This window comes from Bactrocera neohumeralis, chromosome 3 (assembly GCF_024586455.1).
Source record: "Bactrocera neohumeralis isolate Rockhampton chromosome 3, APGP_CSIRO_Bneo_wtdbg2-racon-allhic-juicebox.fasta_v2, whole genome shotgun sequence".
Taxonomy (NCBI): domain Eukaryota; kingdom Metazoa; phylum Arthropoda; class Insecta; order Diptera; family Tephritidae; genus Bactrocera; species Bactrocera neohumeralis.
The window spans coordinates 21349962-21494140 of NC_065920.1; the positions used below are offsets into that span (position 1 = coordinate 21349962).

Consider the following 144179-nt stretch of genomic DNA (forward strand, 5'->3'; position numbering starts at 1 on the left):
CCAATAGCTTCTTTATAATAACATTAAGCTACCAAATTGTTATTCGTTGGCTTGACTGACTCACGTATTGTATCACGAATATATCGGTAGTTATGGAAGTCATCTAAGTGAAATGTGGTAGCAGAGCTTTTCTTAACATGTTAGCATTAGGTTCCCATGCATAAAATCTGTCCATACCTCACCCAACGCCTTCTATAAACGATATCAAGGTTCTTGATATTCTAGTTAACTTAATAACTTTCAGTCTTTCGAAATAATCGCCAGGCCTTTAATTATTACAGACGACTTAATCGATCCATGCTTTCAGAATTCCTATGCAGAAATCTTCATATTTGTAAACTCTCATCCCTTCACTTTTCATTAAGCCTTATTGGTTCTGTAATATTTAGATTTCGTAGATAAGTGTATCCATAATTGAAGTCATGCACAAAATTCACGAAATTGATTTATTGTAGCTTTATTTTGGCATTTTCTGATTGAGAACTTAATTCCAGTACGAGAAAATTGATTCACTGTTTAATTTAAATAAAAATTCTGCATTTTTCGAAATGCAACTAAGCGGCTAATGCGCTTATATTTTGCCTAATACGTGCAAGCTTTCATGAGAGAGCTTATTCATTTCTACATTTTTCATTTCAAAACTATTTTATTAAATGAAAATAATTATTTTCCACATATTTTAAATTGAACTAGCATGCTTACTTGAAAATGTCTACACAAATTATTTATTACGCATTTCAAATGTCGCAGTTTAGTGTCAATAAATTACCTAATATTTTCCAGAGCTCATAAGTGAAATATACGAAATGCATTTTACTTCATATTTTAATAAAGTGGGATTTTTCAAATATTGCAAGGAATTTTAAATGCAAATAAATGGGAGGCAATAAAATATATTTAAATAACTTTAAATAACAAGCAATTGCCAGCCAGCCATTATATAGGCTACCATGCTTTAACGGTATTTTTTCTCGAAATGTGTGGCAATAACCGCAGACAGCCTTCCAATATTATAAATTTACTAGACCCATAAAATGTATATACTAGCTGTCGCTTTAGTTGTATGTGTGCGTTTTTGTCTCTAAGTGTTTATGAATTTATGGTCTAATGCACTTTGCTTGGACTACAAATCTTCTAGAAGTATTTCCTGAGAAAATAATGCAAAATTTCTCATTTTATTTGTAATAAATTAAACGTTAAACAAAATTATGATTTAGTTCCAAAAAAAACTTTCAAGTGAAAATATTTAAAATTTTTGTTTGCAAATTTCAGAAAGCTGCTTGTGTACATATATATATATATATATGTAAATATATAAATGAGCCTACTAAATGACGCCATTGTTTCGTTCCGGACGCAGCAGCCAAGCGTTATGAGGTAAGTGAAACGTGTCTATAAATTTAGTACCCTCGTATAGTAAAAGCAAAAATGTTCAATGAAAATAATTTAAATTATATGATATATAGGCTAGGGTGAGCCAAAAATTCTTGTAAAATTTAAGTGTTAAATTGAACCTATATGCAGGAAACAATATCCTACTTAAGCAGGATTTCTAGCTTCATTGTCAAAGCTGTCGCTGAAAACTCGTTTTCGTTAGTGGTTATATACAGCGAATTTTTCAGAACTTTTTCTAAGAAACCTTTTAAATTTATTGATACAAAATTTTTTACACATATAACGGTATCTTTTATCTGTATTTTAAGACTTAGTATTATTACAAATATTTATTTGGAAAGGAACTATAGCTGATCTCTGGGCGCACCTCTAAAAAGAGACGTTTTGCGGTGAACACTAAATCTCTGAAATTAAAAAACCGAACAGATTTCGTTAAAGTAATGTTAGATCTAGTAATTAATCAGTAAAATAAAATTGTTTGACAAAATGACGGTTTCTCAAAAAAATCGATTTTCGACCAAATTTCGGCCTTAGATTGTTTATAAAAAAATATTAATCGGTGAGAACAAATCTTCGATTTGAGATTAATCGGCTTAGCCGTTTTCGAGTAATGTTGGTCATCGAATTTGAAAACACCATTTTGAGAAAAACGCGTTTAAAGTTTGGCATGCACTTCCAAGCACACTGAAACGCCTTTTCAAATTTGTGTGTAACTTCGAAAATGTTCACCGGACCGATATGATACCTATCAACTATATTAAACCCCTTAAAACCACTATAACTTCCGTTTAGGATAAACAATTTTACTACGCGTATACTTGCCGAGCATAAACTTTTCTAAAAGAAAAAATATACCCCCGGAAATCAAAAAAATATCAGTGATTTTGTCACAAAAAGATCGTTAGAATTTTTGAGGTACTGGAGTTATCACCGAACTTTTTAAATAATGAGCCGGAAAATTGCGCAAAGCAACAAAAGTATAAGCATTTTTTTAAATAAATCTGGTTTATAAAATAATCTTTTTTATATTAAATTGCGACAAATTTTAATTAAATAACACTAAAACTGCATATTTCGATTTCATTTCTCTTTTGAAAGCTTTTTAAGGTACGATTTTTAGAATTAAAGCAAAAATCCTCAAGTAGTTTTTTAGGAAAATTTCTATAAAAAAACAAGAAAAAACGTTAACTTCGACTGCACCGAAGCTATATACCCTTCACAGGTGCATTTCTTTTAATAACTTTCTGTCCAGTGTGTGGAAGCTATATGCTATAATAATCCGATTTGAAGAATTTTTAGTCAGTGTCAAATTTCGTGAAGATAAAACGTCAAATGCGAAGTTTACAATATATGCCCTTGATTCCGATCGTTCAGTTTGTATGACAGCTATATGTTATAGTGGTCCGATATCGGCGATTCCGACAAATGAGCAGTTTCTTGAAGAGAAAATGACGTTTACAAAATTTCAAAACGATATCTTAAAAACTGAGGGACTAGTTCGCATATATACAGACGGACAAACAGACAGACAGACGGACATGGCTAAATCGACTCAGCTCAACATTCTGATCATTTATATATATACTTTATAGGGTCTCCGACGCTTCCTTCTGGGTGTTACAAACTTCGTGACAAACTTAATATACCCTGTTCAGGGTATAAAAATTGCGATGTAAAATATTGTATTCTAAACTGCTCAAATGTTATAGTATTTTTAATGAAAATATAGTTTTTTACTTATTATTTAAATGGGAAATTTTTAGCACCTCTCGTACACCTTTTGGCGTTAAGGGGATATTCTGGTTTAGAAGAATGAATTTCAGTTAATTTTTGAAAAGTAGTAAAGAAAGTCATTTAAGTGGTTACATAGGTTTCCTCAGGTAAAAAACAGCATTTTTAAAAAAAAAAATTCTTATATAAAAAATTAAAAAATCTATTAAAATTTTTTATTGTTACGCACTTATACTATTAACAAAGAAACTCTGAAATTTTTGGAAAAAAATATTTGAAACTCGGCCATTTCGACGCCTTTTCCGGTGACCCCTCGGCAAAAAGATGCGCCCTTACAGAATCATCTAAAGTAAAAAAAATACGTGCTTTATTTTAAATCTTAACCTAGAACTTGAACGAAGGAAAAAAACTGAAAATTTGGATTTTTTGCAGACATTTTTATAAAAAAAATTTTAAAAACTTCGGTGAAAATTTCGCGACTTTTTTTTTAAATAGTTGTAATCGAAAAAAAATCCTTCGTCCAAGCCTTTAAGGATTGTATCCGTGTAAAATTTTTTTAAGATCGAGAAATCTTGCCAACTGACTTCAAAAACAAAGTTTCGTGAAAAAAGCCTTTAAAGGCGGCTAACCTCGAACGCAAAAGTTCTCAAGACTGTATCTCCAAAACTATTAATCGGCTCAACTTGAAAATTTAGGATAATATTACTGAGGTTTTGTAGAATTCAATAAGACTATAAAAAATATAAGCTTTTTGACACCCATAACCCCATGGAACCCCCTAAGGGGTATTCTAGACTAGAGATATGAGTTTGAGGTAATTTTTTAACTGTTTTTTTTTTTAATTAAAGTATAGCAATTAATATTTTTACTATTTATTTTTTTATTAGTATAATTATAATTTTAAATTCATATTAAAAGAATGCAGAAAAAATTAAAAAATAAAAAAGGTAAACATTTGAAAAATTAGTAGCTGATGAAGTAAGAGGTCTCAAAACATTTAGACGCCACCATACCCATGATTTCAAGCCTTCTAGCAATTGAAATCAAACAAAAAAAAATATGTTAAAACCGCTGGCATAATGTCGCAATGTCTGGTTTTACGGAAGAATTGGAAAAAAATGTTTACGAAGTGGTGACTGCCTGGAAAAAAAAACATTTTTATACCACTTTTTATGATTGTTTCGATTTTTTTTTTTTAACATTGAAATTTGGATTGAAAGATGGTTACAGACACAGACAAGTCTATAATGAACAAAAATTAAAATCCTCTTATAGGCATATTCTTGAATAGTTAATCTTTGAAAATATAAAAAAATCGATTATTTTTATATCTAAACTAGAATTCCGCCTTAAGCTCAAACTTGTCTATAGCACGAATATTTTTTTCTTAATTTATAAGTTGTTTTTAACCCATAGATTCGACATTTTGCTTTATTTTGGTTCACCCTAATATGCGCTTTGTTTACTTTACCTTGCTGAGTTGGAGGAATTTTAAAGCATACAGCCAGTTGCCGGCTGGAAAAGGTTGTAGAAATTGAAAAAAAAAAAAAAAAACAAAATATTTTTTCTTATTGGAATTGCACATATGGCGAAGAAAATAAATTTCAGTAAAAATAGTGGCGAGTAAGCAAAAAACACGTTTTAAAGTTCAAATATTTATAAATGGATGTTTATTAGCGCATTTGGTCTAATTAGCTTTGTTTTATTTTATTCAATTTTTTTTGTCTAATTTATTTTCAATTTCTTTTCTAAAACAGCAAAATATATTTATAGTCTGGGAATATGCTGCATAATGATTTTGTTTGCCTAACGGTTGTTTTTATCAAGAAAAAATAATTGAAAATAGGCTATTTATGTTCGAGGAAAAGCATGTAACGCCTTAAGCTCATTTTCGAAATACTATAATAAGAAGCGATTTCCTAAAATACTGTTTCAAAATTTCATTATTTTCTTCTTTATCTTAATTTCCAACTTTGTAGCTGCTTTTATACCTGTTAGGCAAACTGAAATAAAAAATTCTCGTACTCTTAATTATTCACTCATTGGCAATTTGGTTGGCTGAGTGTAGACGTCATGTATATATTTAAAATAGTTTCTTCAATTAAATCTGTGTTCATTTGTTCAATTAGAATTCACTTTGCTCATAGAAATACATTTTGCCTATGTGTGCAGGTTTGTGGTAGTGCTGCTATGTTTGTATGTATGCTTATTAATACGCACACTAAATTTTTTCATCACTCTTCAATGTGCTTTTCGCTTTCAAATCAATTTCGATTCATTCAAACCGCAATTAAAATATGGCTAATTATAAACGCAAATAACTTATGGTTCCCACTATTATTATTGCGGTCATGTTGTGGTAATCACAATTTTTTTATCACATGTCTATTACTTGTTACATTTTAAATAAGTTAATTACCTTAATTACTGTAAACTTTTATTGCAATCAGACTTGCATTTGGCTCAATTGAAAAGTCGCCGGCCTGACACATAGATGGCGCCGCTAAAATTATATCCATATTACTTTTAGTTAGCCCTAACCTTCAAAAAGCGCGTGTGTAAATTTAACACTTGTGGTATCATTAGTTTGTGAATTATACATTTTGAATGAAACAACTTTTTTTTATTGTAAAAGTGATAAAAGAAATTTCCCGTGTTATAAAATTTTGAAGGGAAGGTAAGTTTTAGCAAACGCTTGGCTTGGTGACTAGTTACCGGACACTGCCGCGGGAAAATCAATCAATAATTGGTAAAAAATGAAATGAGCGCCAAATAGTGAATGTGGTGTAAAAAGAGCTTGTTACCGACGAAAACATCATAAGAATCCCAAAAATCAATAAAAAATCCACACAATAATTTTAGATGTTAAGTTGTTCGAGATAGCAGGCAGTCTAAAGATATCTACTCAACGTTTACCTCATATCACTTACGAATATTTGCGTATGAGAAAACTCCGTGCGAATTGGATGCCGCGCCAGCTCACCTTCGACCAAAAACAACGATGAGTTGATGATTCGGAACGGCGTTTGAAGATGTTCATCTTTCGGATATGTGACAATGGATAAACCATCATTTCACTTCGAAGTCCAAACGGTAATCATCCGAGTGGACTAGAAGTGAGAAAATGTAACAGTCGACTGGCAAGGTTATAGCGTCTGTATTTTGGACCATCAACAGCGACTATTACATTGCGTTATTCGAGTGTTATAAGAACGAAACCGAGAAAAAAACGGCTGCATTTGAAGAAGGTGCTGTTTCACCATGAAGATGCACTGTGTTACAAGTCAGTGAAAATGATGGCAAAAATCAATGAATTGGGCGTCGGATTACTTCCGTATCGAGCGTATCCTTCAAATCTGGTCCCCTGCGACTATTTCCAGTTCTCGGATCTCAAAAAGAATGCTCACCGAGAAGAAATTTTCGTCGAATGAAATAGTGATTACCGAAACTGAGGCATATTTTGAAGCTAAGGGCAAATCGTACTACAAAAATGGTATCGTAAAGTTGGATAGTCGCTAAAATCAATATATCAGTCTTGAAGGGAACTATGTTGAATAAAAAAACCGAATTTTGCCAAAAAAAAAACTGTGTTTTACTATGGTAGGTTGGGGACTTTTCAATTGACCTGTTGGAATCGAATCCAAGTCCGAAAAACGAAGTTCACTCTGCTTAGTCATGCTTTTTGCCAGTCGTAGATAAACGTTTTCAGTTAAAATATTGTCATTCAAAATTTAAAGTTTGTGTTTTCTTTTTGAAAATAATATTTGTGTGCCCTCTAATAAGACATTATTTTAATATTTATTATTTAATCTTGAAAATTTGAAATCATATAAAAGGGCTGCGTTGTTTACACCAGAATATAAACACTTTCTATGTTTATGATATTATTTCCATTGCAATTAATGACTTATAACAGTTTATACTGCTGTGGGCAAAAAATAGTAAGACTTTAGTCATAATTTTAAAATTATTAATTTATTCTTCAACATTTATGTTGCCACCCTCAAAGTAATTCCCCTGCACAACCATAAAATAGGTATTGCTTACATATATTTTTTATATTGTTGTTGCATTAGATAATGGAGTTCTAACGGGCTTATACCTGTAAAGTTTCAAAACTTATAAACCCCGCAATTTCACCACTTTTTAACAAAATCTATATAAGATATCTATTTTTCAAGAAAAGCCGAAGATTTTATTCAACTTTTGGCTGACCAGTGTACCCAAAGCCTTCAAGCGGCTAAAGTTAAAAAAAAGCGCTCTGGAATTCAAAAAAATCAAAATAGGTATTCATACTACTTATAAAACTGTTAAAATTTTTACATTTCTCTGTGAATAAAATGTGACAATCACACAAATATTAAAATTATACATATTTAAATTTGCATACACTCCCAAACATATATATGTATATATCTTTAATATTATATAAAACGTGTATATGCATATATATCAGGTATGTATATGCCAGCAAAGTCAATAAAACTTTTATTTCCATTGCAATGCGGTTACACGCAACCTGTGCGCTGCTCCAATGGTAAACAGAAGTAGTATGTAGTAGTAGTAGTGGACGCACACTCCCACAAACATCAAGCACCGTTGATTGCAAACACTCATATATTATTTAAACACTTTACATTTAATATTTATAATTATATTTTTTATTGCTGTTGTTTGTGCGAATTATTCATAATGCTGCTGCTTCTTGTTAGTCAAAAATCTCACCATCTGTTTGTGATTTTAAATGTCAATTATGGAATATTATTTAATTTGTTGCATTTTTTTCCTCATGCTCATCGAGTTATATGTCTATATTGACAAATTAACGTGGGATGTTTGAGCATTTTTAATTTTTAATGCTTTACATATTAATGTGTGAATAATTAATGACTGCTGTTGGGCAATCTGTTATAAAACTGTGGGGATTGTGGTGCGATGTTTTTTTAGACGTCTGTTGTTCAATAAGTTTTATCGGAGTTGGGGTGCGTTTTTCGATAAGGAATTACTTTTTTCGGTGTTGATCTTTTTGACATTGATTTATCATCAATTCGATTTGCCATTTCATAATGAGGCTTTCACAAAGAAGAGGCTTTCATGATGTGTAAATTTATTGCAAAAATAATAGTTCAGTTCGGTCGCCATAATCGCCCAACAGTGTGGGTAATTCACGCAATCATGAATCGGTTTTCGCGAAGACGCTATTGCTGCTGTGGAACAGAGTATCGAAGAAGTCTCATCTGACTTCTCAGTGTATATTCATTGGAACTATGCGCATCTTTATGGCAGTTACATCCTCCAAAAAACATAGTATGGTAGGATATATGGGTAGAGGGAATCATTCATTCAAATATCTGGAAAAGTGCGGACGCCCAAAATATTGCAGTCAATGGGAACCTCTATAGAGCCATGATTAATGACTTTCGGGCCTGAATTGGCGAATACAGGTCGTATTAGTTCCAACAAAAAAGTGCCTGTTGCGCGGCCTCCAAGGTCGTGCGAGATAACACCGCTGGATACACACCGCTTTTTGTGTGATTATATTAAGTCGCTAGGATACGCAGATAAGCCCAAGACGACTCACGCCTTGGAAGAGAATATTCGGAGCGGCATGGCATTGCTGACATAATGGTCTCAATTGCTGCAAAAATAGGTAAAAAATGTGGCCTCTCGGCTGGAATCGAGCAAGCCGCGGTGGTCACTTGCCCGAAATCATTTTCAAAACATAATGACAAATCCCTGTCTTTATAATGAAACAAAATTTTAGACTATAATATTAAATAACAAGCAGTTTAGTTTTTTTTTCAAAACTACATGTCCAAAAAAACCCCCTTTATTTGTTGATTTTATGCATATTCCATTATAATATAATATTTTAACAGACAAGTATATGAAATTTATAAACCGCAGTTGTAGATCTACAACAATTAGTAGCTGGCCGCCAATTCCGAGTTCCAATTTTGGCTGCCGTGAAATATGAGTCTAAAAAAGTGCCAGTAGTTTCAAAGTTTTTTTTTATTTGTGACGGAATTCATTTTGAGACTTTACTATCTACGCAGGTTCAACTTCAATAAAACCAGAACTGTTAATAATATCAACAAGCATATTCAAAAAGACAACTTTTTCCTTACCGAAGACTAAATCGAAATTCAGGTCTCTTTTGGTAATTGGTACTTTTAGTGGAGACTAGACTAAAAAACATTTCTCGGGGCTTGTTTTATTTTATTATGAAGTTTAAAAAGTGTCTTCTCTTGCTCTGAGGACTTTTGACCGTCACCCTCTCCTCGTTCTTAGTAAGAAAGAAAAAGGAGAGGAAAAGGAATTAGACCAAGAGTTCGGTCTTCAGAGGTTCAGCGCGGGAACGTCTCTATTGTGGCTTTAAATAATTAGTTGGATATACCTGAAAAATCTTATTTCCACGTAATTAAGTAATTTAATAAGTCATGATAAATAAAAATATCCTGAGTTCGTTGCAAGTACACAAGAGTGCCAAGAGACTAAGCTTAGGCTCGGAAATGAGACATTTTCCTGGCGACTTCTCTAGTCATGATAAGGCCAAATTTTTATACTTGTCAGCTAGGTTAGGTTAAGCTAAAAGTTGCTCATACGCCATGACCAATTGTGGTACACCGTGACGTATGAGTAATAAAAAGTATATGTCGGCGCACCCTAATAGTGTGTGGATATTGTTATGCGTGTGTGAGTGTATGTGTATACGGTTTTGGGAATTTCCCTAGAAGACTAAGTTCCTCATAATTGCATCAGCCGTTGATTGTACTGTGGTTGATTGCCTGCATGTTGTCACTTCAAGAAATACCGTTTTAGCGGGGCGACAGCGTGGCGCTGTCGTCGAGTGTGGTTCGGTGGTAAGCACAAACAGAAGAAAACGACGCAGAATCAGTTGCGTATAGAACTTGATAGTGTGCAGCCGAAACTCGCTGCGCTATAACAATGGCTTCAGAAGACAACTTTATTCCGACATATACATATTGCATATTAATAAATAGAAGAGGCCTAGGCTGTTCCTGTGCGCAATAAGATATATCTTTTTTTTTTAGTAATACAGATTCTGATTACAGTAACCCATCACGATATATATTATTACTCATACGTCCCAGTGTACCGCAATTGGCCATGGCTGGTGAGTAACTTTTATATACATTTGTATACACATATGTATTTAGATATTTTGTAAAATGGTTTTAATTTCATGTTTTAGTTCCACCGAGATATTTTTAATTGCTTCCATAGCCTAATTCGCGTTAAAAAAAAACAACAATTTTTTTATTGTTTTATTCAATTCTACAACACCTCTAGAATATTGTCCTCAATTTTCAAGTTGATCCGAGTAATAGTTTCGGAGATATTGCCTTGAGGACTTGTGCGCTCGATTTTTCTCGAAATTGTGTTTTTGAAGTCAGTAGGCAAGATTTCTCGAGAACTACTAAACCGATCTTAATATTCCGATCTTAATGAAATTTTACACAAGTTTTTGAGTTACAATTCTTGAAGACTTAAACGATGTATTTTTTTCGATTACAACTAATTGAAAAAAAAAATTATGAAATTTTGACTGAAATTTTCTTTTTTAATGTCTGCAAAAAATCCAATTTTCTCGTTTTTTTGTTCCTTCGTCCAAGTTCTAAGTTAAGTTTTTAACTAAAACACGTACTTTTTCACTTTAGATAATCTTGTAAGAAGTTATCCTGCCTACGCGGGTGCATATTTTGCCGAGGGGTCACTGGAAATGGCGTCCTAATGGCCGAGTTTAAAATTTTTTTTACAAAAATTTCAGAATTTAAATTTTTTTTTATTAGAAAATTTTTGAAAAAAGACTATTTTACCCGAGAAAACCCATGTAACCAGTTAAGTGGTTCTAACAAATTTTCACAGTTCAAAAATTTAAAAAGAATATAACTGCTTAGCGATAACAAAAGTATCAAGATATATTGATTTTTTCGAATGAATATCACTAAATATACATACATAATATATATGAATCAAGATTAGTCTACGCTCTCACCTTTTTCTAATCCCCACTCAACGCAGTTAATACGCAATTTCAATTGTTACGCCTTAGCTGTTTATTATTGTAATTGTTGTTGTAGTTGTTTGGCTCACTTGTTTCACTCAAAATTCACACCGAATCGCGGCAAGTAAGTAAAATAGCATTTTGTTGTTGTTGTTGTAGCGCGCTACTTATTTATATGTAAATATGTGGAAAACAAAAGCGATTCACACGAGATACACAGCCGCCGCGGCATTCAAGCGCTAAACAACAACTCAAGCAGACAAAGAACGATGAGCTTGCTGATGAGCCTGCCGTTGAGGTTGAGGTTGATGTGAAGGTTGCTGTTGGTGCTTAGGCCTGCTGATAACCGCCTGTATGCTAAAAACTGTGTGTTTACGCACCGAGCACTGTCGGTTGAAGACCGAAGGTGAGCAGCGTGTGCTAATTTACAACGAAACCGTACAGCAACAGTGTTATCCTTCAATTATCCTTGCGTATTTCAAGCGGATTTCAAGTCGGATTAGTTGTTTTACAAATGCATAGATGTTCGTTATTGTTGAGATTTTTTTTTTATTATTTTCTTTTTTAGATTTTGTAATTTATGATTTTCATATTTCAGTGATTAACGGTAATATTAAAAATTATATATATTGCTACAACGAACCGAACTGCTGCCTATGTGTGTGTGTGTGTGTGTGTTGAAATTTCGCTTATTTTTGCTTATTAGAAATTTTCCATTGATTGAACCGTTCATCACTCATTGCACTTTCACTGTGTTGGCTTTGTTTATTAATTTTTTATTTTTAATTTTTGCAATTATAAACTCGTGCTTAATTTGTAATTCGCTTTTGTTTATTTTTAATTTATTTCTTTTTTCATTTTTAATTTTTTTTTTTGTTTTTTTTTATTATTAAATATTTTTTGCTCACATTTTTCCTTTTAATTTCCTTTTAAGTCAAGCAGCAGGTTTCGCTTCATTTTAATAGCACATCTGTGTTTCCCTACATGTGGCATCTCTTGAAAAATTGCAATAGCAAAAAAAATCGCAAAAAAACCCAAAAATTAATCGCATATAACCTATTTATTCAGTTATAATATAAATCTGCTGGTTAATCAGCACAATGATACTTCAAGTGTTGTTTATAAAATAAGCTTTCATTATTATTTCGGTATATTCGCACATATGTATGTACATACATATATAGCAGCAGTTGTATGCACATATAAATGAAATCTCACTATTGTGAAATGTTTTTATAAGCACGAAATGCTTTTAATTTGCTTTGCTGCTGTTTTTGCTTTTGGTGGAATTTTTGTTTTTGTGTGGAAAAACCAAATTTCTTACGATGGCGGCTCTTTCGGTGTATGTCAATCATAGGAAATATATTAAGTACTTAAATAGCTGCACACTCATTAACTATTTAACTTTTTCTTTCGTTATTCGACTCATAATATAAACAGGTTTGCGAATTTAAAAAAAAAAATAATAAAAACTAATTAAAAATTTAAAATATTTTTTTTAATTTAAAAAAATATTAAAAATTAATTAAGAATTTAAAATTTGCTAAAAAATTTTAATTATAAGGAAAAATTTTAATTAAAAAAATTATTAAAAATTTTAAATATTATTTTTGATTTGATGCTAAAAAATTTTAATTATAAAGAAAAATAAAAAAAATAACTAAAAATTTTAAATTTTTTTTTAAAAAAAATTGAAAATATTAGTTTTGATTTGAATGAACGCGAAAAAATGTGAATTATAAAAAATTTTAATTAAGAAAATTATTAAATATTAATTAAAAATTTGAAATATTATTTTTGATTTAAATGAACGCGAAAAAGTGTTAATTATAAAAAAATCATTTAAAAAAACTATTAAAAATTAATTAAAATTTAAGAAATGTTAATTGTATATAAAAAACAAAATTAATTAAAGAAATTATCAAAAATTAATTAGAAATTTAAAATGTTAGTTTTAATTTGAATGAACGCGAAAAAATCTTAATTACAAAAAAATTTTAATTAAAAAAATTATTAAAAATTTAAAATATTATTTTTGATTTAAATGAACGCAAAAAGTGTTAATTATAAAAAAAAAATTAATTTAAAAAATTATTAAAAATTAATTAAAATTTAAAAAATGTTGATTGTACATATGTATATAAAAAACAAAATTAATTAAAAAAATTATCAAAAATTCATTAGAAATTTAAAATGTTATTTTTAATTTGAATGAACGCGAAAAAATCTTAATTATAAAAAAATTTTAATTAAGCAAATTACTAAAAATTTAAAATATTATTTTTTATTTTAATGAACGCGAAAAAGTGTTAATTATAAAAAAATTAATTAATAAAACTATTAGAAAGTAATTAAAATTTAAAATATTATTTTTTATTTTAATGAACGCGAAAAAATTTTAATTATAAAAAATCCTCTTTAATTCTTATTTATATGCTGGAAAAAATTTTTAATATTCCATCTGGTATTTGGAATTACAAATTTTTAAGGCTTTATTTGCAACCCTGAATATAATATATACATACATATAAAGTATACATAAGGTAAAACTACAACAACAACAAACTTCACATCAGATTTTTGACATTTTTCATATATTCTGTGCGCCAGGGGAACTTTGGCTTATATTTTTAACCTCTAGATGACGTTGAAATTTAAATAGTTTCGTAAAACGAATTTGAAATGTGATCGAATCTATGTTTATATGGATCACACCTTTATCGCCTGAATTAAAATATAAAATATCTACCCGTTAGATGGCGCTGAGGTCGTCATATTTCTAAAAGCTCTCTGTATAGCTAATTTTGCATACATTATTTAGATCACATATTTATCCTGTGGGATATTGAGGTCGAGCTACAAATATATCCGATAGATGACGCCGATATCGGGCAATTGTAGCATATAGCTGGCATAAAATCTGAACGATCGGGATAAAGTGTTTGTATGGAAAACTTTTTAATTTGAAGCGATAACTGCACCAAAATTGGCATGGGCTATTGTCCGAGACAATGATGCAATCTGCGATTAAAGTGTTCAGATCAAGTAACTATTGCATATACTGATTAAATGACATGACTGATTAAAATCAAGTGCTTGTAAGGAAATTTTTTCATTTGTGAAGGGTATTATAGCTTCGGTGCAACCTAAGTTAACGTCAAGCACTTTTTAACTATTCAAAATGATAATGCAGAATCAGAAGATAAATAATCCATATAATAATAATATGAAATATAATCGAGGTATGTTGCCCAAATGGCTTCTGCAGTAAAATAATTTAATTTCAGTGCGCTCTCCTTTTTAAAAAATATTCTGAAAAAAATAGTATTGCTTTAATTAACATCTAAAGCAGAAATAAAACGTTTTTTGTTGCATGTTTCAGTTTTCTATAAATACGCAATGATGTATGCTTTTTATTACTCATCCGTCACGGTGTACCATAATTGGTCAAAGCGTATGAGTAACTTTTATATACAGATATTTGGTTAAATGATTTTAATTTGAAGATATATTTGATTGCTTGCGTAGCTTAACTGATTGTTTTTAAAATTTTAATTTTTTTTTTAAATTTAAAGTTGTCTAAAGGACTTAAGCAATACTCAATTTTTTGGAGCTTATAAAACTAAAATGCATTCATACAATAAAAAATAAAAAAAAAATAAAATAAAATAAAAAAATTAAACAAAAAAAAATAATAATAATAATAATTTCTGTAGTAGTCGTAATAATAGAAAATATTAAAAAATCTAAATTTTCGTTATGGTAATATTTGCTTTTGCAAAGTTATTTCTGTTCGATAGCATAGAGAAGCCTTCCTACATACTAAATAAATTTGTAAAATGTTTCGAAGTCAATCAAAATAAATTAAAAGACTACATAAATGGAAATTAAAGAGCCACATACACATAAAATAAAGTCATTAGAAAGCAATTTTTGTTGTCAGTAAGCTGTTTGGCCTCAACAAGATGTGTTTCTCTCTAGCAATATAGGCTCTTAGTGACCGCTATACCAAGCATGAAGGTAAAAAATCTCAATTGTTGAAGTTATTTGGAAGATGACAAGTTAGAATCAACTTTGTAATTCCTTTTTTATAGTTTTTTCGCCGTTTAGGTGACCTGACTTGAATCGAATTTAATAGCGTTAGCAGGTTTGTGAGGTTAGGTGATGCTCAAGAAATGCCTCAATAGCATATGAAGGTTTAAACCAAGTGTAAAATTGTTTGGCATCACAATAGAAACGAAAAAGTTATTTACTATTATATTTTACATACAATTCTAAAATATATATATTTTGAATATATACAAAAAAAGCATAAAAAGTGAAGGAGTTTATTTTTCTTTTCCTTTTTTTAATATATATACATACATAATATATGTACATTCTAGGTGCCTTTAAAGAATGAATAATTTTTTTTCTTTTTAATTTTTTCTTTTTGATTCCATTTAGTGAGCATGCATTTTATACCAACGAAATTACTATGAAAAAATTGCTATGATAAAAACAAACTTTCTCAAACTCATTCATATTGAAATCAAAGAGTATTTCTAATGCAAAAATATACAAAATTTATAAATAATCTCAGCACGTACAGAAATAACTTTGACCAAACCACATCACACATTTTTCAAACACATATGAACTCTGAACTTAATGCATCAATTAATAATTTGCCAATATGTGCACGTAAACACACATTTATAGCCATCAAAAATATACAGTTAAGCAAAGCCGAAAGGGACACGACGAGCATTTTGGTGAGCGAATAAGAAATTTATTTATTTCAGCGCCATTTGCGTGTGTATAGGGGAGAGTAGTCTCGCCGCTGCTCTCTCCCAGTTGAGAACTTTCTACCATTCCATGCATGTATGTAATGATATTCACCATAGCTACCTTACCATGCAACGCACTGCACCGCCTCACCATCTCACCTTCAATATGAAACTCTACCAGTTGATATCCTTTAAGCAACTCGCATGCAAATACACACACACACTCACACACAGACGCTTACTTTTTGCTATGCATGTAAATGCGTAGGTGTGCATGTGTGAGTGCCAGCTTTTCAGTTGATTTAGTCGAAGCAGAGCACTCCACTGCATGCGTGGGATTGGGTTAACAGAGCGAGTTAATACTTCGTTGGCGAGGCGAGGAGCCACAAAGCTAGAGTTATGTATGCAGACGGGTATAAGCTGTGCGCCAGAGCGGAAGCACACAGGTTGTGGTGAGGAAAACATGTGAGCAAAGCAGCACAGCTGTGCGTTTGAGCATTTGTTGTTGTTGTTTATTTTTTTCTGTAGAGGAGCTACACTTGAAAATTGATTTTTGCGGGTTTGATTTGTAGGAATTTTTGGATTTTTGTTGGAAGCTGTTTGGGAGAAAATATATTTTTTTTGCAGATAAAAATATATTTTTTTTAAATAATTTAAGGTGGTTTTGCTAAAAAAATTTTTGTTAAGTGTTTTTTATAAAATGTTTTTTTTTAATAATTTTTTTTTTAATATTTTTCTTTTTATTATTTTTTTTAATATTTTTTTTTAATAATTTTTTAAAATATTTTTTTCAAAAATTTTTGTTTTTTTTTAATAACACATTTTTTTTAATACTTTTTTTTGTTAAGAAAATAAATTGTATAATTTTTTCTCTATAGTAAAATGATTACACTGTGGAACATTTTTGGGATTATTGTCTGGGGGGTGAGAAATTTCAAGTCAGGGTGATGGTACTAGGTCAGTATAGTAAAACTCTCAAAGGGTTTGGCGTTCGTATGTGTCAGTTTTTTATGACCTTTTAAATTTTTTCCTTATCTTGATGTTTTTTCGCTTAGTTGTAACATTTTGGCAAAACTAAAAAAAATAAAAATAATTTAAGGTCATTTTGCTTTGTATTGTTTTTATTCATTAAATATTTTTTTTTATATTTTTGTTAATATGTTTTTTTTATAAATTTTTTTTTTCAAAAATTATTTTAAAATAAAATATATTTTTTATAAATTTTTTTTCCAAAAATTATGTTTTTTATAAAATATATATATATTTTTTTAATAAAACAAATTGTATCTATTTTTCCTATATTAAAAACTTTTTTTTTTACTAAAATTTTTTTATTATTAAACCCTTCAGAGAGTGTCTTTCTATACCATATACGCAAATTATTCCCTCCGGTTTTGAGTTATCGATCTGAAATTTCGCACATGTATTTTTCTTTCCGAGAAGCTGCTCATTTGTCGGAACTGGCTATATCGGACTACTCTAGCATACAGCTGTTATGCAAACTGAACGATCGCATTCAAGTGCTTGTATCGAAAAGTTTTTCATTTTACGAGATATCTTCACAGAATTGGGCATGGATTATTATTTAAGGCAATGCTACAAGTTCCGAACAAATTGTTCAGATCAGACTACTATAACATATAGCTGTCATACAAAGTGATCGATAAAATTCCAGTCCATGTATGGAGAACTTTTGCATTTGATGAAGTATCATCTCAAAATTTAATACTTATGATTCTCTAGGCAAAGGCAATGAGGTAAAATCCGAAAAACTAATTCAGTTGGGAGCACTATAGCATATAGCTGTCTTAGAAACTGAACGATCAATTTAAGCTCTTGTTTCGAAAACTTGTTCATTTGACGAGATAAGTCCATGAAATTTAGTACAGATTATTGCCAGAGGCAAACCTACAACCTCCGAATAAATTATTCAGATCGGACCACTATAACATATAGCTGTCATACAAACTGTCCAATCAAAATCAATATAAAGATAATTTTATACACTTTTATCATATAAGCAAGGCACCTGTGAACGGTGTTATAGCTTTGGTGCAACTGAAGTTAACGGTGTTTCTTGCTTTTATTGTTGTAGCAATTATTTGGTATATTTATTAATATTTATTACGTTTGTACATCAAAATTCTTTAAATTGCTCATTTTGCCTGACAAAAAATCATCACTCAACACTTTTTCTTTTTACTTGTTTTTGTTGCTATCAATTAATTCGAAATGCCGTTAGAAATCGAAAATCAATTTCTGCTCGCACCAAAACACTGCTCACTTCTTGTTATGAATTTCATTTTCAAGCCTTTTGTTTTTGTGATTTTTCGCCTAAACGTTGGCAACCATTATTTGTTAGCTTTTAAATGCTGTTGTTGTTGCTTTTGTTGTTTTATTCGCACTTGTTTCAGCCATTGAGGCTTTTATCCTTGAGTCGAGCAGTTGCCACAGGATGTTTAAATGCCCGCACAAACACCTACACTACAACCAAACACACACACACAAGCACATGCACTAACGCATTTGTATGTATTTAGAAACATATGCACGCGAGCGCTTAGAAAACAACAACATGCACTTACAAACGAATACGCGCGCACACCGCTCGTTGCTCGTTGCCTAAATCGTATTCGCATTTACACTTGTCGCGCTGGCAATCGTACGCTCGCTTCGTCTGCGACTCGCATGCACGACGTGTGTGTGTATTCGCGCGACTTCGTGTATGCCGGTGGCGGCGGAGAGCTTTGCACCACTTAATGTCACAACGTTCGTACATTTCGTTCATTTGTTTTTGTAACACACACCCACACACACACACACACGCAGACTTTGTTTTTGTTGTGCGCTTCCGTTCGTGCTTCAACCTTGCGCGCTTGTTCGTGCGTTTGGTGAAAATGTTCGAGTGCGATTTTCACCTTTTCGCGCATATAACTGTACGTACGTACATACATACATGTGTGTGCGTGTGTATTCGCTAGCAACAACAACTATGCAATTGCGAAGTAACGGCACAATTGACGATTCACTTTTTCCAGACACACATTTTTCACACACACACACGCACACTCACGCATATACCTGCTCGCGCATACCTCGATATGTATTTATTAGCGCTCCGTTAGTTTTTATCTTCCGCTATGCACTTTTTTATTTAACGAACCGTTATATTTCCGATTTTGTTTTTCGCTGAAAACACATTTTCACCTACTTTTCAAGTATTTGTATTTTTGCTCATCAGCTCAGCCTATTTTATACATATTTGCTTGTGTGTTTCGCACGCATCACCTTCCGCGCATTGCTACCCGTTGCAAATTCAAATTCGAACTGACTCGCTGAGCGCCAAGCTAACTGTATGGGGACCCATACGTGTGGCATTACGTCCATGTGTGTGTATGTGTGGCTGTGTGAGCGCTCAAATGGCGCTGTTGCTTTTCACTTGATGCTGGACTTTTCCAGGGGAGCGCGTCCAAATTGTTGAGTTCACGCATACACACAAATACATACAAATGCAAGCGTGTCGAGCGATAGCGTGAGAGTTTCGTGCGATTTTCCTCATCTCAGTTGAGTAACTCACCTCTTGCCAGCTGTTTGTGTTGTTGCTTATAAAAGGCAAAAGCTTTTGAGGGAGCCACACAAATGTCACAGGTGTCCGACGAAACAGTGGTGGTTATGAAAATATGACAGGAAAATATATAAAAATAATAAATGCTTTCTTTTTTATGAAAATATACAAAGAAAATATATAAAAATAATATTTTTTTCTTTTTAGGCAAACATTAATATACTTCAATATAAAAAAAAAATAAAAATTATATTTTAATTACCCAAAAAATTACTCACATATAAGAAACAACGTATTTATTTATTCTATAGCATTATAGGCATACATGGCGTATGAGTGACAAATTAAAATTATGAACAAATAAGAAAAAATAACCAAATTAATTGGAAATCAACTGCATCGAAGCTATGATACCCTGTATAGCTTATTGGTTTACAGCATAATAGGGTATAACAAGATTTTTATCTTGATTTTGAGCGCTCAGTTTGTATGGCAGCTATATGTTATAGTGGACTGATCTGAACAATTTCTTCGGAGATTGTATCGTTTTCTTGAGTAATTATCCATGCCAAATTTCAAGAAGATAGATGGTCAAATAAAAAAGTTTCCCATATAAGAACTTGAGTTTGTTCGATCAGTTTGTTTGACAGCTATATGCTATAGTTGTCCGTCCTGAACAATATGTGCGGAGATTGTTGCGCTGCTTTAGATAATAATCTATGCCGAATTTTGTGAAGATACCTCGTCAAATAAAAAAGTTTTCCATACAAGAACTTGATTTTGATCGTTCAGTTTGCATGGCAGCTATATGCTATAGTTGTCCGATATCGGCGGTTCCGACAAATGAGCGGCTTCTTGTGGATAAAAGGGCGTGTGCAAAGTTTCAGATCAATATCTCATAAACTGAGGGATTAAGTCGCTTATATATAGAAAGGCTGACAGACGGACGGCTGGAAAACGTGACTAAATCGACTCAGTTCCTCACGCTGTCCCATATTTTTTAGGGTAGCCGAACTCCATTAGAGTGTGAGAAGCTTCGTAGCAACCTTAACAAATCCTGTTTAAGGTTTAACGAATGAAGAGCTTCCACTGATGTTAAATATTAAGTCTCGGAAATTTAAATATTGTTCGAAGTAATTGTAACCCTAAGTTCTTTTGGACTTAAGTTTCGGAATATTTGGACTCGCTTATGGCAATAAATTAGTCAGAGAGATTCTTCGCTTACGCGGTTATAGCCAAGTTTGTAAGACCGCGAAAGCCGTTCTTCCTTTTGACTGTTTTGGGCTAATTGGAAATTAGCGTAGCCTGGTCCTTCTCCACCTGGTCTTTTCAACAGAATGAGGGTCTTCCTTTTCCTCGGCTTACCCCGGCGGGTACTGCATAAAATTCTCTCAATTGAACAGCTCGGCTTTTGGTATTTCTGAACGTTAGTAAAGTAATGGCTGTTTGTGTTGATCCAGTTCAAACTGAACCTCTGCGGTAACAATCACTAATCACCTGGGCAAGTTCCAGGTGACGGCCACTACAGGATCGGCCCAGTAGGGAAATGATCCCCATCCTCGTCGTCTTCCGCGCTGTCATTCACGAGGTTCTAACCCTCCAGAAGCTTTTGCGTGTGAGGTAGCACCTCTCCTTGTACGCATGTCTTCATGCCAGGGACTTCCAGGATCTCAGCAATCGCAGCCTGCTTGGATCTGCTTGCGCCGAGGTGTGTGGTATTCTCATCCACCCGCATTTTTTCATTGCTTCGCTCTCAGTGGTCACCTTAGGCTTATATGACGTCATGACCACCGAGCTGAACCTGTAGTTCAGGTAGAAGCTTTCTCTCCGGATGAATTTGTACCACTCATCGTCTATACAAAAGTTTAGCCTACATTCGGGTCCTCGACCTTCTTGCTGACCACTAGCCAGGACGAGGTAGTTTTTTATCAGCCCGAAAACAAACTCTTATGGTTTACCAGCGCATCTGCGGAGAAACACCGTCATGTTGTGCATGGGCGGAATGTCACTCCCTTTTTTGCGCAGAGGCCTTCCCATTCAGGCAGCTTGTGAGCGATCTCCCTCAGCCAGATAGCCGACCTCTCGTCCTTGCAGTCCACCTGCAGCAAGCCTCCTCTAAAATAGACTCCATGGAAGAACGCTGGGTATCTGGACCCTCTGAATACTTCTTCCATGAGGAAATCCTGGAGCACCGCATGCTCCTCTGATCCCAGCATCTCCGCCGGTTGAGAGGCAGCACAACCATTTAGATGTGTTTCAGAGCATGCTTATATCTGCGCCGTACTTCCTCCACCCGGGCGGGATTTGATGCGGAGGGTTTGCCTCCGGCTATCTGCGCGTTGTTGCCCCTCAGCAATTTAGAGCTGGGAGGCTCCTGTAGTGTTATTTGCTCGCTTTTCCGTTTCTCGATTTGGCTGGTCGAAGGCGCTGCATTTTCGCTACTTTGCCTGACGGTCGGGGTTGCGTTAACCGGGCAACGGCTTCGAGCCCCGCTAGCTCGTGTGCCAACGAACGCGGATTTGTGACCTTTACGCTTCTTCTACTGCCTCTAACCTTTTTCGCGGTAGTACGTCTGCTACTTCAGGAAAATTCCCCTCCAAGGTGCCTCAGGTACCACTTAAGGGTGGCACCGCTCATGACCTTCCTGCGAGGGTCTTCATGCCCGCCGGGTTTGTCGGCTAGTGGTAGAGGAGGAAATCTGCCCCCCTTTCCTCTTCCTTCTGCGAGCACGCTCGGTATCCGCCCGATGTGGTCCGCTCAAGTTTCATAGTTTCAACTTTCACCCCAACGAAGGGTACTAGTGGTGTGGTGTTGTTCCGAAATAAATTTGAAGAATGCTGCCGAGTTGACAGTTCTTAACCGAATAAAAATCCGGCTACGGCTACGTAGACCCGACTATTCGGAGAACGACATAAATTTAGATAAAAACGAAAACTTTTTAGAACAAAATAATGTTTATTTAGAATTAAATATTTATATCTGTATATATGCATGTATGTATGTATGTATTTATGTAAGTCTCACAACTATATCACTACTTTTATTTCTTGCTAACAAAGAAACATACATACATATGTAGAGTCTTATTAGCAAACTTAGAAATACTTTTTCTTTTCAAATACATGTATTTATATACATACGTACATATGTATATATATGTATATATTTTGATTTTTTTTTCATTACAAATATAGTATTTATAAATTGTTAGCAACAGTTTACACATGTGCATACAAATTTACGTTACATTATTAAATACTTATATATATCTTTTTGAGGGTTATATAATGCATTACTAAATATTAAAATAGTGTGCAAAAGTTATGTGGTGGTTTTGCTTTATGTTAGCTGGTAAAAATTCTAGGCGTATTTATTGCTAATTTAATTAATCGAGTCAGTAGTAATTTGTTATAAATATTAATACAACAAAAAAGTATGAGAAATTCTGAAAAAAATTGATTTTTAACATAGAAAATCAATTTCAAAAATCCAGTATAACTGTAGACTATTTTCGAGGCGTCCATTTTTGTCATGTATGCAGTTATGGATATACGGCACAACCAAATATAGAACATATGCATACATGTGTGTATGTACATATGTTGTAATAAATAAATAAACTAAATTGAAGGAATTCTTTGTGCTCAAAATAAATAAAATTAAACAATTCATAAATGCTGCATAACTAGCAACTCATTAACTTGGTATGCTTAGTAAAATTAAATAATCTTGAATGTACGCCCACTTAAGAGGGTGGCATTAACTCAAACATGGCATACTTCCAAGTCCACGAGCGCGCCAAGTTCTCAAAACGTGCACGATTGTGTTCATACATGTAGCCGAGTTCCGGTTCCATGCATACCTGTAACAACAATAATTGTAATGTAACAGTAAATTTAATATATTACAGTTAACACTTATCCCTATACAATACATACCTCTGTATATGGATCTGTGAGCAAACTTTGCACTGACAACAGAATTTTGGAAACATTCAGCGCTAGGGACCAGTTATGTTGGAAAATATCAATGCCTACATCACCATGGCGTGACACGTTAGGATGTAGTATTTTTGTTAGAAAGCGTACAGTGGGTGGTATCATCGGATAACTACACAATAGTTGAGTTAAAAAAGAAAAAAAAAAAAAAAATAATGATAAAAAACTTTAATTAAAAATAATAAATATTAATATATATACCACGACTTACCGTTCGGGAAAGAATATGTACAGAAAGAACTTTCCACCTTCATAAGGACTGCCAGCCGGACCCAAAATACTTGCTTGCCAATATGTGTTTTGTTTATCGAGCGGTATCGCATCAATACCCTCTGTTGCATGGCTATTCAATTGATGCGCATCGTTGCGTAGGAAGTTCATACGTATTGCATTTTGGCGTGCGCGCGGTGGCGACTTCAAGGCCATCTGCAGCAAGCATGTACGACAGAAGCACGAATTCATTAATGCACTATATAGTTTCAGCCAATTTGGCACATCAACAATGCACTGAAAGAGTGGCCAGCGCTCTTTCAAGTAACGCATCCACATCATTTGTGATGTGTTCTGCTCCAAAATGCTGCGCCATTGTTTACACACTTCACTCGCCTTCCACATGGACATGTCGTCCAGATAGGAGAATATTATTACCATAATTTCAACAGGCAACATTAATATATTGTTTGGTGCTGCTACCGGCACAACCATTTCACCTGCATTTGCACGTCTTTCACTTAATAATTCAAGAAAATCAGGCAATGAACGTGGCGCCAACGGACGTGGACGATGTATCGGCAACAATACCATATTTCCACGTTCACCTTCGCGTTCTAACGAACGTCGCGGTTCATTAACTGCTGCTAGCGGTGCCACATTGTCAACCTGCATTTCATGTGCAGCGTTGACAGGTGCATTACGCACCACTGCGTCTAGCATACCGACACCTTCTTCGTCGTCTACATCATCTTCCACAACGTCGTCGACATCATCCTCGTCATCGTCGTCCTCATCTTCGTCTACTTCTTGTTTGTCTTTAAATGGTGGCTCATCATTGCCAGAGTCCTCGTCATCTGAAATCGTAGTCTCCAACTCTTCCTCGGCGGCTTGTGTATTATAAAGAAAAGCGTGACAAGTGCCGCAAAGTGGCTCATCAAAATTTGGTCCATAATAACCATTACAAACCCAACAAGCGCTGCTACACTATAAGCATTGTGGTAAAAAATATGTATATTATTAAACAACGTTTTTTAGTGATATTTATATGGCGTACGGAAAATGAAAAAGTGTCTTCTTGAGCTGCTTCTTCCAACTCCTCGTCATCGTCATTGTCGCTCTCATTAAGCTGTTCCAACATCTTTTGTTGTTCTAGTTGCTGTTTTGAGAGGCACGTCGCCATTATATACTCAACTTGTTTTTCGTTATTATAGATAATTTGTTGATTCTTGCCGATAAAATATACAACAACCGCACAGAAAACAAACTATTTTTGCGATTGATGTCAGCTGTTAATGATACAGTGTTGTAATTTAAACGTACAAATAACAGCAGTGGTAAAAAGTTAAACGAAGAGTTTGTGTTTTTAATTTTTTGTTGAATAATTATATTTTTTTTTGCTTTATATTTATAATTGGAAATACAAAATGTTAATAAATGTTTAAATACATTTTTTAACGAAATAATTAAAATCAATAAAGATCACATAAAAATCACTTAAAGTAGTTGGCAATTCAATATAACAGAATTTGACCGGTTGAGAGTGTTTGGCAACTCCACATGGAACATGTGTGTAATTTGACATTAATGCTTGTTTTCTTTATGTGATATGCAATTAAAAATTGTGTGGTTCAACCAAGTGAAATTTATTCATAATTAAGCTGTTATTAATTATATTAATACCACAATGAAGCCAAAAAAGAAGTTGGGTGAGTAGTAAAATAACTTTTCCGAAAATTTTCACTAAATTTGATTGCTTTTCAGGTGTTGGTTTGAGCCGCGAGGAACGCAGTGTCATAGTCATCGGTGAAATCATACAGGAATTGTTGAAAGCACATGAAGAGAAAAAAGATGTAAATTTGAACCGTCTCAAAGCACGTATATCCTCAAAATATGGCTTGGAAAGTTCACCACGTCTAGTAGACATAATTGCCGCTGTTCCCCAAGAGGCAAAGAAAATCTTGCTGCCAAAACTACGCGCCAAACCTATACGCACAGCCAGTGGTGTAAGTTATAAGATAATAATAATTTTAAATTTACAAATAAGTTATACATATATGCCATTTATAGATCGCTGTAGTAGCCGTCATGTGCAAGCCACATCGCTGTCCTCACATAAATATGACCGGTAACATATGTGTATACTGTCCCGGCGGACCCGATAGTGATTTTGAATATTCAACCCAATCATACACCGGTTATGAGCCAACATCTATGCGCGCTATACGTGCACGTTACAATCCTTTCTTACAAACGCGCCATCGTGTTGAGCAATTGAAGCAGCTTGGACATTCTGTAGATAAAGTGGAATTTATTGTAATGGGCGGCACATTTATGAGTTTGGATGAAAAGTATCGCAACGATTTCATAATGAAACTGCATGATGCGCTCAGTGGACACACCAGTCGTGATCTTAAGGAAGCTGTGCGCTATTCAGAGATTTCACACACTAAATGCATTGGTATTACTATTGAAACGCGTCCGGATTATTGTCTTAAGCGTCATATTACTGATATGTTGAATTACGGTTGCACACGTTTGGAAATTGGCGTACAATCTGTGTATGAGGATGTAGCACGCGATACAAACGGGGCCACACCGTAAAGGCAGTGTGCGAAAGTTTCAAATTGGGCAAGGATTCGGGTTATAAAATTGTGGCGCATATGATGCCTGATCTACCAAATGTAGACTTCGAACGTGATCTGGAGCAGTTTATTGTGAGTGCATTTATTTATTTATTTTTTTTCTAATTTTTTTTTTTAAATTTAATTTTTTTGTATCTCTTTTTTTTTTTTATTTTTTTTTTTTTTTTTTTTTTTTAAATTAATTTTTTTTTTTTTTTTTTTTTTTATTTTTTTTTAATTTTAATTTTTTGTATTTTAATTTTTTTTATTTTAAGTTTTTTTTTTATTTTAATATTTTTTTTAATAATTGTATTTTTATTTATTTATATTTAGGAGTACTTTGAAAATCCAGCCTTTCGCTCAGATGGCTTAAAAATTTATCCAACACTAGTTATACGCGGTACCGGTCTCTATGAGTTGTGGAAGACTGGTCGCTATAAGTCGTATCCACCATCGATGTTGGTAGATCTAGTGGCAAAGATATTGGCTTTGGTGCCGCCATGGACGCGCGTCTATCGTGTACAACGCGATATACCAATGCCGCTTGTGAGGTAAACTAAACAACAAATAACTAGACAACGATTAGATTAATAATTCTGCCGCCACAACAACAACAATATTAAATTTATATTAATTTTACAGTTCCGGTGTGGAGCACGGCAATTTGCGTGAATTGGCGCTAGCGCGTATGAAGGACTGGGGTACTGAGTGTCGTGACGTGCGCACGCGTGAAGTTGGTATACAAGAAATACACAATAAAGTGCGTCCATATGAAATCGAATTGATACGCCGTGACTACTATGCTAACGGTGGCTGGGAGACCTTCCTCTCATACGAAGATCCGGAACAGGATATACTTGTTGGTTTGTTGCGCCTGCGCAAATGTTCACCAGATACGTTCCAAAGAGAATTAACTGAGGTGGGACAATGTTCTATAGTGCGCGAATTGCATGTCTATGGCTCGGTGGTGCCCGTAAGTTCAAGAGATCCAACTAAGTTTCAGCATCAGGTTGGTAGACATTTTTGAATATAATTATTAACTTTATTATAAATATTGCTGAGCATATTTTTTAGGGTTTTGGCATGTTGTTGATGGAAGAGGCGGAACGTATAGCAAAGGAGGAGCATGGTAGCGTGAAGTTAGCTGTTATTTCTGGTGTGGGAACACGCGCTTATTATCGCAAACTGGGCTATGAGTTAGACGGCCCTTATATGTCTAAATTGTTACCGGATGAGGAATGGATTGTGTAATTATTTGCATTATTTTTCAGTTACTTGTCCTAAAAGACGTTAAACTTGCTAAACACATTTTTTAATAAAGTGCTACCAAACAAACCAGCGTTTGTGTTTTCTTATTATTTATATTTTGCATATCACGCTTAAATATTTTAAATATGTGCTACTTATAAATATTTTTCTTACAGAAATTGTAAACCTCAAGAACAAATAAATTAAAATGATTACAAGGAACTACCAAAAGCCGTTCATCAAGTCGAATGAGTGTTGTGTACTCTACAAATAAGTATGTACAAATATATTTGGAATTAATATAAATAGTCAGTACTTCGAAATGTGTGCATGCCTAGAGGGTGTGTCGTGAATTGCACACAATAAAAATCACACAATAGCCTCAGCCGAGCCAAATACCATGAACACTGTCCAGCCAACTAAATTAATAGCTGCCGCAGTGCTGAAAACGATTGGCCAACTTTGTGTTATCTCCAAAATATGTCCAGCAAGGTAGACACCTAAAAATCCAGGCACGGCGCCGACAGTATTCATCAAGCCAAAAACACTGCCGGAATGCGAGGGCGCCAAATCTTGTGGATTCACAGTGACAGCATTATTGTGGAAGCCAGTGCCACCTACAAAACAAAAAAGTGTATACAAAAAGAATTACAATTAACGAACAGCTGACTTACCAATTATAACGGTCATGCAAATGAGTGCTGTGTGAAAATCGCTTGTGCGCGCCATAATGAATAGCGCCAGATTCTGTGATGCAAAACAGCAGCTTTGTATGATCTTACGCACCGCCGAAGTAGACCACTCACGTGCCAATAAACGTCCGGTTAAATAGCGTGCGAATAACGTGCATGGCGGCAAAGCAAGCCATGGTATCATATTCACCACCCACACTTTGGCATGCGGAAATCCATCGTGGAAATACGTGGGCAGCCATGAGAGCAGCACGAAAAAGCAATTCATCTCGCAGGCATGCGTAAGCACACAAGCCCAGAATGAGAGCTTTCTAAAATAACGCAGCCACGGCACATTGTCCGGTATTTGCTTATTGGCACACAAACGTGACGGCACCGATACGTTGATAATGCGGCCACGTTCACCCGCCATAGTATAGTAGCGCAGCATTAATGCCCAGGATATGCCTAAAAAGCCAATCACACGAAATACATACGGCCAACCGAAGTAGTCCAGCACAAATGAGCCCAAACTGCCGGTTAAGAGTGTGCCCAGCGCTGAGCCGGCGGTAAGTAGGCCAAAGAAACTTGTGCGTTCATTCGAGCAAAGATTCTAAAAACAAAAATTCTGGAATTATAGCACAAAATAGACTATCAAAAAGTTGTACACTTACTTGACTCGTGAGACTAATCATGCTTGGAAAGTGCACACCTTGGAATGCGCCATTTATAATACGTATAGTGACAATAAACGGAATGGAATATGCTTTAATCGCCGTTGAACTCCATATAATATTTGGCATAAAGAATGTAATCAACGACCAGCCAATGGCAGCGAAAAGTATAACACGTTGACCACCAAAACGATCACTAAAATAACCGCCCACCACCTGTAAACAATAATCAGGTAAGTCAAGTTAAATTTTTTTTCTAAATATTATTTGCAAGTGCAAAACACCTGTGTCAATGTGTAGCCCCAGAAGAATGAACTGAGCACAGTACCCGAGTCGGTTTTGCTCCATTTTTGTTCGGCTGCAACAGCGGGTATTAGTAAAGGCATTGACGTGCGCGTAGAATACAGCATTAAAGTGCCTGTGATGAGTGTGAGGAACCAGACGCGTTTTTCATGGCTGTAAATATGAAATATTGTTTGACATATTGTGCAAATTTACTGTTTGTGGTTTTAGCGAAGTGCTTTATGTACGTACCGTGTCCATGCATTTTGACTGTCTACAAGTTCTCCTCGCAAAAGCGAGTATTTAAGTTTCTCATCCATACTCATTTTTATTCTTATTTGTTTTTTTTTTTTTTCTTTATGCTGCTCTTGTGCGTTGTTTTTGTTTATTCAGTCGTAACTAATAATCCACGTAGTAAAACTTGTGTTCCTTCCGTACACTTATGATTCTATAATCATTATTTTAGCAATATATTTAAATCTCATATATTCAATACTATTGTAATTCCACCTTATCTTATCTGTGCGCTTCCATCGAAAAGAATATTCTTTCTATCTTTTTGTTAAATTATTTTTCTATTAAAGATAAACGCCACGAAAAACTATTATTTGTATCGCACCGCCACTCAAGTAAAACAAATACAATAAGCAATCAGCTGTGTGTATGACGTGTTCACGGTGAGTGGTAAAGCAGGCATTCACAATAGTTATTAAAAAATTTGAATTTATACCCACTGCCTGTGCCTAGGGTATTAAAACACTTTGGTTTGATTTAGTTTTGGTGTCGAATACCATTGCTAGTAAGCAACTCAAGGAGATCGTTGCTACTAGGCTACATAGCAGGGGGGATAGAACTCCAACCTGTGGGCAGCCCCTCGTAGTACCAAAGCGTATCTAACTTCACCATATTGGTTTCAGCTATCCTAGTATGCAGTAAAGCCTTTATCCATCTGTCTACTGGAGCCCTCACGCATATCGCTGAGCAGTGGTAGTGAATATATATACCTGCTCTGTACGGTTGCTGACCGGCATTGCGATTTTCAACGCTTTCGATTTTTTTATGGTTGTCCACAACCTTTTCCATTGCTTTTAGAATGAAGGATGAGAGACTAATTGGCTTGAATGATCCCTTCCGATTTACCTTGGGAATGAAGTTTACCTTCGCTATTCTCCACGTTTCTGGGATATATGTCATCGCAAGGCTATCCCTCATCAGCTCTTGTGGCAAGTGATCTTGCATATCTTGTTGCAAAAGAGCTGGAAAGATGCCGTGTGCCCCTGGTGACTTATAGTTCGAAAAGTGCCCACTGAAATTAAGTCTGCAATAAACATATTCCTTGCAGTCATCTAATCCAGGCGATCTGGCCTATATGCGACCGTTGGTGGAATTAGGTCAACTCGAACCGTCTCCGTGAAGTGCGCTTGCAGGAGTGTCATTGCCCTGTCCTCTGCGCTGGTCGTATAGGCCTCATTCTGTCTTTTAAAGAATAGCCTGTGTCCGTCTTGCCTCTAAACAAAGCCTTGTGCAGTTTGGCTGCCTCAGGAGCCGAGGAGACACTGTCAATGAATTTCCTGAAACTGTTTGTTGTTACATAGGTACTGCTTATATTCCTCCCATTTGCCCATGCGCTTGGCTTTATTGAAAAGCATGCGAACTGATTGCCTGAGCACGGAGACCGCCATGAACAGGTTTGTTTCCTGGTGACCGCCTATAATAGACAAGCGTAGTGGTAGGTGTCCATCATAAAGTTGTTTATCGCAGCCTGCTCTCCAGTCCAGCTATGGTGGACGCAATATCTACCTGTCTCACTCTGCTTATATTTTGCCCAGTTCGTACTGCTAGGAACTCGAATCGGAGGTCGGTCTCTAACCATTACCTTTAGCGCAAATCGTATTATCCTATGATCTGATATTGAGGGCTCTTGTGAAATCCATCATTGGGAGATCAAACCGGTCATAAATTCATTGCTTAAGGTTATGTCAAAGACCTCCCTTCGAGTTTAAATTAAGATTCAAAAACTGTAAATTGGGGCAACGAATCGAAAAGTTTTTAAAGGGTGGGTGTGACTTCCCCCCTAATAGTTTTGGATCCATTCAAGCTACATCACCCAAATTTACGCAGGGCATATCATTTAGACACCTCTTGTGGCAACATGAAAATAGATGAAATGGGATGATAACCACGCCCACTCTCATTATAACGAAAATTACGATAAATTAGTGACTAAATATGCCGGAGATATTGAACTTAACATCCAGTATGGTACAAAAGGAATTTATAGAAACATGTGCCGACATTGGGGGATGGGCGTGGCATCGCCCACATTTAGATGAACATCTATATCTTGAGACCTACTCGACGAATTTCAACAAATTAAGTATATAATATTATACTGACCTACAATACGGTGTCAAAATGGGCGACAAAAACCACGCCTACTTCCCATATAACACAATTTTTAATTCCATCTAATTCTTTCACTTGCTAGTATACAAGTCTAGAATCAATCAATTTATCCGGAAAAAAATTTCGAAATCGGATAGCAGTTTCAAGAACCCAGACGCCAAGAAAGTGGACCTCAGTCAGACTGTTAGATATTTTATTGAAATTATGAGAAAATTTTCGAAATCGAACTATTTTCAAGAACCCAGACGTCAAGGATGTGAACCTTAGTGCTTATGGCTGATTTTCCCGATTTTATCCGGTCAGTCTGTGAAATATTTTATTGAAATTAGGAGAGAAAGAATCCTTTCCTGATAATAGTATGTCTCTATGTCAAAAACGGGTTGAATTGGGTGAATATTTGGTTTCCCAAAATTAATTCAAGATGTCATTTCAAAAGTTTAAAATACAATACCCTTTAAGATAAATGGATAGGTTTACCGGAACTCGAAGGCTTTCCTTTATTCGGATTTTCAATCCAGTCTACATCCACATGTATAGCATATCTTTATTCTATCAGAATACGATATCAGTTAAATACTTTGTATAGTTCGAGCTACTTCCACAAATTTTCTATTAATAATTAACATTCTCAGATGCTTTACGTCAATTTCCGTTCTTCAAGCGGTATTCATCTTGGCGCCAGGTTTTATGGTGCTGAAAACCATGCGATATCATACGTGAGGTTTATACAAACACTTCATGCTCTGCTAACATTTTCTATTTGGCATTCATTAAATGAGATGAAAGAGTATCAAAAGTACTAGAAAATCTTGTAAAATTTGTATGCGAATTCCATAAATAATATATCTCAATAGACCTATGTACATATATAGTGTTAGAACTCAAAGTATACTACTTTAAAACATACTATAGACCGAAAATTTACGAGTACTGATGTACAAATGTTGGGTAACATAGTTCAAGTGTGATGAATGAAATTAAAATATCATCAAAACGAAGCGTAGCTGTTCTCCCAAATAATCCCGTAGTAAGCTATACATTTTCCTGAACATTAAAGTTTTTTGACATTAGATATAGCTCGGGCTTATATACAGAACCAAATGACTAAAACAAAAATTATCCACATATGGGTGGACTGTTTACGGATCCTTTTATGGATCTTCCTATTAAGTCTTTGCGATGGGAGCAAAGAACTTAATTTCCGAAGAATTTCTAAAACTCTCACTTCCACAGAACACTCTCCTATTCATTCGAAAACAGCTTCGAGCAGCCTGAGAAAACATGCACTTCCGTCCATTAATTTAATGCCTCACAGACGCAAGAATTTTAACACTAAAATTTAATTACCAAAACATAATCAATAATAGTGATGTAGCTAGTAAAACTTTTATTAGAATTGATGAATATTTTATGAGTGAGTAGCAGTAATTAAAAATAGCGGAACGACTGATTACTTCTCTATAAAATCAACATGCCACAACATATTGGTTGGAAAACACTCATGGACGCAGGCGAGAAACACTCATGGATCAGCTGCAACCAGTGATCCGCCACAAGATGCATGTACAGTAGTGGAGGTAATATTAGCAATTATGCTTTAAAAGGCAAAACGGTCTTTTCGAAATGAAATCGATTGGGTTGACTGCGCTCCGGTCAAGTTCTTTTTAGACCCAGTTGTGAAGACTAAAAACAAAGAGGATGAACATTTAGGAATTTTTCGAATGCTTCAACGAATATTTATGTCGAGAATTCCTAATATAGATGAAAATTATGCCCACCACAATTTTACTGGTCCTTGGTCCTATTTATTATTTCTAATAGCTGCCGCTTCTCGAATGCTTAACGAAAACCTCTGTGGAAACCTTTAAAAAGTATCTCATAAAATCCCATGAGGCATACAAAATGGACTAACCCACTCTTAGTCGGATATAAAAGAGACTTCATGACAAGTACTAGCTCGGCTAAATATGATGGGTGGGAATAGTTTAAAGTATTATATAATTCTTTCAATTTATTCAACATTTTTCTCTCTTTAATCCTTCTCCGGGTCATCTGCCCAAACTTTTCATATGATGGATATATCATCAGTCAGCCGACTTTTTTATTTTGAGATTGAATTGTGGCTACCATCGTCCCAGCCGGAGTTGGTGACCTTCAGCACCCTCCAATCTCCAGAATTTTGACTTCTGAGGAGCCGCAGTTATTATTTATTTGGAAGATGAGTTTTGAACCATTGCACCTTTGGCGGAATGCAAGTGATCTTTTCAGCACCCACCTCCACAGGCTTCCGTTGGCAACCTCTTTCTTAACCCTTTTGCCGTGTGATATATAGTTAAAAACCTTCATCTTTGAAATAGCTTAATGGAACTACGGTCGACTTTTCATTTCACTCGGCGACGCCCTTTCCACAGACCTTGCAAGCACTTCCTTAACCCATAGAATTCTTACATTTTTGGATCTTGACCTCACTGAACCAGTCCGCACCATCAAATGTTGGCAAGAGCGAGCTCGGGTCTTCATCCTATCGTACCAAGAGCAACCAGCAGTTTCAGCTCTGTCGTTCTCAATTTTTCTTGTGTAAACTGTCCAAGGGGGTGTTGTTTCTGCCATTTGAGTGCCACGATTAAATGTCTCTTGACTAAATCGCCGGGCAGTCACTATAGCCCTGGACGTAGAAGGTATCGCTCTCCGCTCGAGGATGACGATTAGCTTTACAGCGTCGTCTGATTTTCCTCGATCGTTTAGTCGGATCCGCTTTTCGCTTCCAACAGACCTCTACATTTTGGTTTCAACTCCTTCCTCGATCCGGTTTGCGAATCTCGGTTCCGTGGATTTGAATCAACTTTCGTTTCCACTACCAATATTCCGATCGACAGTGTACATGTGCATGTCTACTAACTCCATACTCTCTTTAATATATTTGTTTATTTATATTGTTTGGCCCTCAAGCATGAGAAACATTTCGCCTGAAGCACGCCTAGCAAGATGCAGTGAATTGCAAGGCAAAGGGTGTGAAAGCACATGCCAGCAACATGTACTTGCATACTCGACTTTACTTGCTCTTAAATAGATTATAGACATGGATCTTGCATCTACAGTTACACATACTACTACATCCGTGTGTATGTATGTACATATGTATGCATATGGCTACAAAAAACCAGCAGCATCCCTATTTTTATGAATTATGCCCACACGAACGATCAATGAAGATCATCGCTAAGCTGATAGCGAGCAAACGCAGCAGCCCGCTAATCCCACTCTCAACCACACGACGCTTTGAACTTCACACGAACACGTACTCTATACAACAACAAGAACTCTATATATGTATATATATACACACACACACATACAAAAGTGTGTTTGGTATGCGCTCAAGCACAACATGTGCAGGCTTTGTGCAGTTACAATTAATCAAAAAGATTTTCCTGCATCCATAATTTTTTCCTTCCTTAGAAAAATAAGCAACCACACAGATGCAACGATCTTAAGTGCAACACTGTCTGCTTGCTGAGCGCATGCTGCGATCTACCAACTCTCATCGTTTGGGCTCTGTCGTGAAAGTCAGCTGGCTCCTAAATATTGCGCTGTTAAACTCACAAACCATTCGTTTGTCGAACCTCGTGCTGGAAAGTCAACCGAGTTGGCGGTGTGATTAATTGCCGCAGTGTGTTAGCGTTAGCAGCTAGATCCTATTCAAGTGTAAGATCTGTAGCTGTTCACAAGTTAATCTAGCGCCACTTAGTCGAATATAACGGATACTTGGTGAGCATTAAAGTGCATCGTCAACATTTTCATTGATGAGGAGTCGTTTTGAGTTCAGAAAAAATAATAAATTGATAAAAATAAAAGAATAAATTAAAGAAAAAAATGAAATAAATTAAAAAAATAATAATTATTTATAAAAAACATCAAAATAAAAAGGTTAATACAAAATTAACATGATTAATTAATTAAAAAAATTAATATAAAAAATAATTAATGCATCAAAAAAAAAAATTAAATAAATAATAAATAAACTAAATAAAAAATAAATTAAACAAAAAAGTAATAATTATTTATAAAAAACAGTAATTAGCAAATAAATAAAATTAACACAATTAATTAATTTAAAAATAATAATTAAAAAAATTAAAATAAACAATGTCAATTGATAATTAAATTAATAAAATAATTATAAAACAAAATTAACTAAGCAGCAATAATAAATTAAATTATTAATTAATTATAAAAAGTAATTAATATAAAAATGTAATTAATTAAAGAATGATAAGTACATAAAAATGAAAGAGTAAATTAAATTAAAAAAAAAAAATAATTAAATAAAAAAATTATTATTATTTATAAAAAACAGTAATACAAAATCAAAATGAAAAATAAAGTTAAATAAAAATTTATTGATTAAAAATAATAAAATAATTAATTAATCAAGAACAGTAAAGTTAATAATTAATTAATAGCTACAAAATTAATTAATTATAAAAATAATTAATGCATCCAAAAAATAGTTAATTAGTTAAAAATCATAATTAAAGAAAATAAAAAAATAAATTAATTAAATAAAAAAATAATTATTATTTATAAACAACAGTAATAAAAATAAAAATAAAAAAATTAACTTAATTAATTAATTAATTAAAAATAATTAAATAATTTAAAAAATTAATTAATCGTTACAAAATTAATTATTAATAAAAAATAATTGATACATCCAATAAGAAATTAATTAATTCCTGAATTAAAATAAGTAATAATTAAGTAAATAATTGAAATTAAATTAATTAAAATTAATGAAAAAAGTAAAAAACTAATTAATTAAGAAAAATTAATAAATTACAATAATATCAACAGTTAAAATAAAATAAAATCAAGTGCAATAAATAATTGTGCGTAAAATAACGGCATAAAGTGCATACCCTTTTCTCTTATTTTAAGGACTTATACGTAGCCCTAAACGTCACGGTCGCAAGTAAATATTTTTTCTATGGGAATGAGTGCTTGGATTTTCATTTATCAGTTTAAAGTTCACGATTCGGTGCAATATGCGCGTAAAATTATAATTCAAGCACATTTTCTGTTTCGTACTTGGGAGATAATTTCAAGACAGCATATGCATATACATACATATGTATATGTATATAGTATATATGTATATGACATATCTCACAGTTATGAATACCAAAATGCAGTTATTAGTGAATTTTCGTTTAAAATTTGAAGCCATTCAACAAAAAAGCTAGACCTTACTTGGGAATGCTTAATACCTAAATAAAACCCTCTCACGTTTTTGAAAATAATTGGCATAGGTAGCCATAAAAAATTCTGAACAACTGGCACATTGTCTAGATGTATGTTTATACCGGAAATGTTTGATAATTCCACGCCTACTAAACTTTACGCGTCTCATGCCGCTATGTCTATGCTGACTATCGCTATTAAGAGGGTTTAATACACCAATGAAGCTATGAAAGTCTAGACATCTGAGTAATCTATACTTGATTTTAAACTACATGTTTGCGGATATATTGGGTAGTCGAAAAAGTCTTTTCGTAATTCTAATAAAACTTAAACTTATTTTTTTATTTATAATGAACTTTAATGCATCAAATATGTACCATTTTGGTCGACCACATTTGCTATTTTTCCGCTAGAGACATTATTCCTTCAGTGTAAAACTTTTCTGGTTTCTCGGCGAAAAACTGCGACAAGTAATTTTCACAGGCTTCTCTTGAAGCCAACTTTACTCCATTAAGGGAGTTCTGCATTGGACCGAAACAAATGGCAGTCCGATGGTGCAAGTTCAGAGCTATATGATGGATGCATCAATCCTACCCAGCCAAGCTCTCCCAGTTTTTGCCGAGTCATCAAAGATGTGTGTGGTCTAGCGTTGTCCTGATGGAACAGGAAGTTCTTTCTGTTGATCAGTTCTGGCCGTTTTTTCGATTGCTTGCTTCAATCTCATCAGTTGTTTGTTGACAGTAAAATGTAGAATCAATCGTTCGACCAGGCTGGAGCAGCTCATAATGGATGATTCCTTTTTAATTCCACCAAACACTCAGCATAACCTTTCGAGGCGTCAATTTTGGCTTTGCGACCATTTGTTGAGCTTCACTACGCATGCACCAAGATATTTTTCGCACATTATTGCCGTATTTGATCCACTTTTCGTCTCCTGTTACCTTTCGCTTCAGAAATGATTCGATTTCATTTCATTTCAGCAAAGAATCGCAGATGTTAATTCGGTCCATTAAATTTTTCACAGGCAATTCATGTGGTACCCAAACAGCGAGCTTCTTTTTGTAGCCAGCCTTTTTTAAATGTTTCAAAATCGTTTGATAATGAATGTTAAGTTCCTTAACGATGTCATGGCTGCTTGTGTGACAGTTCTGGTCGATATTTTCGATAATTTCGGCGACTTTTTCAACGATAGGTCGACCAGAGCGAGGTGCATCTTTCACAACGAAATTTCCAGAACGGAAGCTCGTGAACCATTGTGCTACACGAACTGATAAAACATCGTATTCTTAAACTTCACAAATATCATTGGTGGCTTGCGTGACATTCTTCCCTTTTTTATACAAAAATTTCAAAATACAGCGAATTTCTTCATTATTTTCACTAATTTTTGAACAGTTGTAATTTTTCTTCAACTTCCCCCGAATTTAATTTTATTAAAATTTAATTAAAAAATTGGTTAAATGAAGCTTAAAATTTCACCTTTCTAACACTATATGGTATGACACAATGTGATAAGTAGCACTGGAGATATACGACTGCAACGACATCTATGACAAAATACGAAAAGACATTTTCGACTACACAATATGCCAAATAGGCAATAAAAAATTTCAGAAATGTTTTCTAGTTTTTGCCAAAAGCACTTTTAAGGAGTCCATACATTAGGTATATCCGCAAAAAATCAATATCTTGAAATTCAAAGGTGGATATAACGCCTTAAAAGTGCTTTTGCTGAAAACTAGAAAACATTTCTGAAATTCTTTATTACCCATTTGGCAGTGTTGAAAATCTATATTTTTCAAATATAAAGTATTTTTTTTTAATAATTTACATAATTTATTACAATTTCACAACTTAGTCCTTGTCAAAAGGCAAAATCAATATATTTAATCGCTGCTTTCTACATTTATCAATTAAAACTATAAAGAAAAAACGGAATCAAGTAATATTGTAAAATGCACGTTTTTTTTTTTTGCAATAATGAAAACAATTTGTCGCTGGCCGCAAAACATCAAAACATTTTCTACCGCATGAAATCATAATTTATCAACCTTTTGCCCCATTTAAAGACTGTATACAAATAAATATTCTTATGTATGTGTATGTGTGTAAAATCCTAAGTGATAAGCATTAAATTGTTATAAAATGCTTTGACTTACATACAGCTGCACATGCAATGAAACTAAGCTCACAAACACACATACATATGTATATACATATATGTATATATATATACAGATAAATATGTAATGTGTACGAAAAGTGGAAAAAAATAAAAAGAAAACAAATAATGTCGTACTGAGATTAGAACTCAAGCTCCCTCCATAGTTGATTGAATTTTCTTTCGCCTCCCATTAGAACTGATTAAATTGTTGTATAAACTAATCAGTTGTTGAATAAAAAAAAAAAACAAATAAAACAATATTGAATATTTTTACGCCGCAAATTTAGCTGTTTATGCAAATAGTTAGTTCAACTTAATTATTTAATATTATTACATGATCAAAAGCAATGTTTGTTGGTAGCTTTAAGCAAACAATTTTTTGTTCATAAAGTCTGGCTGATAACTTGTATAAAAAAATACTTTTAATGCCATGTGTTTACAACTTAAAGAATTTCAAATTATTTTCAATTTTAGTTTTTCACAAAAACATAATTTAAAAACATATAAAGGTTGATGCATTTCGTAGGGAACCTCACTTTTTTTTTAAGAAAAACCACAGAAACCTCAAACTTAATGGTTAATGCTTATTATCACTCGAAAGAACATTCTTTGGTATTTATTTTTTGAAGATTATCTCTTTCAAGTGTTGGCCGTGGCTACATCTCAGATGTTCCATCCGTTGAGTCCAATTTTCGATGACTCGTTCGAGCATTTCGACTGGTAACTGGCGTATGACACGCATGATGTTTCGCTCCAAGGCCGGAATCGAGACAGGATTGTCCGCATAGACTTTACACTTTAAATATCGCCAAGGGAAAAAGTCTAACGGTGTGATATCACACGATCTTGGTGGCCAATAGACCGGTCCAAAACGTGAAATGATCTGCTCACCGAAGTGTTCTCTCAATAAATCAATGGATTTGATGTGATGTGTGAGAAGTGCTACCGTCTTGTTGAAACCAAATGTCGGTGAGATCACGAGCTTCAATTTCAGGCATCAAATAGTCGGTTATCATGGCGCGATAACGGTCGCCATTGACGGTTACGTTCTCATCGGCATTATTTTTGAAGAAATATGAACCGATGATTTCACCGGCCCACAAACCAAATCAAACCGTTGTTTTTTTATGAAATGGCAGCCCTTGAATCTCTTCAGATTGCGCACTTCGTCCCAAATGCGGCAATTATGCTTTTTACATACCCTTGAGTCAGAAATGAACCTCATCGCTGAACAATATTTGGCTCGAAAATGTTGGATCTTCTTGGAACTTTTCATGAGCCCAAATAACGAAGGAATGTTGCTTGGGAAGATCAAACGGCTTCATTTCTTGCACAAGCGGTATTTTGTGCGCTTTCAATTTAAGATCTCGACAGTAAAATGCACCAAGTCGTTTCTTACGTCAGTACGAGTTGCTGCGAACGGCGCTGAATCGACTCTCCACGGTCTTCGTTTACACTCTCAGTTACGGCTGCTATATTTTCTTCACTGGCGTGCTGGACATTGTCTATTCGGTGGAATATTATCCAATAATGAATGCTTGGTCTCAAGATGTGTGATGGTTTTGCGAATAGTACGCTCAGTCAGTTAGCCGATTGTGTTAACCATAAGTTGAGCCAGTCGTTCGAAACACATTCCTTACAGATCGTGAATTTTCATAATAAAGTTGAACGATTTGTAAGCGTTGTTAAGGCGTAAGTCTTTCCGTGATGAAATGCCGAACAATACTCAACAAAAATGACATGACAGCTTGACACGACTCACACTTGATCTGCCAAAAAAGAGCGATTGAAAAAAATACCTCTACTTGGATCACTCGTTAGTGAACTCTTTGGCCTCTGTGAGGCTAGGCTCTCACTAGTGGGGATTCTAACAGGTCATTGCCCTATTGGCGTCCATGCTGTAAGGTATGGAAGAAGTTGGAAGTATCTCGACACTATCTTCTTGTTTTTTCCTCGTTTGGGAGATAAAGGCTTGTTAGGAAGATAAATTAAACGCCTGTAGAAATCTGTATTGTCGGCTAGACGCTTTGTTCACCTATAAGATCGAATACAGGGGATATATTTTTCTATGGCAAAGTACTACTTATAGCAGTCAAAGTGCGTTCGCTGTATCAGCCGTCTAATCTAACCTAATCTTCAATGTTTCTGTAATCTCACACGGTGCTGGTGTCATTTGTTTCACAGTGATAGCAAAAAATGTTACTTGAAAAGCTTCTCATTTCTTAACCTTAAGTACTGTATCGAGTGTTTTAAAATTTAAACGATCTTTACCGGAAACGATCACTTAAAGAATATACGGTAAAATTTTTGGAAAAAAAAATATATATATTTTTCTAGTTACACGCGATCTCTGAAGGAGAAACAATAGTCCTCCACTGATGATTTACAGAGATCTTTATGGATATACATATATGTATATCAGTTAGTTTTCATCTCTCTTTATCACAGCTAAAATATTTCGCTTCTTATGAAAATCGATGACAAATCGGAGAGAAAATCATAAATTGTGTGCTACACGTCATAAAATCGAGAATAGAATTTGCCAAAAGTTCTTTGACCCAATTTAGCAAAAATTAAAAATATAAAAGAAAGAAAAAACAAAGAGAAACCAAATTGCATTTTAACGTTGGGAACTGGAGCACCATTTGTGTGGTCATAAAATTAAAAGAATACAAAAACAAAACAAGTGATGCTAAAACGCATATATTCTTACGCTGCTTTGTAATATCTAAATTGCGTATTTGAAACACTTTGTTCGTGTGTGTGTACAAATAAGTTTAAAGAGATGCAAATAAAATGCGAACTCAAACTAAAAAAAGCAAGATGTGCAAATTTACGAGGAACCCCCGATTATGCAGTAACTTTTTCAATGAAATGTACGCTAAGAAATTTTTTCCATTGTTTGAAAGAACATTATCTTCATGGCAAATCACTTCTTTTCCTATTAGGCTGAAACTTATAAGGAATAGGAATGTGTCCAAAAGTCTCCTTTGTTAACTTTTTCATACAGAAAGCTTAAAACTTTAACTTTCACTTAGGCTTTTGGTATACTGTTATGTATCCCTATTTTATTCAGGTTATCACATTGAACAAAAAGCCTCATCACGGTACGTAAGTTCTATTGTGAACGATTGTAATACTCTTTAATAGTCTTTATAAAACTGTCTATATTTTGAAGTCTTCAGTTACAACCACATCATGCGTTTCCTGTAACTGATAATCTCTGATCCAAGATAGTGGCGAATCGAACAAACATCTGTAATAAAAGCATTAGACTAGCCTAGTTACAGAGAGGCTTGGAAAACGGCAATTGGCTAGTTTCATTGCTGCTCGAAAATTATATTTTCTGATAAAAAGATGAAAATTTTGAAGAATGAGCTTAAGAAATAGCGGATCGAAGGCGGACTGTAGTTACTTGTTTTTATTAGTTTTGTTGTCCAGTCTCATTTTTGTAATAAAATCATACTACTATGAGCAAAAAATAGTAAGACTTTGTACATAATTCTAAAATTCTTAATATATTCTACAAAATCCTTCCAAAGTAATCCTCCTTGGCCCGAATATACCTGTGCCAACGTTTTTCCAATCCTCGAAACAGTTGTTAAAGTCAATTTCCGTAATAGTCTTCAATGCTCGTAGCGATTCACATTTAATGTCTTCAATTGACTCAAAACGGTTTCCGGAGTGGTCGTTTGAGTTTGCTGAATAGTCAGGAGTCTCTGTGAGCTAAATCAGGCAAATACGGTGGTTGTGGCACGATATTGGTTGACAGTTAAGCGAAGCGTGGTGCAAAAACCAAGAATTGTCGACCCATAATTCCGGCCTCTTTTTACATATAGTTTCGTACAAACATCGCATAACGCTCAAATAGTATTCCTTGTTGGCAGTTTGGCCGGTCGGAAGGAATTCGGAGTGCACCACACCTCTATAATCGAAGAAAACTGTCAACATAACATTGATTTTTGAACTTTTTTGACGTGTTATTTTGGGCTTCTGCTCACCTTTGCCACGATATTCGGCCGATTGATCGTTTGTTTCCGGGTCGTAAGCATTGATCCAAGACTCATCGCCAGTAATAATACGTTTCATTATATCCTGGTAGTTGGAAAGCATTGTTTTGTGGACGTTAACTCGCCGCTGTTTTTGAAAAAACTTAGTGATTTGGAACCAATCGTGCTTTCACGTTTCTTAAGGCCCATATAATTTTTCAAAATGGTTTTAATTGATCTTTTTGATATTCCAACGATGCTAGTAAGATCTCTGACTGTTAATAGCCGATTCTCAAGCAATATTTCCCGTATTTTATTGACGTGTTGATGATCGGTTGATGGTGATGGCCGTCCTGGATGATGGTGACCGTCGTCAACGCGTTTTCGACCCTCTTTGAATAATTTTTACCAATCGAAAACAAAACTTGCTCGCAAAAAAAATTTTCACCGCAACCCTTTTCCTACATTCTGAATGTTTTGGCACTGGAAAATCGATTCCGTAATCAAAATTTAATGGAACTTTTTTGTTGAGTAATTTCACTTATCGTAAAATCGCGAATACACTTTAAGTAATACAGAAAAGAAAAGGAATACTAAAAACTAATAATTATTTTGGCATATGACCAGATGTGACTACCAACCTAGAAAAAGAAATTTCGACAAAGCGGTTTTTGCGTGAAATTTAAACTAAAAAGTCTTACTATTTTTTGCCCACAATAGTATAATATAAATTTTTTTTTGCCAATTTTTCGTGCTTGATTTTTTTCAAAGCTTGAGTTTAGCTTTAGTTTGGCTTGAGTTTTAGCCTTCGCTCAGTTTGCTTCAAATTAGTATGCTAGCATATAGCATTCGCCAAGAGCAGAGTTCTGTGAAAATGTCCAAATCACACTGACATTTCAAACAGCCCTCATACTTTCATATATCATCATCATATATACATATATGCACATATTTTTGTATTACATAGAGTACAAAGGCTGTTCTCCAACTACTGCAGTTTTCTGAAACTTCAAGTCATCTTATAAGTTGTTGCTAACATACATATCTATTATAAAATTTAATGTTTAAAACATAATCCAATTTGCTTTTGGCTGCAAAAATAATTTTGTTTTGAGGTTAATTCATTTATCCGCCATTAAAACATATTTTTTATTGAATCGTTTACACATCACGAAAGCAAAATATATTACTGGACATACATACATGTTTACAAACAATATTTTATTGCTGGAACACTGGAATTTTAAACAAAAAAGCAAAAGAATTATAATTGAAATATTCTACAAGGATTTTTGTTTATTTAATTTTGTTTGCAAGTTCGAATGCAGTATGTAAAATTTTAAAGAAAATTTTCATTAAATACTTGCATGTGAAAGAAGTGAGCAATCTAAATATTTATAAAATGTGGCCGCCACTGGTAATTTATTGCAGACAACAGTTGCAGTTGCTCTAGTTATTGAGATTATCGAAATGTAAATGTAATTGTTTATATTCGCGAATGAAAATTGGTAAAAGAAATTCACCATTTGTGTACCAACTGATCAGCTTTGGCTTCCCTCTTATAAACGAGGAACGTTAAAAAAATCAGTATCCTTTTTTGGAACAACACCGTTAGATTAGAGAGAGTTTTTAGCGAAATGTGACAACTAGTGATTGTGTGACAGTTGAGGAAGATGAGCTGACTTGAACTATAGTAAAAAACAGTTAACAGCAGATACAAGTATGTCCAATGGGACTTCTGAAATAAAACGCTGTAAACTTTAGTTTGGAAGGTTTACTTTATCGAGAGATCTTCCTCACATTTGTTAAGGGGTTACATGGATTTCTTCGGGTAAAAACAGCTTTTTTTCAACAATTTTTTGCTCATATAAAAATTAAATATTTCAATAGAATTTTTTATTGTTACAACATACACTTTTAAGAAAGACTTCTGAGATTTTTAGAAAAAAATATTTTAAACTCGGCCATTGCGATGCCATTTTCGGCAACCACTCGGAAAAAGAATGCACCCGTGTTGACAGGATAACTCCTTACAGGTTCATCTAGAGTGAAAAAATACGTGTTTTTGTAAAAGCCTTAACTTAGAAATTGGATGAAAGAAAAAAACTGAAAATTGGATTTTCGGCAGACATTAAAAAAGAAAATTTCAGTCAAAATTTCGCAATTTTTTTTTCAAATAGTTGTAATCAAAAAAAAAAATCCTTCGTCCAAGTCTTTAAGAAATGTATCTCAAAAGACTGTGTAAAATTTCATGAAGATTGGTTGAGTAATTCTCGAAAAATCTTGCCAACCGACCTTAAAAACATAGTTTCGAGAAAAACGCGTTTAAAGACGGCACACTTAGCCTAGCTAGCCTCGAGCGCACAAGTTCTCAAGACTGTATCTCCAAAACTATTAATCGGATCAACTTTAAAATTTAGAATAATATTCTAGAGGTGTTGTAGAATTTAATAAGAAAATAAAAAAAAAATCGTTTTTTGAAACCCGTAACCCATGTAACCCCTTAAATCACTTCGAAAGCCGATAGTCACCAAAACAGGTTATATTGTCTATTTGGTGGGGTTTCAAAAGGATAGATTATTTTGAGATTTGGTCTGACAATAGCATGATAGCCCGAATTGATCAATAGAAAAGGTGTCGTATTTCACTAGTAAAAAGAAAAAAGAGACCTCATACAAGTTTTATGACAAGCCAAAAGCTTTTGAAGTACGAATGGAATATGCTACCACATCTAACATATTCTGTAGACTTAGCACCTTCGGACTATTACTTATTCGGGCCTCTGCAAAATTTTTCGATAGGAGAACCTTTACCATTAATCAGGACGTCAAAATGTCTTGAATCAGTTGTTTGCCTGCAAGGATCAAACATTTTATGAGCGTGGAATCAACCTCTTGCCTCTAAGATGGCAAAGGATACTGGATCAAAATGTAGAATATATAATTTCATAACAATAAAACAATCGCGCTTGAATAACGAAACTACTTAGTGAACGACCCAATAGTAAGTAATTTATGGTCATCCAGAAAAATTCGGATGCTTAAATTGGACTAAAAAAACGAATTTATTTATGTAGTGGCGAGCCATCTAAAGTCATTCAGAGAAATTCGTTGAAGGAACTAAATTTATTCCAGTCTAATACTAACCATTTAACTCGGAATGCATTCATTTTGAATACGAAAAGTTCCGTTAAGTCCGAAAGAGCACTAATTTGATGACGGTCTCTACAAATATATCACTCCTCCTTCTAAAATTATATTTCAGCACAATTGATTGAGGAAATTGATCTTTGATTCATTAGACAATGTAGAGTGACGAATCGAACATACAGCTGTTATAAATGCATTCGACTGGCATATCAAATTGATTAAATATCAAGCAGTTCGACCACTTTCACTAACCGAAATACTCTCTGGCATACAGAATAGGCATAGCGAGCTGGATAGTGGCGAAACGAAGACGCCTAATAAGAATAATTTTAAATGTAAAGATTTTTAAATCAAATGGTTCTAGATTTTTAGCCATTAAGCAAGCTTGGAAAACACCTGGAGTTGTTAGAATACTTTTCGGCTGTTATTTTGGAGAATACATAGTCTGCTGAGAGTTTTGAAACCACGACAAAATAGTCAAATATGTTACTTATAGATATGTATTTACTTCCGTATCGTCTTTAGTTTTAAGATTATTAGACACTTCATTCAAGTGTATCTACATATATCATATATATGCACTTTGCTATGCACTTAATTATCTTCACTGCACTTCACTTCATTTCAAGTGAATTCCATTCAATTCAATTCGATTTCGAAAGGAAGTCAAATGAGTGTTTTTTATATTTAAGTGTAACTGCAAATTATAGCATCCGATAGCTGTTGAATTGCCACTGCAGCTGTTGCGTCGAGTGCCAGCACATTTGGTGCACGCAATAATGCAGCAATGCTCTTGATTCGAATCGCCAACATGCCAACACCATATTCAACCAATACTCACAATTATTCTCAATATCTACTAATGCATAATTGTTTTTTCTTTTTCTTTTCCTTTTTCTTCTTTCCTTTGCAGGAGATCCACTGCGCAAGCACTCAGCTGCAACTTTAAATACAGAATTCTTCCATTGACGCGCGAACGGCAAAGACCACAGCAATGCGTCGCCTAATTGGTGTGGTGTTTCTGAGCCTGGTCACCTTGAGCTTATTGTATCCAGCGCAAGCTGAATTATCGTGAGTACAGATTTTTTGGCTAATTGGTATCTATTTCTGCTGTTATTATAACATCAACACATCGCGATCATATAGTGATTTAGATTTTGAAAGGAAGTACACAGGCTGCCAAAGACTGGGTATATTTGTTTAAACCCTGTACATATATGTAGGTTATTTATCAGTTAAAATTCACTTATACATATGTCATTTTCATAACAAAAGAACGGGGTTTATACTTTGATCGTAATCTTAGGTGTTAAAAATCCACTTTGTGCCTCTAATATATGGTAACTCCCAAAAGTAGTCGAAATAGAAATATACCTTTTCCAGTACGAAGGTGCCGAATACGAGAAGCTCAGAACTGTGGCTGGCTTTATGAAAAAAATAACCAATTTCCGATATATCTTAATGAAATCGGTTCAATACATCCATAGCAGCTGTAAAGCAACCTTTCAAAGCTGAAGTATTCTCATCCATTAGGACAACATGACCAGCCAGCGTATTCGCAGTCTATTGGTTTACTGAACTACAGAGTTTGTCCGGAAAGTAATAGGACTCAGTCGATTTAAAAAAATTTATTGAACCAATCGTTACAATTCTTTAAAAACTTTCAAAATACGCTCCTTTTGCGTCGATGCAGCGCTGTCAGCGCGATTTCCAAGCATTGAAGGGGTCACGGAAGGCATTCTCCGGAATTGCCTTGAGAGCCGAGGTGCATGCTGTTTGGATTCCCTTTCATCGGCCTTTTCAGGCAAGGGAACAAAAAAAGTCCGGGGCCCACATCTGGGCTGTAGGGCAGCTGCGGAGGCATTGGGATGACGGCCTTGGTTAGGTAGCTGTTCACAAGAAAGGAGGTGTGAGCCGGGGCATTGTCTTGGTGCAACTTGCGATGTCTTGTCGGACCCGATTTACCCTTCGTTTGAGTCTCTTGAGGACTTCCACGTAAAACTTGTCGTTGACGGTTTGTCCAGGTGGAATAAATGCATGGTGAACGATGCCTTTGATGTCAAAAAAGACAATAAGTATCCTTTTCAATTTGGATTTGCTCATTCCTCAGTGACCTCTTCCCGGCCGTCCAAAAATGCTTGGTTCCGAATGCAGTCGGTTCGCGCACGCTCCGAAGTACAGTCACGGCGGAATAAAATCAATCCTATTACTTTCCGGACAAATTCTGTACGTCAATGTCGTCGTATATCTCGTACCGATGAACTGTACGACGATAAATCGGACCATAAATCTTCAGCAAAACATCTCCCTTGAACACTCCTATCGCCGACTCATCAGGTTTTGTCATCGTCCATGCCTCAGCACCATATAGTCTTTGTTCGTCGAGAGAGGACTTTACTTTTCAATTGCCTACGCAGTCCAAAGAGGCACCACTTGACAAGAGTGATTCTGCGTTGGATTTCAGGACTGATATTGTTGTTGTTATTAATGCTGGTTCCAAGGAAATTATTACGACTTCAAAGTTATGAGTATCATCACCGATGTGTGAACCAAGTCCCGAATGCGACAACAGGTGTAAAAACGGTCCAGACTTCAGCCTTGAAGAACTCTTTGTCGTATTACAAAGTTACTTAAGACCTTGCTCTCGAGGAATTCTATGTTATACTTTGACTTAAGTGACTTTCAGCATTTCGCCAAATCGCTTAAAAGAAAAGATCGCTAAAAAGTACTGTTCCTTAAAACAATTATCGTAATATCCACTGATTCGACAGGTATACATATATACTTAAAATCCAATTTCTCGACTCTGAATTGTCTGTTACTTATACATAAGTCCATAAATAGACGGCGCCAATTCGAGATGAAATAGTAATGAGGAAAACACACTTCACATGCATTGCAAGGCAAATCCAGTAAAGACAAACTCATTCTAAGGGGGATACAAAGAAATGCCCACACTGTCTTAATGAGCGAGCACTCCGCTGGAAATTGTGTCTCGAATGCAGCTCATTAATCTGCATGTCAGTGGCACCAAAAATAGACGCGCTATTTGCGTTGTGCAGCGTCTTATCGCCTAACTTCTAAGTACCAAGAGCTTGCAAGAGTCCAAGTATAAATAGGAGCCTAAGCATTGATACAATCACATGAATTCATGAGGAGTTCGTGCGCAAGCCGAACTGCGGCATATTTGTAGCGGAACTTCATGCGATTGCACCAGCAACACACAATCACGGCAAGAAAAAAATTACGAAAAAAGACTTATTTATTTATTTTTGGACTTCAAGTGATGTGCATTTCTAACTAAATTACGCAATGCCATCAGAATTGCCGTCGAACGTTGATCGACATGCGACATGCCCACCAACAGACGCAGCAGCAATGCGGCGCATTAAAGCATACCATCAATGCTTTGACCCTGAGCACTTTGTTGCGCTTCCTGGATGATTTATGTGGCAGCAGTTTTGGTCTGTGCCTTCTTCTAGCTCACTTGTGCGCTGAGCGTATGGAGATTAAGGGCACCGCCAGCGAAGATTTGACGGAGTGCCATCTTTTCGTCATTTGCATTCAAATTGTGGGTGCCGTTTAATGTAAACAAAGGCAGCGCGTGGTGTTATAGAGGTAGGGCATACACACCCATTCTGCGTTTTGCGTTCTGTGTAAATATATACTCAGCATTGGCCGCTGGTGCAAAAGATTCATAGAGCATACATTGTCTATGGTACCAAGCCGTGCAACACTTTTTTATTTATGCTTCACTTGCAAACGTCAAAGACACCATAAATCTAGCATCATCTATGATATCCTAAATTTATGGTTCACTGTATTGTTTCAGTTGCTTGCCGCTTAAGAGTGGAAGCTTCTGGGAAATTGTTGGAATAATGTGGATGCAAATGGACTTGCCACTCACCGCCAAACTGATTAATTAAAGCGGAAGTTTTCTGACATTTTCTTCGAATTACCACTCCATATGTATTGTGTGGATCTTAACATTAGGGTAGTTCTAAAAACTACCGAAATTAGTAGAAGACTAAAGTTACAATTTTCTCTCTGAGATGGCAATCTCGTCCACTTCTTCATTGCCTTCGATGCCTTTGTGGCCTGGCAACCCGTAGCAGTAAAGTTTCTTGCTTCTAGCAACACTTTCCACTGCTTCGCAAGACACTTCTGTCTGATATGCGATACGAGGTTACTTCCTTGATTGCTTCTTGGCTGTCTACGTAGATGTTGACTCTGGAATTGTCTGCAGTTGCATTAGAGGCCAGCTCCACGGTTTTCTCAATAGCAAAGACCCTCAGCTAGAAATATACTGCGGTTGTTCGCAACTTAAAAGGTTGCCTTATGCCTAACTCTACACAATATATTCCCGCACCAACTCCAACGGCCATTTTCGAACCATCAGTATAGATGTTTGTTACGCCAGCCATCTTTTCTATGTTTACTTTGAACCTTCTTTCCCAGTTGAAAAGTGGGATCATGTAGTCGGTGTTTGCCTAACCGCCATTACCCACCGAGCTTTGCCCGAAGGTTCTATACATTTTCCTGCCGCCAGCAGTCGTCCCACCGATTTTGCTGCACAGTTTTCAGCGAAGAGGTCTATAGGTGGCAGGTTTAGTACCAGTTCAAGAGCCGCCGTTGGAGTTCTTCTTAAAGCTCCCGTTATGCACAGCGCAGCGAGCCTCTGAACCCTTTCCATTGGCTTCCGGTAGGTGTATTTCCGTACGCCTCTGTCCACCATACTACTGCAACGTAGAGCAGAATTGGTCTAACAATATCTGTATAGCACCAGTTCATGAGAGAGGGAGGCGGTTGGTCGTGCCGGCCATCTGCCTACACGCTGGCTTTCCTCACTCTTTCTTCCACGTTGTGTTTCCACAACAATTCACTGTCCAAGATTACCCCAAGGTACTTGAGAAAGAGTTGTGCCCCATTTATAGAAGGGAACCTCCATAGAGGCATTTTGTGTTTTCTTGAGAACACCAGCAAATCGGTTTTCTCCGTTATCCCAGACCCGCTTGCGTTGTCCAGTTCTGGACTTTATCGAGAGTGGTGGTCATAATACTGCTAATGCTCTGTAGACACCTTCCTCGTTATAAAGATTGCAATGTCGCCCGCATATGCCACTATCTTAGGGGCTTTGCCTTCCAAGTTCCTTAGCAGTTTATTCACCACTAATGACTATAGAAGCAGAGATTCACCTTGGGAAGTACCTCTATAGACTTCCTTGGTCATTTTAGCGTCGTTCCATTCTGCTCTTATCCGTCTAGAGGTCAAAAGGCTACTGATCCAGTGTTGTATAGTTAATTTTAGAACACAGAAGGATAATTAGGTGTTGTGTTCTCGCAGAATCAGTTCGAAAAGTTGCATCGAGACGGGCTAAACTCACTGTGCTTTAATAAAATAAAAGTGAAAAGTGTTAATTATGGATTCGCCTACAAACAAAATTCCGACAAATTCATGTTTCTCGAATCGAAACGACGCAGAAACTTCAAATTACGCTAAAATAGCGTCAAACACAGTTGTAAAGTCGTTCAGAACTGCGCTTGTTGTCCGAAGTTAGCAAAAATGGCACCCATAGCGCCGTCTCATTCCCAATAAAAACTTGTTAGATTCTCCATTTGTCGGACCACCGGGAGACAGCTGGATAACTCGAACCTTTAACTCAGCTTTTAATGTTGGCAGAGATTCGCATGACCTATCCACTTAAAACCGGAGGAGTCTAAGCGATATAGGCTGCGAACTATATTTCATTCACATCCGTAACACTTCATCCAAAAATGATTCGTTTAACTTTCTGGCCATTCAATTTTAAGGCTCTGAATTTAGGTTATGTTTATTTAACCACCACCATTTACAGACGGGATGACATACGCGGAACCATGCAGTCACTAGTTTATTCCTATAACCAATTAGACAATAAATTGGAGCGCCACGAGCATCGCGAAAGAGCGCTTGGCGAGTTAATTAAACGAGCTCTGCAGACGCTACAGAAAGGACAAAAGAGTCTTGAACCACTAAACGGTATATTCGCACGTTTAGATGAGCGCGTCAGTCAAATTGAAACGCTCTTGATAACGGTAACAAAAAACTAAACTCTACTAACTGTATTATTTGCTTGATAAAATATTTACTATATGGCATGTAGCAAGAGGAAAAGTACAACGTGCAGACCGAAAAACTCGGCGAGGCGCTCGAACACATATTCAAATGGATGCGTGAGAATGACGAGTGTTACAAGCGACCACCGGTGCCCGCAGTGATGCCAGTACCAGCACCAGCGCCAATTGTCCAGGCTCCAGCCGTATCACCTGAATTCATAAAAGAGCAGGAGAGAATCAATCAACAGATGCTCGAGCAAATCGCGAAATTGTCTACGAATGTGGAAAAACTCTTGGACACCTCAAAGGATATGATGGAACAGACCGAAGTGGCATTCAAGAGTGTGCCGTCCACGGCAGAAATGTTAACTAAAATTGAAGACAAATTGGTTAGTTATAGTGTCGTTACGCCAGCGCCCGTGCCAGAGCCGGTGGACAACTCGGAGTTCGAGAACAAAGTGTTTGTGAAGTTCGATGAATTGGCGACAGGTATCGAAGAGTTACGTGCGCAACCCAAGCCACAAGACGGTCTCACAAATGCTGACAAAGAGTTTATACATGGATTGGCAAACGAAACACTCAGCGCTCTGGAGAATGTGAAGGCCAGTGCGCAGAGCAGCGCAGAAAAAGGTAAGTTTCAGCAGAAGTCTCTTCTAATATCTTACGCCCCCTTATATTGTCGTCTCTATCTCTCCATTTTCTATTTCGCAGCACAAGCGGAAACAGCGTCACTCATCAAAGAAACCGAACAGAACCTACAGACTGATGCTGGCAAAATTTTGGTCGGCGTCAATACGCAGGCTGAATTACTACAGAAATTCTACGACGAAATGAATACCAGCTACAGCCAGTTGAATGAAGGACTTGAAATTTTCAGCAAATTCAATAATATTCTAATGGCAAACTCGGAGTATGTCTTGGATACACAACGTAAAGTCGAATTCGGTACTTTGCAGACAGTACAAAAGATCAATGATATAATTGACAAACAACGTGAGGAGATTGTCGATTTGCTGAAGACACGTTTCGACGCCGTCGACGAGAATGTCATCAACACTCAGCTGGAGACAATGCAAAATCTTAGCTCCACAATTGAAACGGAAATCAGTCATGTTTGGCGTCAAATTTCCATTATGAATGGCGAGATTAGCGAAAATAGAGACTTGCTGACCCTAATGCAAGGACGCAATGAGGTCTTTGTCAATAGCACATTCCTCAGCATGGCTACTATGGGCAATAAGGTGGAGGATATCAAGGACCGCATGCTGGATATGGATACAAATTTGAATTATCTGTTGGGCAAATTGTCGGTGATGTCACAGGAATTCGGTGCCATCAAACAGGGACTCGCCGATTCGTTAGAGCAGCTGCGTAATACCTTCCATGTGATGCAAGAGAAACTGCCGCCTTCGGGTCCAGGACCGCATAATATTGCCAAAAATGAATACGAAACAGAATTAAATTTACTGAATAAACGTCATGCCGCTGCCACAACGCAATGAATGGAATGAAACCGTTTAATTATTTATGCAACATAATTATTTCAAGCTCACCTAGTTTATAAAAGAAAAGTTAAATAAGCGATATATCTTGTATAAACTAATCTATTCATCCACATCACCCGTCATTAATTCATTAAAGAACAAAAAATTACTGTTAACAAGCAATCCTAAGAATACAAATTTTCCCTATAATCCGTTATTTATAAGTTATAACCCTTAGTTCTGACTTTCTTTATTGAATGTATTACATAATAAAATATTAAAAACGATTTGACGTCATTTATGTGGTAGCAAATTGGTCCCAAACCCAGCATACAACACTGGGGAGGGCTGTTTTGGCTGCCTAGAGGATACTTGCTCTAAGACTGTAAGCGTGAGCTGCGTGTTTTACTCCTTACTATTTAATCTCAAAGTGGCGCCGTCTATTTATGGACTTATGTATATGTAACAGATAATTCTGAGTCGAGTCGATTTGATTTACAAGATTTGTTTTAAGTAACAGTTCTTTTTAGCGATCTTTTCTTTTCAGCGATTTAGCGAAATGCAGAGTGTCGCTCAAGTCAAAGTATGACATAGAATTCTTTGAGATCAAGATCTTAAGTAACTTAGTTATACGACAAAGAGTTCTTCAAGACACATCAGTGTTGAAACTCATAACTTTGAAATTGTATATAATCTCGTCTATCTTGAAACCAGCATTAATAACAACAATAATATCAGTGTTGAAATCTCAAAACTTTGAACAGTGACACCTGTTGATAATTTCATATATCTTACGAACGAAGACCAAACATCAACAACAAGTCACTCATCATCATCCGCGACCTGCTATATGGTGTAGATGCATGGACGATGACAACATTTGATGAGTCGAGACTACGAGTTTTCTAGTTAAAGGTTCTGTGGAAGATTTATGGTCCTTTGCGCATTGGCAACGGCGAATACCGCAGCTAATGGAAGCTGACGAGTTGTGTCATTGAGATACAGGTATATGAATGGATGAAAACACTCCAGCTCTGAGAGTATCTGATACAGTATCCGCCAGAGGAAGCAGAGGAAGAGGAAGACTTCTACTCCTTTGGAAAGACCAAGTGGAGAAGGACCTGGATACACCTGGAATCTCCAATTGGCGCCAAACAGGACAAAGGACGAACATCTGGCGCACTGTTGTAAACTTGGCTATACCTTAGTAAGTGAATAAAGAAGAGGTAGAAAGGTTTATCAAGAACCATTCCACTCAGATAAAAGTGAGTCTCACTGAAGAAGATGATTTTCTTAAAAAACAAAAATCGTTTTCAAGTTGTGGTTTGAGACAGTCCCAATTCTTGCGAACGTTTTGGAATCGACAAATTACGGTCTTCAGCAATACTAGTCTGAACGGCAGCAATATTTTCATTACTTTGAGAGATTCTTTGCCTTATTGGTACTTAAACTTTAAGTGCATGTGTGAAATTTTCAACAATTCGACGAATAACGAGCATATTTGGGTTAGGTCCTTCCCCGATTGTATTCAGTTTTAGCATCAGGCCATATTAATATCAGGAAAACTTGATCTCTTCTTTTCATTAGGATATCTTACAAATAAATTGATATTTGCGGTATAAAATTTGTAATGCACACTCCGCACCTCGTTTTCAGTAGCTTCAGACTGAAAGAGTTATATTTAGGCCGATTGCGACCTGCTACTATTCGCTTCCTAAGTCGGAAGGCTTTTTGCGTTTCCACCGGATTTCTCACCCAGTAGCTTTGATGAGTCTGGGAGCCTCCTCTTTTACATGCTATCTAAGCCTCAGTTCATGAGATTTTGCAAGTTTGTATTTCTCATTTACCAATGAATTCACGCCTAGATTACATTAACTATGTAAAGTTCTCAAATCCTGACTTCAGCGAAATCACAGTTGAGCTCCGTAGGCCCAAACCGGCTTTAGAACTTCATTGTATACTACTTGTTTTGGATTGATAGAGTGTAACTCCTGCCAACTAGGTGGTATAGTTTAGCTATTCTCATATCAAGTTTATTCCTTTTATTTTTTTTGGCATGCTCTTTCCAGCGAAGCTAAGCATCTAAGGTGAAACCTAGGTATAGAAGAATTATTTATATACATAAATCGGACGTTATACAGATTTTTTCAAGGTAAAGTTGACGTGACTTGATTTGGAGTCGTTTAATTTAATGCGCTACTTAGATGCCCACTTAGTAATTGCATTGACTGCTGTGTGCCTGCACTCGTCAACTGGACACTGAGTTTGACTCTCCAGCTGCTTACAGTGCTGTGTCATCCGCAAAATGTCGGACAGTTGGGATGTCAGTGGTAAAAAGCAAATGAAGCATTAGCCCTAACACGCTTCTGAGGGAAACACCCGCTTCTAACAGTTGGAAGTTTGAGTATGCGAGATTTCTGTTATAATTTCTATGCGTATTTTAGTTAACAAAACTATGCGACTATTGTAAATGTGCTATCTTACATACTTTAAGTTTAATAAGTTGCAACTTTTGTGAAAATTCTTTATTGCAGTTTCGGGTAGTCGCTAAATGCCAAAAGTTAACCGTGTCGTTGCAGTCGGCAAGGCAGTTTATTTTACTCTTTTGTTTTGTTTTTGTATTATTTTGAATGCTGCCAAAAATTATTACAAATAGTTGAAAAGCACTCTAAATAGACCATATCAATTGAGTTTTTCTGATTAAACATATAATTAATTAAAATATAAGGTTTAGTGAAAGTAGAGCAATTATTTTTACAAAAAATGGTTTACACATCACAATCACAATCACAAAACCGGTAGCGTCTAGCCGTTGCAAACGGGGGCTAAACTAGAATTGACGGTGAAGAGGGTTTAGCTATGCATTTGGTGGGACAAATAGGGAATTATGAACTATGTGCTGCTCCTTTACGGCCAAACTTTTTATGAGGTCCGGATGTCAACAATTAGAAAGAAAAAAATTAATATCATACCGAAGCTATAATACCTTCAATAAATTTTGTCGTTCGATAAGAGAGGGTGTTGCTACTAGCCCAAATTTTCTTTGTTTTGTTGGTGCACTCTTCATATGAACGTATATGAAGTTTCATTTCAATTTGTGAATTTATTCTTTTTTACAGGCCATTTAGTATCGCCGGGTCACAGTATTTTTTTACAATGGAAAAAATTGAATATCGTGCAGTGATAAAATTCTTATTTTTGGAAGGTGTAGCACCAAAAGAAATTCACGAACGAATGTTAAAAGTGTATAATGATTGTTCACCTACAATTGGAACAGTAGAAAGATGGATTGCTGAATTTAAACTTGGTCGTACAAGCTTTGAAGACGGTATACGTGAAGGACGTCCAAAAAGCGCATCAACACCAGAAATCATAGCCAAAATACGGGATATGGTTTTGGAAGATCGTCGATTGACTGAGAGAGATTTAGTAGAGGCTCTACACATCTCATTAGGCAGTGTGAGCCATACTTTAAGTGAAATTTTGGGTTTTAGACTGTGTGCACACAACAATGGAATAAAAACACATTCGAATGCGACTTTCTCAGCAACATTTGGAGCTTTCTAAAAAGGATAAAGTGGATTTTGTGCATCGATTCATCACTATGGATGAGACTTGGGTCTATCATCATGATCCTGAATCAAAATAAGCGGCTAAAGAGTGGTGTGAACCTGGTTGTTCGTTTTCGAAACGAGTTCGTGTCCGGAAATCGGCCAAGAAGTTTATGTCATCAGTTTTTTGAGATGCGAGACGAATTTTGTTTGTGAATTACTTGCAAACTGGTAAAACAAATAATTTTGGGTATTATTGCACCTTTTTAGACCCGCTGAAGGAAAAAATTCTTGAAAAAAGACCCGGTTTGTAGAAGAAAAAAATACTTTTTCATCAGGACAATGCACCGTGTCACAAGAGCATTTTGACAATGGCTAAATTCCATGAATAAAAGTTCGAATTGTTGGAGCATCCACCGTATTCATCATATTTGGCCCCCAGCGACTTCCATTTGTTTCCAGAATTAAAAAAATTAATGCGTGGCAAGCGTTTTTCATCAAATGAAGAGATCATAACGCCAGTTGAAGCGTATTTTGCAGACCTTCCGGATTCTCACTTCAGGGATGGGATCCACACATTGGCGGATCATTGGAGCAAGTGTATTAATGTTCAGGGAGATTATGCTAAATATGTAGTAAAGTGTATTTTGAATCATAAAATTGTGTTTTTCTTATCAAACGACAAAATTTGTTGAACAACCTGGTATTTGTTAGCATAAAAGGGTATACAAATCTTCTTTTTGATATTGATTGGACCGATTGCAGATTGTCGCGTTGCCTTAGTTAAATAGTTCATGCAAAATTTCGAGAATATATCTCAACAAATAAAGAAGCTTTCCTTGCAAGGATTGGTAATGATCGATCAGCTTCTAAGGCCACTGATGGTGTTGTGGACACATTTGTGATAAAATTAAATATGAATATTTGTGCTTATTATTGTTGCGCGCAGTGTTTTTTCGTACAACTGTTTCAGCAACTTGTTGACTGTCGTCTCAAAAATTATTCTCTGTTAAACTTAAATGCCATTACGCATGTTAAAGCTCGTTCTGTTAAGGCGTTTGAGCTAGCTGTGTTGGCTGTTACATCCTAATAGTGATTAGTAAATATTATAATATATGTTAGTGATTTTTACAATAAGATAAGCATTGAATTACTGCGAAATGTTTTGATTGCAAGTGCAACACGGAGATAAGTATACATATATATGTATACTTACAGAAGTTTCAGCGCATTCTAAGCAAGAGAAGTGATATAGATTTAAAAAAGCCACCTAAATTCAATGTGCCTACAACTACTGCGGAAGAAACAACCATTTAACACAATACAGCAAAAAAGTTAGTGAGCGAACTTCAGGCAAATAAAGTGTTTTCGGGTTCACAATAATAATTTAACTTTTTTGGTCACTTTTCCGACGAGTGTACTTATACAATTTTCACAATTGCTTTTCAGTAATGAGTTAATTTAAAACTTTTACCGTTAATTAAGCCAAATTATTTATATAATTTTTTTATTTATTTTCAGCTCGAATAAATTTCAAAAAACTTGTGTAAGGACATTCAAGTATCAACAACAATGTATCAAGTAATCCGTTTTCTATTTTTCTGTTTGCTTGGCTTGGGATTTTTGAAACTATCGCCGGCTCAAGTAACGTATGTATAACTTTGTTTATATACAAAGTATTTGTATATATATATATATATTATATTCCGAAAATTTCAGACAAGAATATACAGGCGAAAGCTTACGTTCACTAATTTTTGCCGTCAATCAATTAGACAATAAATTCGAGCGTCATGAACATCGCGAAAGAGCGCTTGGTGAAGTAATTAAGAAATCTCTAACGTCGCTACAAAGGGGACAACTGAACCTGGAACGACTATATGGTACACAGTCACATTTCGATCAGCGTTTTAGCGAAACTGACTTTCACTTAAAAGCGGTAAGAAAGCTTAAGCTCAATATTTATCTGATTTATAGATATTTTTTCAAAAAAAAAAAAAAAAATCACAATATGATCAAACTAATTGCAAAAGAAAAATAAAACAACAAACAAAAATGGAAGAAAAAATAATTTATGTGCTTCTGATGTCGTCATGAGGAAGGGAAGTGACGTGATTGATTTTTTTAGTTTTAAAAACGTTTTATCTCTAACAAAACCAAGGGTCCTTTAGAAAAACGATATATGGCAATGTGGCAGGTAATGAAAAGATCCATAACTTTTGTATAGACAAATTTGTCACATAGCCTTAAATTTATGTGAAAATTTTGAATTAAAAAGTTGTTTGTTTTTTATTTTTATCTTTTGCATTAATTATTTTTTGCCTCTTTTTAGCTATTACTACGATATAACATGTAGATGAAATTGAAAATGTTTGCCATAAACCGTTATAAAAAATTTTTAAACTTAAAAAAAATGAGCTACGCACTTTTACTTCCCCTTCTCGTACACAAATCGCCCGCAAATTATTTTTCCTTTAATTTTTGTTATTTTATCTGCTTTCTCCGATGAATTTCAAACTTTTATGATTTCAAACTTTTTATACCTTTTACTATTTTCTCCTTTGGTCTATTAACTATTTTTATTTTTCTATACACTACCATAAATAACATAGCAAGAAGAACGATTAAGAAACCGCATTGAGACATTCTTTACGGAACAAGACAAAACAAATCAACGGCTACTCGAGCAATTGACGAAATTGTCTTTGAATGTGGAGAAATTGTTAGATAACTCCAATGACTTGAGAAAGCCAAGCAACAAAGAGTCTTACAGTATCGATTGGTATGAAAGGCAAAAATCACCGCCATATATTCACTTAAATGATAAAAGGAAATCAAATGAAGAGCTTTACAGCAGCATTAACTACAACCTGTCAAGGCCAATTTACAGTAGCCTTAACTACAGCCTGTCAAGGCCAACCGCGCAACAGCTGCTGAAGTACCCCGGGTTCGATAGCAACGTGCTTGTGAAATCCGACGAGCCTGCGTCACAAAGTCAACAGCCTTGTGCGCAACCGACATCACAAAACGGTCTCACAGATGCCGTCAAGATATTTTTACACGAGTTGACTAACGAAACGCATAACCTTCTTCATGATGTCAACACCAATGTGCAAAATATGGTACAGAAATGTAAGTAAAACTAGAAAAAACGGTAACAAAGCCAGAATACCCTTCACAGGTGCATATTTTATAGCATAAAAATGTAAAAAAAGATCTTTAACTTGATTTTGATCGGTCAGTTTGTATGACAGCTTTATGCTAAAGTGGTCCGATCAGAACAAAATGTTGGTATATAGGTGTGCTTTGGATAATACTCTATGCTGGATTTAGCGAAGATACCTTTGTATCTTCAAAAGAAGAGTTTTCTAACAAAAAGACTTGAGTTTGTTCGGGCAGTTTGATAGCTATTTGTTGAAGGGGTCCGATCTGAACTACAGGATAGGAGATTTTACAATTGTTTGCAAATAATCTATGCCAAATTTCCTAGATACCTTGACCAATAAAGAAGTTTTCCAAAAAAGAACTTGAATTTGATCGGTCAATGTTATATACTATATGTTATAGTAGTCCGATATCGGCGGTTCCGACAAATGAGCAACTTCTTGGTTATAAAAAGAGACATACGAGAAATTTCAGATCGATAACTGAGCAATTGAGATACTGTTTCAATTATATACAGACGGACGGACAAGAGGACAGACAGGCGGACAGGGGGACAGGCGGACGGACAGGTGGACAGACAGACGGACTTAGCTAAATCGACTCTGCTAGTCATGCAGAACATTTATATTAATATACATTGTACGGTGTCCGACGTTTCTTTCTGTTTGTTACAAACCTAGTGTTACTAGAATGTACACCCTGTGCCGGGCATAAATTATAGACTAAAATGTAATAAATTTTATCACCTATTTGTTTATTGTTTTTAGCACAAACTGAAGTCATGTCGCGTCTTCAAGAAATCGAGCAGAGTTTACATACTGATGCTGAGGAAATTACGAAAAAACTCAACATCCACGAAATTTCATTGCAGGAATTCCATAGCGAAATGATTAACACTTACAATAAGGTAAATGATAGTTTTGAAACTTTAAGTAGGTGCAATAGCGTCTCAAAGCCACGCAGACAAGTCATGGATACGGAGGCAAGCGCCAGCGATTTAGTAACTGATAAACAACCAGAGCAAATGCAATTGCTTGATTTGCTGAAGACACATTTCGACACAATTCACCAAAACATGACAAACATTCAACTTGAAATGGCGAACAATCTCAGCGCCACCATTAAAAATGAAATTAGTTTTTTGTGGCGTCAAATTTCCATTACGAATGGCGAGATCAACGACAGCAGAGATTTACTACGACTAATGCGCGATCGGAATGAAATCTTCGTCAACAGTATTTTACAAAGCATAGCTGCTATCAGCTTAAAAGTGGTGGATATCAAAGAACGTGTAATGGACATGAGTGACTATCAACATTATTTGTCGCACAAATTACCATTATTGCCCCAAGAATTTGCCGACATGCAACAAGCATTCATCGGTTGGCTAGAACAGCTAAGTGAGACCATCAAAATAGTGCAAGAAACGAAGAACGGTTGGGCATCGAAAATTCTTTGGAAATGAAATAACTTCGTATTCGTTTCGAAACTAGTAGCTTAATATAATCATAGAGTTAAACGAATATATCCGTAGTCGTTAGTTGGGACACACTTTAGAAGAAAACATAAAACATAAGTATGTTTTAAACTGTTTTCCACTGGTATGTCGATGACACACTTTAAAAATTTAACATTTTTTAAAAACATTTACATTAGTTTTCAAATATGTCCACTGTAAGTATGTCGATGAAGCAGTTTCCAAACAGATTTAACATTTAATTTAAAAAATAAACACAATTTTACTTAGTCTTTCTGCTGAATTAGCAAGTTTGTCGTTAAACCATCCATTAATCCCTAACCAATCAAAGACATATTCATATATATTACATACGCATGTATTTTACAAATACATATTCGGCATGTAATCCATTTCTTTTCCATAAAAATACATAATTCTATTTCGAAGGAATTTTTTTGCACCTTGACAAAAATGTGATTCAATTTGTTTCTAGACATTTAACTTAGCTCATAAACAGAAGAGTAAACTGTATGTATTAAAATGTAATTTCCATAAATACTAAATATTCTTTGTATAATACGAAAACGTGTGCACAATCAAGTCGAATTAGAATAAGCATACAAACTGTTATTGAAATATTGCACACATTTTTCTATACATTTTATAATTGATTTACCCCCATCCCAGTTAAAGCCCTTGCACAGTTATTTCCCTATTTTAAATACCTATTTCCCCCAACGCTGTTCACATTTTGAATATTTATATAGCACTTTAACAAAACTTTCTACGTTCACATAGCGACCAGTCTCAAAGGTGTGGAATTCGGTGAATCGTGTCTGCCAAGGAAGCATACCGAAAGTGCAGATGTCTCTGTTGAATATTATGCTCAATTCGGGATCTACACAACTCCATTGTATATGCTTAGCCAATTCATCACTAATGTGTTGTTCTAGTTGTTTGCGATCGGCTAGCAAACTTTGCACCTTGGCGCTTTCACGTTGTTCGAATAGTTCACGACAGATCTTTGCTATCAGCGATCGGTTGTCTATGCCGCTGATGTTATAAATCTGCAATAAAACGCAAAATATGGATTAATGTATTGATAAAAAAAAATAAGTAAAATTGGAATGTATGTGTCACAACGATCCACGCGCAATATCAAATCAATTGTCTATACAATTTTCGTTTAAAAAATAGTGATAAGGTGTGCCGTTACAAATTCACAACATAGTGTTGGCCTTTTACTGATAAGACGCATATAACACTATGACACTTTAGGAAACTTCTACTTTGCTTTTGCTTTAGCGCATACATAATATCAACTCACTTTTAAATATGCCGGCGCTTTCTTTTGATACACATCCCCATTGCAAGAGCTGCCATTTTCACTGCGTACACCATTCGTCATGCATCCATTTGTTTTCAGATCCTTTGTCTCTGGTATATAAACATCCAATCCCCATTCGAAGTGGTTATGCTGCAATTCGTTCCAATACGATTTGCTTGACTTGCACAAGTTTTCTTTTAAAATCTGTCCATTTAATTCACTACGGACATCATATAAACTGACGCAATCAATACCAATTATTTGTGCATACGATAAAATGCGTGCAACAACTGATTCATTAACTCTCGCAAGTGGATCAGTGCCAATGATTATGTTTAAATGTCGAGGCAATTTGGTTAATTCAGTTTTGCAGCGTTGTAGAAATGCGCGGTCGCGGCGTGTTATCGTCGTACTATTGTACTGTTGGTCATATGACCAAAGTAATATGGCTTGAAACCGCAAAAACAGAAAATGTAATATTTCATATACGTTGACAAGTATATGCAATACCCGCCACATCAGCTGGTACAAATAGACAAACATGCCGGCACACTTTCTTTGATTATTTCTATCAACAGGCGGTGGTAATTTGGAATGGACAATCTCTAATTTTCGTGTGAGAGTATTGGGAAGCGCAAGAACATAACCTGCAATGAAAAATGAAATAAAGTATAACTCTTTAAGTATTTCTTACTACTTACTGGGTTGTCCTTGAATAATCTGTAGGCTCCTACTTTCTTTACCTACGAATCATTTTATTCATACAGTAAACCGAACATAGTTATAGTATTTACAAAAGTGATTAATAGAACTTTATAAAAAGTCTTGAACAGCGTCCAATGTTTAATGAGAGATCAAAATACCATCTCCCATCAGTTGCTTTTGACAGCCGCAACACGTCAGTATAAATAAATGCTGCCACCGTGCAAAGTAGCAGAAATAGTTTTCTTTATGTAGTAGTAATGATTATAAAAAAAATCTACAAATTTTTAGATTTCGAAAACAATAGTTAATGTCAATTGAACTTTTATAAAATAGAAAAATGTATTTAAAGTACATAAATAAAATTAAATTTAATATACGACAATCGTTTCACATGTTGCCAACTTAAAAAAAAACATTCTCATATTCTACATTTCCATATTCGTAGATCCAATTGGCAACGCGTTGTAAACAAACGGTTGGCTACGCTAGTTCGCTGTTTATTATTTACGTCGGTTTTTCGTCTGCTTCATTCGTTGCTAGAATTTCGATTCAAATTATTTGTGTTCGCGGAAAAATCGTCGGATTTTTCACAACAGGAAAATCTTGGGGAGTAGTGTGTGATTGTGTGAAAAAGAAAGGTGTGAGAAAATTCTAACATAATGCTTTGTATGCTTAGTTTAATTTGCAATTTGTTAATGTGAAATATAGTTGAAAAAGAATGCCATAAGTGATCATAAAATAATTGAATTGTGTTCTAAAATAAGAAGTATACATAAATAAGATAAAAGTGAAATAAAAAAGCATTAATACGTTTTTTTAACCACGCCTACTAAACCAGGATGGCTGCAACAGCGGCTGTCTATAATCGCCTTCACAGCACCAGCGGAAGCATTGGTGGACTAAGTGCCAGTATGGGTAGTATGGCACATTCGCAGCTTGCGCGTTCACTGGAACGCATTCTGGAGGAGGCACACCTAAGCGGCGAGCTAATACTAACAAATCGCAAGCTAAAAGACTTTCCGAAAACTGGCACCAAATACAATCTCACCGATACGGTGATGGCAGGTGAGTGCATAATCTGTCTCAATACAAATAAAAACACTGCAAAGGAGTAGACTTTAGAGGCGCGGTTAAGAATGTGCTGATTGGGAATGCATACGAAATTATTAAGATATATGAACATAAATAATGCGCTTGTCGCCTCAAAGTTTTGTGGTGTATTCGCCATACGACAAATGCCTGTAGCATGCAAAGTATACCTGGTAGCATGCAGCAGACAGTTTGGGTGCGGCTGAGCCAGTCAGGCGATGCATTTACAAATAAATACTTTTGTTAAGAAGCTTTTATGCTTTTACATATATCTGCTTACATGCTTTATATTATATATTAGTTTAAAAAGAATATATGTTCACTATAATTTTGAAAGTTTGTATAGTTTTTGAAGATGAATTTTCCTACCACATTGAAAAATCAATAAATTTCATACAGTATAACTGCATACATATAGTACGTAGCCACATATTTCCATGTCAGCTGGTTCGCCTTCCGTACTTGATTCGCGCACGATGCTTGCAATGCGTTCCACGTTCGTTGGTCACCAACCACCAGCTGTGCGTCGCGAACCATGTTCTTCTCCCTCAAGGACAATCGATTTTATTGCATTTTCTCTTTCTTGCTTGAAAATGAAATTAAAAACTATACATACACAAAGTAACTTACACGTCTACCCCTCTGTCTCTTCGCTGTACTATGCACTATTGCGTGCAGGTCTGCAAGGAAGTTGAAAACATTGGACGTTGAACGTGGCCCTTTTTGTAGCTTATACATAAACTATTCGTATTTGTTGTTATTGCCCATTGCACTTGATATTTTAAATGAGCCCGAAATGGTGCAGTGCATGTTTTGCTAACGGCACAGAGTGTTTTGTAGGATGGTGGTGTGATTGGGACGTGCGCACTGCTGGGGTCACGCCATTCTTATTTGTTTGTTTGCCAACTTGCCGGCTATAAAGCAAATTGTAATGTAATTATTCAGTGCTTTGTGCATATATTTTTGCTTGTGGCCTTTTAGATGTTGATGTGGGCGTTATTTTTGAGCTTTATTATTTTGTTTGCAGTTTTTCTCATATTTTTTAATTGATGAAAATTTTAATAAATTTATATTTCTGTTTTTTGGTCGAAAATATTTCAATATAAAGCACTCAACATGAGTTTAAATACGAACCATGGGATTATGTACATATAAACTATAAGTACATATTTTTTATATTATACAGTTTCCTTTTTTTCTGGTAAATATGTACACCCATACATTTGCATAAATGTTGTACGCAATACCTCGTCCCAAATAATTTTTTATATGTTGCTTATGCTATAACGAAATCTGCCTCGCGTTAACACCGTTTTCGCCTGCCATAATTCTATGCTTATTTCGAAAAATTTGTCCGTTGCAGTCATATTTGGCATGTCTATGAGCGCACACTTGCTTAAGAATTCAAAATGTATTTTTCACAACAAAACATAAAATAATATTTTGGTGGCCTAAACGGCACAAGCTGGTGGTCATATAACTTTATTGTTTTTTTTTCTACATTTTGGAAGGTATACACTTCCTTACATAGCTGCGAGATACATGATAGACATGTTTGTGTATATGTTTGCATATTTATATAATTGTACAAGACGACTTATGCATTTATACCTCGAATATTTTTTGGTTTCCACCTTTATAAAGTGGTGGTTGATTTTCAGCGCAGACATTAGGATATTAAGTTTATGCCTTCGACTTTCATTGCTATCAATTTTCTTGGCTTTTCTTAGCCCCGAAAGACTGTGTGATTTTGGGTACTTGCAATTTTTTTTTCGTTTTTGCTCCCCTTGGGTATAATTTCAACACTTTTTGGCAGTAAACTCGTGCAAGCACACATATTTGCAAAGTTTTGCTTTTATTTATTTTTTTTTTTTACTTACTTCTCGTACTTTCTTGAAAAGTTCTCCCTTGGGTTGTGATATGCAGGTAAAGGGAGGGTTGGCGACTTAAGTCATTGTTTGTGATAGAAAAAAATTGTATGCAATTTGTTTTTATGTTGTAGTAGCCTAATTAAATATTTCAGGCGAGCGTTGTTGGTCGTTCAGCCGAAGTGGCAGAAGGTTTTTACTATGTTATAATTATAGTTAGATATTGAAAGTATTTCAAGATTTTACCGCATACGCGATCTTGTAGAAAATAAATTGTTCAGATCGGAACTCAATAGCATGTAGTTGGTATTCAAACTGACCTATAAAAATCGAAAAATAGATCTGTTTATACCAGGGACCGTAACAGTTATGAGGAAATGAGCAAACAATCAAGTTTAATAATTATTTTTTAATTTATATTAAAGTCTATTTCCGGAAATGCCTTCAATTCGCGTATTGATTCACCTTTAATGTCTTTAATGGACTCAAAAGGGTTTCCCCGGAGCAATCGTTTGAGTTTGCTGAATAGCCAGAAGTCACATGTTCCATAATCGAAAAAAAAACTATGAACATAACCTGTTTTGACCTATTTTTTCGGATTCGGTTCACTTTTGACATGATATTCGGCCGGTTGATCGTCGGTTTCCGGATCGTAGGCATAGATCCAAGACTCATCGCCAGTTATAAAAATTTTCATGACATCCGATCGTCGATTCTCAAGCTCCAATCGCATTATTTTATGGACGTGTTGATCATCAGTTGATGTTGATGGCCGTCCTGGACTGTTACCGCTTTCCCGACCCTCTTTGAACGATTTGTACCAATCAAAACCACTTCCTCCTGATAAACAATTATTACCGAAGCTCTTTTCCAACATTCGGCTTCAGAAATTTGAATTAAAAAGTCTTATTATTTTTTGCTCACAGTTGTATGTATGTATATGTCTGGCCCATCCTTCATAATTATTTTTTTAGTCAAAAGTTATGCAATAAATGTTATTTTCGGTCCCTGGTTTATACTCTTTAATGCTCTAAGAAATCCACCTGTGAAGGCTGTTGTTACTGTGACGGCAGAAAATATTCCTTAAGTAATTTTGAAGATTGGAGCCGAGCTGACAGTACTTTGGCGAATAAAAATCCGCGTCATCCGGTTTCTTAGATCTAACTGTCGTGGGAATGGACAAGTGAAGGATGTCGTTGTTGTAACGGCAGAATTCTGCTGAGTTGACAGTTCTTGGGCGGATAAAAATCAATATCAGTTCTGGTTACTTAGGCCCGACTGTCGTGGGAACGGACCTGTGAAAGATATTATGGTTTCCTGCATCCGAAGCTAACGTTTTTTTCTGTTTCAGTGGCACTTGGTCTTCCTAAAAAATTGACGCCTCGTTGCTGCTCGCCTATATCCGCTTGCAATTATTTAAAAATAAATTATATACCTACTACCGCAAACACATTTATATACATTTATTATATATGTATATTTATTTTCGCTCTACTCTTAAAAGCGTACATAAAAAATGAAAATAAAATCGAGTAAATGTGATTACTTCACGCGACTTCCCCTTCGGATTCAACAAGTCAAAGCAACGCTCGTCAGTTTGCCGGGAAAATGTTTGTGCTTTGCATGCAAATCAGTGGGATCGTCACAACACCATGTAGACACTGAAGCAAGCTAGCGCGTCAGCTAGCATATCAGTTTTTATAACTTCTTCCTCGCCACCTCTGTCACACCAACTGCGCTTTGCCGCACTCACCTACTCATATAGATATGTATGTTGTTGATTTCTGCGACGACATAAAAGGTTCTTCCACAATAAACCAGACGCGCATGGCATAAATACTCAGCTCAGCTAGTGGCCATAAGCGTACCACACTTACAGACGTCCTTAGCCCATCCAATGAAAAACTGTGTATTGTTCGCTCATAATATTGTATGTAGTGTCCGTATGTGCGGTGTGGAGACATCAATAAATTCGTGCGTTGTCGCCTATTGTACGAAGTTTCCAAAGTCGTTTATCGTCATATTTGTCGTCAACACACACCGATTTCCGAAGAATATACCCACTTGCATATTATACTCGTACTCGCACTCGTATGCTTATAAAAATAAATATTTATGTTTAGCGTATAATTCGTCATCACTTTGACGTGCACTTCCTGAGGCCGCTGGCACAATCGCATCGTTGCAACTATCGCAGCGCTCAATCGCCAGCGCCATTATCAACAGCAACAACAACAACATGTTGATGTATTTCGTCATTATCATCAGCCTCATCATCGTCGTCTTTGTACTCTTTGCTTGGCCTTTGCCTCGTTGGCTTGCAATTGTTTGTCCACACCGTAGTACAACTGCTGTCTTTGTCTGCAGGTCGGCGCTCCCTGCACGTCTGCGTCTTTAGTTTAGCTTGATAATACCTATAATATTTGTTGTTTTTATTTGCACTATTTTTCTGTTAGCTATCAGCTTATAAGTTGCCGAGCTGTCACATAAATATTATACCTATGTACAGTAGAGAGTAAAAAAACAGCATAGCATAGCGTGCAATAAAAATCCCCAGAGGACTGGTCGCTCAAAATTAAGTTCTTGTATGGGAAAGTTTTTTAATTTACGCTACCCAAGACAAACCTAAGGCCTTTAGTTAAAAAATAAACAACATCTACTGTCAATGCAACCCCTCTTGAAAAAAAAGGTTTCTGTAGAAATTTTTTGATTAAATTTTCGAATATTGATAACTATTTGAAGAGGGGTCCGTATTTTTAGTTTTCATGTACTTCAAAAACTCGCCTATAACCGCAGTAGCGGTGTCTACGCCAATAACGTAGAGGGAAGTTGTGCTTTAAAAGCGGTCTGTCTATAAAGTGGCGTACTTTGCAATTATTTTTCTCGCAACTGTATTTTCTAAAAATATGAATGTTATTGTATTTCAGTAGTAGTTGCAATTTTTGTTATCCATTTCTTTCAATAAAGTAACATAGTATGTACATATGTATTATTATAGTTTGCTATTAGTTATCTCTCAACTGTATTTCCTCCATTTATGTTTGTACATATGTATAGTATGTATGTAATTGTATTTAGTACAATTTCAGCAGCATTTTCATATTTTTTGCTATTTTTACTCTTACTGCAATACTACTATTTTTCTCGTAACTGTGCTTTTTTAAACATGAATTTAATTGTATTACATAAGCAGTTTCATATTTTTTTCAATAAAGCGACATACATACATATGTATGTGCTGCATATACATCTATTGTTGCTATTATTTTTCGCTCAACTGTATTTTCTCCATACACAATTATATTTAGTACAACTTCTGTATTTTCATATTTTTCGTATTTATAATTTTCCAAAAGTATTAACTGTTGTTGCTATAATTTTTTTCTCAGCTGTATATCATCTTCATACATATGTATGTAAATTTTAACAGTGGTTGCACAGTTTTCCTATTCAAAATCTTAAGTAAGTTATTGCAACATTATGCTAAAATTTTTCGCCCTACTGTATTTCTCCATATATGTATGTAAATGTATTTAGTTCACACATATGTATGTATGTATGTATGTACACATATGCGTATGTTTTCAGCTGAAAAATGAGGAGAAGTAGTGCCCTAGCTCCAACTCTATTTCTAGCCAACTACCTTCTATTGTTGGGACTTTTCAGCGCAGACACACGTTTCGTTTGTTTTTGGCCCTGCCACCGTCTTGTTGCCTATTTGGCCGGCTGCTCGGTTGCTCAATTGGCTGTGTTTACGCGCGGCAGCACACGCACACACACATACACCAACATAAACGCCAATGCACCATAAAATCGTAAAACATTTTTCATTTCTTCTATGGCTTTTTGGTGTTATTTTTTATTTCTTTTCTATTTTTTCCTATTTTTTGTTTTTGTATTTAATGCCTGTTTTGGCCTTTCAACAACTCATGTTTTTCGAATTTCCACACCGATTTCATCGAACTTTCGTTGCGAGTTTTCCCAACCACATACAACACTGCACATTCCCAGCGCCCGCACTGTTTTCTTTGCTTCTTTTTCGATTTTTCACCTTTTTAATTCATTGCATTTCTTTTATTTGGTATTTCGTGCGAAGTCTTTAAACTGCTTTGATTTGCTATTACTTCAATTAAAGTGAGTATTTGCGTTTGTTATTTTTGTTTTTTATATTTGTAATCATGCTCATTCATGCTTACAACTGTTTCTATGCCCATTCGTCCGTTTAATATTCATATCGTGTTTGTTATATTTTATACTCGGCCGTTTGCCGTTTGCCGTACGTGCCTGTCGAAGGCTTAGGCGCTCTGCTTTACGATCTAATTACAATATTTTCGAATAAAATTTGTTTTTTTTTTTAATTAATTACACTGGTATTGGAAGTGCAGCGCATTCAATGCATTTTTTTTATGGCGAAAAATGGTTTCGTTTCAATGACTTAATTATGTGCCTATGAGCCTTAAATTTTTTGTTACTTTATTTTGTATCTAATGTAACATAAGTATGTACTTACATATTTTATAGCTTCATTTTATTTTGTTAACAGCGTCACTGAACATGCTCAGTATTCTTCAAATTACGGAAAAATTTAATCGCTGAACCATATCTCTGTGCCAGGGTGCTTTAAATACATACTTACATATGTATAAGTATGTACATATGTATGTGGGTGCGCTTTTCTTAGAATCATGAATATCATGAAATATCTCCATTATTGTGAATAGCCACGCTTCTTCACCATACCTGAGCTTGATCAGAGCAATCAAATTCAGATTATTACCGTTATTTTTATTGTCCAATTCTTAGCTGAATTGGTTCGGTCTTGCCTGATGTCTTCTACATGGCGCGAGTAAAGTTTTTAAATTTCAACTCATTTCTAATTGTTTCGCTATTATCTATATATTGACTGATTTATTCGTAGAGATTCTCTCTAATGTACATATGTATGTATTTGTTGAGTCAATATTGATTAAAATTTCAAGAAACTCCTTTCATTTAATGTGCATTTTTTAATACTTATTATGTTGACAATCTTTTGTAAGCATCAGCAATAATCTGTCATAATGGAACGATACAGTCCATCTTAATATCTTTTTTCCATCACATCTTAGTGCAACCGGCCATTCTGCTCCTTACTCTAACTTCCTAAACTTGCTGAAAATGTATCCAGATGATTTCGAAGATAATCTAACTTGAAACTCATAATTCCTCCTAGAGTCTGAAATTTCCAAAAAATTTCCGAAAATCTGTCCAGATAATTCTAAAGACTAACTTGATATTTGCTCCTAGAGTTTGAAAAATTTTCAGGTTATTTTATGCAATTCGTAATTTGGTACTTAATAGTTACCTAGCAAATTTTCAACTATCAGTACAAGATTCACTTTTCAGAACAGTCATAACTTTAATAAAATCTGTATATTTCATTAATTGCTGAAATTGAGGACTCTCACGTATTCCATCTCCACCTTTCAAACCTATCCATACTAAGCTTCGTAAATTTTCTTCTTTTTCTTTACTGACGTAGACACCTTTGACGCGGTTATAGGCGACTGCCAATGCGCAGCCTTCCGCAAAGACTTCTCTCGAACACTCCTAAGGCCAACTCATCAGATGATGTTATTATCCATTCTTCCGAGTTTGGTCTTTGTTCATCGAGTGAAGATTTTACATTTTAATTGTTTACTAAATGCCAGGAGGTATTTCGTCTTGTCTTCGTTCATTACCAGACCCATTTACTTCGCTTCCCTATCCAGTCTGGAGAAGGCAGAACTAAAGGCGCCCTTGTTGAGGCCAATGATATCAATATCATCAGCGCAGCTGTACCTTCTCTATTTAGCTATGTAGCTCGTTTTTCTCAAGCAATAGATTGAAGAAGTCACACGATAAGTGAAAGTTCCTTGTCTGAAACTTCACTTGGTATCGAACTCGGCTCGGAGAGGACCTTCCCTGTTGATCAACGTTCGCTTACATATCCGTATTAGCTTTGCGAGGATACCAAGTACAGACGTAGCGGCATAGAGTTCCAATGATCGGACATACTTTCATCCGACCATATCCTGCAAAGGAGCTGATGCATGCACCTTGTTAGTTCTTCACCGCCGTATTTGAAAAGCTTTGTTGTTCTTCAGATGGGTAATTGATATTCGAACTTCTTCTCGGTCGGGCAGTGGAACGTCTGCTCCATCGTCATCGATTGGGGAATCCGGTTCGCCTTTTCCTGGCGTTAAATTTTCACTGCCATTCATTAGGCTGGAAAAGTGTTCCCTCCATAATTTCAGCAAACTCTCGGCATCAGTCACTAGATCACCTCTGGGGGTTCTATAAGAGTATGCACCGATCTTGAAATCTTCTGTCAGGTGCCGGATCCTTTCGTAGAATTTTCGAGCATCATCCTTGTCGACCAGCTTGTTAAGCTCTTCGTACTCATGCATTTCGGCCTTTCTCTATTTTTGTCTGCAACTGCGTCTCGCTTCCCTCTTCAACTCTCGGTATCTATTCCATCTCGCACGTGTTGTGGCCGATTGTAACGTTGCGAGGTAGGTAGTCTGTTTCTCTCCGCTGCGACACGGCACTCCTCATCGTACCAACTGTTCTCTTTTCTGTTCTTTCCGAAAACCAATTTCAAATTTCCAATGATTTCGTCTGCAGCTGCATGTAAGGAGCTTGAAATGCCGAGTAGAAAATCGTTCGGCTGTCTGTTGTGATTGCAGCTTCTCGACGTCGAACCTTCCTTGTGTTTATTGACGTGCGTTTTGTGCTGTACAGAGGCGGATGCGAACCTTCGCTGCAACAAGATATTGATCCGAGTCGATGTTAGGACCTCGGAGCGTACGCACGTCTAAAACACTGGATACGTGTTTTCTGTCTATCACAAAACATTTAGAACTTGGAAAGCACATGCCTTCAAACTTCGACATTTCAAGAAGTTTTGGATTTTCAAATACCATCTAGACAAATTTTCACTATAAATTAGACGACAGTCGGATCTTCATAACCGGACCGGAACGGAATCGTCAATCAGTGCGGAACTGATTGTAGTTTTTTGTACAGAATTGAAATACAATTATTTTAAAAACTTTTCCAACTTTTCAGTAATGTTGTATCTCATTTTTAAGACCCTTACTTAGCTTCTTAACAAGAACATACGATTTTTGAAAACTCTACAGTGGTTTAACGCCTTCAACCTAATTTTTATAATTTATTTGTATATGCTCATATCATATGTGTACATATTTACAGTTTCAAACATAAGGGTATCAAAAGAAACGGAATGCGGTTTACGGCGATAAGTACCGCTTATCGCATTTATGTGGTAAAAAATATTAAAGAATTTTAAACCAGTAAAAACAAATACATACATACATACTTATATATACATACTAGTATGTAAATATATGCTACGATAGGACCATAACATTTTTCATGTTGCTTAAAACTTTGATTACTCACATGAAATATTTTTTTATACACCAGCACATACTTAAATATGTATGTATGTGTGCACTTATCATATATGTATGTGAATGCCGCCGCCACGGCTGGACTTAAACTTGACCATAGAAAATCTGGTTCGTGTCATGGGATTAGTGGAGCAACTTTTACACACGTTCCACTAACACAAATCACAAAAACAATAAGCATATACAGACATACAGACATATTAACATAAAAATGGAAAATTAAATTCATACAAACAATAATAAAAGCAACAACATACATACGTGTGTGTGGCATATCTATAAAAGCGATCAGCAGTGGCTTTGCTTATTATAAATGTCCGTTGGAAAATAAATTAATTAAAAAAGAAATTCGAAGCACAATCGACGTGCGAAAGCAACATGTGCAAACTGGCCACACATACACACACATACATGTACACATATAAAGAAGTATAAACATATATGCGTGGTAACTGGTAATTGGAGTACTTGTGCACTTGTTTATGGCACACACTTGTTTACATACATACATACATATTCATAACGTTAGATATCTGTATTTCTCGTGTTAATGAATTGCTCTTACAATTGCCAAGCGACAGCTGAGCGCTGAGACTAAACAAAAGCATGCTAGCAAGCCAAGTCTCCAATCGGATAACGAATCCGCATGGCGTATAATGTTTGACAGTAATGAGTTGGAAGCGTGTGTCAGCAGCGTGTCCACTCGTCCGCCCCAAGCAAGTGGTATCATTTTACAAAATAAATTAATTTCTTATTGTGCTCGTAAGCACTGTGCAAGCAAAATGACAAACAAATATATGTGTTTGTCAGTATGTATCTGTGTGTATAATATTTACTTTTGAGTAGATCAAATGATTTCGTTTGAGAAATTAAAATTCTTGAATTGCTGAGAAGTCGATGACGTTGAATATGTAGGTATTTGTATACAATATAAAGGCACTATATACATATTTTTGGGTTCCATAAAATACTATTAATCGAAGGGAAGTTTCTTCTTCTTTTTTATTGCCATAGACACCGCTTTCGCGGTTATAGCCGCGTTTAAAACATCGCGCCAGTCGACCTTCTTTTCGTTGTTTGGCGCCCAATTGGAGATACTAAGTGTAGTCAGGTCCTTCTCCACCTGGTTTTTCCAACGGAGTGGAGGTCTTCCTCTTCCTCTGCTTTTCCCGGCGGGTACTGCGTCAAATACTCTCAGCGGTGGAGTGTTTTCATCCATTCAGATGACTTGACGGCGGTATTAGCCCACTCAGTCCGTTGGCGTCTAGGCTGATGTTGTTGTTGGTGTTAATGCTGGTTCCAAGATAAACGAAATTATCTACGACTTTGAAGTTATGACTGTCAACAGTGACGTGGGAGCTAAGTCGCGAGTGCGACGACTGTTTGTTTCATGACAGTAGATATTTCGTCTTGCCCTCGTTCACTACCAGACCCATTCGCTTCGCTTTCTTATCCAGTTGAAGACATACCGCGTTCTGGACGGCCTTCGACCTCTTCAACTGATGAAAATATTAAAAAAGTGACGGATATGGTGCTTGAGAATCGTCAGGAAAGTGAGCTCGACAACTCTCATGAGCCCGTTCGAATGAGTTAGGTGGATATTTTGGATATGAAACGCGTTTTTGCTCGACTCGTCCCGATAATTCTGAAATTTTTCAAAAATAGTACCGAATTCCGATCCCACATTCATGGAGAGCATTATAACTGCCGATGAGACATGGGTTTATGAGTTTTACATGCAAACAGGTTAACAGTTTTCGGAATGGAAAAACTCAAGTTAAGGTTTGGTTATCTGGCCGACTGTCGCGCTATATATATATACCAACTGGTCTTTAATAATGCCAGATGGAGATTCATTATTACTACGAGCTGAAGTTTTCGTCATAACGTCAACGCTTTTGGCGAACTTTAACAGCGACTTGATATCTGGGATCGATACTCCATTGAGCCACCTGAACTGTGAAGCTCCTAGATATCTAGGACGAGTTCTCGATAAAGCTGGTCAGAAGCATTGGAGGAGTTCCAGCGTCTCTATCATGACTATTTTTCTGCACTTTTTGCATGTATTGTCGTTTTAATGGCTCGCATGTGATGCTAGAAAGTTTTGACCTTTCACTAAGCCTGTTTCGTTTCCTGGAAGGCTTTGCGAATCCGTAACCCAATAATGTACAACCACTTACCGGCAGCCGCCACATCTAGTGTTTTTCTGCATCTAACAATATTCTTGCCGCTTGCCTATCGGTCCTCTTGTTAGCTATCTCAGCCGCTTTGCTGACCCCAAGGACTTCCGCTTCGAAGATACTGCAGTATTTTGGAAGCTTGAAGGATTGCCTAAGATCGAGCTCCGAGCAATAGATTCAGGTGCCCACTGCACCGCTTTGATTAGTCAAATGAAAGGTACCATCTAGACGGTAGCATTTTCTTACATGAATAGAGGGCAGCTCTGGCATTTTTCACTCTCTGCTCCACATTGAGTTTCCACATTAGTTTGCTATCCAAAATTATTCTCAAGTATTTGGTATGCTCCTTTATTGTTAATTCAACCCTGTTGAGCCCTCCATGTTAAGATAGTTAAGATGGTTCAAGGGACGAGCCTGGATTTTATAATATATGTAACTGTGTAATCATTAGATGTCGAAGCATACTGGTTCGGACGCGATTAAATGGAGTCAAAAGAACTTAGGGATATGACTTTTTTAGAAATCCTCTACGAAAGTTTTCGAAAAGGTATTAGACTCGTTCGATAATTCGATTCTTTTTGGTTCTCTTGCTTGAATACTGTATAAGACGGTCTTTTCCTTCAGTGGCGGCACTCAAAAATTAGTATGAGTTTCAAAAAGATTGCACCTCGGTTTTTGAAGCGTACTTTTATAGCCGTCCTCGAAATATAGATCTCGTACACACCAGAGACATGTTTCTTGTATTCTTAAGCTGTGACCTACATCGGCTCCATTAGTCACGTTAATCGTGTTCTCTAGATTTGCCCCGGACGACTTATTTTCTTCAAATCTATAGTCTTTCAAGTTGAAAGGGAAGATTATTGTCGCTACCGAAGGCTACCAAAAGACCTTCAGATCTACAGAAAACTTTTTCCGCCGGGTTAAAAGTGTATTGATCTAAAGGGAAATTTTGGTTTCTCTTTCGTATCTTAAACTGAGAAATAAGAAAGTAAATTCCGTGCTTTAAAATATATCTTAAAGAAAATACACCATATATATCGAATGGCTCTCGTACGTGTGTGTCTGCTTTGGTTTTCGAGTCAAAAAAAGCATCAATGATATTTCCCAAGCGCACTTTTTCCAAAAATTGTTTCCATATGCTGCTACAATGATTATTTTGCTTTCCGTACATTTATGTACAGAGATTTGTAACATGTATATACATATGTATATATGCAGATCCGAAGCTGAAGCAAGACAGACCAAATTGCGCCATCCACTGAAGAAGCTAAACAGTAAAAATAATAGTGATCACACGCCATGAAAAAATCATTAAAATCAATTGATTCAAATTACTTAAATTCCACAAAATTACGCACCAAAAGAAAACACAAGCGAGAAACATACGAAACTCAAAGATAAGATGCCTGCCCCAAGGCATTAAAGTACATACAAGTTTTGTTGTATTTCTAGAGTGTTTGTTTAATTTTTTTTGTGTATTTATTTAAGTATTGAGTACTAATTTCTTTGTTTTTAAGTTCAAAACGCTGTGTGGCAAGGAAAGTAATTAGTAAGTAGTTGTAGTAGGAAAGTAAGAAAGTTAATTTTTGAAATCTAGTGATATAGTTTTTTGGTAAGAGAACTTTCGCCAAAATATCTTTTTCTATCAACAAGTAAAGAAATTCATTAAAAAGTTAAAAAATTGAAACATTTTTTTGTTTTTAAGTTTTCGGGTCACTTAAATTCAGCCGGTATAACATTTTTTTCGAAATCGCTTTTTTCAAATCAGACAACTTTTTGTGTTAACTGTAGTTTCACAATAACATTTTCTAGTGAAATTGGCATAATTTTTTGATAATGCAAGTTCCCGTTTGGTATTCTGCTCCTGGTAGCCTGAGTTTTGAGAATTGTATCTTAAATAACTGTGTAAAATTTCCTGAAGATCAGTTGAGTAGTCCTCGAGCAATTTTCCCAACCACTTAGTCTAGCTAGCCTCGAGCGCACAAGTCCTTAAGGCTCTATATCCGAAACTATTACTTTTAAATGTTTAAACCAAATGTCACCGAGATCACATGCTTCAATTTCAGGCGTCAAATAGTGGGTTGTCATGGCGCGCAATAACGGTCGCCATTGACGGTTTACGTTCTTACCGGCATCATTTTTGAAGAAATAGGGACCGATGATTCCACCAGCCCACAAACCAGAACAAATCGTTGTTTTTTCCAGATCAAATGGCATTTATTGAATCTGTACAGGCTGCTCTTTGCCTTAAATGTGGAAATTTTGCTTGTTTACATACCCAATAAGCCAAAAATGGGCCTCGTCGCTGAACAAAATTTGGCTCAAATTCGTCGGATCTTCTTGAAACTTTTCAAGAGCCCACAGAGTGAAGCGATGTCGCTTGGGAAGGTCGAACGGTTTCAGTTCTTGAACAAGCTGTATTTTGTACGCTTTCAATTTAAGATCTTGGCGTAAAATGCGCCAAGTCATTCCATACGTCAGTCCGAGTTGCTGCGAAAGGCGCCGAATCGACTCTCCACGGTCTTCGTGTGCATTCTCAGCTACGGCTGTATTTTCTTCACTGCTAGTTGGACGCAGTCTGTTCGGTCGAATACTATTCAATAATGAATGCTGGGTCTCAAGATGGGTGATGGTGTTGCGAATAGTAAGCCGATTATTTCACCATAAGTTGAGCGAAGCGCGCGAAACACATTATTTGCAGAACTTGATTTTTCGTAATAAAATTGAACGATTCGTAAACATTGTTCAGGCGTAAGTCTTTCCTTGAGGAAATGCCTAAAAAACCGAACAAAAATAACATGACAGCTTGACGCGACTCACGCGTGATCTGTCAAAATTAAGCTATTGAAAAAAGTACCTCTACTTGGATCACCCGTTGGTTATCTATCTATCTTATATCGTCTCCGCTAGTTGATATCCCACTCCTTCCTGTCTACCCACTCTTTCCTGTTTTTGTACGTTTCCTTTTATGTCAGCTTATCCCAAATAACTCCGAAGAACAATTAATTTACTTTAACAGCAAAAATGTGTGTTTGCCTCACCAAAACCAAAAATGACCGTTGCTAATTGCTGAGAAGGCGGCAAATGCGGTTAATGGCCTCGTACACCTAGATAAATATATATGTATATTTATTTCCTATTGCGTCCCCACCCGGTGACCACCTGTCTGCATGTGTACTTAATTTATACCGACCGAGGTATGGCCACTATCGCATAAATATTCATTCACATATATTCAAAAACAGAAATTTAATTTCGTTATTTCCTGCTTTGGACTACTATAAAACAGCGAGTAGATAGGTAAAGGTGCTTGTGTAAGTGTGAAAAATATGTGGCCGGTGCTATGTGTGAGATATACACACGTCGTTTGTTGAATTGAAAAAAGTGGCATAAATTCTTAAATCGCCTGGGTGTGTAAAAGTATATTTAGTTGAAACAAAATTATGTGAAAACGTTACGCACGAAATACTTGGTGGCGAATATAAATAGTGGTGGGAAGTTTGTACGAAGGCGCGGGCGTTGAGAGGAGACGTTGGCATGGCGGTGGTAGTATCCTTAAATCGCCTATCCCAGTTAAGTTTAGAGGGAGGCTTAGTTAAGCTAGGGAATCGTGTTTGATTTTAGAATGTAATGGTACTTTCTTGCCTTTGGAGGAAGACTAACTTATAGGTTTTGATTTCAATGGGAAACGTAAATTACAGTTTATAAAGTGAAAGCTTAAAACTATCCAGCTAGCCATTTTTTCTACTTGAGTCAAAGAAAGTGGCTGCTGGAGCCGTATCTGTCTAACAAAATATGTAGGAGACTAGTACAGAACGTAATTACTTTAATAATTCCAAGCAAGCTTAATGAAGAACGTTGCTCAAGAAATGCACGAAACGAAACGATTGTTCTTTCTCTTCCCCTGCAAGTCTAACACTATCCTCCACTAAATCCACAATTCAAAATTTTCACGAACTTGACGATGAATTCAAAATACCGACTGTCAACCCTAATTTGAGATTTTACACTTGCCAGTCCGAGCTGCTTCACTCCGCATATGACCGCGATTGTTGCCAAAGTAAAGAGCCGCAACAAAATTCTAAAGTCACTAGTCGGTAGCATTTCATCGCCTGGTTGTAGTGAAATGCAGACGAAAAGGTTTCAGACGTGTCACAACATTTCAGCCCGTCCGATAACAGGAAAACTCCTGATGTCTCTCTAAGGATAAGTAATCCTCTCCGAACAGTTTCTGCTGAGCTGTTTTTGCTGATATAACTAACTTCAAACAATTCAGAGTTGAGCAACTAACACTTTCACCTACTCCCTCTCAGTGAATGGCGTATTTGTGGTCAAACCAAAAACCATTGCAGACGAAGAGCTCAAGTTGGCTCGAGAATCTAGAGTGACTCTTGTGAAACTTCGTTATGGATATTGTATCAGCTTACACTCCTACCTATCCAGAAGTAACTCCGGCATACCAAATAACTTAAAGTTGAGGCCACTGACTCCGAATTTCGGTAGCAAATTTTAGTAATTTCGACTCATTGTTGGATCGCATATCTTTCCATGATGAAATGGCAAACCTTACTGAAGCGAAATGTCAAAAGAGCGGGAAAAAATATGGCGTCGTTTGCTGTCCCTACCGGTCTACTTTTGTAGCGTCGCTATTGAAAACCCCGTTATATGTCCAGCATGTAATAAGTTCTCGCAGCTTTCCAACCACCTCTTTGCCAGCCCAATGAATCCCAATTACCTGACATCTCTCTCTATGGTCCGACCCCGTGGAAGATCCACGTTTCCGGGACTTCCGGCCGAATGACAATCAACTTGAACTTTACCACCCAAATGGGGATTAATTAATCATTACAACAACAAAAGCGTTCGTTTTGTGAAGTTAATTCAAATAATATTGGGTACTTCAACTTATTTTTTTTATATTTATAATGAACTTTAATGATCCAAATATGTACCATTTTGGTCGACTACTTTTTTGCCATTTTCCGCTATAGACGTTATTCCATCAGTGTAAAACTTTTATGGTTTCTCGGCGAAAAACTGCGACAAGTAATTTTCACAGGCTTCTCTAGAAGCCAACTTTACTCCATTAAGGGAGTTCTGCATTATTAACAAATAGTAGTCCGATGGTGCAAGGTCCGAGCTATATGGTGGACGCATCAAAACTTCCCAGCCAAGCTCTCCCAGTTTTTGCCGAGTCATCAAAGATGTGTGTGGTCTAGCGTTGTCCTGATGGAAAACAAAGTCCTTTCTGTTGATCATTTCTGGCCGTTTTTTTTTGATTGTTTGTTTCAATCTCATCAGTTGTTGACAGTAAAATGTAGAATCAATCGTTCGACTAGGCTGGAGCAGCTCATAGTGGATGACTCCTTTCCAATTCCACCAAACACTCAGCACAACCTTTCGAGGCGACAATCGTAGCTTTTCGACCATTTCTTGAGCTTCACCACGCTTGGGCCATGATCTTTTGCGCACATTATTGTCGTATTTGAACCACTTTTCGTCTCCTGTTACTGTTTGATTCAGAAATGGTTCGATTTCATTTCGTCTCAGCAAAGAATCGCAGATGTCGGTCTATTAAGTTTTTCGCTGACAATTCATGTGGTATCCAAACATCGAGCTTCTTTTTGTAGTCAGCCTTTTTTAAATGGTTCAAAACCGTTTGCTGAAGAATGTTAAGTTCCTTAGCGATGTCATGGCTGCTTATGTGACGGTCCTGTTTAATCTTTTCCATAATTTCATCGACGTTTTCAACGATAGGTCGACCAGAGCGAGTGCTTCTTTCACATCGAATTTTTAAGAACGGAAACGAGCGAACCGTTGTTGTGCTACACGAACTGATAAACATCGTCTCCGTAAACTTGGGTGGCATTCTTCCCTTTTTTATACAAACATTTCAAAATAAAGCGAATTTCAAAAATGAGCGAAAATATTTTTGAACAGCTTTTGTTTTGTTAAATGAAGCAACATTTCAAAATGAACGCCGATTTATTTTTCTCATCAAAGCGGTAACTTTCTACAACTTCCCCTTCTTACCTTTCAAGCTTTGGAGATATACGACTGAACGACATCTATCTTGGTAATTCTTGGTATCCCATGGTTCTTCAAAATATATCTGTCTATTCCCAAACCATTAAACTACAAATTCTGCAATAAAATTAAAGTTTTTTAAGTACTGTAACTAAATAAAAAATATTCGAAATTGCTTCCTTAACGGGAATTGCTTCTCTACTAGATTAAATGAAGCATATCACTCTCCTCTTCCCACTAAACTAAAACTTACACTTACGACGAATATTAAAATTTATATTTAGAACACAGTAGGCCGCTCCTCGCCGCCAACTCTTTTGCACTTTGTTGCTGCTAACAAAGTTAACTGTAATGCCTCCGCCGTCACAGCCGAAACATAGTGTGGCTTTGTACGCTTTTAGCTTACATACGACTATGAGCCGCGCCTTTGGCTGTGCCTTGTATTGTGGACACAACCATGCTGCCAATGTTGACAGTTACAAAGTGCCTAACACAGCGCTGAAGGACATGCCGCAATATGCTACAACCACACTGGGACACCTTAACTTATGCAAGAAGACTCTATGCCATGTTGGCTCACGTTCCATTAACGATGAATGGGCGAGTGCATAAATAAATGAATGAATGAAAGAATGGATGAGTGAGTGAGCGCAAAAGTGAGTTCAGCGCTACACAAATCCACACAGATAAGTATATATGCGTGTGTGTTTGCATAAGGAAGTGGCCTGGAAGTGCAGTGACTGTCCGGTTGACAGGACATTATTCCATTTACCGCCGGCGCTCGCTTGACGCTGCCCGGCATTTTAATTATGCATTAAATTCTCCGGCAGAAAATCTCCTCAAATTGTCTGTTTTATAGCTAAAATGTGTACAAAGTGCTTAAGCAGTAGCATCTCTCTGCGTTTCTTTTTTTTTGTCGTCTATTTTTAGCAGTTTTAATATCTAATAAAATATATTTTTATTATGTGGTGTTCAGTGGTTCTCATATTTGCCTAGAATGTGCGAAATTTTCTGATTTCTTTTTATTTTTTTTTATTTGTTTTTGTAGCTTATTTTTGGCTGTAGGCCAATTGTTTTTCCTACTGGCGCCGTTGTGTTGTTGTTTTATCTTGTATTTTCATTTTTGGCTAGTTTTCTTGTTTTAGGCACTTTTTGCGTGCACTTTACACATGTTTTGGTTTTGTTGTTGCGTATTTTCTTTGCTTTTTCTTTTCTGAGATGTTGGCCAGGGCCATCAGTTCGGCATTTTTGGCATACCTTTGCCTTTGAATGGACGTATGCTGCAGTAATCTGTCATTTTGATAGACTAATGTTATGCATAAATGGCTGATAAATAAAATTAAATACGAAATTATATAAAAAATCAAAATATGTAATAAATTTCATATAATGGTTTGTCAAAAAAGTCTTGCGGTATTTTTATTGAATTTTTTTTTTTTTTATTGAAATTGAAATGAATTTTTGATGACTCATGCCCAGCTCTTGACCGATGCTGCGGCTGCTACTATGCCGATCTCTTTCGACCAATTCAGCGATTTTATCGCAATTTTCGACGATAGGCCTTCCGGAGCGTCTTCGACCACCTCTACACCAGAACGAAAACGTTGAAACCATCGTTGTGCGGTGGAAGTGGAAACTGTATCGGGTCCATAAACCGCACTAATTTTATTGGCGGCTTGAGATGCATTTTTGCCTTTATCGTAGTAGTACTGTAAAATATGCCGTATTTTCTCTTTATTTTGCTCCATGTTTGCGACGCTATAACTCACGAACGACTTAATAGAAACGACAATCAATCAAACACGTGTTAGCGCGTGAAATGAGCTTTCCAAAAAGATATAGCATGACCCGATGCGACGAATAAAACTAGAACTACGCGCTTTCAGCGCCAACTAGCAAAAATACCGCAAGACTTTTTTGACAACCTATTATATAAAGATAATTAATAGGAATTTTATAAATCCTTCATTCCGTTCCGTAGGGGTCAAACCACCACCATTTATCAAAATCACGAAAATAGCTGTACGTGATCGAAAATTTTTGAGCTCAAATTCATAATCAGAACACCTCGAATACCCCATAGACCTCTTAGCACATTAGCCGCAAATTTTTCTTTCAGATTTGTTGAGTTTTGTGTTATAGATTACTGGATTTCCGAGAAATCTAGGTCTTTAGGATCGAAGAAGGAAAAAGTCCTTTCGATCTACTTTTTTCTTTATAGCGAAGACACCGCGTCAGTCCACCTTTTTTCGCTGTTTGCCGCCCATTGGAGATTCTATGTATAGCCAGGTTCTTCTCCATCTGCTCTTTCCAACGGAGTGGAGGTCTTCCTTTTCCTCTGCTTCACCCGGCGGCAAATACTCACGGAGTTGGAGTGTTTTCATCCATTCATACACGGGCATAGCGGCTTAAAGGCAGCTCCTTTCCGTGCTGTCAAAAGCAGCTTTGAAGTCGAGAGGTCGTGTTTGTCGATCCTCTTTTCACGGCACTTTTCCAAGATTTGGGGCATGGTTAATAATTTGTCAGTTGTTACGCAATCCAATCAGTTTGCGGACGGTGGGCTTCATCTTTCGGACAGTACGCTCGATAGAACCTTATGTGCGATGTTGAGGACTTATTCCACTGTAGTTGGCGCAGGTTGTGAGGTCTCCCTATTTGCACTTTTTTTCTCATTGATAGTAGGTATTGAACTTTTTAATCGTTTTCCGTTTTAATTGCCTATACGAAGAGTTTTAATTTTAAGTTTCCGATTAGCTCATTAATTTTTTAGAAACAGCATACTAGCGACTTTTTATACTAACACTGTTTTTTAACCAGATAAGCGAGTTAATTGTCGTTATCTCTCCATGCTGTAATAAAATTCTTATTTGAGAAATTACGAAACATTTGGTTGGCACATGTGTCATTGTTTCCAATAGGTTACTTTCGAAAACTGCGGACCAATCTGAGTAAAATACGTGCAGTTTGTTATCATTAAATTTGTTCCGTAAAATTAACGTTTATCTGATTGCGTTGGCTTTACAAAAGCTGGTAAAAAAACAACGACCACCACGGCCTATTATTATTTATCTTTTTGCACGCATATTTAGTATAATTTTACCTAATTCAGAGCTCTGTTGAATTATCTGATATCTTATCTTTCTGTGTTATGTTATCATTTGTACAAAAAAGTTTATCTTCCTGTTCTAGTGATTAACTTAGGAAATTTATTATTAGTGACTGTAAAGCTTATTTAGAGAATATTACGTACCATTCTGTGATTAAGTATACTTTAGGTATTTCATTTTATCTAAATATGGTATACTATATGTACGTATCTTCTATATGTTTTGCTGACTGGCCAGACCAGGATGGATATTTCTTAAGGATTTACTATGTGCTTGGTGGGATTAGCAGAGTATATTCTTCTATGAGCTGCTCTCTTTCGGACAAACTCTTAATTCGGATCTGTACTGTCAAAAATTGGACCGTTTGAAGAAAGCAAACGCTCACAAATGTACAGATTTTATCACACAAATCGGTAGGGACAAGCCAGCAGCTTCAGGAACTTGATTGTGAGGTTCTTATGATCCACTTTATAGACCGAAGCTGGTACCAAGTCATTACTACATGTTTCTTGCTATAGCGATTATTCCAATATACCGCTAGGTGCTATTGAGGCGATGTTATCCCTGTTTGGAAACATGGTCAATTAGCAGGTGCTCTGCAGTTTCAGGCTCCATATAGCAGAAGCGGCTATTCGTACAAGAAGGTTGGCCCATGTCCTTTATGTGCTTCTTGAGGTTGCAATGACCAGTGTTGAAGGCTACAAGTAGCATGAGTTTGTTCCTTGGGTGGTTGATTACATATTTAAACCTTTTAAGGTTGTAACCATCCATTAGGAACTTGATATGGCGCATCCTATGGAGTTGTTGCCCATACTCCTCCCTACCCACTCATTCATCATTGCGGAGCAGCTGCTTTATGGTATGAGAACCAACGGCAATGAACGGTTCGTGTCCTACCATGTTGGTGGATGCTGCGGAGCGGGTGAGCTCATCAGCCAGTTCACTCCCGGCTAAACCTTTGCGACCGAGCACCGAATAAGGCGCCTGGTTACGATCTAATAGACTGTTCAGTCGTTCTATACTCTCTTGCACCAATAGCGATTTGATCTCGTATGCGGAGATTGCTTTCAGTGCCGCTGACTGTCGCTAAGTATAACTATACGTTCATTGCGATAGTTGCATTCCCACCGAATTATTGTAAAGATTACTCCTGCTCAGAAGACTACCTATAGGTATGTGAAAATTAGAGCGTGGTCCTGCGACTTCTGCACCCTCTCTCTCCGACGTTTTCGAGCCGTCTGTGTATCACTTGATTGTACTATTCCTAAACAGTAGCTCGAGCTCGAGAACGCAGTCGTTCCATTCAGCCTTATGCTGAAGTTTACACTTTTGGTAATGCTGTCCCTTGGAGGAAGAACCAGTGGTATTTCGACACTTAAGTTCTTCATGCGCTGGGTTTTACCTTATCTCTGCCAAACCCTTCTGCTGTCATTTAGAGTAGTGTGGTTTTTTTGACAACCTGCGAGGCCCAAGCCACCGCTCCATATGTAATCCTTGGCTTGTAGTCCCAGGATTTACCAGCTAGCCGATTGCATACCATAAGTGCTTTAGTAGCTTTCACCATGGTCAGGTCAACATGCTGCTTCCACCGCAGTGTGGAATGCAGCGTGAGGCCAAGGTATTTGGCCATATTAGTCATCTCTATCTTTCTGCACCCAAGGGTTAGGTTCCTGAGGCCAGGAAGGAACCTGCGTCTCGTAAATGTTGATGTTCAGTCCAACCCCTCTGAACTATCCCTTGGCTAGGCCAAACCGTTTTGCACGATATCGCAGAGAGTTTCTTCAAATTTTCCTTTAGCTATGAAAACAATGTCGTACGCATATCCTTAACAGCAGATTCCATTGTTAGTTAGCAAAACTCCACACGACGAATACTGGTATCCCCTACTGTAGTTTCAGCTATTCTGGTGCGCAGTACAGCCTCTATCCATCTGCGCACCGCTGCCGCCATATTCCTTTTCTCTAGCGCTCTTGTTACGCTCGTGTGAGACGTGTTGTCAAAGGCTTCGATGTCTAGGAAAGCGCATATCATTACATCATCCCTTTCAAGCGAACTCTGTATCTCCGAGGTAAGCTGGTACAGAGCAGTATTGGTTGATCTGCCTGCTCTGTAAGCATGCTGGTTCGCATGCAAGGGTGACGTTTTCAGCGCCTTCGACCTTATTTCATAGTCCACGAACTTTCCATACATAGTAAGAAGGAAGTTAGACTAATTTTTCTGAAGGATTTGGTTGGTAATAGTCCTTATAGGTTCAGGTATATACGCCAGCGCAAGGCCATCTCTCATCAGCCGAACAAGGTAGGCTCTCTTTAAGGGTCTTAGTAATATTAATAGATTTTTAAGCTTAATTCTAGTCTTTAATAGGAAACGAGACACTCATATACTTACAAATTGTGAAAGAAAAAACTAACCTAACAAAACCGTATCATTACTTGCAATCAGACCAGAATAGCCATAGTAATCCCTCAGATGTGCTAAAAATAAAATATAGTGATATATAGTATGTCTAAAAAATTGTAAATGTCGAGTTTGGAAAATATGAATGAATTTATTTACGTTCACACTCATATACCAACGCGTGTGCCACACATTTTGACACACTTGTCTTTTACTCGCTGAACAACTAACCTCAATTTGAATAATTTTTCCAACCAAAAACAAGCAATATCAACAAATTAAAGCGCGCTACAATAACAACAACATGACGAATTAGTTACTAGAGTGCAGCTATTAGATTAAAGTGGCATATAATTGCAAAAACAACAGCCCAGCAAAACTACTTAGCGGCCAAGCCGACAGGCAGGCAGGCAGCGCGAGCAACAACAGTAGCGAGAAATGAATAGTGTGCCTGGCAGTCGTTTGAAAGCGTCAGCGACCTCATAGGCAGTCAGACAGGGAGGTAGTTGTTGGACAGGCCGCCAAAACGTCAGCAAATGACAACAACACTTAAATTTGTTGTTGCTTTTATTTGTTTTTCTGTCATTTGCGGCAGCATGAATTCAATTACTTGATGCCTCCGGTTCGGTGGCAACACGCCATCATATGTTTATTTGCGATCGTTAGCGTTGGAAATGATGGTGGCGAAAACGGCAGCGGTGGCAAGACACCGGTTATGGCACCGCCAGCTGCCACCATACCGACCAGATTCTCGCCAACGACGTCGTCGTTGTCGTTTTAGTTCGTTCGGTTGCATCATGTGTCCCCAGCTGTGCGGTTTTAGTTAAGCTAAATGCGACAACAGCGAATTGCTTAAGGAACGCAATAAAAAATTTGCACTCGACGCGCATATTTGCGAGTTCGTGTGCTGGTGTGTGCTTTGGTGGAGTGCGAGTCCGCGACCCAGCGTTTGTTAGTTGCGCATACGACGAGCCATGCTTCACTAGCGCGAACATCTGTCGATCAGTTGGAGATGGCGCATAAAAAGTGCAATGATACGGAGTCAGGCATTTTTTCTTTCCTTTTTTTTAATCGTTTTTTGAGTTCTATTCATGTCTGTCGTTGTTTGTGACACGAGTTGAGGGTCATTGCAGACGTTTGACATATTAATTGCGCGAATTGTTTGCAGTCGACCTCGGCCAAGCGGCTGCATTGAGAAGTGTACAAGTATTTTAAAATGTTTCTGAAATCTTTTACTCTAAAATTACACAAAAAATCTTCGGAGATGGATTCGTTCTGAGATTTCAAAATGAAATTCAACAATAAAGAAGGCTAGTAAAATGAGCTGTATATAGCAAACCTGCACTGAAGCTTCTCAAAGCGTCCAGAACCCGATTTTCTCTTACTCAATAAAAATGATAAAATAAAGCTATAAGTTCCATGTATGCGTTGTTAGCTCATTCCGAACAACAGGCGCAACCGTAAGACATTTGTATAGCGGTATTAAACACAATCCGATAAAATTTCTGCATCGCTTCGCGACTGCCGACGTAACATAAATCCATGACAAAAACCAAAATACTGTCGGAACAGTGGACTTCTACCGGCGAACGTGCGAAGAAGGTGAAGACTATCCGATCGGCCAGAAATCTGTTGACCAATGTCTCCACTGGATTTACAAGGTATAATCAACAGCGATTACCATGTCGAATTATTGGATCGGTTCGATAGCTAATTGCTGCAAAAACGATCCTATTGCGTGAAACAAGTGCCTTAATAACGTACCGGCTTACACCTACTTAATCGTTACGACCGTACAACTGCGAATTGCGGTTTCGTCCACTAAACACTGCAGCGTCTTTCTTTTGTTTCGGACATTAGAGATCTGGGTAGTATGGGGATTAGCTGGAGTGATGGATGTTTAGATGTTAGCGGTCTGATCTCCACTAGTCGGATTGCCGAATAGTTAGGGTCGGTTGCGCGTGAATTGTTTAGGTGGCGAAGGCATTTAACTGAGAACTAGGGTTAGCTTCTTGTCCAACGCCGGTTCATCAATCCAGAGCAGTATGGAAGCTCAATTGGTCATAATTTCGGCTACGAGGTCTGACCGGAATCTTAATTCTGGTACCACGGGGAGCAGAATTCCTTGGAGTTCGCTCCAATCTGCTCACTCCGACTTGCCCCTCGGGGAGTATCGTGGTGGTTGGGATTAAAACCCGAATGCGGGAAGAACTGACACTTTGTCAGTTGAATTTGCTATTGCATTGCAATCGGGTGCCGGACCTAAAGTACGGCAGAGGTTTTAGATGGGCCTCGAACCCAACAAAACTGGTTAGTGTGTCCACTGCCAATTGGCGCTGATCAACGCATTGATTTGATCCGCTATGCTTTTGAGCGCCGTGGGATAAGGCTGTTCTCAGCAAGTACCCACATTAAACACACTGGTCGTTGTCTGTATATCCGTCTGTCTGTATATTATCGTTCAGAAATTTTGAATACGTCGTTTTCTGTTCAACAAGCTGCTCATCGGATCATCGGATCACTATAGCATATAGCTGCCATACAAACTGAACGATCGGAATCAGGAATATATTTTATTTGTGAAAAGTATTGTTAGAGGTTATAGTTCATATCCAATTTCACGGCAATATTGTTTAACTCATCATTTTTCAAGAGTAACATAACCTAAACTCTTGAAAAATTATGAATTAAACAATATTGCCGTGAAAACTTACAACTGTGCTGATTTTAGTCTCAAAATTGAAGTATAAAACACTTTTCGCAAAAAACAGAGCTAGTTTATTCTAACTGTATGGCTTTGGGTGTATAAGCTCATACCCGCACGATGCAGCACATTGGATTTATGGTCGAAACGCTAAAAGCCTGTGCCAACTTTATTTCCTTTTAGACGCTACAATGCATTAAATGCAATCCAATCGTTTTGCACTATACGTAACCCCATCTTTTAAGGCTTCAAGTGGACATTAGCCGAGCAGAACTCAAATCACACCCACACAGGGCGTTTATGTAAAATAAAAGTGAAAAAAATGTGGAGAAGCAGCAGAAGCAAAGGTTCGATTTCGCACTTTAGCAGCACTTAAGAAATAATGCCGCAAAGATTGTATCCATCAACCCCTGAAAGGAGGGAAAATCGCGAAGAAGAAGTAGAAGACGCAGAATTTCGAGGCGCCGCCTGAGCGGAGTATTGGCCGATGGACATCAAGTTGTTACATTTTACCACAAAGTTGAATAAACTCAAGAGCACAACTATAATAAAACAACAGCTGAATACAAAGCAATACGATACAACAACAACAATTACAACAACAAAGTGAATATATAGTATATTGAAACAAGCAAGCCACGACGACATGTAAAAGTTCTTCACCCTCATTTGCACAGCTGGAGCTGGAGTGAGCGTGGAATTACGCGACAGCCAGACACTCGGCATGAACATTTGCACCCAATATATATACTATATATGAATGTATATATATATCGGTATTATAAATATCTGGAGAACACAAGACAGCACACCGTTATATACTATATATGTGTGTGTTTGTCTGTATGTATATCCGCAGTGTGCGGAAAAGCTTTGGGAAAACTGACTGACTGCTGTAAAAATGTACGTCGTCGTGTACGTCAAGCGACAGCCAGCAGACGGAAGTTCATACATTTTCCGCTGCACACCAACAACAACATGCTAGGAACAAGGAACGAAACAAGAGCTGAAAAGCAAAGCGGAAAATCTAACAAAAGAATTTGCCAGTCAGACAATATAATACTTACTATAAGTTTATAAGCACACACACACGTAAATACATACACACAAACATATCTAAAAATATGTATTTAATGCAGATGGAGCACAGCGACTGTGTGATAAATCACATTTGTGTAGTGAAAAATAACTTGAGTACTCGTATTACCAGCGACAAGTTCCAGCAGCAACGCACTTACATCCCTAGGCACAACCACACCCACACCCAGCACCACAGAACACAGCATACTATGGCCAACAGCTAAGCTCCAACAGTTAAGCTCCACCGACTACCCAAAACCCTACCAAGAATCAAGCGGCGACAGAAAGCTGCTTCCGCACTTGCAACGTCAGGCTACCAACTTAACAAATCCGCAGCGTTGTTGTAATGAGGAAATTGGATTGTGGCAGTTCATATCACATGGCACGTTGCTGCAACATCTGCAAGCAAGCAATTCGCTCCTTTTTGCTTTTTGTTCTACTCTTTTTTCTCTGATTAAAATTTACAAAAGCCTAAAAAATTCGCTTAATATACTTTCGACTCCATTCATTTCGACTAGCAACAACAGCAACAACGACCAATTGCAGTTGTATTTGTGGTTGAACAGCTGAAAAATGTAGGACACCAGCGCCAATGGTGCACCGGTTTGGTTTGCTGCCTGCCTCTTCGCTACCGTACGCTGTCCGTCCATCCATTGCGTCTACTTGCCTCGTTTTATGTTGCCAGTTGCAATGATACAGGAAGCACTCAGCGCACAGTGGGAAATTCTACCGCTTTAGTTTGCTACTCAAACCGAGTAGAATCCACTTTGCGGCTGATTGTGCCGACATGCTCTGGCACTACTTATTTCATTATTAAAATAATTGCAAGCAATGTCTATAAAAGCACTTTGTATTCTATATATTTGTACAGATATACAAATATACTATATGTTCTACAAGCGTAAACTCTTCTAAAATGAACTAGTTACAAACTACTTTCCAACTCGTTTGCACCGCAAGCTCAATTAATCAGTCGTATATCGTTCTTACTTTAAAGCGTCCACCAAAAGTGTACCCAATCAGCTGTTAATCGTTAGTTTACTGTCAGAAAGATACACGTCACCAGTGCCTGTCAAATCAGCTGTCAAAAGAGGCACATATGCTTGACATTTTTGTGCAGTAGGTTAGATTATGTTCGATGGCTGATCAAAGATCGCACGTGAACTGTTATTAATAGCGAGGTTAGGCATGTAGACCTTTGTGAAACCATAGAAAAGAAGAGCTCCTGGAGTCGAACATACAAATTAGCAAAGCGCTTAGTAGTCGATAAAAATGTGGACAGTCCTTCAATTTCCACTACCGCCAGTTTGGTGGGATGTATGCGCTTTAAGGCTTGAGCTGTTTCTACCTTATCTTCTTCCATACAGCTGCTGCAAATGGCGTCTGGTAAGATTTCCAACCTTACAGCATAGACGCCATTAGGCAATGGCCTGTTAAAAGCCCCACAACTAGGGCGAGGGCCTGGCGTTGGCCAACCTTTCGTGAAGCTCAACTATCTAGTAGGAAAACACAACCCTAAATACGGAAGCACCGGTTCACTCCCATTCTACCGATAGCGGTTCTAGGGTGCCTTTTCTTGTCAGCTCATTAGCTTTGCAATTTCCTGCGATTCCGATATGCCCAGGCACCCATACCCGTCTTATCACAAAGACACTGAATGCTCTTGATAGCGAGGTTAGGCACTTCTTGACCAACCCTGAACGCACTGTTAATGAGTTCAAAGTTAGTATTAGTCAGTCTCACTTCTCTGAAGGAGGTTGCACTCCAGAGCAGTAGATATGCTGCTACCTTAATGGCTGCAACCTCGGCTTGGAAGACACTGCAATAGTCAGGAAGTCTGAAGCTGGAGCTGATAGAGAGCTCCTGGTAGTAAACCCCTCCACCAGCCTTCCCCCAAGCTTTGACCCTTCTGTACAGAAGCTCACTACCCCTCTCCTCCAATGGCTTCTTCCCACCCACAACTCTCTCGTCGGTATGTGGGCAGAGAAGGGACCGCCAGAGTTCGGTTTAGCGATTTCATGATTCAAGTGACCCGGTATGAAGTCAAAGCGTGTCAGGATATCCGTGCAGTAGAGTTACAAATTACCATACAAGACTTAGCGCGGACACAAAATTTTAAATTTGTTCAAAAATTAAGTTCCAAAACCTGTGTCCTATCTCCTGAAAATACTATCCAGTCTCTGTTATTGGTAAACACTAATTAAAAGTGCAAAGTCAGCAAAACATTATTCAGTCAAATTGTTCGCAACTTTTGTATTGCCCGCTGCATTATCTATAGTATTAGTTCTAAATAGATATGTAAGATCGGAAATGCTGAAAAATTTTATCCGTGTTGGTTGATCTTTATAAGACGTACAATGATTGTTGTAATGTTCCAAATTCTTTTTTCAACACTAAAAGCTTACAATCTTTTTTGCTTACGGTTTAGAACTCGACTAAGTTGAATTGAAATTGAAAAACTCAATTTTAAAACAACTAAACTCGTTTCTATCAATTTTAGGTGAAGTTAATAACCTAAAAAGGGACGATTTGATAAATATTTAAATAGACTTTGAAAAAAAGCTTGAGAAGGAGGAAATAAATATATTTTATTTTGAAACCAGTTAGTCAATTGAAATTTTTTGGCAGAATTTCAACTGAAATAAAGTTGAGTTGTAAACCGTAATTGAGTTGTAAATAGAGTTGAGTTGTAAACCAGAATGGTGGTAAAAAGTGCTATAAATGTATAAAAACACGCCATAATAATTTTGATATTATAAAATTACCCTACTTAATGTTATATAAATATATACTCGGCACCTAATTATAGTAAATCGTTCTGATGAAATATTTCATAAATTATTCAATCCGGACATTTGACGACTAGTTCGTTTTTAGAGGAAATATTCTTCTAGTACTTTCTTGCTTAGTTCCATTTCAATCAGCGAAGTTTAGTTCTGTAACTAGTTACTTTCTGACTAGTTCGATACTTAAATTGTACGTTTTGTATATAATATAGGTTTGACAATACACTTCAGTATCAACTTTTGCTATGAGCAAAGCTGTCAACGACTTTGTAACGCGACCACAGCGTACACATTATGGCAGCGCATACGACATTACTGATGGAATATTTGAAATTCTTTACTCTACTTTTCTTGCAATTAAGCATATTTGAACAGATAAGTATTCATTTCTGCTCATTACAGTGTAACGGTCACAGTGTTTTATAATGAAACTTTAATGCAATTTTATAATAATTTGTGAATATGCAGTTGCCTTCTAAGTTGATTGCTTGTCTACCTTTTTGCATAAATGAAGACTCTTTTGCACGGACTGTATTGACTTGATTTAAATCGAGTTATTTAACCGAAATGAGTCCGATACTTTTTCACGCCACTACCTTTAGATCAGTATGAAGTTAAAATTTATCTCAAATGGTAACCAAAAGACCTTATTGGGAACACTGCTAATAAAATGCTGACATACCACATATATACTTAGTTCTGCCATAAGTTTTGTTACAAGTTCGGGCTGTTATAAAAATGAATTTAAAATACATTTTTTAATAAAGTTAATTTAATTTCATAATGCATATATTTTCGAGTTCAAAAAATTTAATTATTTGTTATTGTCTTATTAAATTCTATAATACCTTTAGAATATTGACCTAAATTTTCAAGTTGATCCAAGTAATAGTTTTGGAGATACAGCCTTGAGAACTTGTGCGCTCCAGGCTATCTGGCCTAAATGCGCCGTCTTTAAAGGCATTTTTCTCGAAACTGTGTTTTTGAAGTCAGTTGGCAAGATTTCTCAAGCACTACTCAAACAATCTTTATTAAGTTTTACACAGGTGTTAGAGATACGATTCTTAAAGACTTGAATGAAGGATTTTTTCGATTACAACTACTTGAAAAAAAGGAATGTCGCAAAATGTTCACTGATATTTGTTTTTTTTTTTTTTTTTTAAATGTCTGCCAAAAAAGTTTTTTTACTTCGTCTATGTTTTGAGTTAACTGAAAAACGTATTTTTCACTTTAGATGATCCTGTAAGGAGTTGGTTTGCCAACGCGGTTGCAACTTTTTTCCGACGGGTTACCGGAAATGGCGTCGCAATGGCTGAGTTTAAAATATTTTCGAAAAATTTCAGAAATCCTTTGTTAATAGTGTAGCACATATTCTATTATTACTGATGATGCTGTTGAAACCAAAAATTTCTCGAGACTCTCCAGTATTCTGTGGGCTATACGACAGGTCAAGTACTCCAACTCTGACCACAAGCTGTAGTACAATACATTCAAATCAGGACCTCTAGATGGCCAATCATCTGCAGCTCGTTGGTTTTTGTCTTTGGTGTTGGTGCAGAATCTTACTGAAAGCTCCAAAGTTCTCCATCGAAAAGGGTATTGCTTAATTACTTTACCACGTCATCTAAAATATACTAGTGATACACTTTTGCGCCAGTTTTAACTCCTCCGAAGTAAAGAGGTGTAACGCCTATACAGGAGACTCTACAAAACCTGCTGGAAGGTGAACACGTTGAGCCCTTTGATTAAAATTTGTTGCTTTCTCTGAAGTTTTTTATGTGGAATCTGTTGTTTTGTTTATTATTATTATTATATATTTTTTCGTCTGTAAAAAAAGTACTTTTATGACCGCTGAACGCGTGCCATCGAAGTAGCTGTTCACATCCGATTTGATTCAAGCACGATTGAAGACTTTCATGTGGAGATCAACTCAAATAAGTCTTGACATTTTTCAGGTCGACTTAGCTATTTCTTTGACATAATTTAAGTGGATTTCTACGAATGCGTTCGAAATGTATTTTCATAACTTGGTAGGGCTGTTCTTAATTACTAATTAATTGCTTAATTAATTATGAATTAATTACTTAGAGATGTCACGAAAGCTCAACATCTTACCCGAGTCTGTTCGAATGATTTTGGTGGATATTTTGGGTATCAAACGCGTTCTTGCTCGACTCGTTCTGATAAAACTGAATTTTTTTCACAAATAAGTCTGGTAAATAGGTTTCTTTGGACACGCTTGATCGTGCGAATTCCAATCCCAAAGCATTATAACTCTCGATGAGTTATCAGTTTATGAGTTTGACATGCAAACAAGTCAACAAACATCGGAATGGAACTCGTTTTCAGTCGATCGAGGAGATAAAACAAAATTCGCCTGTGGAGCTAAAGCCATGCCAAAAAGTGCTAATGAAAAGTGTTTCGAGGACTGAAAAAATCGTTGGCATAAGTGTATTACATCTGGTGGGGATTACTGTGAAGGCGACAAAATAAATTTTGATGAATAATTAAATATTTTGCTTTATATGTATGGGTTATGGTCCAAGGCAACGTTGCAAGCTCTGAATTTGTTTACATCGAGTTACTATAGGATATACATATCTACCATATAAAATGAACGATCAAAATCAAGTTCTTCTAAGGACTCTTTTGTATTTATGATGGGTATTTAGTTAACTAAAGTTAACATTCTTCTTTTTCTTTAGGTCCCCACTCCATTGTTTGTTAAGAAGTGAAATCAATTACTGAACTGATTATTATTTATGAGTAGGCACTGCATACAAATTATAACTCAAACAAGTAAGGAAGGGCTAAGTTCGGGTGTCACCGATCATTTTATACACTCGCATGATAAAGTGATAATCGAGATTTCATTATCCGTCACTTACATACATATGTATTTTTAAATACCGTATTTGTGGAAAGTTTTATTCCGCTATCATCTTTGGTTCCTAATGTATATATTATACAGTGAAGGCATCAGATGGAATTCAAAATAGCGTTATATTGGAAGAAGGCGTGGTTGTAAACCGATTTCACCCATATTTCGTACATGTCATCAGGGTGTTAAGAAAATATTATATACCGAATTTCATTGAAATCGGTAGAGTAGTTCCTGTGATATGGTTTTTGGCCCATAAGTGGGCGACGCCACGCCCATTTTCAATTTTTTTAAAAAGCCTGGGTGAGCTTCCTTCTGCCATTTCTTCCGTGTTTTTGACGTTTTTTGTTAGTCGGGTAACGCACTTTTAGTGATTTTCAACATAACCTTTGTATGGGAGGTGGGCGTGGTTATTATCCGATTTCTTCCATTTTTGAACTGTATATTGAAATGACATAGCTATAGTAGTTTCCGAGATATGTACAAAAAACTTAGTAAGGGGCGGGGCCACGCCCACTTTTCCAAAAAAAATACGTCCAAATATGCCCCTCCCTAATGCGATCCTTTGTGCCAAATTTCACTTTAATATCTTTATTTATGGCTTAGTTATGACACTTTATAGGTTTTCGGTTTTCGCCATTTTGTGGGCGTGGCGGTTGGCCGATTTTGCCTATCTTCGAACTTAACCTTCTTATGGAGCCAAGAAATACGTGTACCAAATTTCATCATGATATCTCAATTTTTACTCAAGTTACAGCTTCCACGGACGGACGGACGGACGAACAGACAGACATCCGGATTTCAACTCTACTCGTCACCCTGATCACTTTGGTATATATATCCCTATATCTGACTCTTCTAGTTTTAGGATTTACAAACAACCGTTATGTGAACAAAACTATTATACTCTCCTTAGCAACTTTGTTGCGAGAGTATAAAAAGGACGGTGCGTTTTTCAGCAAATGAGCCTTCTCTGTATATATTGTAAACTTTGTAACAGAATTTATGGCAAACCGAAGTACAGTGAGCTTTCGATAGTTTAAGACCTGCGCGTGCCGCTGTCTTTCGCCCTTACCTGCCTGATATTAAATTATGCTATTTATATGATATTGCATTTTTATTTTCCCAACATTTCATTAAGGCCCCTAATAACAATATTTTAGACGCTATAAATACATTTCACCCACAATTTATTGTCATTTTCTTGTTCAAATTAAAATTTTTTTAAAGACGCATATTTTCTGCTTCAATAACTCAAAGCCAATTTAATACCTATGGAAAAATTAATTTCATACTTTTGATATGCCATAAGGGGGCTGGCAGCGCATTTACAAAGAATAAAAATAAAAATTAAAATAGAAATGAGAAAAAAGAAGCGTGCAGCCATTGATGCAGCCAGCCCTGCTGTGAGTTGCGCTATTTCGCGCTTATTTTGCTTGGCAATGCAATTGAATGGAATGGAAAAATCATTCAAACGTGCTAATACGACTATGTAATTTTCCCCATGAAAACCAGTCGGCTTTGGTAAGCGGTAAGCGACTTGCAACATGCGAAATCTAATAGGGAGTGCACATGTACTACATTCACGGGTATATGCGTGTCTACAACGTACAACAAATGTGTGAATATCAGTAAAAATAGGCCACACAGTTGTCAGCACGTACCCGGGCCGTGTGCGCCCCTACACACACGTCAAATGCGTTGCGTTGCGTTCGTCGGCGATTGCATGTGCGTTTCTGCGTTGCAATGTGTCTTCGGCAGGCAGTTGCAGACTGGAAATGCATTAAGATGAAGACGATTGTGCGGGAGATTATAGCGAGATGGTAGTATATAGTATATTATACTACTATGAGCAAAATATAGTAAGACTTTGTTCATAATTTTAAAATTTTTAATTTATTCCTCAAAATCTATGTCACTCCACTCAAAGCAATCCCCCTTGGTCTAAATACACTTGTGCCAACGTTTTTTCCAATACTCGAAACTGTTCTTAAAGCCAATTTCCGGAATAGGCTTTAATGCACGTTGCGATTCACTTTTAATGGCTTCAATGGCTTCAATGGACTCAAAACGGTCTCCCCGAAGCGGCCGCTTGAGTTTGCTGAATAGCCAGAAGTCACACCGTGGTAAATCAGGCGAATACGTTGGTTGCGGCTCGATATTGTTTGAAAATTTGGCGAAAAACTCACGAAGAATCAATATTGTGGTGCAAGAACAAAGAGTTGTCGGTCCATAATTCCGCCTCTTTTTCGAATAGCTTTGCACAATCGACGCTAAACAGATTTTGGAAGCAATCGCGCTTTCAATTTTTTCTAGGTCCAAATGATTTTTCATAATGGGTTTCACTGATCCTTCCGGTATTCCAACGATGCTAGTAAGATTTCTGACTTTTTTTCGTCGATTCTCAAGCACCAATTACTTTATTTTATTGACGATTTGATCATCAGTTGATGTTGAAAGATAAGCGTATATTAAAAACTAGTGATTATTTTGATGTGACATTTTGCACAGATGTCACTAATAGTCATACCACCCTAAAAAATTTTTCCACGAATAGGTTAATGGTAGTAGTAAGCTCAATGGATTAATGTCAACGGAGCGATCGTGGGTTAAAAGCCGGACGATAAAACGAGTTTCACTCTATAAAATATCAAAAAGCTGTTGATTCTGAAGTTCTTTAGCTGGTTTGCTCCACAATCTGGAGGTTTTCGGTTCAATAGCATAACAACGAATAGAAAGAGCTCCAAAAGCTCCTAGTAGACTCATCTTCTCTTCAGATAACGACCAAATTCCTGTTGAATATGATAAAGAAGTATTCTGAAGCGAGAGAAATCGAAACTCTCTTTGCCTATCTTGATCGGCTTAAGATCAGCTTAAAATCTATTTAACATAAGTCAGATATCTTTTGATGATTTTCCGACTAATGGTATTTTCTAAAATATACATACATATCTATGACATAATAAGCTCAAAAATCTCCAAATGGGTGACGAGTAGTCCCCCAAGTTTGAAAGCTATTTATTGGAATATTTTACTAACAAAAAACTTAAAAAGAAAGGTGTTTATTATTTGGACTCTTTAGTCAGTCCATATATGTATACGTAAAATTATGTCAAACTTAGCTTACGCTAGAAAGCCTATTTTTTGTTCCATACTTTAGTCGTTTCATCATGGTCTTGATTTCCTAGCAGGGTTCCAGTTTAGATATTTTGAATTTCCTGCCGGGGCATAGTATATCGGTGACAGCAATGTGTTGGCAAATGGAAGATAGAATTAAAGGGAAGACAATGAAAACAAACAGCTTTGTTGAAATAATAAAAAATAGACTCAAAACTAAACATAAATAAGAATAATGAAAGTGTAGCGTATAAAAGAAAATAAAAAGCAAAACAAAACAAGAAAAAAACAATAAAAAATAAAAATAAATACAAATAAGCTTGTCGGCGTGCCTACAAGCTTGCCGGCAGTTCGCTGCCAGCCGTTGATTAATTTGAAGTGAAATATATATACACATGTACACACATACATATGTATATGCATGTACCATACATATATCGCCTGACAGCCACGCGTTTACCACACATTGCAAGCTCTCCAATAATTGTGATACACCCTATAGCATGCAAATCCATTTCACTGCGCTTAATTCGGTGCTTCACGCTTTTCAATTGAATTATCAGCTCATTGCTAACGCTCTACTTCTGCTCAACGTCTCTTCACTGCGAACTCTTATCCAACCCATATAATTCCCACTAATTTATATAATAATATCTTGTTTTTTTGTTCTGTTTTTTCTTTCAACAGATTTATCGCGTAATCGCTTTTGTGAGCTACCCGAGGAGATCACCACATTCTCATTTCTGGAGACGCTGCTGCTCTATCACAACACTATACGCAGCATTCCCGAATCGGTGAAGCATCTGACATCGTTGACGTATTTGGATTTGCGCAGCAATCAGCTGGCAGCGCTGCCACGTGAGATCTGCTTTCTGCCGTTGCAAGTGCTGCTCGTGTCCAACAATCGTTTGGCAACGTTGCCCGATGAGTTGGGCCGCATGGAGCGACTGACCGATTTGGATGCCTCGTACAATCAATTGTCGACGCTGCCGGCGCGCATTGGTGAGCTACGTTCGTTGCGTTCGCTATCGTTGCGCAGCAATCAGTTGATGTATTTACCGCGTGGTGAGTAATTACAAACATACCATACATTTGGGGTTTTTTCTGTGGTCCATAGTAATAATAAACAAACTGGCGTAGTATTTGTGCGATGATTTCCAGGTTTTCGTACTTAATAAATATATTTCAGGCATAATTTTTATACCCACGCAGCACGTTGCTTATAGTATAATAGTTTTGTTTGTCTAGCGGTTATTTATACCGCCTATAAGTAATCGAGGTGCCCTTTTTGGATAACTTCAGCAATAAATGAGATATTCTTATACAACTTGGCGCAAAGGGAAGTTATAAATCGACGGAATCTGACCATTGCCATTATTACTCCGCGTAAAGGATTGACCCTACCAAAACCAAAATGTGCCATTATTTACAATTTTTCTAACCGTTGCACAAAAAACAGTTTAGAACCATTTAAATAAGCCTCAATACAAAAAAGATCACACGAGTTGATACAAAAAAGTTCATGTACCGAAAAAATCGATCCATTCCAGAAGCAGATGTTCTTTTTTTTCTTTCTTTGCACCATATACGCGGTTCTTCCTCGCCGCCTCTAAATAGGGCAGAGGCAGAAGTAGACTATTTTTTATTCAAAATTGATTTTGCCGAAAAAACCATTTGTTATGTTTTTTTTTTAAGTCCTGTTAACTTTGGAACACACCTTGTAATGTTCGGCACCATCCGTACTTTGTCAATTCTTTCTTACCATAAGCTGAATTTCATATAATTGTGAGTTCGAGCGTTCCCCGCTTATCGCTAATTTCAAAGAAACATTTTAGATAACTTTCTCATTATTCATGCGACAAATTTATCAATTCGCTAATTTCTTGAGTTTTTTCCCATAACGAGTGTTTTCACGATAACAAGTCAATGAAATATCACGTATTTTAATGGTAGTAAAAAATAGAGGAATGTTTAAAACCATATAAACATTATCGTTCTGGTATTCGACTGAAACGGGTAATTTTACATGAATTTAAATGTTACTTTTATCAGAACCGTTGCTAGCTAACACCACAGACCTCCCTATTCGCAACCCAGAAAAAATTCAATATTATATATAGTATATGTGTAGTAATTTATAATTCGTTCATCCTTCTCCCTTTGTCATATTTGTTGTTACGTCTTCTTCTTCTTTATTGGCGTGGACATCGCTTACGCGGTTATAGCCGAGTTACAATAGCGCGCCAGTCACCCTTCTCCACCTGATCTTTTCAACGGGGTGGAATTCTTCCACTCCCTCTGCTTCCCCCCGCATTTATTGCGCCAAATACCTTCAGATCTGGAGTGTTTTCATCCACTCGGACGACCTGACCTATCTTAATGTTCAGTAAACATTAATTAAGTCAATATCATCGTATATCTCGTACAGCCCATCATCCCATCTAATACGATATTCGCCGTGACCAATGCGCAAGGCACCATAAATCTTCCGCAGAACCTTTCTTTCGAAAACTCTTAACGCCGACTCATCAGATGTTGTCATCGTCCATGCCTCTGTACCATATAGCAGAACGTGTACAATAAGTGACTTGTAGAGTTTGGGTCTTTGTTCGTCCTGAGGGGTTGTGGTTAAAACCCAGATGCGGGAAGAACTGACTTTGTCATTTGAATGTGGAGTTGCACTGCAACCGGGTGCCGGACCCAAAGCACGGTAAAGGTTTTAGATGGGCTTCGAACCCAACCAAGGTGTTAACAGTGACGTGGGAGCCTAGTCGCGAGTGCGACGACTGTTTGTTTGATGACAGCAGATATTTCGTCTTGTCCTCGTTCATAAGCAGACCCATATGCTTCGCTTTTTTATCCAGTTATGAGAAAGCAGAACTGACGGCGCGGTTGTTGGGGCCAATGGTGTCAATATCATCGCTATACGCCAGCAATCTATTTAGCTGTGCAGCTCGTATTATTTTCTCCAGCAGTAGAAAAAGTCGAACGATAGGGAGTGGCCTTTGTCTGAAACTTCGTTTGGTTTCAAACGGCTCGGAGAGGTCCTTCCCGATTCTGACGGAGCTTTTGGTGTTTATCAACGTCAGCTTACACAACCTATTAGCTTTTCTGGGATATCAATTTCAGACATAGCGGCTAAGAAGCAGATCCTTTTCGTGCTGTTGAAGGCGGTTATTGCTTTTTGGAGGGAACAAATAGAGTTGAAGCAAAAACTTGGCTTGATGAGGAGTTTCCGGACACCGCCCCAAGAAAATCAACCATCAAAGATAGGTATGCTAAGTTTAGACGTGGTGTAATGAGTACCAAAGACGATGAACGCAGAGGGCGCCCAAAAGTGGTTGTTACCGAAAACCTTATAAAAGTCTACAAAATAATTTTGGATAACTGTAAAGCGAAGTTGTTTAAGCAGGCACTCTAAAGATATCAACTGAACACATCATATCATTCACGAATATTTAGATATGGGAAAGCTATGAGCAAAGTGGGTGCCGTGTGTGCTCACTTTTGACCAAAAACAACGATGAGTTGGTGTTTCGGAGCAATGTTTGGAGATGTTCCAGCAAAACCCGAGTTTTTGTGTCGATATGTGCATGTGCCAAGGGATGAAATATGGCTCCGTCATTTCACTTCGAAGTCCAATCGACAATCATCCGAATGGACTGCACTTGATGAGTCCGCTCCAAAGGGTGGAAAAACGCAACAGTCGATGGTAAAAATCCGTGAGTTTGGCTTCGATTGCTTCCATCGTATTCTCCAGATGCGGCCCCAACGATTATTTGCTGGTCTGAGATCTCAAAATAATGCTCGCTGGAAAGAAATTTTTGTCGAATGAAGAGGTGATCACCGAATCCGTTTTGATTCCCGCATTGAAGGCTATTCCGGAAATTAACTTTAACAACTGTTTCGAGAATTGAAAAAAAAAAACGCTGACACAAGTGTTTTGGTTCCAAGGAGCATTACTTTGAGGACGATCATATAAATTTTGAAAAATAAATTAAGAATCTTAAAATTATGAACAAAGTCTTACTATTTTTTGCCCACAGTAGGAAATTACTGTTTGCTCCACATAATAAAAAAAGGATTGCTTTAGAAGTGTTTAATTAAAGTGAAACATTACCACTAATACTCAATACGAAATTTTCACAATAATTCTCTTAAACTGTTTCTTACAGAATTGACATGTCTAACGCTGGAATCGTTGGATGTTAGCAATAATCGCATCGCTAGTCTACCTCTGGAGATACGCCAAATGACAGCGTTGGTCGAATTGAATTTGGAAAATAATCCGCTTACGTCGCCACCTGCTAGTGTAAGTATACACACGTGTGAAAAATATTTGATTACATTGCATTAGTTACACTCTCTCTCTGCAAATACGATTAAATTCGATTAATAACTCCGGTTGAACTTTCTTTTCATTACAGCTCTGCATACGCGGTCTCGTACATGTCTTTAAATTTCTCGAAACTCAAGCGGCCAAAGATGAGAAGGGCTCTCGTGCCGGTGGCAATTATGATGGCTACACCACATTGCGACGAGCGCCACGCCATGCGGCCAACGGCAGTGTGCTCGAATCGAATCGTGTGCCGCGCTATCATCATGGCGCTGAGTCCGGCTACAGCACCTGCGATGGCATTGACAAGCGCTGGTCACACGATATGCCAAACGGTATTTAATGCACACTCACACACACCCATACACACATACACAACTAAACAGTTATACATGCACTGCATACAATTGTTTTAATGTATTATACAACAACAACACACACACATCATAGCAATTCAATCAACCACTAATCACAGCTCACTTATCCACTTCCTGTGTTCAACTTACAGTTAAAACCAAATTGGATTCACCGGCACGTAGAACGCCAACCACACCGCCTCCCTCGTTGAGTTCGGAATTAATGGATGCCTCGCTGACTTCTAGCTCAAGCACAATCGTTGACGAGTCAATATCGTTGAGTGGCACGAGTCCGGGTGGCGGCATAGTCGTTCCAATGGCGGTGACTGCCGCCGTTGTTAAGCCGCTAAGTGCAACGGATTCGCCAACGAAACGCAAAGTGGAAATGCAAGTGGCGGCGTCTGCGCAATCAGCGCCTGTCACACCGCAGCATCAGAATCATTCAATGCAACAACAGCAGCAACAACAACAACAGCATCAGCATTTAAACTATGCGCATTCGAACTCGAGTAATGGGAGTAATAACGGGAGTAATGGCTCATCGCCCGACCAAGAAGATGCCATGATGGAGCATTATCAACAGATTGCTGGCGCACAAAATGGCAAAAACGACGAGAAGTCCAACAAAAATTTGGGCAACATACAAACCTATCGGTTAGTAGCGCGATTATAAAACTGAAACAATTTTTGCTTCTTGAACAGCTGGGTCCGTTGTTGTCGTTGTAGCGGCAGAATTTTGCCGAGTTGACGGTCCTTGACCGGATAAAAATCCGGGTCCGTTGCGGCTACGTAGAGCCGACTGTCGTGGGAACGGTTAGCTAGGTCCGTCCAATCGTCTGTCTGTCTATATTATATTATATCTACCCGAACTTCTCCCACTGTCGTGTGAACGGTTAGCTAGGCCCGTCTAATCGTCTGTCTGTTTATAATATATAATATCTACCCGAACATCTCCCTCAGTTTTTGAGATATCGATGGTTTGCACACATCGTTTTGTCCCAAATATTGTTCGAATTCTGTACAAGTTCCACAAGGAGAAATATGACATAAATTTAAAAATTTTTGAGTATTAATTTCTAAATCCCCAGATCCTTTGAGCTTTTCCCGATAACTTTCCGCTTTTATTCTCACAACAGTAGGGATAAGATAAGTGGTCATCGACGTCATCTAACGGAAGGCCCAAGAAACACGCTATTTCAACGGCGTCGGACCAAAGGGAGAGGGGTGTTAGATGAGTGGGGTTGGAGGGCATGCAAAGAGGTGGCCAGTGTCATGCGGAGACTCATTGTACGCTGGACATATGGATATGTCGGGGTCTATTCTGGATAAGTAGGACTTTACCTGCTACAGTATCCAGAACGAAGCTGGGCAAGGGTCGGCTTTACTTTTTCCTTAGCATAAATATTTTTAATCTAACGGCTCTGTTTCTAAAATCCAAAACTGTTTAAATTTTTTTGATCCATCGACACATCAAATATAATTTTAGTAAACCAAATTCTCTTTCTTCCAGTGAATACAAAGAGGCACTCAAGCAGCAACGAAATTTAGAAGTCTCCAGTGTTTACAAAATCAAAAATAACCAAAAAATGCTGTACGACATGAGCGAGGCCTCGAATGCCTTGAATTCGATAGTGGGCAATATGTCACACCATGAAGAACTCAATGGTGGTGGCAGCGATAATGGCTGCAACGAAATGATACGAATTGTGAACGGTGCCAATAATATGCCACAACCGAAATCGATAATGAAGAATGGCGGTGGCGGTGGAGGAGGAGGTATGGGTGTTGGAATTGGTGTAGGTGTTGTTGGCAGCAATGGTGGACTAAATATGCTAAATGGCATGATGAATGGTGTTAATGGTGGTGGTGGTGTTGTTGTTGGTGACGCTGGCAGCGATTACTGTGTTGTAATACCAAAGAAACCGGTACAAAAAGTGACGCCGTCACGGAATACCGAATTAATGTCGTCGCTGGCGACGTCAAAGCAAATACAACCAGTCACAGCTAATGCAACAGCAGAGGAGTTGGAAAAAATGCTGTTATTACAACAGCAGCAACAACAACAACAGCTGTCACAACAGCAGCAACAAGTTCTGAACGGTGATTGCATGGGTTATGTGAAACCCAATAGTCCAATGAAAACGCTTAATGGTGTCGGCACCGGTGGTGGCGTGGTCGGTGTTGGCATACTTGCGAATAATAATAAAATTCCTTCAATCGGTGGTCTCAAATCGCCTGTGAGTGGCACAAATAAGTTGGGTACGGCGAAAACGCATCGGTAAGTAACTCGTGATTTTCTTATTTGCTAAAAAATACTGTTGATTTGCTTTTACTTATGCAATAGCACTGTCACCTGGAATCATGACATACCAGCGGAAAAACTTAGCTTTACCATGCGTCGCGAATTCGATCGACAGCGTGAGGAGACTGAACTAATGACTCAACTGCGGAGTGTAAGTACACGGATGTTAATTCAATTATTTCTAGAATTTGTAGAATTTAGTGTTGGGTATCATATTGAAATTCTTCGAAAATGTAGGCAATTTCTGTTTTTATTTTATTGAACTCTCTTTTAAAACCTAGAAATAGTATAATATCCTTCACAAACAAAAAAGTTTCCAAACAAGAACTTGATCGTTTATATGGCAGCTATATGCTATAGTGGTCCGATATGAAAAAATTGTTAGGAGATTGTAGAGCAGCTCTGGATAGTGATCCATGTCAAATGTAGTCGTCAGATATCGGCGGTTGGGACAAATGAGCAGATGAGTAGGGTTAGCTGGGCATTCCAAGAGATGGTTAAAGAGTCATGCGGGTACTCGTTGGATGCCGCACATATATTTGGTATGTCGGGGTCGATTCTGGGTAAGTAGCAGCTCATCATCTTCAATGGGTGGTGGTTTGACTCCAAGTACGCCATTCACTGAGGGAGCAGGTGAAGGCGGTCTGAAGGTGTGGTCGGCTTATTACCTAATGTCGTCGACGTAGTTAAAAAAAGACCTCTTGAGGTTATTAGGAGGCGGTTCCGCTTCCAGCACGCAACTGCTGGAATGGTTTCTGCGAAAACACCTCAGCAGAAACTGCTTGGAGGGGAGTTAATTATGCTCTGTAAAAGGGACCATATGGGCCTCACTGTGTAGATGATCGATTGGAAACATTAAGAGGCATTCCGTTGTAGATCGTGTTCTGGCATGTTTAAAGCTTCCTCGTCTGCATTTTACTGCCTCCAGGTGACTATATTGGTGTAGTGTGGCTTAGGACCGGCCGTCCGATTGCCTTCTATGTTGCCAACAGTGTTTCATTGCTTTGGCGATAATGACGGTCGCATGAGGAGTGTAGAAGCACAGACTATCAAAAGTCACAATTAAAATTTTAGGACAGTGTGAATATGACCGCTGTAGATTTAGTGAGAGAGAGTGTTCAGTTCCGCGCAGAGAGGAAGTGAGAGCTTACACTTCCTTCATAGTCCAACTTTTCAAGCCTGGAGGGAACGTAGATTTTTCGAAGTCCTCAAGTATCGTTGTGTGGTTGACTGTGTCAAAGGCTTTTGAGAAGTCCAACGCTACGTCGTCTTATCGTAGGGCGTTTTATGGTCGAGGCTATGAATTCTCGGGGCGTTTATGACCCTAAGTGCTGTTTTGGTGCCGTGTACTTTACGGAAACCATGCTGGTGGTTTGCTAGGCTCGATTGGTGAGTGTAAGTTGGGAGTATCAAGGCCTCAAGTGTCTTCACTACTGGGGAAAGGAGAGTTATAGGGGCTAGCTGACCTAACAAACCTTGCTAGGTTTCATACCATTTTTTATAGACTCTATTGTCTAAATTTTTATGATCCCTATATCATTATATTTAATTTTACTCATACTTTTCATTACAACTTTTAGATTTTGAACTTAAAATTAATTAACTCAATTTTCCACATTTTCAGATCATTGAAACACGTCTCAAAATGACACTACCCGAAGATATAGCATCCGCCTTAACCGATGGCGTTATTCTATGTCATTTAGCTAATTATGTGCGTCCACGTTCGGTTGCCAGCATACATGTGCCATCGCCTGGTGTCGTAAGTCGAAACAGCTCCACAATCACATTTCAAAATGTTTTTAACGATATATTATATTTTTGCAGTCGAAATTGACAATGGCGCGTTGTCGCAGAAATGTCGATAATTTTCTGGAAGCTTGTCGCAGAATCGGCGTAGATGAGGTGAGTCTAATGAAGCTATATTATAGTACTACTAACACCTTATGAGCTCTGTGTGGGCAAATAGTTTAATAGCTTGGGAATGACATGCTGAATTTTTTTATTGGAACCGAGTGAGAAAATACTGAAAATAAAAGCATTTATGAATTTAGTTACATCGAACCGAATATTTGGAACGAAAAAAACCATTTATATTTAGTTTTACTTTTAAGACAAGATTAATCATGCGCATAAAAATATGTTATGACAAAGGCTTGTTCATTCGGAAACATTCGGTAAATTTATGCCAATGGGGCTGTGTGCTAAACAAGAAAAACGTTAATTTCAGCTGCACCGAAACTATAGTACCCTTGAAAGGTGTATTTCTTCTATCATAAAAAAATATAAAAAGACCTTTATCTTGATTTTGATTGGTCGGTGTGTAATCGTGGTCCGATCTGAACAACATGTTTGGAGATTGTACCGCTACCATAGACAACAATAATTTATACCAAATTTCGGGCAGGTATCTTGTGAAATGATGAAGTTTTTCATACAAGAGCCTGATTTGGATCGATCAGTTTGTATGACAACTATATGTTATAGTGGGCCGATCTGAACAACATGTTCAGAGATTGTAGTGTTGCCTTAGCTAATAATCTATACCAAATTTCTTGAAGTTACCTTGTCAAATAAGAAAGGTTTCTATACAAGAGCTTGATTTGGATCGGTCAGTTTGTATGACAGCTATATCCTATAGTGGTCCGATCTAACAATATGTGCAGAGATTGTACCGTTGCCTTAGCTAATAATCTATACCAAATTTCCTGAAGTTACCTTGTCAAATAAGAAAGGTTTCTATACAAGAACTTGATTTGTATCGACCAGTTTGTATGACAGCTATATCCTATAGTTGTCCGATCTGAACAAATTGTTCTGAGATGGTAGTGTAGCTTTCGATAATAAACTGTGTAAAATTTTGTGAAGATATATTGTCAAATAAAAAAGTTTTCCATAAAAGAACTAGATTTGGACCGATCAGTTTGTATGGCAGCTGTATACTATAGTGGTCCGATTTGAACAATATGTGCAGAGATTGTACCGTTGCCTTAGCCAATAATCTATACCAAATTTCGTGAAGTTACCTTGTCAAATAAAAAAGTTTTCCTTACAAGAACTAACACGTGTCCACTTTTTTCTTTTTGAAAGGACGTTTTGAAAGCCATAAACCAAGTTATTCTCAAGCTATATATCTCATTTTAACATTTTATAAACTAACATGTATTGAAAATATGTACATATTTGTATATACTTATGAGTGCACCATGTAAAATCCCTCACATTCCCCATGACCCCCCCGATAAGAAACAAACATACATACCTCATTAAATTATTAATTTGTCTAAAACGGTCTAAATGCAAACAAAAAATCTGTTATTGGTGTTGGTTGCAGGAGTTGATTTGCTCCTGTGCAGACATTGTGCCCCCCACCGACGACGGATCCAACAACAGCAACAGCAATAACAACAAAAATTCCATAAATAACAATGAACCCCAACAAATCCAAAATATGCCAAATATAAATGAACAAAATGACAACTCACAAACGCTACCGAATCCATCGGCTGTTTTGAAAACGGTTTCAGCGCTAATCGCCTTGGATTATAATCCACATCATCAGAATATACGCAATTTGCAACAACAATACGAGTTGAAGTTGAAATTGCAAAGGCAGCAGGAGAAATTGAAGCAACAGCAACAACAAGAAGACGAAGATGAAGTCCAAGAAGTAAAAAGCGCAAAATGCCAAGAACAACAAAATAAGCAGGCGCAAACAACTTTCGATTTTCAACGCCGTTGCGTTTTGTCACAGGATGGGCGCGGTGGCGATGGCGCCTTTGAGCACGAATATGAGCACCAACTCACTGCAACCTGCACCAAAGAACAGATGATGCAGCCAACCTTGCATACGCTTGCAAGCCTAGACAATTCCACATTTAATTTGAGTGCCAAGTGTCATTTCGATGTGACCGTGCTCACGAATGGACACGGTGTTGGAAGTGGTGTTCGCGGCGGTAGTGCGGGTGTTGGTGTTGATGAAACAGTGAATACGAAAGATTTTGACAGTGATGATATTGACGAAGGCGTCGGTGCGGAAGAGGAGGAGCGCGATGAATTTGATGCTTCGGCCAACGGTGAACATTACGGTGGACAAAGTCACAGCAAACAAAAGTCGCAGCAGCAGCGCAGCAATAATCATAATGTTGTCGATTTTTTTCGTCATGCCAAGTTGAAAACATTTCAAAAGATTAAATTCAACCTACTCTCCTCGTCGTCGGGTGCCACCTCGTGCATCAACTATGGGCACGTGAACAACAGTCAGTGCATGCTGCAAACCATTGTGGAGACGGAAAGTGAAGTCATTGGCGGTGGTGGCGGGGGTACGGATAGCGACAGCAAAGGCAGCAACAACAACAGCGGAGGTGGAGGGGGTGGCGCTTACCAGCTGATCAACGAGAAGCCAACATTCAACGAGGAGCTCAAACTGAAGGTGGAAAGCCGTGCCATAGACGGAGCGGGCAACAAATACAAGTTATATGATTTAGCAACACTGCAAAAGAAAACACCTACCGTGGAGGTAGAAGAAGCGTTACCGATTGTCTCGAAACGTATTGAATTCTTCGAACACTCATCTGCTTGCAAAGCAAACTCAAGCACAACCTCATTAAATAATAGTCTAAATGGCAGCCTTAACAGCAGCAACAAATCAAAATCCTCAAACACAACAACAGCTACAACAACTGCAGCAGCAACATCGTCCACAGCGACAAAACCCAGCAATAACAGCATTTTCAGCATCTATCGCGTGGTCGATGTGAACGATGGCAAGTCGGTCAACAGCGCCAAACTCTTGCATAACAGTAATGTGGCTGGCGGTCTTGCAACAGCCGAGGAGGCAGGCACTTCTTACCTGTTGAAGCATGATTCGCATGTGCTTACCATCATTCTATCGTGTGTCTTCATTGTAACATTTTTGCTGTTGGTCTTCTTTCCATTGCCTGGATAGGAGACGCGTCACCGGGAATTGTTGTATGCCACATTGCTTTATAGAGCTTAAGTGTAGATTTAGTGCGGTGGAAAATGCTACTACTGCAAGCGTAGTTGTGGGAGTTGCGGTTAACTTTAAGTTTAATCTAATTGTTTTTTATCAAAATGGCACATCAAGTGCTAATTGAGCCCGATAGGGCTGCACTCCTACTTAATGTATACCTATTTTTGTTTTTTTTTGAGGTTATGTCGCTTATAAATTTAAGTAACGCGTTTTTCATATTTAAGGCTGCAAAAATTGAAGTTTTTTTTATAAGTATTTATGGGTTTAAAGCCGCCTCCAGCTTAAGAGATTTGTTGCAAGAAGTATACTACATTACATTTTATAATTATGAAAAATTCTATTATTAATTTAAGATTTTCTAAAAAGCAAATTTTTTCATAAAGAGTAAGAATTCATTATTTAAAATGATTTTATTTAATTTATTAAAAGAAAAGTTATAAAAAGTAAAGTTAAAATTTATAAATATTATTGTTTAAAAAAAATTAATTCTTGTTCTTGATTGAAAATTCGTATTTTCAATTCCGCTAAATAATTTTATAACTTATGCCATTTTCTATAACCATTTGTTTAAGATTGTATATTATTATTACTTAAGTGATTAAGCATAATTGTAAAATATATATATAACCTAACTTTTTTTTATTAAAATTTGAATACGTAAACTTTTTAACATATTTATTTTCTAAAATTGAATTTATTTTGCTATGGCTGCTAAGTTGTAACATAAGTTAGTTCATATATTTTACTATTTATTTAACTTACTTAGTATCCACACTTAAACAGTAACATAACCTTCAAATAATATTCACATAACGATTTTCTAAAACTGAATTTATTACTCTGCTTGCTAAGTTTAGCATATACATATATTATATATTAGTATTTATTTAATTTACCTAGTATCCATACTTATAAAGTAACATAACCTTAAAATAATTTTTAAAACTTGAAATATTCTGTATATAAAGCCAAAAAATGTTCTCTTAACTAGAATTTATAACCGTCAGCTTGAAGTTCAAAATATTTAGTTACCTAAATTTATGTGGAAATATTTAATTAATTTGGATTTGTATTTACTTTAAAATGGTATTCTAGTCTAGAAGCATGAAAGTCAGGGTGTCGTAAAAAATGCGATAAAAAAGTTTAGAGATTTCAAAAACTAGCAATTGACGTAGTGCAGCTCTCAAAATATTGGCACATGACCAACCCACGATCCTCCGGACAAACTGCAACCGAAAAATAAAAAAGTCATAAATCTATAATAAAGTCGCAATATCTGGAACTGCTTAAAAGTTTGAAAAAAATTACAAAATGGCTACTGCCTGAAAGAATGCACTTTTTTGAAGGTTTCGATTTAATATTAAAAATTGAAATTTGGTAATATGGCTAGTTCCGGGCATAGACAAGTCTATATAGAAGAATATCTTAAATTTTCAGCTCAATTCGGTTCAGTAGAACCTGAGAAATCGTTGGTATCGCTTTGAAATAGACAGCTTTGAGAAAAAACGCGCATACATTTTTAAGCCAAGACTATACCGGTCAGCTTGAACGTCACTAAAACGGTTATAACTTTGAAAATAATTTGAATTTTTAAAAATCCTTTTTTTTTGAGATATTTTTGAATATCTAAACTGTCAAATTAGGCAAGAAAATTATTTTTAAATATTTTAAAATTTCTAGACTTGAATACCGCCTTAAAACAGTTTTTTTTTTACCGATTTTGTAGTATTCAGTATTTCAAAATATTTGTTTCGAAAATTTTTGGAACTTCGAAAATTAAAAAAAAAATTATTTTCAGATATTTTAAAATTTCTAGACTAGAATACCTCCTTAAGACATTTTTTATACCGAGTTTGTAGTATTCAATATTTCAAAATATTTGTTTCGAAAAATTTTTCGAACTTTGAAAATTAAAAAAATATATATTTTTACACATTTTAACATTTCGAGACTAGAATACCTCCTTAAAACATTTTTTATACCGAGTTCATAGTATGCACTATATTTATTTTGAGAAATTTTTCGAACTTCGAAATATTTTGTGAGCATGATGGATAGCACATTTGTACCGTTTTCAAGACTTTTTCCTTCCAAATATTTAACCAACTAAGTCGTGGCATATTATTATTGAAAAATATTCCTCAAAAATATGTTCACTCTTCCAACAAAGACTCCAAAGTTTATGCATTTTAGTAAAACCAAAGTTGAATGTATAAATTAAAATAGCATTCTTTATTATTAGTCTACCAAATAGCTAATAGTTTATAGCGTTTATAACATCACTATACTTTGAAAATAAGCTGCCTGTTTACCTAGCTGGAAATAACTAAGTACTACATATGTATATAAACAGGCTTGTCTTGTTTTTATTACAACAAAATATTGAGTCTTGAGTAAAGTGGCTGAAGTTAAAAGAGTTGAAAAAATTTACAAATTTTTACTGTTAATATTTTTAATATTTTTTTTTTGGATATTTAAAATAGATTTGTATTCCTGAAGTTAAAAAAATTTAAATAATTTAGACTTACAATTTTTAATAATTTTTGTAAATATTTTGTATATTTAAAATTAATTTTAATTCCTTATAATTTTTACATTTCGGATGTGGGGAATATTATAGGCTATTATATAATGTTTTTAATAGTTATTATTATTTTCATATGACTATTTATTTAAAATATTTCAAACCCGCATACAACCATAATTTTGTGAGTACATTCAGCTAGCATATACTAGAGAGTAGAATAACAGTTACATATGTATGTACATATGTACATATATGCTAGTTTGAAGACAGTCCGGTCCACATAGTCGGAACAGACCTAGATTTTTATCCGTTAAAGAACTCTCAGCAGCATTTCTCAAAATAATTGCGGCATAAATTCTGCCGCTGCAACAACAACTATCAGGATTCTAATATTTTTTTAGTTACTATACTTCTTACAATTGTTTTGCAGGCTAAATTTCATACCAATAATTTTGTAAAGTAAATAGTATTAACAGCTATAAATATCTCTTAAATTAAAATGTGTTATAAATTGAAGTTACAACTATAAATTTTATATTATAATATATATATACATATATAATATTTTATTATAATATATTTCTTTAAGCATATTATACATATATTATACATACTTTTTATAAACAACATTTATCTGAGCAGAGGCTGCATTTTTGCATAACTGTACTTAAAAGTGCATTTCGTAATGAAACGAAAACCAAATTATTTGCATAGACTTGAAAATCGAAGTTTTTTATATTTACTTTTTACAATTTAACGTTTTCTATGCTTTATATTAAAAAACTTTAAATTAAAAACCGTTATGTTTAGTGCTTTCTTTGATAAAAAAAAATGATATGTAATTTTTTACGACTTATGAAAACCAAAAGGCGAATTGATGTAATCAAAAAGAAATAAAAACATTCAATCATTTTATATATGAATACATACATATGTATGTATATGTATATAAGAATTTATACAAAAATTTAAATCGCCTTAAAAGTTATCTAGTATAAGCGATCGAGCAAAAATTCGTATGAATATTTATTGGCTTCAAATATTGCATACTTTTAAGCGCAGGACACAATATCCGAACAGGTTATATGTATAACTAGATTTTCATGTTTTCAAGGAACCTGTTGGTCACATTTGTTGTTTTATTATTTTTAGTCCTTTTTTTAATTAAATGCGCTAACCTTGCAATCCTTTTAGCGTTTTTAACGCATTTTTTATTTTATTTTACAAATAATGAATTTATTATTTTTAGTTTATAACGTATTTTTTTAAGTTTTTAACATATTTTTTGTATTTTGTTTTAATATTTAACATTTTCTTTTAATTTTTGAAATACAAGTTTTTTTAATTATTTTTTATTCTGATTTTATTTTCCTTTTTGATTTTTTAACATATTTTATTTATTAATTTTTAATATTTTTTTTAATATTTAACAATTTTATTTTATTATTTTTTACAAATAATGTATTTGTTCTAAATTTATATCTTGTCACTTTTGAGTTTTGAACATATTTTTTAGATTTTGTGTTACTTTTGTTTTAAATTTTTAATTTTTGAAATTTTTTTAATATTTGCATTCTGATAATATTTTTGTTTTTAATTTTTAACATATTTTATTAATTAATTTTTAAAATTTTTGGTTTTTTTTTTTTCAAATATTTAAAAATATTTTTTATTATTTTTTATAATTTTTAACAATGTATTTTTTATTTTTTTTACAAATAATGTATTTTTTCTTAACTTATCACGTATTGCTTTTAAGTTTTTAACATATTTTTTGGATTCTGTTTTAACTTTGGTTGAACTTTTTAATTTTTGATATATTGTATTTTTGAATTTTATTTTGATTATACTTTTGTTTTTAATTTTTAACATTTTAATTTTAATATCTGTTTGTTTTATTTTTTAAATTTAACATATTTCTTATTTTAATTTTTTAGTTTTTTTTAACCTATTTTTATTATTATTATTTTTATGTTTTTTTTTATTTTAACAAATTGTTTTTTAAAGTATTTTTAACAAAGTTTTTAATATATTTGTGGGATTTTGTTTTTATTTTTTGACTTTGTTTAAATTAATTTTTTGAATATGTTTTATTCTCATTATATTTTTTTTTAGGTTTTTAACATATTTACCTTTAAATTTTTTTTTATAATTTTTTAATATGCATACATAGTTTGTTTTTTGAATTCTATAACATTTTTTAACATAATTTTTTGTTTTTTTCTTCGATTTTATAACATTTTAAAAAACTTTTTTTTGACATTTTTTTTGTAAATTTTTGCAACCTTCTTTAGCTTTCTAGCACTTTTTTTCATTATTTTCGCGTATTTCAATATATTACAAACCGAGTGTATAATCAAAGGACTTAAGTGTATATTTTGCACAATATCTATTCCAGTTCTGCAAAGGAACTCTAAACTTAATTATATTTAACAAGCTTTCTTACAAAATCGCTAAATAAATTTTAATTGAATTTCTCAATTAAAAATAAAATTTATAAAAATAAAAATTCTTTTAAAAGCGCACTAAATTCCATAATTTCAATTCATTTATAAAACTTGCCAAAATAAATGCTCAACTTGCCGTCATCTGTATTAATTTTCCTAACAAATTAAGACTTAACAAGAACTGAAAAAAACTTACCTACCCACCACTTTGTTTATACAAATAATGCTGCTTAACGAAAGACTTTATATTAAAAATATTTTTTTCATGCGCATAAACGTTGACTGAAAATTTTAATGGAAATAATATTTTCTATAAAAAAAAGTTTCTAAAAAAATAAAAATGTTTGATAAAAATTAATAAAAAATCAAAATATTAATGATTTCTGATAAATTTAATGGAAATAATATTTTTTTTATAAATAACATTTTTTTTTTAAACGTTACTGAAGAAATAATAATTTTTGATAAAAATTAATAAAAAATCAAATTATTAATGATTCCTGAAAATTTAATGGAAAAAATATTTTTTATAAAATACCTTATTGAAAATGAAAAACGTATTGAAAAAATATTTGATAAAAAATATCATAAAAAAAGTATTTACGAATTCTGAAAATTTTATTGAACATAATGTTTTTTTACAAAAAAAAAAGTTATTAAAAATAATAATTTTTGACAAAAAATAACAAAAATAAAAGTATTTGTGATTTTTGAAAATTTTAATGGAAATAATATTTTTTTACAAAAAACTTAATTGAAAATATAATAATACTACATATTTGATAAAAAAGAAAATTTTGAGAAAATTTATCAAAAAAATAATAATTTTTGATAAAAAATAATAAAAAGTAAAATAATTTATGATTTTTAAAAATTGTAATGGAGATAATATTATTTTTTATAAAAAAACGTTATTGAAAAAATAATAATACATATTTGATAAAAATAAAATTATTTTGTTTTGAAAAAAATTATGATTTTTATGAAAAAAAATTAGTAATTTGTGGTGAAAAAACATTTAATTTTTGATAAAATTATTATTATTATAATTTGTATTGAAACAATTTTTTTTTGAAAAAAAAATGACAAAATAATATTTATTGAAAAAAAGGTAATGATAAAAAATCGTAGTTTTTTTTTTAAGAAAAATTATTTGTATTGAATTTTTTATCAAAGAATCTTTCGAAAAGCAACCAATTAGCGCTTAACAACCTTTATAGCACATATTTAATGCGATGCATTGCATTTAATTACCTTAACAACGAACTAATTACTTGTACCATTACCCTAATGAATTACTCGTAAACCAATTATTATACAATAACTATGCGGAACTTGAATTTAATCTGCTAATGATATGCTTGAGTTTAAATATTTATACATACCGCTTACACATATAATACATATATACCCACTATATACATATGTATGTATATGAAAACGAAAATGCGAATAATTCTAGTAGCTAGCAAGCAACTGCTTTAATAAATTATTGCTAACTTAATTTAAAACCAATAATTTATAAACACACTATAATTAAGCGAAAACCAAAAATTCAAAAAAACAATTTAAATCTGCATTGTTGAAACATGCGAAGCCTCGGTCGGTTAATTTGCGCGTTATTTTAGGGTTAGAAAGCGAAAACGTTAAATCAGCGCATTGAAAAGTTTAATTTAAGCAAAATATTGTAAAGCATTCACACCTGCAGCTACATACAGACACACGCGTGTGTACCGATTGGCGTTTAGGTTAGTGAGTTGAGAGCGGCGTAGTTAAGCATTAAGAGCGTTTTGTAGTTGTTAGTATGAATTAATCGATGGAAATTTATTACATGAAATGCAAGCAGGGACTAAACGGTGGCCAAGTTATTGTAAACTGAAATTATGCAGTAATAGATGACAACAACAAAAATTGAATTTATAAAAAAAAGAATTATTCACTAAACATATAAAACATATTAAACGATGAAATGACTTCGAAGCGTGTGCAAGAAGCGTAGTTATGTAGTACGTATGCAATTTAAATGACATGGTTGCCATGTAGCACAAAACAAAAGTGCAGCGCGCACAAATCATAACGGTTGTTTGGTATTTTAAACCAACTTGCATCGATATATGCAATGAAAATTAAAAGTGAATTTTATATATATATGTACATTCTTACTGTTTTTTATACCCTTTTGTAATGGAAATATGTACTATGTGTATTTACATATATAGACTATGTAGTCGACAAGCGAACCGAAAAGAAATTTTAGTTCAAAATTTTCTACAAATTTTTTTATTGTAAATGTGAATGTAATTTGGTTTGGTAAGCAAAAATTAGTGAGTTTTTAAAGATTTTCAGCTTATTTCAATATCAACAAGTACTGCATAATTATATACATACATATTTGTGTTCATATAGGAAGGAAGCATATCGTCATCTAAAATGTAAAATAACGTAACGTCACTTTTCATAAGTTTACAGGCGAAAGAAAAACGTTAAAATAGAAACCACTCGTATTGAAACCAAATTTTGAGTTTTGGTTATAAAATGGTTATATGTTGGTTATCATACACTTATATTAAAACAAAATTTTTGTTGTTTTGGTTTGAAATGGTTATATGTATGGGTTATTAGAACTGATAGCGAGTTTTTTTTTTTGATGTACGTTCTTTTGCATTTTAGGTGACGATATGTCAAATTGATAGTTTTGCGTTAGACAGTTCGATTTAAATATTAGCTATTGTTTTTATGGCTAAATAAATGAATTTTTAATTATAAAAAATGCTATGTAGCGTATTTAATATATTTTTTTGTAAATAGATATTATTCGGAAAAACCTTTTATTAATTTTTTTTGCGAAATTTAGTTATAAAAACGGCATATTCAGACTTAAAAATAATAAAAATACTATAATTCAATGAAAATTACTACAAAAAAATAATAAAAAAAATTAATTAATCTTCAATTTTTAAAAAATTATTTCCTTCAACCAAAAAATAATATATTAAAATTTTCCAGCATAATTCCAGAAATTGAACTAATTCTAATTACTTAAGGGAATATTCAGGTCTAGACGCCTACATAAGATAAAGAAATAAAAAAAACATTTTTGCTATAAAATTTTGTTTAATATAAATTTTTGCTATAAAATTTTTTTATATGATTTTTATTGATATTTAAAGAATATAAAAAAACTTACAAAACAAAATCCAAAAATCGTCGATTTACCGTCCGGTGTAGTAAGCGCCGCAAAAACAAAAAAAAAAAACAAACACGGTGTGCTCCTGGTTTTCATGATTCCAACCCTTGTAGAGAACTAAAGCAAACAAGTTGAAACAGTTATTCAATAGTAGTGATGTTGCTATCGGATTGACCATAAATTAATAAAAACATATTTCCTTCAACCAAAAAATATTATATCAAAATTTTCCATTATTTGAACGAATTCTAATTACTTAAGGGAGAATTCAGGTGTAGACGCCTAAATTTTGAGCATTTTTCAAACTTAGATAAAAAATTAAAAAAAAAATTACTATAAAATTAATTTTTGTGTAAAAACTACTATACAATTTTTTACTATAAATTTTGTCTGTAAAATTTTACTATAAAATTTTTTTACTATAATTTTTTGCTATAAAATTTTTATATGATTTTTATTGACATGTAAAGATTATAAAAAAACTTACAAAACAAAATCCAAAATCGTCGATTTACCGTTCGGTGGAGTGAAGGCCGCAAAAAAACAAAAAAACGGTGCCTCTTGATTGACGTGATTTCAACCCTTGTAGTGTTCTAAAACAAACAAATTAAAAGAGTTCTTCAATAGTAACGATGTTGCTATCGGATTGACCTGCGCCAAAGAAAAAAAAATCACAGAATGAGGTCGACTTTACATCCTTTTTTGACCTACTCAAAGAAAAAAAAATCACAAAATTAAGTCGACCTGAAAAAAATTTACTTCCTTTTTTTGACGTTTTCGATTTTTTTTTTATTTAAAATTAAAATTTTTTAAAATCTGAGACAGGGAGATGTATTTGAAATTTCGAAAGAATCGGATAAGTAAATCTTGAGATATCATGTCAAATTCGGTTTCGAGAAAAATGCGTTCAAAGTAAAAATGCGTTAAAGTTAAAAATTATTATATGAAAACAAAAATATCGATTTTTTTTTTAATTTTTAGACCAGAATACCCTGTTTAAATGTATATATAGTTGCCAACTTTACGTACGTAGAAAAATCGACACTTTGATTAAAGGTGCTTTTGACATTTTATGCTCCGTTTTGAGAGTTTGAGGAGTTTTGAACCGCAATTTTTTTCACAGTGCAATTTTTCACTAATTTTCCTAGACATATGAACATAAGCAAATATTTCTGTATATATCCAGTACCATGATGCGAAATTTTCCTACAGTTTATTTGGTTACCTTTTCGAGAACTTACACTTTTTCTATTTTCAATAAATTCTAAATCATTAATTTTGAAAAATAATTCGTAAACAGTGCCTTAGATTGATTGAAGTGAGATGAGCGCAACAGCAAACACACTACCGAAACAGGGAGAGTCATAGCAGAAATGATAGAGAGAGAGAGAGTGTCTGTTAGCGCTAACATAAGAGCAATATAAAAATGCAGCTGCAAAGTCAGAAAAACTGCAACTAACTTAAATACCTATTTGAAAGAGAGTTTCAATTTTAACAGTCTAACGAATTACATTTTCAAGCGAAAGAAAACCAAAAATAATTTCGAAGTTTTTTTTACTCTAAACTAAATCCAAACAGCAACCAAACAAGCGTTATGATTTGTACTGCGTCCAGCAAAATAAATATATAAATCTATTTTCATACGAACTATTCACTAGTATACTTTTTCACATATATACTATAATATACCCTTTATAACTATGAGAAAACTATACACTAACATTCCTGAAATCTAATTTGCTTCGAAACGAAAATTTTGCTAAAAACTATACCTATACTAAAGAATAATTACAAAAACATGTATTATTATTAAAGCGAGCGAAACGAACGTATACTAAACTGTAACTAGTTTAAAAAATGAATGAAAAATGAGTATTTAATTACTGAATTACGGAAACGATTGTGTCGAAAGAAATTTATATAAAAACATACACACACATATGTTTGTCAAAGCTTCCAAGCTGGTTTAGCGTTAGCACTCATTGCTAGGAAATCACTTTATCCATACCCAAGTGCATATATACCAATTTACTTAAGCACACACACACACACACACATAAAAACAAATGCAACGCTGCATTTTTAAGCATATTTACATGCAAACCAATGTACGTGCATATAAATCACAGTAACACCAACCAAAATGCATTTATTGTAATCATTTGCTAATATGAAATAAATAAATAGCAACAACAATAACAACATATTTATTGTACTGAATAAAATTGAATATATGATTAACTTTTGATAAGAAACGACTTTTTGTTGATTTTAATTTTAGCTTGAGAAGCATAAAGTCGCGGGAATATAATGGGTCTGGAGGGAGGTTTGAAATTTTTGACGTAAAATTTTTTCTTAAATCAATTAAAATGTATATAATTTAAAACCAAGTGTATATAAAATTATTTCAACCAGAATATTTGCAATGATTTTTGTGCATTATTGTAACGATTTTAATTAAAAATAATTTTTATATTGATTAATTTTTTATTTTATTTTTATTTTTTTAAATTTTCTAATAGTGTATTCGTTTTACAGTTGAAAGTAGTAAACGCCCAAAAGAGGTTGTTACGGACGAATACATCAAAAAAATCCACAAATGTATCGTATCGTTCACGAGTATTTAGGTATAAGCAAGCTCTGCGCTAATTGGGTCTCGCGCGATCTCAATTTTGACGAAAAACAACGACGAGTTGTTGATTCGGAGCCGTGTTTGGAGATGTTCAACGGTTTCATCATTTCACTTCGAAGTCCAATCAAGGACTGCACGTGATGAGCTTGCTTTAAAGCGTTGAAAAATGCAACAGGTGTCTGGCAAGGTTATGGCGCCTGTATTTTGGGATGTTTATGGGGTAGTTTTTTTGACTACCTGAAAAGGAGAGACTATCAGTGATCAGTGACTATTACATAGCGTCATTGGACTGTTTGGGGGGAATTTAATTTTTATTTTTGATATTTTTTGTGCAAAATTGCTTTTTCTCCAGGGCATTGCAAAGTGTCACAAGCCCATGAATTCGGCTTTGAATTGCTTTCGCATCCACCGTATTCTTTAGATCTGGCCTCCATCAACTATTACCTTTTAGCAAATCTCAAAATAATGCTGGCTGGGAAGAAATTTTCGTCAAATGAAGAGATGATTGGCGGAACTGAGGCCTATTTTGATAAAAAAAACGATTTTTGCCAAAAAAATGTGTTTTAGTATGGTAGGATGGAGACTTAACAAAATTAAAAAAAATTAAATAAATTAATAAAATACAGTTTTCTTTAGCCCTAGCTTACATTGCAGTTTCCAGCATGATAATTTAATTATTCCATAGAAATTATAGGAGTTGGTTATCCTTTTCTGTCTCCTCTCATTACAGAACCTCATCTGCTGCGCTGCCGATGTGCTAGAAGGCAAGGGAGCGGTGCAAGTAGCCATAACAGTTGGTGAACTCTTCCGTCTGCACGCTAACGGTGCCACAGGCAACGGCACAGGAGCCGGCAGCGTGTCGTCGAAGTCACCGACGAGAGCCACACGCGCCACATTATCACCATCGCCGGTTGTCTAAACGAAATGCAAAGGCAAAAGTGTAGTAAAATGAGAAAGAAAAAAAGCTTTTAACGAAAAAATAACGCGAAATGTTAATGAAAAGTGTTTGAAAAGTTGCGAAAAGTGTTTGCTTGTGCGAAAAGAAGTGAAGATACAAATGCATGCGGTAGCTTCACTCCTCAAGCCAACAGCGCACGAACTTTTCCGCAAACCAAAATTTTATTGAAAGTGAAAATTTGAAATAATGAAATTTTTGCAAAATTACAAAATCGACGACGTTGCTAAGGAGGTTCCTCGACAAATGAGAGTTGTGAATGTGGATTTTTTATGTCAAGAAATTCATTGAAAACGCTGCGTGGCGAGCAAGTAGGATAGAGTTATTTTTATAGTTACCAAAAAGTTTAACATGCAGGTGTTTAATTAAGGTATGTACACACACACATACATACATATATATATTACTATGATGTATTTTGAATTTTTGTAGAATTTGTTGAATATTTTAAGTAAGTGACAGACTGTTAAAGAATATTATCGAAATTTTTTTTTAGAAATTATTTTATTGTACATACAACGGACAAAGTACCGCTACACATATATAAGCATACAAAACTAATACAAACATACAAAATGATATACACCGTTAAGTACATTACATACATACATACATACTTATTATTACTAAGTTTTAAGTAAATACATTATGAATAGTCCTTGTACTGAAGCAAATGGAAAACAAATACCAAAAAAACACTGTTGTCACCTTTTCATCGATAATGTTAAACACTTTGCACATTGTTTTCGCCATTGTGTTATGTAATATTCATTTACATTTGCCTCACTACTTACGTATATGTACATATGTATTCAAATGCATATACAAACCAAACATACATACCTACAATTTAAGCTGTGTTTACGGATTTCACTAGTTTGCAACATAAAAGTCACTAATTTAGTTATTAGAAATTATTGTGAAACTTTTTATATTATTTATTTGTGAAACAAAGAGTGAAACACACACACATTTTTTTAAGCTTAGTTTAGCGCGTCAATTACACGCATTTAAGTAAACGAATTAATATTAATGATATAGATGATATTTAGCAATATAAGAAGCATTTTGAAAAGCGTTAGGGGTATTCACAGTGTTGCTTGCTTTGCCTAGTTGTTTGAAAACGTGCATATGCTAACGTACCAATGAGCTGCAATGCATTTTGTTGTTGCAAAAACTTGCTAAAGCTTGATTGGCGGTATGCTGCTTGAAATTCTCAACTAATTTATTCAAAAGTAGACACAAGAGATTTATTGTTTTGGTGAAAAAAATATATTCGTTTTTTATTTTCAAATTTGTTGCGCACTGATTATAAAATATTAATTGAAGATCTCTAAATACGAAAAAAAAAACATTTTTGTTTTAAATTTTTTTTTTGCAAACCAAAAAAATAATTATTATAGTTTTTCGCGATAATTTTACAAACCTTTTAAAATTAATGATATTAAAATTAAAAAACTCTGAACTGAAGTTTTTTACATCTACAAGAAAACAAATATTTTTAATATATATTTTTTCTATATTTTTAATATTTATTTTTTTATAAATATACTTTTATTCGAAATTTTTAAAAAAAATATTTATATTTTTTTTTTAGATATTTGTTTTAGTTTTTTTTCCAAATTTCCGAACCCAAAAAATATATTTATATACTTTTTTCCAGTAATTTTACGAAATTTTAAAATTAATGTCAGTCATGTTAAAAAATGTGAATAAAACATGCCTAAATACGAAAACTAAATTCAGAGTAACTTAAAAAAATAATTTAAGATTAATATCACTTGGTTAAAAAAAAAATTAATTGAAAATCTTTAAATGCTAAAAAAAATATTCTTTTTGAATAGCCTTTCTCACTTGCATGCCAAAAAAATATATAATAAAATTATATAAATCCGAAAACAATATCCAATAAATTACGAACGATTATTTTTTTTTAAAATTAATTTTTTGGCGTATTTAAAAAAAAAATATATTTTTATATGCTATATAAAAACTTAAATTATCATATTTTTGTATTGAATCATATTCAAAAAATTAATTAAAAATATTTATTGGAAATATTTTCCGAAAACAATATTTTTTTTTGTTAAAAATTTTTCTTTAACTCGCAAACCCCCACAAAAAGAAATAAATATATTTTTTTAAAGTAAAATTAAAAAAATATGTATATTCTTCTTTGATTTAATAATTTCAATTACATTTTTTAATCTGAATAATTTGGGATAATCTTAAAAAAATTATAAACAAAAATATATAGGTATATGGTATATTTTTGTTCGCAAGTAAAAAATATTATAAAAAAATTAATTTATTATGAAAATTTTTAATGGTGAAAATTTTGAAATTAAAACATTCAGTTTAATTAATGCGACTTAAAGATGTTTAAATCCACAAAAAATTTAATTAAAGTTAATTAGTTAATATTTTATTTTAATATAAATTTTTTTAATTTTTTTTCTTACCTTCAAACCAACAAAAATATATTAAACTTTTCTTTCGAGTAACTTAAATGTTAATAAAAACTTGTTTAATTCGACAAAATATTTAAATTATTTTAAATTTTTTATTTTTTCTCATTTGCAAACAAACATAAAAAGTAGGTTTTATCATTTTTTGTCGAGTAAATTTACAAAAGTTTTAAAATGATATCATCTAGAATAAAAAATGTTAAAAACATTTTTTTTTAATTCGACAAAATATTTTCTTTTATTCTTCACACTTGCAAACCAAAAATTATATATTTTTTAATTATTATTTTATTACAAATATATATTTTTTTTATTAAAATAATGTTTTTGCAAACCAACCAAATTTTTTTATTAAAATTAAAATATATATTAAAAAATATATATATTTTTTATTTAATTTAAAAAAATATTAAGTGTGAAAAATAAAAGAAAATATTTTGTCGTATACGTATTAAAAAATAAATGTGTTTAACGTTGTTAAATCTGGATGATATTATTTTTTAATATATACATACATATGTATGTATACATGTTTTTCGGATGATTTTATAAAAATTTTAAAACTAATATTATCAAGGTTGATAAATGTGAATTAAAAATTTTTAAATTCATAATTTTTTTAGTAATAGTTTTACTCACTTCCCAGCAAAAATATACCATTCTTAACATTTGTTTTACGTTTAACTCTATAATTTGTAAGATTATCAGAAATTATTCAATTTAAAAATTTGAATTAAAGATCATTAAATCAAATAAAAAAATATATTTTTTTAAATTACAGTTTTTAATATTTTTGTTTTTAAATTTTTATACTTTTATTTTTTGTTTTACTTAAAAATTTTTTTATTATTAAATTTTTTATTTTCTTTATTTTCTATTTTCTTTATTTTTTATTTTTTTATTTTTTATTTTTTTTTTTTATTTAAATATTTTTCTGTTTTAATTCTAATATTTTTTCACGTGTAATTTTCTACAAATTTTTTTTTAATTTTTTTTGTTTTTACAAAATTTTCAAAAATATTTTTAATTCTAAAACAAAGTCGCCTTTACATTAGGCCTTGCTTATTTCACCTAAGAAATATGTCTATATGCCAGTTTTTAATCAACTAGGTTAAAAAAGTAAGTTCTGTGAATACCCCAACAATGATGTTGCATTTGTCACAAACACGAACACAAAAGTGTCAGAATTTACTATTTATTATTAACTTTTACTATCACTAACCAAATCTCCTTTTATAAATGAGCCCACCTTTACAAAAACATCTATACCTTTATATACATACATATTTATATTTACAGTGCGTTTCATTGTTATAGAACAAGTGTGTCTTTTGAGGTATGACTGTTAGGAAAATTTTGAGAAACAGTTTTTGAAAATATGAAAAAGTGCCGTTGTTTATTCTCGCTTATTTTGGCAACATTTTTGCTGAGTGTTTTCTTTTATTTGAGTTTAAGTAAAGCTTTTGTCTCCCAACCAATACGTGTTCCCCAATTATAACTGATTAGCATCGGTCAAGAGCTGGGCATGAGTCATCAAAAATTCATTTCAATTTCAATAAAAAAAAAATTCAATAAAAATACCGCAAGACTTTTTTGACAACCTAATATTATCCTTTTGAAAAGTTCTCTGTTTTTTTGTTTTATTTGTTTGGTTTTACCTATAATTACATTGGAGCTTATTAAATCACCCTTTAGAGTTTTGAACGGAAAATGTTACTCACTTCATTCCATCCTCAAAGACATATTTTGGAGAGGTCCGAAATCTCAAAAAATGTTTTTTGGAAAACTCCGCAATCCTGAATCTCTGCATTTTTCTTTATATTTTAACTGGCCCAATTAAATTCCCATTTCTCTCTTTTGATAATAGACGTTATTCAAAAAAGAATTTAAGAAAACTTAAATATCAAATGACAGGTTAAATCTGTCCAATTTTATTTTATTTAGTGTACCACTTTAATTTCCATTTTTCCCATTCGATAACACAATTTATCTCAAAAAGAAGTAAAAAAACCTTTTAAATTGAAAAACAAGTTTCACCTTTCGAACCCCATCGAGGTCAGTCAGCTTTCTCATACTTGCCAGCAAAAAACTGGGCTCATTCTAATGTCGCGGAGTTAAACGACGAACAAAAGCATTAAATAATTCTTAAAAACCCGCATAAACTATCGATTTGCTCATCTTTGTCATACCACAGATGCCAATTTAGTGCAGCTGAAGACCGATTCTCTTGCATAAGAAATAATATCGCAGCTCTCAAAATCAGAAAACTCTGTCATGCTCAAAATTGCAGGTAGTGTCCTGCCTCTTGCCAACCTTAAACTCAATAAAAGTGGAATTCAGCGAATTATTACCAAAATTTAAGGAGCATAAACAACGGTATTTTTCCATATTTCTCTAAATTTTAAAATGTGCTTCCCAAAATTTTCCTAGCATTCATAACTCAAAGCACCTTATTTGTTCAATAAATATGAAGCATACCCTCATACAACTATTTATAATCACATCACTTGCTTATTATTTCATATTTCTCGTTCTTTCATTATTCCATATTTCTTTCATTATTTCACATTTCTCATTCTTCTCACAACTGCCTCACCAGCCCATTTTATTTATTTATTCCATGTCGCCACTTCTCCTCCATCTGCTATCATATCCATCACCGGTTTTTAGTTACTATCTATTAGCCAACCTCTAGCTGCCCAAAAATCTTATTATTTTCCACCTTTTCGCTCAACAAAGTCGCAATGACACACTTTAACTTACGAAAGTATAGCTCGATATATTCGAAAATGCAAAATAAATTAATTAAATATAAATAGCAAAGCCGAATGTCTCATTGAGTAGTGTTTTAGTATATATTTATGCATAGTCTTAAGCAAACGTAGCGATTTTTTGCATGCAAACCAATTGTATTGTGAACGTTAATCAATAAAATCTCGTCATTATAAAAGAAAATTTATTTAATTACCAATAAATAAGCGAATTCGTAGAAAATAAAAGTGAACTATGCATAAATATCGATTATTGCAAGCAAACGAATTATTCAGAAGTGTCAAATGTTAATAAAGCGAAATGTAAAATCTAACGAAATTCAGAGTAAATTTGTTGTTTTTTTCTATCTTCGTCGTGTTTAATTAAACTAAAACAATTTGTGTGAAGGTATCGTTATTTAATATTATCGTTTTCAAAATCATTGCTTCCTTTTATGCGACAAATTTTAACGGTCTCAGCTGCTTCCAAAAACGAAAAAAAACGATCGATTAGTTCAGCGGTCATTGCGGCGTGTCGGTAAAAAATTTCGCTTCGGAAGTCTTGATGAACAGTGTCTATTCCAATCAATTATTATACATATTTTTCTAACAAATCAGTTAGATTTTTCACAAAAATCGACTTCGAAATCGTTCAATGACTTCGTAAATGTTAGTTTGACTGGTCGTTTATGTAACTAGACTTCACGCGCACTCAAATAAATTATCGTAAATTATGTGTAGGTGGAAAAACCTCCCCGTCCTTCGCTTTTGCAGTTCTCTTTTGTAAAAATCTCTCTAATTTAGTTGTGTCTTGATAAACTTACTCTAAAATAACGTTACTGACAGCTTTTGCTCCTATTAGCATAGCAGTCTTAATGTTACCAAACTTATGGAAAGTCAAATATGTATTTAACGGCTGATTCAAGCAGACGTTTCAATAGTCCATTTTTGACAGATCATGCGTGAGTTTTGTCAAGCTGTCATGTTATTTTTTTCGCGTTGTTTGTCATTTCATCATGGAAAAACTTACGCCTGAACAACCTCCACAAATTGTTCAACTTTATTACGAAAATTCACGTTCTGTAAAGAATGTGTTTCGCGCGCTTCGCTCAACTTATGATCAACATAATCGGCCCACTGAGTGTACTATTCGCAACACTATTACCCATCTTGTGACCCAGCATTCATTATTGGATAATATTCGACCGAATCGACCACGTCCAGTACACATTGAAGAAAATATAGCAGCCGTACTATAGAGTGTACTCGAATACCGTGGAGTGTCGATTCGGCGCCGTTCCCAGCAACTCGGGCTGACGTATGGAACGACTTTTCACAATTTACGTCGAGATCCTAAATTGAAAGCGTACAAAATACAGCTCGTGGAATTGCATCGGTCATCGCATTTTATGTGTTCTTGAAAAATAATGATCGGTGAGATTGAGCGAAAGACTGGCTCAATGGCAATGGCGAAGACGAAGAGAAACGACGAGATTCGCGCCATTTCATCCAGAATAAATACGGTTCGGTGTGGTTTGTGAGCCGGTGGAATCATCGGTCCTTTTTTTTCAAAAATAATATCGGTATCCTACGAGAGTCGGGTATACGTAACCGGAACGAACCGATTGCGGCTTTTGATCAAAATATAACCCGTGTCATTCGCCAGTTACCAGTCGAAATGATCGAACGAGTCATCGAATTTGGACTCAACGATTGGACCATCTGAGACGTAGCCGCGGCCAACATTTGAAAGAGATAATCTTCAAAAAATTAATCCCAAAGAATGTTCTTTCGAATGATAAAAAATATTCCTCATTAAATTTTAAGAGTCTGTATTTTTTCGTTAAAAAAAGGAGGGAACCTAGAGATGGATCACTCTTTATGACATCAAAAGTGTCGAATTTAATTTTTTTGGTTAAATGAACTTAAAATCACACCTTTCTAACACTATATGGTATGACCTATCACATTGGTAGCATTGGAGATATACGACTGCAACGACATCTATTGTAAAAATACGAAAATACTTTTTCGTCTACCTAATAAAAGGCAATCGACGTAACATAAAATTATATACGCTTTATTTCTTTCTGAAAACCACATGTCTAAAACTAGGTGACTGCAAACTGATATTGCCACCAATTTAAAGAACCAAAGCTAATTCTGTTCCCATGAGGGTAGGTTTTATGCAACCAAAAGGAATCCAAGGCCTTATCGGCCTGAGACGTTAATCGCCATATACAATAGGTGTGTAATTATCTTTTTGGTTAAAAATATATGTAAAAAAGTCATTCTATAACTGTTTACTCTAAACTCAACAGATGCTATAAAAATGTTCAAAAAATATTGTTTTTGTTAAAATTCCTTCCTTTTCCTATCTTCCGACCCTACATTTGTCCAATATGATTAAGACGCTTTCACAAATACGAAGGAAATCGCTTTCTAATGCCTTCTTCTTCTTCTGCAAATGCCTACCGGAGTTGAAAGTGTTAATTGTTTGATTATTTTCAAGTGAATAACTCCATCACCCAACAATGAAGGCTTCATCATGACAGCTAAACCCCTCTAAAAATATTGATTCGAGTTCAAAAATAAATAGTCTGATGCTATCGATCGAATCAACGTTTCTTTATCAACTCAGTCTTCTATTAGTGATAACATTTCGAATGTCTCTTCTTCGCCCTCAGTTTCCAGCATCCATCTAACCCTACAACATAATAAAAGCAGCAGAATAAAAGTTGCAGAATAAAAAATGTGTCAACAAACCGTTGTCGTCGCAGCTTAACAATTAACTGATTTTTATTGTTGTTATCATTGAATTTTCAAGTGCTTGACCACCACTTTTTTCCACTTCTTTTGCATTACACTTCTGCTATAATTTATGTTGTTGTACTGTTAGTGTTGTTCTTTTTTTTGTTGCGTTATCTCTTGTTTGTCGTGCATCAAAGCGATTAAAATCGAATAAAAGTTAAGATTTGAATTTAAATCACAGAGAAGCCGCCGAGCGGTGTGACGGTAATAATTAACGGTATTAAATAATTCGCTGCGGACATTATTTGCTGTCCAACAGCGGCTGCTAGGGAGAGGTAAGACAAACACAACATATGAACAAGAGCTGGATATAAGGCTAGCGCTCGTTGGGCAGCAACGCTAGATCCACAAATAAACACACGCACACACACACATACAAACAAGTTATAGAAAATATTAAAATTATGTGCCGCAAATCGTTTGGTGCGCGACTGCAAGGGGCGTCGTCGGCGTGCCAGCACAAAAGGCGGTGCAACACACACACACGCACGCACTCACCGAGGCAGCCAAAAGCAATGCGGGACAACGCATAGCAATAAAATATTCTCATAAATTATAATTAATTAATAAAAAAAATTATAAATATGGTAATCGTCGTCATCACCATAATTACGGTTATCAGCGTTGTTGTTGTGCGCAGTCGGTGTCATTGCTGATGTTGTTGCATGGTTGTTGAGTAGGATTGTTGTTGAGCAGCATAGTTATTGCCATTGTTGTTGTTGCTGCGCTGACACAAGCAATGAACTTCAGCAGATGTTGTGTTGCCCACAAATTCGTGGAAAATTATAAAAATAACAACAAAAAACTAAAAAAAAAGTTAAGCGGAAATTATGGCGATTAAGCAATGAATTATAGCAAAATTTAATAATAAAAGAAATTGCAAAAATTAAATCTTAATATAAATACAGCAATTAATAAAAATACCGTTAAATGAAAAATTAAAAAAAAATGCTAATAAATTTGCTGCGGTGACACACTTATTTATCGAAAAATTTTGCTTGAAAATCCTAAAAAACCATTTAAGTAATAAAAGTGACAAGCGAAAGCACAAGCAAATATTGCTGCTTACAAATTAATGCTTTTATTTATTGGTCAAGGTAGAAAATATGTATAATGAGCAAGTCGAATAGACGAGCCACTACATTATTTTTTTCTAATAATTTTGCTAAATATTATTTTCATTGAAATTTTTAATGATAAGGGAGGAACCGTTCAAATTTTTACTACTTTCCCACGCTTGAAGTTGTTGCTGTTCAGCTTAATTTGCACGATACTTGACTACAATTAGTAAAGGGTGGTCCATTTCGAAGCTGAGTTCTTTGAAAAAAGTTTAATTTTTCCCAAAACGTTGTCGAAACTTCGATTCTTGATCAGATAAAATAAGAAAAAATATTATGGTTCCCTACTTTTTTAAAGAAAAATCACGGAGACTTAAAATTTAATGGGGAATGTTTATTATCATTCGAAAGTTTATTCTTTGGCATTCATGTTATTTTTTGAAGATTTTCTCTTTCAAATGTTGGCCGCGGCTACGTCTCAGATGGTCCATCTGTTGAGTCCAATTTTTGATGACTCGTTCGAGCGTTTCGACTTGTAACTGGCGAATGACACGTGTGATATTTTGCTCTAAGCCCTGAATCAAAGCGGAATTGTCCGCATAAACTTTAGACTTTATATATACCGACAGGAAAAAGTTTTACCGTGTGATACCACTATCTTGGCGGCCAATCAACCGGCCCAAAATTTTAAATTATTTGCTCACCGAAGTGTTCTCTCAATAAATCCAACGGTTGATGTGATGTGTGGGAATTGGCTTCGTCTTGTTGAAACTAAAAGTCGCCGCGCTTCAATTGAAAGCATCAAATAGTCTGTTAACATAGCGCGATAACAGTCGTCTGTCGGTTATGTTCTCATCGGCATCATTTTTGTAGAAATATGGACCGATGATTCCACCGGCCCACAAGCCATATCAAACCGTTGTTTTTTCTGAACGAAATGACAGCTATTGAATCTCTTCAGGTTGCTCTTCCTCGCAAATTCGGCGATTGCTTGCTTGTTTACATACCCATTAAGTCGGAAAGGGGCCTCATCGATGAACGAAATTTGGCTCGAAAACGTCAGATCTTCTTGGAACTTTTCAAGAGCCCATAGAGAGAAGCAATGTCACTTGGGAAGGTCCAGCGTCTTCAATTCTTGTTAAAGCTGAATTTTGTACGCTTTCAATTTAAGATCTCGACGTAAAATGTAAAATCATTCCATAGTCAGTCGGATTTGCTAAGAACGGCGCCGAGTCGACTATTCACGGTTTACATGTACACTCTCAGCTACGGCTGCTATATTTTCTTCACTGCGTGCTGTACTTGGTCTATTCGGTCAAATATATTGTCAAATAATGAATGCCGGGTCTGAAGTTGAGTGATGGTGTTGCGAATAGTACGCTCAGTAGGCCAATTATGTTGAGCATAAATTGAGCGAAGCGCGAGAAAGACATTCTTTACAGAACGTGAATTTTCGTAATAAAGTTGAATGATTTGTAAACGTTGTTCAGTCATAAGTCTTTCCATGATGAAATGCCAAACAATACTGAACAAAAATAACATGACAACTTGTCACTACTCACGCTTGATCTGTCAAAAATATGCTATTGCAAAAAGTACCTTTACTTGGATCACCCGCTATATCTATGTAACTGATTATCTAACACCAGAATAGAGACGTTCACGCACTGAACCTCTGAAGACTTACTGAAGACAACCATACTTAAAACAATTCAAAATTAGGCTAAAACTCTGTGTTTTTACTTCTCACTTTAAAACAATCCGAAAAAACCTTTGAAAAAACGGGTGAAACATGGGAATGAGCTCCAAAAAAATACCTGAAACTTACGTTAGGTGGCGCTGTGGCAGAATGTGATTGTTTTAAATTTTCTAATATTTTTAGTCTAAATAAGAAGAAAATATGAAAATGTTTCTTTATTGTCTTATTTATATTCTTGATGCAATTTTTGTTATCAAGAAAGTCTTTTTCCTTATAAAAATTACATTTTTTATTCTTATCCGTATTGAACAAAAAAAATTATCTTACTACATTTTTTAATTTTAGTTAATGGAATTACTTTTTGAACATACTCGAGCATAATATGTACATTTATTGGCGCTTAAAGGTTAAGCTCTAAAATAATATAACGAAAAAAAAAACAATTTTTTAAAACAATGCCACGAAAATAGCAAAAAATTTAACACAGCGCCATCTATCGTTCGATAAAAGCTTTAATAAGTGCGATAATAATAGAGTATCAGTCTTGAGTAATTTTCATCTCTCTGAACTTTTTGGTTTTAAGAAGCAGCAGAACTCTTTTCAACAGCCGATTTTAAGTTTTACTTCTTCAGTCTTCTTAATGTGTTTAATGCCAAATACTTATCATCGTTTTTCAAGGTCAATCACTTGAAGCTATATAGTAGTTTCTTTCGATTGTGATGGAGCTTCTTTCAATCTTATATATCGTCACCTAAAATGCAAAACAGCAAAATCGAAAATCGCTGTCACATAATATATAATCATTTTATAACCAACACTCAAATTTTGTTTCAATATGAGTGTATGATACCCAAAACATATAACCGTTTTATAACCAAATTTAAAATTTTTTCAATTTGAGTGGTTTCTATTATATATCGCCTGTAAACTTATGAAAAGTGATGTAACGTTATTTTGCATTTTAGGTAACGATATTTGTACTCTTCGTGGACCTATTTAATAAGTACTTAGTTCTTGTCTTATCATATTTCGGCCATATTTGCTTCGCTGTCTCGCATTTGTTTATAGATTTTGGGAGAAATTTGTTCAAACTGCGGCTTGATCGTTGCTAGCAGGCACGGTATTGTCTCCGCCTCTGATTCGTGTCTAAAGAGGCTCCTGACTTGGCCAAATCGACTGCCTTTTCATTGCCAGAAAATGCTGCTATGTCCGGGAACCCAAATTATGGACTAGTGGAATTGACCTGTCTTAAAGACTTTGTTGACCACACTGGAGGTTATATTTGGCGATGACATGGCTGACAATGCCGCTTGACTGTCTGTGTAAAAGGTAGCTTACTGTATCCTTCAATAGAGGTACAGAGGCCTTCTCTATCTCTAGTATTTGCGCTTGTAAGATGCTAGCTGAGTTTGGTAGGCGGCTGGAGCGAGAAATATAATATATATCGGAGTATACCCCCGTACCTACTACGCAGTTCCATTTGAAACCCTCCGTATAGCTTGAGATAGTATTCTTCTCCCTACTAAATCACTTCTCAATTCACGTCTAGGGGGTAGGGGGTATTCTCACCTGGATGTCACTATTGAAATCCAACCTGGGGAACTTTTAGAACTATGTAACGATATAAGACTTAAAGGGTTTTGTACTGTTTTTTGATTCATTTGCCTTATAAGAACCAAAAGATATATTTCGGGGGTTTGTTTTCAAATTTACACAGTCCCATTATAGGAGTAAAGCCGGAACTAAAATTACTTAGATCACACATATTTACCGCGTCGTGAGGCTGCATCTTATATAATATCAATGTTTTCATTGGAACCAGCCACTTTGCATTACCAAAACTGTAAATGTGTGTGCTTGAGTCTAATTGCCTGCCAACGACAAGCGCGTTCTTATAAAAATTCATAAAGCCTCAAAACGCCCATTTTCATTCACAAACTCCCGACACATTGCGTGTTGACACGGAGTCTGCTTCTAGCCATAAAATTAGCGCACAGGCAACCGAACACCCAAAACACATGCGTATGTGTGTGTGTGCGTGTGTGTTTAAACGGCGTTGCTGGCCACTCAGAGCATTTAATAGCTGCTTCTTCGGTATGCGCATGCTTGAATTCCATAATTTTGCTCCTCCGCCTTCGCGGCTGCTGGCTGTCACTTTTCAATCCTGGCCCACCAATCAACTATCGCAAATTAATCGAATTTGCCTTCGAGTCCACTAAATGATTTGTATTTTAATTTTTATGCAGATGCTGTGGCCGATAGTTAACCGGTTGGCGATTGCTGCCGAGATAAATATTGGGCATCAGTTGCTGCTGGTGTTGATCCCAACTGCTGCCACTCTTACACCGTTAGCATGCCAGTTATTCGCTTTTATTGTACTTGTAGTTGTTGTTGTTGCTGCTGTCTTTTATTCTTATGAATGTGCGTGTTGATAATGATTATTGTAATTATGGGGCTACTGCTGAATTTTTATGAAGTGTAAGCTGGCGTTGTTATTGTTTTTGTAGTGAAATTTGTTTATTGAAAAAAGTGAATGGGTTGAATTTTATATTAAAGTTGCTTAGAAGCAACAAATGATTTTCGATGCTTATGTCATTACAGAAGATTTGCTGGTGTTTAAAATTTGTTTGCTTTGTTCGTGTATTTGAATGAAGCGTGCTCCTAATTATTGATAAATAATTGTGGATAAAATAATAACCTCATAAAAACGTGTCTAAAAAATATTATATATAAAGATCTAGTATCTAGTATTCTTCAGAAATAAGATTTTTGCTAGTTGCAACTCCTAATCATTTCAAAATTTTAGTTTTATTATAAAGATTTGCCATTACGTTTTAAAAATTTTCTCGGTGAAGTGTATACTAGCACCGATTCAGACACTAAAAAGTCATTTATCATGGCTTTATAGCGTTGCCCATTGACATTGGCTGGCTTTTTGGATTTTTTGGTTTTAAACTCGGTCATAATCCTGGCTCGACGCGTTGGTGCATCAACTTTATCGGAACGAGTCGAGCAAGAACGCGTTTCATACCCAAAATATCCACCAACATCATTCGAACGGACTCGCCGAGAAATGTTGAGCTTAAGACTTGATGTTAAGACTTCACTTTTCACTTTCTTTTTAAATATTTTCATCACTTGAAGAGGTCGTTAGGTCGTCCAGAACTAGACATGTCTTCAACGAAATCTCGACCGTCTTTGAAGGTCTTGTACCACTCGTAAGCTTGTTTTTTTTTTTATGAAACTGCATCACCTTAAGCCTTTTCCAACATTCGCAACGATTCCGCACACGAAATTTGTTAGAAATACAAAATTTAAGACAAATTCTCTGTTCGATATTTTTTATCCAAAAGGAAGCCATTTTTCCTTGCGCAGTGAATTCTTCATAATTTTTAGACTCTCAATATGTTTAGCATTTCTGATATTATACTGAACAATTGCAAGGCTAGCTTTTACTTCAGTTAATTTCTTAACCGTAGCTGCCTCCTCAGTAGAAATAATAGCAATTATAATAATTTCCGCACGAGAAGTTAGTGATTTTTTCGATCTTTAAAATTTGTCCCATATACCTCTGGATCTTTAAAATATACGTCTATCAACAATACTAGGTCTGCGCTTTAATTTTTTTGCAATATTTCGATTCGACCGTTCTTGTAAGTGAAAGAAGTCTATTTTTAAGCGCAGAATAATAGTTTTTCCCATTTTTACTTTAAATACTGTTCAAAGACAAGAGATCTCCTAATTTTTAGTTTTTTTTTTATTAATTTTTAATTGTTCCACAGCATTCACAGTTTAATGAGCATCTCTGAGTAGTTTAACGACTCCCGCTGAAGTCCAATCACCATCCTCATTTCATTCAGTTTGAGTAAGAGAGTAATTTCGCGAGAATGTGCCTAAAACTTGAGAATTCGTGACACTCTTCTACGGTTTTGCATAAGGATCGCCATAAAACTGTCTTGGCCCTCTTTATTTGCGTCCTGCCCTGTACGGTTCACCGACTTTCTTTCAAGTGCTATCGCTGTGAGCACTGAGTTGCAACATAGCGCTGTCGGAATAGCTGTTCGATGCTTCCTGCACACCGTATTTCTAAAACTGCTATAATCCGTGTTTTAAAAAGTCCTGTAAGGTGGTATATAAGGTGCGTTCCAAAGTAAATAGGACTTAAAAAAAAAAACAACAAATGGTTTTTTCGGCAACATCAATTTATTTTAATCAAAATAGTCTCCTTCTGCTTCAATTCAGCTTTTTGCACGGTCCAAAAGCGTGTCGAACGAGTGTTTTAGCACGTTGGCCGGTATGATCGCCAGTATGCCGTTGCAAGCCTTTTGAATGGCCTCTACGTCTGCATAACGCTTTCTTTTAATGGGCAAATGCATTTTTCCGAAAAGGAAGAAGTCGCACGGTGCCATATTAGGTGAATACGAGGAGTGGTCAATGGTTAAAATGTGATTTTTGGTCATATAATCGGTCACGGCTCCTGAATTAAGATCGCATCGGTCGGCTCAGTTTCTTTCCAGACGCAAAAAGAAATTTGCGGATGCCGCTCTTGCCTCAAGAAGATTAATATGAAAAACATTCATTCTTCATGGTACTCTTACGAAGTGCGAGTTCTGCGCCACTACATATGTCTGCTAGTAAATAGAATAATTTATTGAAGACAAAAAAAATTTCTCATTAAGGGATGAAGTCTCCATTTTTCGAAGTTAGCATTCATCTGCAAATATTTTCCTTCATCAGTCTGCACAACATGATTAGCGAATACTGTTATTAAATTTTATTCCATTTCGTTACCTTTCATATCATATGAAATCTTTTTCTACTTTCTCTCAAATTATAATAAATAAACTGTTTTGGTCTACGTTCTTAGTATTCTAAATATAAACTTTTCCTGGTTTTCTTGACATATTTTATTGTTAATAAGGGCGATAGGTCGGCATCTAGTAGGAATGGTTTCCTTTTTCTGCTGAGTTTACTTATATAAACTTCCATAGCAAGTTCCAAAGTAATCAACTGGCTGAAGTCTATAAGAATATAGTGATTTCATAGGGGATAATTACTTAAAGTTTCAATGTATTCGTTACTTGACGTTGATCATATAAAACAATAAATTAAATAATCAAAAATGTATTAACTCTTGATTAAACATTTTAGACAAAAAATAATATTTCCTACATCGTAAATATTTCAAATTAGCTCAAAACTTAAAAAAAAAATTCCACCCCTTAATTGAACTGGGTACGTTTTAAATGGCCTGCCATCAGTTTACACAAATATAATTTTTAGTATATTGTAAGGATAGCTTCGGATTTGCACGCTCCCCATATTTTCATACCGATTCTAAATGATTCGAAATACGAAAGTTGTAGTAGATTAGCATAAATCTGCAAAATAATATGCAACTCTGACTTTCATTTTTCGATATAAACCGTTGTTTTTTTACGACAAAGACATTTATAAACAGTAAAGTCAGTCCACTTTAGCGTTATATTAGCAAGTTCGTTGCTTAAGTCTTTTGTTATCTCTCACGCTGCTATTGTTTCTGTTTATATGGCTTTATATGGCATATCTACAGCCACATTCGTGTGTGCCAAACTTGTTTACAAATAAAAATACTCAAATTTAAGTTATTAAACCTTTAATAAATTCCAAGTCATAATTTATAATTTGTTTCGCATACACAAATCATAATTTGAATTTCACACAAGCGTATTAACGGTGAAACACACACCTACCAATTTTTCGAACGGAGCATGCAACGGCAGCGAAACGGCAAAGCAGTTAGTAATTAAGGAAACAAAAAGCTGCGGATGAGCGCCGCCACAGCGACGTTGATATATTTAAGTAAAAATATTTATGTAAAGGTTTGCATGTGTTTGTGTGCGTGCCTAAGTAGGTGTATGTATTTGTAACGCCCGCCAGATTTTATCCAGCAGCTTTACCACTTGTAGGGAAGATATATGACCGAAAATCCCATTTGTGTTAATCAACTGTAATTAAATTCATTAAATTTTTTCCCTCCGAAAAAACTTTATTACGCGCTTATGTGTGTATGTGTATGTGCAGGTACATGTTCAATATAGTACTCTGCAGGCATTTCTCTTTACGCCCTGTAGGAAAAAGCACAAACATTTGTTATTGGTGCTTAATTTGAATATTTAACTTTTTCATTTGAATATTTTGGTGTTCTTTTGTAAGGGTTGCATTTGGATCAAGCTATGTGCGTAGGAAAAATCAATGCAAAATATGAACCTGGCAATAAAAACATGAAATTTCAATACGAAATGTGGTCCTTAAACTTAAGGGGGAGTCTGATTTAGAAGCTTCAAAAAATCGAATTTTTTTTGCTTAAATCTCTTTAAAAATAATCTAAGAATATGTCCCCAAAGTCTTAAATGGGAATTTTAAATATTTTCGAAACTAGAAGGAAAATAGTGACCGAACTTCTAGCAGATGTATGAGCGATTGGGCAGAAAGCGAAAACTTTGACGCTTAATTGGCGGGCAGGATAGGAAAAAAACTAAACGTCGTATCGAATTGGGCCAATGTTTATTATCTTTGGCATTAAATTATCTTCTATTAAAAACTAAGAAAAGTCAATTTTGAACACATTTTTAAACAACATAAAGTAAATTTTGGTCCAAAACAACTTTTTTCAATTTTTAAAAAGTTTCTAAAATTTTACACTTTTTTTGGAATTTTTTTAATTTAACTAGAAGATAAATTGTTAAAAAATAAGAATCTTTTTGAATTTTTTTTTCCGACAGAAATTGCGACCTGCATCCCGCCCGCCGTCCGACAAATGCACATGCGAGGTGCATCGGGCAATTGCTTCCCAAAGGCAGAATATCAAAGATTTCGTTTTCAAAAAAAAATCATGAATGATGTTTAAACCCTGGAAATTTTGCTTTTATCACTTGTTTCTTTCCCTCGCAAAAAAATCCTCGAAAAAATCGATTTTCTGAAGCCTCTAAAGCTTTCGCATTTTCCACAGGAAGCAACCTCCAGAGTTGGTGTTGCCAAGTGAAATGTTTGTTAACATTAAATGTTTTCGTGATATTTTTTTGAATTGTTGACTGCTTGTTGAAACCATATGATTTCCTTATTTCCATTCTAAGCCTTCTTGCAGTATCCAATCATTGTTATTTTAGCCGTATAGCATTTCAGCTGACTTTAGTTAACTTTTTTTTATATAATTTTATCATTCTAACGGCGTTCAGATTTTCTGTGCGGCACCTCAAAACCCCAAATCTCTACTCTTAGATCCATAAACATTAGGGTGCTTCAAAAAAATTTTTTTGAATTTTTTTTTTCAACTCTTACCCCTTCAAATGTTAGTGATTGACAAACAAAAACTCCTCCCTCATGCCAGGCATTGTAGCTTAACTCTCTTGTTGGTGATTAAGGATGGTTTGAGCGTATGTTAGGCGCGATTGGCGGTCAGCAGCTAACAGCTGATGCACCGTCTGGACTTTGTACGGAAACATCTTCAAACCTTGTACCAAAGTTCGCTGTAAACACCGTCGACTGATACCCATTTGCGTGGCATGTCGTCTGGTCGACGACGCTTCCATGACATCCTCGGCAACAGCAGCAATATTCTCTGCAGAACGGCTACTCCGGGGTCTGCCACGCCTGGCAGCATCTTGTGTTGTGCCCGTCTCTTCGAGGTGAGCGGCTAAACGTTGCAGTGTTTCACCAGTAGTCGTCGATCGGCCAGGAAACCTGCGACAAAATTCACGTTGTGCCAAAGTCACCGACCGATTATTGATCAAATAAATAGTCCCCAATAACCCGCATTCTGGAGCAGTGTAGTGTACCATTGTTTATTTACGTGTATTTCGCATGTATTTACTACACAAATGTCAAAACAGAACTGACATTAAAGGTCAATTGCAAAATTTATAGCATCTTCTGATAGGAGGATTACCTTTGCGATAGTATCACTGCCTGTTTTTGTTGTTAAAGTGAAAAAACATATGACTAAGGATCTGTGGATTGCAAAAGTTTTCGAAATCGTATTTAGCACCACAAAGTTATATGATTTTTCTTTTGAACAAAACAGGGCTTTTAGGACGTTTTTCTATAACAATTCCTTGCGAAACTTTTGTTCAATTTTATAATTTTGGTAAAGCCCTTCTTATTAATTTTTGAGCATTTTTGTGAAAAAATTAATTTTAAAAATTTTAACTTTAAACCTGATGTTTTTTCTTGACCGGATACAGAGAAAATATAGGAAACTGATCCGAAAAAAACCAATTGCTGATTGGTCTTGTCTTCTCTTCCATAAGCAAACCAATTGAATATGGGCAAATAAAGAATTTTGAGCATACATATGCGTATTAGAACTTTTTTCTGGAATAATATCATATTTACGTTTCCATAAACTCTACTAATGTCCACAGTTCGTAAATTAATCCTAAAAAATATGCACTAGAAGATATTGTCCATACAATGATCTACGATCGATAAAAAGCTGACAGAGTAACGTAATTTTTTAAACGAAAGTAAAATTTTACCCAAAATTGCCTTTTTATGAAGTAAAAAAACTGGGAGGTCATTATATATAGAACCATATATAGAATATGCTGAAAAATTATAATAATCGAATCATGTGTCTTCGAGTATTTTCGCGAAACTTTGCTTCAAGAAAAACGCGCTTAAAGATAAACTGATCAAGCCGATTGAATCGAGCGGTTATACTTTAAAGGCTGTAAATCAAAAACTATTTCAGATATCGATTAAATAAAAAGGTTGCGTTTAGTTTTTATGGCAGCAATGGTATAGTGGTCGGCGTTTCGACAAATGTATACCCTCTTGGTGAGAAAAGCACTTCTGAAAATTTTCTGGTCCATATCTCAAAAACTGAGAGACTAGTTCATGTATATACAGACGGACAGCCAGACGGGATAAGTCGCCTTAGCTCGCCGCTCTGTTCATTTATACTCATATATATAGGTTATAGGGTCTCCTTTCGTTTCATTCTGAGTTTTACAAACTTTGTGCCGCATTTAATATACCCTCATCAGGGTATATC

The 144179-nt window shown here is 35.4% G+C and overlaps 9 protein-coding genes across 15 annotated transcripts in view; 5 read left to right on the top strand and 4 right to left on the bottom strand.

The window, feature by feature from the left end:
• The window catches only part of LOC126754146 (thioredoxin-like protein 4A), a 183190-nt gene extending 181814 nt beyond the window's left edge, over window positions 1-1376 (top strand). The window contains exon 6 of the mRNA XM_050466077.1: window positions 1273-1376. The gene's annotated coding sequence lies outside the window, so the exon portion shown is untranslated. The remainder of the gene's footprint in view (window positions 1-1272) is intronic.
• LOC126754145 (mucin-5AC) overlaps window positions 1-19236 on the bottom strand; it is a 198298-nt gene extending 179062 nt beyond the window's left edge. For 2 of the 3 annotated variants that reach the window (XM_050466076.1, XM_050466074.1), the window contains exons 1-2: window positions 19020-19236; window positions 11147-12150 (exon numbers count right to left, since the gene is read on the bottom strand). The gene's annotated coding sequence lies outside the window, so the exon portion shown is untranslated. The remainder of the gene's footprint in view (window positions 1-11146; window positions 12151-19019) is intronic. The other variant, XM_050466075.1, reaches the window with a different exon arrangement.
• A 3188-nt stretch (window positions 19237-22424) lies between these two features.
• Window positions 22425-24980, bottom strand: LOC126752920 (uncharacterized). Its single transcript, XM_050463961.1, has 4 exons — window positions 24755-24980; window positions 23699-24684; window positions 23428-23599; window positions 22425-23351 (listed from the first exon to the last, which is right to left on the bottom strand). The coding sequence occupies exons 1-4, from the start codon at window positions 24878-24880 to the stop codon at window positions 23235-23237; spliced, it is 1401 nt and encodes a 466-aa protein (XP_050319918.1). The 5' UTR covers window positions 24881-24980; the 3' UTR covers window positions 22425-23234.
• Window positions 24981-25282: 302 nt separating this feature from the next.
• On the top strand, window positions 25283-27659 carry LOC126751964 (elongator complex protein 3). The gene is given in 7 exon segments (XM_050462442.1): window positions 25283-25406; window positions 25462-25703; window positions 25768-26284; window positions 26287-26414; window positions 26655-26872; window positions 26964-27330; window positions 27396-27659. Coding segments are annotated over 7 exon segments (1671 nt in total). The 5' UTR covers window positions 25283-25384; the 3' UTR covers window positions 27573-27659.
• A 3-nt stretch (window positions 27660-27662) lies between these two features.
• Window positions 27663-29835, bottom strand: LOC126751966 (solute carrier family 17 member 9). Of its 2 annotated transcripts, XM_050462445.1 has the most exons (6): window positions 29707-29835; window positions 29449-29644; window positions 29199-29370; window positions 28915-29130; window positions 28244-28853; window positions 27663-28186 (listed from the first exon to the last, which is right to left on the bottom strand). In XM_050462445.1, exons 2-6 carry the CDS (start codon window positions 29520-29522, stop codon window positions 27939-27941), a joined length of 1320 nt encoding a protein of 439 aa, XP_050318402.1. In that variant the 5' UTR covers window positions 29523-29644; window positions 29707-29835; the 3' UTR covers window positions 27663-27938. The 2 variants fall into 2 exon arrangements, with proteins under 2 accessions (XP_050318402.1, XP_050318401.1); XM_050462444.1 differs by having other exon boundaries at window positions 29449-29835.
• A 5358-nt stretch (window positions 29836-35193) lies between these two features.
• LOC126751965 (uncharacterized) lies at window positions 35194-54011 on the top strand. The gene is made up of 5 exons (XM_050462443.1): window positions 35194-35370; window positions 47059-47216; window positions 52000-52219; window positions 52288-52870; window positions 52952-54011. Exons 2-5 carry the CDS (start codon window positions 47140-47142, stop codon window positions 53740-53742), a joined length of 1671 nt encoding a protein of 556 aa, XP_050318400.1. The 5' UTR covers window positions 35194-35370; window positions 47059-47139; the 3' UTR covers window positions 53743-54011.
• A 4468-nt stretch (window positions 54012-58479) lies between these two features.
• LOC126753674 (uncharacterized) lies at window positions 58480-61963 on the top strand. 3 transcript variants are annotated; one of them, XM_050465344.1, is made up of 5 exons: window positions 58480-58609; window positions 58797-58924; window positions 58995-59214; window positions 59888-60407; window positions 61208-61963. In XM_050465344.1, the coding sequence occupies exons 2-5, from the start codon at window positions 58848-58850 to the stop codon at window positions 61903-61905; spliced, it is 1515 nt and encodes a 504-aa protein (XP_050321301.1). In that variant the 5' UTR covers window positions 58480-58609; window positions 58797-58847; the 3' UTR covers window positions 61906-61963. The 3 variants fall into 3 exon arrangements, with proteins under 3 accessions (XP_050321301.1, XP_050321304.1, XP_050321303.1); XM_050465347.1 differs by lacking the exon at window positions 58480-58609 and adding an exon at window positions 58616-58730; XM_050465346.1 differs by lacking the exon at window positions 58480-58609 and adding an exon at window positions 58616-58723.
• Window positions 61964-62257: 294 nt separating this feature from the next.
• Window positions 62258-64102, bottom strand: LOC126753676 (dehydrodolichyl diphosphate synthase complex subunit Nus1). The gene is made up of 3 exons (XM_050465349.1): window positions 63928-64102; window positions 63227-63873; window positions 62258-62966 (listed from the first exon to the last, which is right to left on the bottom strand). The coding sequence occupies exons 2-3, from the start codon at window positions 63767-63769 to the stop codon at window positions 62625-62627; spliced, it is 885 nt and encodes a 294-aa protein (XP_050321306.1). The 5' UTR covers window positions 63770-63873; window positions 63928-64102; the 3' UTR covers window positions 62258-62624.
• A 344-nt stretch (window positions 64103-64446) lies between these two features.
• On the top strand, window positions 64447-112974 carry LOC126753673 (uncharacterized). 2 transcript variants are annotated; one of them, XM_050465343.1, is made up of 11 exons: window positions 64447-64697; window positions 64770-64996; window positions 101312-101689; window positions 104800-104936; window positions 105052-105295; window positions 105469-105970; window positions 106827-107594; window positions 107661-107769; window positions 109243-109380; window positions 109446-109523; window positions 110953-112974. In XM_050465343.1, the coding sequence occupies exons 2-11, from the start codon at window positions 64771-64773 to the stop codon at window positions 112564-112566; spliced, it is 4194 nt and encodes a 1397-aa protein (XP_050321300.1). In that variant the 5' UTR covers window positions 64447-64697; window position 64770; the 3' UTR covers window positions 112567-112974. The 2 variants fall into 2 exon arrangements, with proteins under 2 accessions (XP_050321300.1, XP_050321299.1); XM_050465342.1 differs by having other exon boundaries at window positions 64447-64569.
• The last annotated feature ends 31205 nt before the right edge of the window (window positions 112975-144179 follow it).

Coding starts and splice junctions, on each gene's coding strand:
- LOC126752920 (XM_050463961.1), bottom strand. CDS start 24,880: ATGGCGACGTGCCTCTCAAAACAGCAACTAGAACAACAAAAGATGTTG. Junction 24,685..24,754: donor AAGACACTTTTTCATTTTCC/GTACGCCATATA, acceptor CAATGCTTATAG/TGTAGCAGCGCTTGTTGGGT. Junction 23,600..23,698: donor TACATATTCTTTCCCGAACG/GTAAGTCGTGGT, acceptor ACTATTGTGTAG/TTATCCGATGATACCACCCA.
- LOC126751966 (XM_050462445.1), bottom strand. CDS start 29,522: ATGAGTATGGATGAGAAACTTAAATACTCGCTTTTGCGAGGAGAACTT. Junction 29,371..29,448: donor AGTCAAAATGCATGGACACG/GTACGTACATAA, acceptor TCATATTTACAG/CCATGAAAAACGCGTCTGGT. Junction 28,854..28,914: donor TGATTAGTCTCACGAGTCAA/GTAAGTGTACAA, acceptor TTTTGTTTTTAG/AATCTTTGCTCGAATGAACG.
- LOC126751965 (XM_050462443.1), top strand. CDS start 47,140: ATGCGTCGCCTAATTGGTGTGGTGTTTCTGAGCCTGGTCACCTTGAGC. Junction 52,220..52,287: donor TTGAAACGCTCTTGATAACG/GTAACAAAAAAC, acceptor TATGGCATGTAG/CAAGAGGAAAAGTACAACGT. Junction 52,871..52,951: donor GCAGAGCAGCGCAGAAAAAG/GTAAGTTTCAGC, acceptor TCTATTTCGCAG/CACAAGCGGAAACAGCGTCA.
- LOC126753674 (XM_050465344.1), top strand. CDS start 58,848: ATGTATCAAGTAATCCGTTTTCTATTTTTCTGTTTGCTTGGCTTGGGA. Junction 58,925..58,994: donor CTATCGCCGGCTCAAGTAAC/GTATGTATAACT, acceptor CGAAAATTTCAG/ACAAGAATATACAGGCGAAA. Junction 60,408..61,207: donor GCAAAATATGGTACAGAAAT/GTAAGTAAAACT, acceptor TATTGTTTTTAG/CACAAACTGAAGTCATGTCG.
- LOC126753676 (XM_050465349.1), bottom strand. CDS start 63,769: ATGTTTGTCTATTTGTACCAGCTGATGTGGCGGGTATTGCATATACTT. Junction 62,967..63,226: donor AAGCGCCGGCATATTTAAAA/GTGAGTTGATAT, acceptor GTTTTATTGCAG/ATTTATAACATCAGCGGCAT.
- LOC126753673 (XM_050465343.1), top strand. CDS start 64,771: ATGGCTGCAACAGCGGCTGTCTATAATCGCCTTCACAGCACCAGCGGA. Junction 104,937..105,051: donor TTACGTCGCCACCTGCTAGT/GTAAGTATACAC, acceptor TTTTCATTACAG/CTCTGCATACGCGGTCTCGT. Junction 107,595..107,660: donor GGTACGGCGAAAACGCATCG/GTAAGTAACTCG, acceptor CTTATGCAATAG/CACTGTCACCTGGAATCATG.